Below are 142,586 nucleotides of genomic sequence, written 5' to 3' on the forward strand. Positions count from 1 at the left end.
TATTTGTTTGTAAACTAGATTACACGGCAGGTTTGATCCGGTTAGAATGAGATGTGAAGAGGATTTCAACAACCCTGCCTTTAAACAGCACCTTTAAAAAACTGAGGTAAATTGACAACGTTAATCTTAGAATTTATTTCCAATATGTCGTTACCATAACGTATATTAATACAATATTAAATAACTCAGCAATTACTGAGATCGGCTGTCCTTTCACAACCATTTTAAAGTTGTATAGTAGGTAAATATTTATTATTTTTGGTAAAATGAAGACATTTTCATAGTTTAAACAAGCTTAACAAACAAACATAAACAGAGCTATATGTGGCTGTGTGGAGAGGCTGAGTGTATGAAGTGGCCTGTTGCCTGCCTGGGCACAGATGGTGGCAGAGCAGGAAGTACTGACCAGCGATCTTGTTCACATGCACATGCTCGTGCACACAGAAACACACATGCATTCAGAATAATCACATATGCACTGATGCATATATACTGTCCTCCACACACACACACACACACACACACACACACACACACACACACACACACACACACACACACACACACACAAAATGAGGTGCTGATCAGCCAAGTCAGGAGCTTATAGAGGAAGTGACTGCAGATTCATCAGACGGGTTATTTAAGGAGGCGTCACACTCGTTTTACAAATATCAAAAGTCTAAACTCGACATACTCTGTAAACAAAACGGACCCTTCTCCTTTTTCAACAGCGATTCAAGGCATTCAGACGTGTCGCTCAAAGGCAGTTCACAGAGACATCCAAGGCCAAGCAGGATAATTAGTGCGCTGGAACGATCAATACGCCTCGCATGGGGGTTGGATGCAGAGGAAGAAGCAATCTACGGAAGAGCGGAAAGAAAACTGCAGGAGAGAGCAAAATCCAAACCAGGCGGTGCACATTAAGAAGTGAAACCTTAACATCAGTGCTCCGGATTTAAGCCACTGTCTGTGATTAATTCATACTGTTTGCAGCTTTTAAGAGCCATAGTAAAACCTCCAATATTTATTATTCATCATTCTAAAATGAGAGGTACACAACTCAATGATTACTCACAAAAGCCATTGAGATATCCACAGTTAGTGTACAGACGTGTATAGTAAAGATGGAGACAAATGGCGAGGCTTAAAGACAGGAAGACGGATAGATAGGTGGATGAATGAGGGCGAGGGCTGAGCAGATCGATTGGCTGAGGAAGAGCAGAGGTCCCTGGGGGGGAGCGGGGCCTTTTTAGCACTATGTGAGGAGAGAGGGATGACATGTTTCCCCTTTGAGGTGTTGAGTACGTGAGGGAGGGCTGGATGGAGAGATGCATGAGAGGAGAGAATGTGTGGCCGCGGCGCTCTGCGGTGTGACAGACGGTGATAGCGAGCGACAAACAGAGCTCTCTGAGAGAGGAGTGGAAGCCATGCCGCTTCTCCAGACTCCAGCTCCCCGCCTCGACTCTGGGATGTCAGCCATGTCCTGTCCGTCCTCGCTCGGTTGACAGCCAACCAGAGAAACACAGAGCTTTTCATTTGATCTGGAGGCTTTCGGATACATCATCCCACCATCTTTCTGGAAATACTTCAGGGGGAAACCCAATTAAAACGGGCCAAAAGGGGCACGACAAGACTATTTGAAGTCAGCCTGCAGTCATGTCTGCGTTGCGATGTGTGTGGAAGGTGGAGGCATGAAGGTGGAAAATATATTATGGCCACAGTCAGTACTGCTCCTTGTGGAGGGGAAAGCATCATGACATCCTCTGAAACCAAATGCCACATAACTACCATAACAGAAAAACATTATAAAGAATCCTACTATCAAAAATATTACAACGCAGCTAAATAAAACAAGGAACGTTGAGTTGTCACTATCCAAAATACAACATTTACATCAAATTCAGTGGTGGAAACGTGGCTTCGATGGAAACAGAGAATTGTTCCCTGATCTCTAGAATAATAAGGATATGTAATGGCTTCCCCCACCCACAAAAGGCATAAACGAAAACATGATGTGGTTCGACCGCCATCCTCTCAGCAGATTAAGGTTCTGACACTCCGCTACGCATTTCATTTCAACAAGAAATACATAAAACATTGAGTTGAACCATTTGCACCTTGGCAACAGCTTTACTGTTATTATAAAACCGGACGGTGCAGGGGAGACGGGAACACAGGCTCAAAATACAAATATTATTATTGTGAGGCCAGACGCTCTATATACACTCTCATACTGTATCTATTATTATTAATATCAGATATTAGAAAGTTATATAAAATGTATTTATCACCAATAAATAGTTATATTATATATAATATCATGCTGTTTAGTATATGGTGAATCTATACCCATTTATATTCATACATCTATATATTGCACACTGCATTTTGTACTCCTTTTTGAAAACCATAGCTATACACTTATGACAGTCTATATACTGTATGTATACCCCGTTCAAGGTACATGTTAAAATCTTTATCAATGACAAAGAGAAATATAGGTATTAAGATTTTTATTTAATTTGTCTTAAATGTCAATTCAAGACATCTTAATTTGTTAAACAATTCCCCCTCCTGTTTTGTCACCTCGTACCCAACATTGAGGCTTACAGACACCCTCTGTTCCAAATAGTCTGCATAAGAGGTGTGCTTTGGGTCATTGTCTTGTGTAACAGCTGTCCACAGGGGCGTTGCAAAATGAGTGATAGTATTTAAAATCCCTTCAAATTCTCAGAGCGCCCCAGACATCATTACCCCATGATGCCAGTCACTTTCATTCCTAAAATGTTCTTGATCAAACTCAATGACGTATTTCATCTGTCCAATGTCTGTGTTCTTGCATATCATCTTTTTTGCATCTCATTTGCCATCTGCCGGGCACATCCCGATGCCTCCACTGTGTGATGGCTTTTGCGATTTAAAGCCAGTGAGACCTAGCGTTCCAAACTAGAAAATATTGTCTTGGAGTTACGGCCCCTCCTTCCCGTTGCGTTTGTGCTGTTCTGAGGTACACCTGAATTTTTATGACTAGCTCGAACAGAATAAGCAGAAGTTCTTGCCATTTATAAAAATACACTGCCGAGGCAGTTCCTACCAGCAAAACATTTGCTTCTACATCTTACTCTCAATCATCATTAGTCTTTACAAACACATACATTAGAACACTGAGGATAGTGCGGAAGGCCATACCCAGATATCATAAACAGATGTTTCCACAGAATACAACAATTAGTAGTATTTCTGATATTTAATGTATTGAAAAAAACAGCTGAAAAATAAAAAATTTAAGTGAAAACTTTTGAACGGTAGTGTATATTTGTTTATTTCAATATCTCCTTATACTTTGGAAGCGGGTCCTCTGCACGGAGGCCGCCATGTTTTTTTTACAGTAGCCCAGATTGGACAAACTAAACATCTTTCAAGTTTTTAATACAAATGAAGGCTGCCACAGGCTCTCTTTCATATTTGGAAGGGGAGGGTGAGTTGAGGGGTATTCAGCTGCAACATGCAACGTCACCACTAGATATCACTACATTCTACACACTGAACCTTTAAAAACTAAGACCCAGTATTAAAGTGAACAAAATGTCACTTCAACAGAGGTCTGATCATTAATGACACTTCCTTTCACCTGATAAACATCCACATTTACTTCACGCATTACAGCCATAAGTGTTTTTAGCTTGCACTGCAGAGGGCAGTTGTCCATTGTCTCTCATAATTGATGTCAGAGCCCTGAGGTGCATTAGTGCGTTACATGATGTGCCCATGCTGGTGTGCATTTGCCCTCTCTGTAAGGAGCACCCGGCCTCGCCCACCAGCTGCACAACGCAGCCAGAGCATATTGATTATGCAGCTTATGGAGGCAGAATAAAAGGTGTGGACAGTTTTTTTCAGTTAGTGCTGGTTAGGAGGAGGGTGGGCAGGAGAAGGTTCCTCATTGGGGTATTCCATGGCCTGAAGAAACACCTAAAAATGATTTATTGAGCAGGAGACAAAATAGACGGAGCGAGGAAGCTCATGCACGCCACAAATCCCTCACACCGTCTGATCTGCAAACATGGCACATCTCTGCTGGTCAGTTTAAGTTATGCACTATCACATACAGACGTTTGAACACATTCGATACCACCTGGTCTGCAGACGATCAATGGACACCTCCAGCTAATATCAAATTCTCCGGCTGATTGAATTACAATCTTTTTCATCTCGCTGGCAGAGAGCTGTGAAAACGGAAAACTGAGATTGGGCATCTTATCAGATTCTCCGAGATCTAATTAAAACAAAATGATTTGTCGACATAATAATCGCTCGAGTCCAGAGCCCATAAACCCCTCTTCATTTCTAGCTGGATATTTATCACCGCCAGAGGTTTTAATCTATTTATCAACCAAACTAGAATATAAACTAATTCAGGTTGGACGGAGAAAGTGCTCGGCTCAAACAAGGAGCGGTGGGGCTGCCGAGGAGTGATGTGGACTTTCCCGATCACAAAAGACCTCAGGGTGGTAAAAGGAAGGAAACAGCTACAATAAAACTGCCACAGTGGGGCAGTAGTCCATTAAACTGTAGAATCCATTACTGTAGAATGAAATATCCTCTGCAGCACCATTCAATGCAAAATCCACCTGGTGAGAAATAGTCTCGATGCTTATTGAAGCTACAGCATCGGTCTTGGAAAAGAAATAAAACAATAAAAAAACAAGAATCACTCGACTTCACAAACAGTGATTATTGCTCAGAGCCCTCAAGAGGGTCCTCCATTATTAACGCTGCACAAATCAATGTTTATGGCCATCGTAAAAAACCTGCAAACTAGAAATCCCCCCCCCCCAAGACTGATTCATCCATATATTCTATTTTTACTCACTATTTTCAATCAGCTGATTCAAACTGAGACCACTGGTCCTCTCTAGCTGACCTGTGAGGGACTGGTATGCAGCCAATAGACTTTGATTTGGTAGTAGGCCAAAATCTAAAAATGTAAAAATAACCACTGCTTGAGGCAAAGAACGACCCAAACCTGCAGAGAGTAAAGTAGCGAGTGAAGTGGCTCAGATACGTCCTGCTGCTTTTTCAATGTTATTTATATAATAATGATAATACCGTCATATTTGTCTGTATGTCTAAGAAATAGTGTTAAACAGAGGTAGTAAAATAAATCCTGTCCACATGAAACAGTGATAGTTGAACCTCTAAGGGCATTGAACTTATAACACATGATTGTGGTCCTGTTGATTCACCTTCACTCACTTTCTTCTTAATAGAAGCAGTAATTTGGAATAAATGAAGATGTAAGTTGTCATGGTTTTTGTTTTTCAAATCAAGGATTCAGTCACAGTATTTTTGATGCACACAATTTCAGTCTCATACTATGATCATACATTATATTCAAAAAGCTTCTATTTCAACAGGTATTATCAGTAATTAACCAATATGCAGACAATCTACAGGGAACATATTAGCTCTGCCAGATCTGTGTTGTTAGTGAGGACAATAGGAAGACTACTGGACGGATTACCCACAAAGATGTGGTATGGGTCAGGGAAGAATTTATTAAATTTGGGGCAGGTCTGGATCTACTAGGATTTTTATTCTTTTTTCCACATTGTTTAGTATTGCAATATTTTTTGAATTTTTCTGCCATTTTCACAAAAATCAGGCACGTTTAGGGGACTGATATTTATGAGTGTGTGTGTAAATTTGGTATGTGCTCTACTGAGTGCCATTTTATTAGTTTCTGTTTAAGTTATATCTCCCAGTAAAACATTTATAGATAAAAAAAAATCTGTATTTTAAATTCAATATAAAGTAAATAAAAATGCAGCAGCTGGATATTTGAAGAAAAGACCACAGAGAATGTGATGGCGACGCATATTGTTGCACAGGAAAGGGTAAAGAAAGCATGGATTATTCATGTCTATTCCCACAGAGCAAGCAGCTCCTTTTTGATGGATTGTGCCCGGGGCACTCCTCCCCTGCTCAATACCAACAGTCCCAGGCAGCCCAGCCTCACGCTGCTCCACAGAGCCGGGATGATGAGCTCCCAAGAATCACAGACGGGGCCGACAGCTCTCATCCCCCCCGCTACAGTCAGACATAATGATGGTGTGTGGTCTGAGGTGAAACTAAATTTAAACTAGAGTAGCGAGAGGAGGGTCGTATAGAGGAGAGGCAGGGTGAGACAAGTGCTGATGGCGCTTGACTGAGCTCATTTTAGTTTAAGTGAAGGAGAGGCAAAAACATGGATGGTGCATAATGGTCTGTCATAGCGATGGGCTGACAGGAGGAGATGCAGAGAGGTGGTGGTGACAGGTACGCAGGAAACATTGTCGCCTCCAGTGCAGTGCAGTAACGTGTGCTGAACATGTTTCTCTGCACCAGTTTGTTATCCAGAAAAAGGGCTCAGGTGTGTGTGTTTGTGTGGATACAGCAGGTGAGATCACCTGGATCGGCTCCAAACAGAGACAGTGGAAAGGCTGCAGGGGTTTGGAGTCAGTGAAGCTCCGACTGTCTCCAAGTAGCAACACTGCAGAGAGATTCAACATTTCAACAATGGTTTTATATTTGCTTTCTGGATAATTCTGGTACATGTAAAAGCTATAGGAGAATATTATTAGCAATAGCAAAGTTATTTGTGTGTGTGGGGAGTTGTTATCTATTGTATCTATACCGTAATCACATCTGTAAACAATGCTTACACGCATCTGCAAATGTGAATTCAGAATCTGTGTGTGCATAATCAGATTTGTAAATGTGGAAAAAGATATCTGTAAATATGTAATGAGATTTGTACTACGGCTCTTTGACAGTTACCATGCCAATGCCTGTTTGGTTAGGCAGTTTAGGCACCACCTTTTTCGTGTCGAGAAAAGTGACAGGAAATGGCCTCCATGCTTGCCTCAGCTCAGGGTTAAAAAAAACCCATTCTGGACACTGAACAAATTCCCACATGCATTTGCAGATCTGCCTTGACAGGAGTTCAGCAAAAATCACAAGTAGAACCACAACAAATTGTGAGGCCCGTCTGAGTTGTAGCTGTAGTTCTAGCTCTTAGAGCAAAACACTTTTACACATTTAAACATTTAAAGATTTGTAAATTAGAATCCAGATACTAGTTTGTCTTTTAACCACCATATACATTTAGAAATAAAAGAAAAATGGGGAAATAATGTTAAATATTCTCATTTGTTACCAGAAATACAATTTAGAAGCTAAAACTACGTCATTGAACACAAGATGAATACTTGCAGAGCTATCTGGGTTTAAAGAAAGCTCATTTGACTCCTCTGCTCAGTCTGCAGAGCTGAAATAGCTTCTCTTCTATTTGAGCCCTGAACTGAGGGTGAACCTGACCTTATTCCTATCGGCAGACAGCGCCAGTCTGTGCCAATTTCTCTTGGCAGAGGATTTAAAAATGTTCAATGTAAAGAAATCCAGCACAATGCGGGTCAAATCTCAATAACGAATGTTGCCTGAAGCCATCGACTCCTTCAGACTGGGAGTGAACGTGTAGACTGTCTGGCTCGCTGGCGAGAAACTGAGTAATCCTGAGATTTCACACCCGAGCCGTCGTCATTCTCCAGCCGTCTCCCAGCATTTCTGCACGTGAAGATGGACGGCAAATGAAGTTGTGTAATAGTCAAATAACCATTCAAAATACCTTAGCAACAGTTAGAATCCTTCATGCTGCGGGCCTACAGTAAACGTCAACCTGTGACTTTGCTGTCCTCCAATGAGCTTGCTTCGCCGGCCGCAAAGGGGAGGAGGCAGGCGTAGGGAAATGAAGCAGGGGCTTAAACAAAGGCAGGAGGCTTCAGAAACATTTCGCTGCCTCTGTCGAAGCATCAGTATTCCCTCCACATCCACAGCTATCACTCCCCACCTTCGCTGAAAGTACTATTTAGGCTTGTGTGTAATTATTCTGTCACTTAACAGGCAGACCGAGGCTCGACAATTATCAACAACACTGAAATCTTTCCCTCTGCCATCAAAAGCAAAGCAATTTCACACAGATATATATACGTTCTGCTGCCAGTATTTAGCATGAACAACACTGGGGAAAATGTTGCGTTAACATGCAGAGTGGCCGTTCAAGTGCAACGCTTTCCCGGGAGAATAATCCCAGAGAGGAATGTTCAGTGGCAGAGAGACTTCACAGACATGGGCAGATCAATACATTTTTCTTCAGTAGCAGTGTGGTTAGAGGATTTTATGAAACATCCCACATTTTCTTTGTGAACATTCCGAGGACAAATATGCATAATTACACCTTGACAGAAATGTGTATTTCACAAAGAAATACAGCAGAGAGAGTAAATTCATACCTGAGCATGAGGCAGTATAACGTGCATGAGGTGGCCAGCAAACAGCCTGTCTCCGTGCACACCAGATGTGATTTAAATCATAGGATTGATATCATATCAGTTATAGATTCAGTTCTGTTTTTCTAAAATATTTGAATGGTTTGGGTTGATAAAGTGTTCAGACGACAGCAACATGCAGGGATGCTAACACCAAAACGCATCAGAGCATTTAGTTGTACTAATCTTCTTATTTCTTCTAGTTGCATGATTAAAAGACAGAAACTATTTATGCATTTTTAATATAATAATAATAATACCTCTATTTGCATAGCCCTTTTCCAAACAAGGTTACAAAGGGGTTTATAAAATACATGGCAAAAAACAAATGAATATAAATAAAACGTAATCAATTCAATATCCCACATACGTTCCAACAATATGTCAGATCAGTGCCTGATAGGATGAGTTTGGTCATCATAGATCATAGATTCAATGCACCAATTGTTTGGCTGCATGATATGACCAGTCTCCCTGTCCCATCATGTCTTCATTGGTGCTTGGTTGTGGTTGTAATTTGATGTCTTGATTTAAACCTCTTTTAAAACTCTTATATAATCTTATTCCTGGCTTTTTAGTTGAACTCATGTGTGGTCTTTTCTACTTGGTGCAGCCCTTTGCAGGTTGTGACAGCAACTGTGAATGAATTTGTCCCATATCATATTCCTACTGAGTTGAAACTCAACAAATTAGTAGAACCTGACCCAGACCGATGGTGTTCTGTTCTCTTGCACGATGTGCTCTCAGGTCGTTACTGTTATGTTCAATGTGAAGTTGAGCCCACACAACATTACCCAATACCTTCATCCTATTTGCTGGTGTTACACTCTTTGGCCGCAGCTCCTGCAGCTCAGCGGAGAGCCTTTCCTCCCGGGAGGGGCCTGCATGTGGGATTGTGGGTGCAATGGGTCACCTCCTGACTCCACCGCCCACAGGACTCATCTACTCCTCTCTGCCTGTAAATGCAGAGATGTAAACACATGAAGCAAGTCGTACAGGGTTTTTCGTTCTAATGAAGCCAGTCGGTTTTTCTGAGGAACTCTCACCCTGAAAATTAATGTCATGGTGTTTTCTGTGATTATGTGCTTCAGATACAAAAACTCTTTGGTGCATAGCAGCACATATATTAATTCCAACCATTTTAACTTTACAAACACAGACTCATCTTTTACAGCTCTAAGATTTAAAAGCAATCATGATATAAAATGTATCCTTTCCCTAAAGTATTTAACAGCAATAATGCCCCCCCGCTCCACGTAGTCAAATGATTTAATATTCAAATCAAATAATTCCTCACACACACACACACACATGCACACACGCACACATTCCAGAGGAGGCAGAGAGCCAGGCCGTCTCTTCCACAGAAATTACAGCTGTCTTTCGCAATATGTTCTAAAATCCGGAGTGCAACTCAACACGCCTGACTAATCACATGCACAGCCCAATCAAATATGCTCCCTCTCCCTCCAGAGGCCTAATCCCTCTTAGGGAGAACGTAAGAAACGTGCCACCTGCTTCCTCTCACACAGCTCAGGGCCTGACTGCCCTTGTGACACCTACGCTGCTTTTAATCTCTCCAAAGAATGCAAAGCTTCATCTGGATGTCCCTGCTGGACCTGCACCACTGCATGGTGAACCTATTTCCCTCCACCGTCACTCACCACGGTCACAATCATTTGAATTGGTTTGTCGAATGGGATTGAAGGACAAAATATCCATGAGTAGTTTTTTTCCCTTTGGTTAATGGCACTGAAGCCCAGATAAAAGACTGTTGGAAAAACTGTAAATCAGGCAGTAAACTATTGGGATTTACATGATCAAGAATGGAAATTATATACGGAGACAGAGTCATGAATAGGGCATGGATCATTGTGGGTGATGAAAGGCATCCTCGTTCCTTTTAATTTGAACTGCTCCCATCTCATTTACAAAACAGATTCAAAAATATCCTTTGCTCCTCATTATCCATCCATCCAACTATCCATTTAATCCATCTTTTTCCACTTAGGCCAACGATTTAAAGGGGAGAACAAAGACAACTCCTCACACTTCTCTTATATAATATTATTCTACTGATTTAAACTCCATCGCACGTAATAAATGTACTGGAATGAAGCCAAATGTCCTCTGCTCTATCCTCACACACAGGGAAACTCATCCGCCAGGTCAGCATTGAAAAAGACATCCTTCCTGATTCAGTCTGTTTTAATCCCATAAAAGATGTTCTCTCTATTGACAGATGTGGTTAGAGTGACAACTGACTGACTGATTGAGGTGATTATATGTATAGGTATGTTAAATGTTTAAGGATAAATTTAGCTTGAGGTATCAAACTAGACTGAATTGTATTTGACATGTTATATCACACACACATACACATATACACAACATATGTAAAAACATCCTTTCGTTGTCAGGATCAAATCAGACCAGGTTGAGATATGACCGTAGTGAAATAGTAGAGCAGTGTTCAGACGGAGATCCTTAAAGTTGCCTCTAATGTTTCCTTTGCCCCATTCAAGCGAACATGGTTGTTTAAACAGGGATGGAGATGTCAGGTTGCATTAGCATCCAGACCGACTCTGCACCCAGAGGATTCAGCAGTTCCGGGAAGATCGGTCATTAAATTTGCAGCCGTTCGGCAGAGCTCCACCGTCTGCTAACGGGATGAGGGGCAGCTTTTTAATGGGGGTGGAAGCTTTTACCACAGTGCAGGTTCATATTTCTGATCCACTTCACTGATAAAGAGACGTCTGTGACATAGGACACTGGCGGCATTTGGTGAAGTGTAGTTTTTATAATATGTGGGTTATATGTTTATCTCTGAATCGTGGAGGAGATGGTATGTGCCGTCTTTGAACAGCAGGGTCTTCAAAGGGCCCATTCAATATTTAGAGCTCACTAAATTTTTACTAGCTACCAAAAAAGGATTGTGCTAAAAATACACATTAGCCTGGGGTTCATGGTTCAAGTCTTTGCTTCTGATTTATAACTGTAAATAAGGGTTGTTCACTTTATTACTGGTTTATTTCAAAATAAAAGCTCGGTGCCAATATGAGGCTCTTATTATGGGGGGAAAAAAATTAAATGGTGATAATCAATGTAAAAGTCTGTGATGATAATTCATGTTTAAAGCATTGTTTATAATATTTACTTACTTAACGATTTGCAATGTAATGACTCAGAGAAAGCTTGGTCCTTCAGTGTTCAGAGACACAGAAGCAAATTGCAACTTTCAATCTATGAATCTGGGCTTTGTCGTTGTGGCAGCTATTATTCTGAGGCACATTCACAATTGTTGCTCTGCCATTATGTTTTTGATTGCCGTCAATATATTTGCCATTATTCCTGGCAGATTTTCCTCGGCTGTTGCGGCAGCTGAACATTGACTTGTTTACAGCTCTTTGCCCGTCCATTGTAAACAAAGGATTTTTTTGTTGTTTCTCATTTCGAGTGCCCTTCCCCCGTCTACCTTTTGTCTCTGAAAGCCCTGGTTTGTTGTGAGAAGCTTTTAGTCGGGGCCGTGCCGGGCAGCCCCCCTCTCATGCCTCAAAGCCGACTGCAGATGAAAAATGTATGACTGTATGCCTTGAAAACCTCACATTCCATTTGAAGAGCTGCTGTTCCTCTGATGCTGCCCCCGATGATGGCGTCTGCGTCTGCCGTCTTCATTTGACCAGCGCCTTTGCTCACAGTGGGAGTGCAGATCAGGGAGAGAGGCTGGGACGGTGTCCAGTCTTTACTGGGATTCACTAATCAAGGCTCTTGGCGGTGCAATAAGACATTGATTAGCTGCTTTTGAAAGCCACTGACTGTAAAGTCACCCCCACACAGTTCCTACACAGTCCAGCAATATGTCTGCATTATGGTCTAACCCTTTGTCTCGGATGTCATATGATAAAATCAAAGTAGAAAAATATTGTTGATCAAATTATACACATGGGATGTGGCACTTTATAACTACTCCAAGCAAGCAGGCGCTAAATCAGTACATATATACAGACATATATATATATATTAATATATAAAGCACCAAGATTAAGACAAATTTATTTAGAGATTTTGTGAATATATTCTCTAAATTAATATAGAGAATATATATTTTAGAACCAAAATACATCAAAACAACATCATGCTACGTTTTTTGGACAATTTCCAGATGTTATACATAATGTTTAAATTTTTTCTTACGGTGATTGTGTAATCTTTAAACACGTATATTGTGTAACTCATCAGATATGACATTCGCACTGTTTCAAATTGCCACGTCTTTCATTCAGCAGGGGAAGATTGAATCACTATGCAGAGCGACAATGGAAACCTGAGCTCCACATGTGGGCGTCTTCTCCCAACACCACCTCCCTGAGATCTGAAGAACCTGGAAACCTTTTCACACGTCCCATTCGACGGTTCCTCTATGTAAATAGAGGAAATGTTAAAAACAATATGCTATGATGTGAATGTGTAAAACTACAAATACACACAGATTATATTGTTCTCATTCACAACTGTTCACATTAGCAACACAAGATGCATCCTGTCTTGAGTTACCGTGAAAAGAGGCCATTTTTTTAATTTCTCAAAAAACTGGCAGCTGAAGTAATATAAAGACTTGGAAATGTGAATGAAAAGTAAAAAAAAAAAAAATCCTAAAGAATTTATTGGAAAACTAAATGCATCCGATTATTTCCCAAATGAGTTTAATATTTTGAAAAGTGAATAAAGTTTCTATGTTAAAGTGTGTAAAAGTAGTTACAAATTAAAGCACTCAGGAATATTAAACCAAGTTTTGAACCTGAGATGGATCTCACCACTTCTTCTTTTCAAAGACCTTGGCAAAGCCTCCTCTCATGCATCAATACCCACTGGTTCCTAAGCAACAGGTAATTTCAAAACACACACACACACAGCAGCAGCAGCAGCTTTTCATATGGTGGCGTTTCAAGTCAATTTAATGTCTCATCAGCTGGAAACCTTGAGCCTCTCAATACTGTTCCAAGCTGTGTTCAGAGGTGGGGGACGATGTCACACTTGTCACAGGAATAATTAGCTGAGGACAATGAAGTAGCATTCATCTTCAGCAGCAAGGTCTTCTCCAGCTGCATATGAATCCACATTCCCCTGCACAACCTGCGGTCTCCAGGCACAGAGACTCAGCTTGCCGACGGTCGTGATGAAAACCAATTCATCACAAGGTGGTTTTACCATCAGCTTTTACAGTCGTCAACAAACTCAGGCAAAACCTCATGATTCAGCAGGATTGAGTATTATTATCATATCAGACTATTCAACGTTAGTTTATTATGAGAGTGACGTCAAAATTTGGTTCAGTAAAAAAAAAAATTCGCACCAGTAACTAAGCATTAAATTATATTGAATTTTAAGTCTGGTCATAGTCTACATTTGTATTTTATTAACAAGACAAAAAAACGAACTGAATCTACTTCTATATAAATTTCTGTCTATGGCAGATTATTTTATATTTCCTTTTGTTGTTAATTCACAGTGGTTAAAACCATTATTAGTTACCCATGCATTTCTTAAAATTTAAAAATAGTCCCAGTAAATGCTCTATTTCTTACTGTTTGAGTAAAATTTTTTAAATAGTGTTGAGATACTTTAGGTAATGACTGAACCTTTTCATAAATAAATAAACTATATATTCATGACCAATGATTAAATATTTACATCTACAATAGCAGCAAATGGACAGGGTAGTGAGGCAGATACATATTACAGACAGACATATTGGGCTTTTTTATCTTTTCATGGTATTTGTTGACAAATGGATAAACGTGGAACATCGCCGCCCTTGTCCCCTTTGTGTTTTCTAGGAAATGACAAGTGGGGCTGGTACGTGTTCATCTCTGCTGTTTTCCTTCCAAAACAGAGACACTGTGTGGAACATATTTCTCATTATTCTATCAGTCAGAACCCACTGATTATCTTAAAAACCTATTTCCACTTCAAAACATACCACTGACCCAATCATGTGCTTCAGATACAAAGTGTATGTCAAATCAATACTGCCACTTAATTTTCTCATTATCAAATGCTTTAATGAAATAATTATAATCTAATAAAAGAACTAGAATGGCAGAACGCTTACCTCCGCCAAGGCCCAATTAAAATAAATCAATCTCGGCTAAATTTTATACACATAAATATCAGTTCCCTAAATTTGCCATGATCCAAGATTCATTATTCCCTGAGCAAAGGTCGAACATATTGAAAAACACCTAAGCAATGTTAAAGTTGAAGTGAAAAAAAGATATTTGATCCACCAACACCAAAATTGAATGGGATCTTCTCTGACCCATACCACACCCGTCAACCATGTTTAATTCGTCCCCTGGTTTTTGTGTAATGGTGTTAACCATCAGACAAACAAACATCTACAGATGAAAACACAACCAAGGAGGTAAGAATAATGTATAAGGCTAAAGGCAGGTTATGTTTTCAGTCTCAATGATCCAGCATTCAGCGGAAACACCAAAACCCGAGTTCCCACATTTCCTGACTCTCTCCACTAATCTATGAAACTACAAACTGATGCCACAGAATAAATGTTGTATCAGTGTTAGAACAAGGTGGCGTCTCTGTGGCAGACAAGGCTGTTTTCACTTAAAAGCAAACAGCCAGAGGGATGTAACGTCTAAATGTTGCTGCGCGCTGGATAAAAAGGAGTCTTGCGGGGATGTGCAGCTCTTTTCTCCAGAGGCAGAAATTCCCAGCAGGTGTAGGGCGGATCTTTTGTCTGTATCGGGGCACACTTTGAAAACTAATGACGCTCTGTGGAGTTTCCTCATGTGTTGTGCAGATCAAACGCTGCAGAGAGGCGCAGTGACGGTGAACAGAGCGAAAAATCAAAGACAAACTATTTCCATGCCATCTCAAATAATGCAAAGTCGAGAGGACACGCTGACATAATAAGTCAAGTTTATGTTCTAATTTATCCTTTGGCTGCACATGCTCGCCACGCAAACATCTCTCTCATTTTAAAGGCTAACCTGGGCACAATAACTGCTACAATAACAACACTCACTGGATGGTACCTTTGGGGTCTGTTAAGCTAACTGGCCCTGAAGTGCCACTATCCTTCCCCCATATGCGCCACCTCCCACCTACTCACCGGGGCACGTACATGCAAATGACAATCTGTTGCAGCACTAATTAAGGTCTAGGTCACGTGAAAGAGAGCTGTGCGACTCCTCGAGCTCAAAGAGGCTTTTTTGTATGCTCCAATCACACAGTGAGGAGCCGGTAGAGGAGGACGGCGACTGTGATGTTATGAAAAGTGTGTCAGGAATCATCTTTGAAGAAGAGAATGTGGGAAATAGATGTATTCTGCCCTGCCCATACCAAGCCCACAGGGGGTTTCCTTTACTGGCTTATCTTCAAACCTCTCAGGGATACATGATTTGGCAGTCGTATGGGGAATCAATACCATGATGTCACTGCGATAGCAAGTGGATATCAAAACCAAAACTGATAATACATCAGGGGAGCCATGATCACAAATGCAGTCACACAATACTGGGCCAGATGTTCCAAAAAGCACTCAGGCTGTGTCCGAAATCACTCACTAATCATCAGAGTGGTTTCCGAAGGTTTGGTGATTGTTTTTTGCACCCATTGTTTCCCACAATGCATCATGAAAAATAGTGTACAATCGATTGTCACTAACCGAGCAATATATACCATCATGCATTGCGCTCGCAGCGGAAAGACGAGAGAACAGCAGGATCAACCTGACCTGTCGTACGAATGTAGAGCAGAGCATCGCAGCAAAAACTGCGTCAACCAAGTTTAGTTCTAAATTTAAATACTGCCATCCAACATAATTTTTTATTACTACTAAAAAAATAAACATTTAAAATTTTGATTTATTGAAGGATTTTACACTGGCTGACATCATTGTTGTCATAAACCTCCATAAAAAGCACCAAGTAGTCTCTGAAAGCGTTTTTTTGTTTTGCTGATGAGCTCACTATATAATCCTCTGGATATTAGTCACTGTATAGTAGGGGTTAGTGAATTAGTGTTAGTGATTTCGGACACAACCTAAATGTCTCTTTCTTCTCTGTTGAGATTTTGACATTGAGAATTCACTTATTGTCAGCAGCATCAAACTGCAGAGCAGGTTTCATTATGGGAGCAGCAGTAACAGGAGGTGACACCAACGTTTCTTTGACAATCAGCTCCTGTCTTTGAGAATCACTTCTCTCTTTAATCAGCTGATCCCGACTCTGGAGCACATCAGTGCAGATTATCTCAACGTCATTTCATCATGTTAAGTCCATCAGTTAAACCAAACAATGCAGCAAACGCTCCAGTTTAAGCATCAAACCATATTGTAAATTATAAATCACAAAACCTTTCTCTCGCGTCACACCGTGTTTAGAAAAAAACCTGATTTACGGCAGCGAGCGTTCCTCCTTCAGACTGGGATGAATACACGTGCCTTTGTTCAGGCGGTGACACATGGAGAGCAGCCTTTTGCTAATGGAGGCATGAGTAATCTTTGCAGGGGACCCACACAGTGTGATGGCACTACATAGTCTCAGTGGGATTTACCGTCAGCTTCAGACAACACCCAGATTCCCGCTCGTCTGGCCATTTGTTGCTGAGCTGACTTTTACAAATCATCACCCTGACCACTTCCCCGTCTTCAAAGCAGCCGCTGCAATCCATCTGAACTCTGACAGGAGGCAATAAAGTCCAAAAGGACTGTTACCTAAACCTAAGTCATAAAACTACAAATTATTATCTAATCCTTATCTAAATATTATTTACAACCTTGATATATAGTTAATTATAACTCATATGAGGAGTTCATGATCACAACTATTATTTAGTATTACATCAAACAAAAATAAAGACATTTACATATCACTCCCTCATCTCTTTTCTTTTATAATTTGTCAGATTTTTTTCATGAATAACCACAAATGTATTTATGTTCTCAGACAGCAACTGTGTGAATTACACACTTCAAAATATTTAATGTCTGCAGGTCAAAATACTTCCCGCTTCAGACCACTACAAACGTTGTTAAAGAATATATATTTTTAATACTCTAATATATTTTTATGACAAGAAAACAGATCTGATTGGTTTGATCCTTAATATTGATCCTCACATGTAACCACAGCAGTCTCATAATTATATTTGCTGTTGGTAGAAATATAAATGATAAAGACTCCCTCTGACTCCCCTTCTTATTTACCATAAAACAAATTCTCTATATTTGAACAGTAATAATATCAACATGCATTTTTTTCCATCTTAATAAGGGTTATTTTACTAATATTATACTTTAAATACTTATAATTTATATCCAAAATATCGATTGAGGCCGATGCATGTATGGTGTTTATATGACAAAACTCCATGAACTCTACTATAATCAGGTATAGTCCTGCAAAAAGATAGAATATGGCTGAAGAATTTACCACAAAGTTAAATTCATATTTATCTAACAGAGTAATCACAAAATTATCATTAAAAGTCACAATATATTGCAAAGAAAAATGGTAATAATAACAATAATACTGCACCTCGTGCACTATCAATCTATTTGCCTTGTCAACTTACATTTCTGCCATCCATTACACTTATGAACCAAAAATAAATCAAAAAGCAATCAGACGCTTCCACCACGTGTTGCCAAAAACTCTGCGTTCATACAGTAGCCACTACAAAGCCTCTGAAGCCAACATGTAGCCTTTGAAACACTTTGCCCTGCCTGTCGTTCGTAGGATATTTCCCACATCTGTTGATAACCCAGACAAGCTCTTGATTCAGCGTCATTCCAGCAGAGACGTGTGAAAGTCAAGCATCTCTGAACACACAGTGAGACACGTCTGCAGCCTCACACTATGAATACATTATTCATCAGAGACAGCTCCGGCTCTGCAGCCCAGGAGGCATCTTCTCTTATGAAGACTGGTCAAACTCGGGCCCAGTGGTACCAATGACACACTGCTGAAAAGGACACGCTACATATCCAGACAGGACAATTAACATTTTATTCTATAACAGCGGAAAATATTAAAAGAAATTTAAATATAAAAATGTGTTCGTCTATTGTGCATCTTTTAAATTCATTTTATATATTTTTTTTATTTCAATATTTTTTAGAGCCACCACAATAATGGTATAAAAGGTTGGATGGCTTCTGGTTCATGTCAGAAACAAACAGATCGTCGACTAATTTGTGAAGAATTGATTCAGAACAAACAAGAACACACAAACATGAAATATTAAATCCTGTTCGCTCAGGGACTCAAACCTTAAAAAAACAGTGATCAGTTTTTGTCTGCCCTAAAATCTTTTGGGACAATTTGGAAAATCTCTCATTTTGATAGCAATTATGTCGGGCATGCTGTGGTGAATTTCATAATTAAAAACCCTGAGATGAGAGAAATGCAAATCTCCCATCAGGCCGAGACAGGACGTGTTGCTCTGACAAGGAAATCCATATTCATGACACGTTTTCTGGGATAAATTCTGTGTGTGGATCATTTCAGTGCAAACTGATGACACTGCTGTTCATTTTCTTTTCCTACTGTGATATTTGTTGTGTTTTTCCTTGATTTAAATGCCAGATTTAAGAACTGGGTGTAGCTAATTGGCCTTTCCCTAAAACCAGAGTAATGAAATACATTTCTTTAACAGCAAAGTTCAAAACAAAAACAAACAACGCAGATAATGCTCCTAATTCTAGGAACAAATGTAAGGTCATGAAAATCTATCAGTGTGATTGAACTTTCTGCTCTGCAGCGTTCATAGGTCAGATAAGACTGAAACATCCAAAATTCCAAAACCAATAATCCACTGCACACACGACTCAGAGCAGCACAGCACAAGAGCCTTTAAATTTATGTTTACACACACACACACACACACACACACACACACACACACACACACACACACACAATGACAAAATAGAGGCCACGGCAAGGACATCATCTATCACACTGACGTGTACAACACCCCGACTAAAGCAGACATCAAAACACACAGAGAGTTTTGCGCAGCTATCCTTATAAGGACTCTGCACTGATTTGCATCCATTGTGGACAAAAGCTTAACAAAGCCGTATCCCTAACTTTAGCCATGACTAATTAATTCCTAATCCTAAACTAAAGCCATAACCACAAATCACATCTTACCACTAACCTTAACCAGGACCTCAGAAATAATATTTGCCTTTGACTGCCTTGGTCCCCATGAGGTCTACTGGTCCTGACAAGATCAGTGTTTATGCCGAAAAAGGTCCTAAAGAAGCAACAGAGACACACTTTAATGTTAGCGAAAACCACTACTTGCCTAACCCTAACGATAAGCTTAACCTAACCTGACCTGACCTGACCTTACCCTACCATTAACACACGTCTTCACCTTTAATTGTAATGATTTACATTGTGAGGATCTGCTTTTTGTGCCCAAAGATTATGTCCCCACAACATGAACAATTCCTACAACACACACACACACACACACACACACACACACACACACACACACACACACACACACACACACACACACACACACACACACACACACACACACACACACACACACACACACACACACACACCATCTCAAAGAGCAATAACTAGCTGATATCAATAACAGAGTCTTTCTTCTGTTTGCTTTACAACCTCTGTAAATCACCTTCTTTATCTCCCCAGATCAACTCCCTTCCTCACAACACACAGTTCATACCTCACACTGAACCACCAACGCACAATACAACACAGTGTAATGTTACAGGTATGTGAAGGTTGTATTGTTCAGATTTGGGTACACACAGTGTCAGAGGATATTTTTTCATAGATAATTTACTTATATTGTACTGTGTTATATTAGAATGTGACATTTTGTATATTTACACACATGACAGGGACATTGGTTTGTATAACTGCGGCTAATAAACTGTACCGTGTAATGTCTGTGAAGTATTTCTTCAGTAAAACATCAGGTGGAACTGCCATTTAAAATAAACACATCATGATGATCTCATTAAATACTGAAGTGTGCACGGCGTGTTTGCCAAGGTGCTCGACAAACGCTCGTATAAAGACGACTATTACACAGCAGCTCCGACTCAACCCCGCCGCCCCGCCATGAATTCAAGGTGCTTGTCAGCCGATCGCAGCAGAAACGTGACAGACTGAGCAGCCCCCCAGCCGGTCCGCGGCAAAGTGATCATGATCACTTTAATAACTATCAGGAAGATTTGTGCTTGTCAAAGTCTCCACAGATATAACATCCCATTCTCAGTGCTCATAAAGTGGGAAATAAATCTTTCAGTCCCGGCCCGCTACAACAACAGTGATGCATCCAAACGACCTGTGTGACTGAAATTGATTTTTTTCCTTCTCATGGCCGTTTTAGTCCAATCAACCTTAGATGTCAAAATGCAATATGGAAGATTAAAATCCATCATAGGAAAGTAAAGTGTTGTGGATCACATCTTTTAAACTGAAATTAAAATCTTTTCATGCAAAGAAATCGGTGTTGGACATGTAAACTAATCTGTAACGATCAATGAAAGAAGATCACATTTTTAGTCATGATTAGATAGTGATAGTGCATGATTTAAAGGGTAACGTATACAAAGACAGTGTGTGTCCAGCAATCGTGGCCTTAACTCAGTCAACTGTCATGGAACCGACGCATACATGTTTGAAACACACTGTTCACTCTCTTTGGACGAACTTCTCAGCTCTCACTGCCTGAGCAGAGCAGCAAAGACTGTGAGGAGCCCACACCACCCTGGACTCAAGCTGTGTTTGACCCGCTGCCCTCTGGTCGACACTACAGGTTCATCAAATCACAGACAGACTCAAAACCAGCTTGTGCCCCAGAACCATAAGAGAACTGCACCAACACCTCAGCTGTACAGAACACTGACAAATAAAACATCCAGGTAACATCTAACAGCACCTTACACGTTTTATGGTATTATCAAAAACTAAATATGTTACATTTAAAATAAACTTCCTCACTGTTTTCCTGTTAAACTATTCATAGGAGTCAAAGTTAATATTTAGCCCGTGTTTGTGGTTGTTTATTTAGGCTGCAGATAGGGGGGTGTGGCTTCTCTATTCTTTTTCACCTGTTCAGTTTCTTTGGTGGGTTATAGACAAAGACAGAAGAATAGGGCTCTGATATTTTCTGTTGACTGTCACTTTTTACAAAACAAATCTGAGATTCATGGATAATTTTTCCTATGGACAATAGTTGCTACAGTATTTGTATATTTTTTCATAATTGTTAAATTCTTATTCTCTTTTTAAAAAGTGCAGGGTCATGATTGTAATTTATTCTGGGGGTCAATTTTGCAATGGCAATAAAGGATTTCTATTCTATTCTAAGTATGTCCAAAATCTGTTGTTCCCAAAAAAAGGATGTAAAGAATATGTGGTTAAAAAACTTAAAATCGACGGCATGATGATTAATTTTGTGTACGATTTTAAAGTTAACTGTTTAAACTAACTAACTGTTTCTCTTATGTGTGAACAGAAATTATTGAGCTAATACCATGTGCCCAAGTCTAAATCATTAAATACACATTACAGTGTAAATTTAAGTTTCTGTTAAACGAAGCCAAACGCAGGAGTCGGGGGGGATTGGCTGAATTTCTCTGAAGTTAAGAATTAGCCGACCCAATTCAGCTTCATTACAGCTGTCAACACAGATAAGCAGTTCTTTCATGTCCATTCAAATGTACATGTTTTTCCACCTCCAACATACGCAAATCCAATTATGTTCTAATTGAGTGTTACAAGGCTCATTGATTATGACAGAGGCGAAGCAGCAGACTGAGCGGGAGAATAATATCCCCAGTAATTAGCCCGCCACACCCGGGGGGCATGATTTAATACTGAGCCCATATTTCTCAATCTTACTCAATTTGAATTGACTTGGCCAACATTGGAATGTTAATATTTATGGAGCACAGAAAGGGAATAAAATAATAACCAATTCAGAGGTTTCCAGGCAGACGCAATTGGATTTGTTTTATTTATTTGAGGCCTTAAGTTAAAAGTGGTCTTGGAAAAGCTGTGGAAAAGTATTTTCTTATGTATGAATAAAAGCTGAATTCAAACACTGTATCAGAATCCAGTTTGATGATATGGCAGGTAGAAGTCTCAGGCTTGTGTTAGAACAGCGGTGGGAGCAGACTGGGAACTCGTGGAGTCAGCTAGTTAATAATTATGACGGCAAACTTTGCTCTGACCCCGATTCATTATTTTACAAAACAGAGTGATTTACTGGGAAACAGCAGTCAGGGGAAGATGTCATCCCCCTCCTTGTAAAGTCAGATGAATTGGGAGGAACGCAATCAGGCTCTTTATAGGATAGGATCCAGAGATCTCCACTTCAGCATCAGTGGAAGGAACCAAAGCAAAGAGAGTCTCTATAAAAGGCCAGAATATAATTCTGATAAATAAAAACCATCTACATTATCTTGCTCTCTCTCTGAAGTTATGAGTCAGTGGCAGTGCAGTGACAGACAGCAGTTTAAGGCTGAGATGCATTTCAGAAGAGGCATCTTGTTACCAACAGACCTGATAGATAAAACAATAAGAAGCTCATTTTAGCTGTGCCTTTTTATATCACAACTGCTCTGGCTGCGTGTTGGATTTCATGATTTTTGCTGCTCCTTTGTTTGAGGAAAGCCGTGGTTAGCACCGTCATCTCCTGGGTTGGAACTTGACAGGCCGGCTGTGTTCTCTCTCTTTGGAGTTTGCATGTTCTCCCCCGTGCCGGCGTGAGTTTCAGGTATTGCAGCTTCTTCATACAATTCAAACACTGGGTTAATTGAGACTCTGAATCGAGCGTAGGTGTGAATGTCAGTGTGGATGGATGTTTGTCTCTATATGTCAGTGCTGCAATACACTGGTGAGCTGTCCAGGATGTATCCTGCCTCTTGCCCAGTGTCAGCTGGGATGTGCTCCAGCCCCCCTGCGCCTCTCAAAGGATAAGAGACATAGATGATGGACAGAGGGATGGATGTTTGAAGAAAATGACGTAGGCCTTGAGGATGTCGCTGTATCCCTGCAAATTAAAGCCAGCATGCAATCAAGTCCACAAAAGAGGAGTCAGTGATGTTCTTCACAGAGAGTGTGACTCCATGAGGGGACACTTAACGCCAACTGTCCTCAGTGCATCTACATAAAGTCACAGCAGGGCCATCAAAATATCCTCTTCTCTCTGACCAAGAAGAGATGGCAGAGAGACCCTCACCAGCTTAGACTTCAGTGTTTATCTGAACCTCTCACAAGCACGACTTCTTTAGGGTTACAAAAACCAATATATATATATAAAGACCAAACTTTTTATGAAAGTGCGAACCTTACCTGAGCTGTTCTGAAGTAAGGCCATCAGTGTACGTCAAACTGGTCCGAGTGGCGTCTCCATCGCCATGTTGCACCGTGTTTCCTTTTGCATCCACCGTTTCAGCTCCCCCCTCTTTCACACTGACTGGACTCACTGCTGTAAAATCTGAAACATATTTCAGAATACACAGAAGTTGTTGGTCGTGTTAATGCAACTAGGGAATTTCTTCACAAAAGCCACTGAATGTACGACATTAAGACTCAGCTGAGAAACATACACAAACCTGCACAGCCGATAAAAATGTCCAACCCAGATGTCAGAGGCTTCAAGTATCATTTCCTTGATTTATATATATTGTACAGGGCCAGCATTCTGCAGCTTTTACTTTAACTTGTCCACATTAGTCACCTCTGCACAGTCTGTTTCACAACAGTTTGCAGCAGCTTTATGATGCTCTCACCAGAGCAAGATAGAGACAGGTCAAAGTCCCAGCCTGACACTACACGAGGTGTCCAGAGGAAGAAGAAAAAAGAGTAAGGCTGCTCTTGAGATTGTTGTTTTGTTGATATAATTATTGAACTTGTTAGAGGAGGGTGTTCATGGTGGAAGCTAGTGAGGACTCAGTCATTTAAAAGTTCTCCAAGCTGAGACAGCACGGGATTAACACAAGGTAAGGATCATACCCAGGGTGACTTGTGGTGGATTTCACTGGGATACTTGGGAGGAAAAAAAGTGTTTATCAACCGATTTAAAAGCGTTTTCTACGGTGGCCAAAATTGGCTGTCGGTGCCTCCCTGGTACGCACGCGTTCAACACCCACCTGGCTCTGCGGCACACCTGCAGGCGCTCGGTCAGGTAAGTCATTTACATGCGTTTATTTAAACTGATTAACCAATTACAGGTGATGTGAGACACGCTCTCCTGTTGCGAAACGTACATGATAAAAGTGGCCACAGAGAGCCGCGCGTAAAAGTCCCACGAATCAGGCGCACGTTTCCTTCCTCGTGTGAGAACGTGGCAGGATGAGGCGCAGGTGACTGTGGTTACTGGTGGAAAGTCTCTTTGTTGTCACTGGCTCGAGCTCAGTTTCAAAGGGATGAAATGTGTCCACGAGCTCTGTTTGAAACTGAATCCTGGAGCTGCACCTCACAGAGCGCAGGGACCTGCCACCACGTTCAGCCGAGGCGAACAATGAGCTGCGTTCCTGCTCCACCGGTGGAAGAAGTATTCACATCGTGTACTTGAAGTAAAAGTACCATTTCCACGCATTGAAGTACTCCACTACAAGTAAAACCCCTGCATTTAAAACCTTACTTATACTATTTCCACATTTTAAAAGTGCTAAGAGTAAAAAGACCTCCATTAAAAACCTTACTTAAGTAGAAGTACTATTTCCTCGAATCAAAAGTACTCCACTTAAAGTAAAAGTCCTCCATTTATAACCTTACTTAAGTAGAAGTACTATTTGCAAACCTTTAAGTACCCCACTACAAGTAGAAGTCCTGCATTTAAAGAAAAACTATTATCAGCTAAATGTACTTAAAATATAACAAGTAAAATGACTCATAGTGCAGTCAAATGTAATATTCCATCTGAAATTTTGAGTGATTTCATCTCGGTGTCGATTCATTTTCCAGCTGATCCAAGAGACTTGAGAGTTGATTTAGAATTTTCGCAGTTCAACAGTTCATCTTGCAGTTTTTCACAAATATTCAACATCAGCACATCTGGACAGATGTGGTTAACACTGTTATCTGAAAAGTGACTAAAGCTGTTGCACAACTATAGCGGAGGAGAAGAACGTTGCATAGATGCCGATACTAAAGTTAATTGAAAGTACCTCAAATGTGTACTTAAATAAAGTGCTTGACTGAATGTACTTAGTTACGGTCCACAACAGTGGTCACACTCAGTGGTTACAGCAACAGTGTGCTGGAGTGATGATGATATGGATGTAAAAGTCAGTTTGAAAAGTTATGGAAAACAAAAATTATCATATCAGCTCTGCCTGTTATTAGTTTTTTGTTTGTTAATTTGCCGCTGTTTATTAAAACCGATCAGTCAATCAGTAATTTAACTCTATTTATTGCTTGATCATTTTCCTACCAATGTTTTTTTTTTTAAGTCGACATCCTGGTACGAGTGAGACGTCTGTCTCATCAAACTGCCTTTCTCTGTGAAGTCATTATAACCGTTCAAAGCATTCTTTGTTCACTGACCCCTTTATTTTTGGCTGCCTTTTTTCCCCTCTGGAGCATATTTGATTTGGTGGCTTACTATGCTTGAGAAACAATGTTTTCTCAGGAGTGTTAGGAGGCTAAATGTGTTGCTTTTAAGGGTTGTGTGACTGTAATCCCGGCTTAATGAGCGTATGCTGACATGGAGGCAGCGTTGCAAAACTGACTTAGTCTCAGCCGGCTGCTGCTGAACGCAGAAGCAGATGCAGACCTGTTGCACAAGACGTACAACCTTTCAGGGTATATGGCGGTCAAGATAAAAGCATAAGTGTAGCTTCATTGAACTTGTTGCAGAAGAAAGAATATAATTGGAGCTAAGGTGTTCGCCATGACCTTTGACCTCAGGGTGTCTCTGCAGCTCTCACATGCTTCTGCTTTTCTTGTGTCGGTGGCTCTTTGTGATCATTTTGCTTCTTTGTACTGATGTTGTTGTCAAAAAAGTAAGTTCTGCTATCAGAAATGTCACCTTAGAAATTAAAAATGCAATTTCTATTTAGAAAATATGGAGAAATAAGAAGCATCCATGCAGTTGATGAAAGAGGGTAAGCAGGTGACCATGCAAAGAGGGAAAAAAACGAATGAGAGCCTCACATTCTGGTGTGATTGACGTCTGTTTGGTTGTCAATCCCACCGGGTTATGTCCATGTGCCGCAACAGAGATTTATCATGACTCAGGAGTTATCACTGAAAAGCTGGTATGATGAGACGTGCCAGTGCATTCTGTCAAATGAAATGTAACATATAAACAATAAAAAATAGGCTATGGTGATTATTTTTTAATCTCTAATTTATTTCAATTACTGATAGTCACAAACCCCAGTCACACTTTAGCAGAGCTCAACATAACATCTAATTTTGTCTGAAGAATACAAAAATTCAAAGATATAAATGTCACAATGATATAAAATAGAGGTTTTTCTGTCAACAATACATAGATTTAGTTTTTTTTAAGATTGTGATTTAAAAAAATTGTTATGCTGAATTAAATTATTCTCTGGGGGATATTTGTTAATATTCTGAAGTCCACTCTTCATTATAACTTATTCAATGAAGGTTAGTCCATGTGGGATTGTTGGATATTACTCTTGTATCCTGAGCTGACAAAAGACAACACTTTTAACACAGTTTAGATTAAATTCCTTTCCTCTGGGCAGTGTGACGCAGCCTATTGTTAAATCCATTTCATTCTCACATATCATGTGTGCTAGAGTCTTTCTCATTACTACCTCCGCCAAGTAGGTTATGTTTTTATCGTTTGTTTGGTTGGGGGCAAAAAACTATTGGACACGAAAGTTGGCGGGAGGATGCATTATGGGTCAGGGCACTTTCTTAAACATAAATGATGAGTATGTGCAATGTGGTGCAGATCGAGATAGAAATCTGGATCTAGTGAATTTAAAAGTAGTTTCATAAGGGGACAGTTGGGCCTTAGTGGAGGTTTGAGCTCTACTGATGACATTCTAGTGTTTATATCATCTTGATTTGTAGTTTACATGATAACCCCTTGTCTTATTTCTGATAAACTATGTTTTTCTAAGAATTCAACACATTAAAATAACCCAAATATACCCAAGTACCTTATTCAGAAAAATGATTTCTGCATAAATATGGCCTTTTATCTGGAAACTTGCATCTTAATTGATCTGCTGAAGACAATGAACCTGTCATTGATCCTTATCTGGCTGAAGGTGCAGAGATATGAGATGAGACATGATCTGAAAACACGTCACTTCTATCCTCCTGCTTTATTTGCTTCTCCTGATTTACCTGGATTGACTTTTGTTAACCTTTCACAACTAAATCAAGATAGTAGGGAACAATGTGAGAATTTCCCTGTTATCATGTGGAGCTCTGGAGCCGGCTCATCGCTCCCAGCCACCCACACAGTCCTAGCTGGAGTTTTATAACCCTGCACACCTGACCCTTACAATCACAAGTCCAATAACACAACTTCCAAAACTTGATGTAATCCCAGTAAGCCGCAGGTGGCCGTGCAGATTGGCTGCCCAGATCTCCACCACTTTCCCTCCTTTCACACACTTACTCCCCCCCCCCTCTCTCTCACTCTCTTCCCCAGGCTCCCAGTGTGGTGGCAACCCTCAGCTGAAATAGGGCCTGTGCAGGGTGGAGGCAACGCGCTGCAGCCAGGACCTGTCACATTACTCTCAGCTCCACAGTTGGACCCGGGCACCTGAGTATACAGGCTGTGAGGAGGAGGGAGAGTTAGTGAGAGCAGACCAAACACAGGGAGACGAGGACGCCTCTGCCTGAGTCTATAGTTGGTACTTGGGAGACACTTTTTCCTCCTGAGTCAAAGGGGGATTGCAGCCGAGTGCCGTCAGAGGTTGTGGTAAAAAGTTCTCCTTTGTAAAACTTTAGATCTGCTTAAAAAAGAGAACAATGGATAAGGATGCTTTTGTGGACTACGAGTATCCAGACCTGGATCCTCCGCCATCCAAAATGGAATTAGAGTAAGTACACGTTTGAATTCGTAAAAGGAACAGATTTAAATGCATTTGTCGTGATTCCAACCTTTGTGAGTCTGAACAATATCACGGTGAGATGCAGCTTTCACTGAGATCTCAGGTGACACTTGGCATCCATCACCACGGCCTGTGTCAGCGTGTGATCTTGTTTCCGTTCTTATAATTTGTAATATTATAGTAGACGATGTATCGTTTTCATGTTTTGAGAATGCAGGTCGTTATGGAAACTGGCAAGCCACTGAATTTATTAAGTAAAGAAAGAATGAACCCAACCCAAAAAACCTCATTGTTTAAACATTTTACTGGACCTTTTTTAAGGTGCAGCACATCAAGGAGCCAGGCAACTTTGGACAAAAGATCCAGAAGTCTCTCGTCTTTACTCCCGATCCGTGTGACAATGCAACAGGGTGCATGCACTTACTTTATGGGGGATTTCATCTAAATTACTTTTGCATGTTTCCATTGGTGCAGAATGATTCATAGTAAAAAATATGGATGTTCGGTAATGGCCTCAGACAAAATATGACGGAACAACTTTCATTTGTCACCAGCCGCCATGTTAAGCTAATAAAGCATCTGGATGTCATAATGGTCTGAAAAGCTTCTGTGTGGCCACTAGCAGGCCAAGTTGGCTGAGATGCACTTTTATATTGTTTGAACAGGTAAGAGACTCTTGTGAAATATGTCCAAACATCCGTTCATGAAGCTGCCATCTCTGCGCCCCCACAGGAAACCTATGGAGTATAATTCTCCCAACCTTTTCACGTAATTACCACCCCATGACTAGACATTCCTGCTCCGTTAGTGTACAGGAACGTGAACATAGAAGTTTTTTGTATTCCCGTGTCACGTTGATGCCAATCCCTGCTAATGCAAATCTCTCTGCTGCGGGATTTCGACCACAGGCCACACATGCTCCTGACAGTGATGCGTGAACGGTTTAGCGAGGTACGCGTTAGGTCAGCTCAGCGGCTGAAGGACTCGGATTGATTGTTTTGCTCCTGTGTGAATGTTTCTTTCCCTGTTTTCTTTTTTTAGAGTAATCCCTCCATGTGACCCCACTGCTGATGACAGGCTCTACCACATATGCATCACCGCGATTTCTGTAAGTCCGCTTTCCCGTTGGATTAATGAGATGCAACATTACACTGTCATTTTCTGTCACTCGTTCATTGGTCATCATCAACCCGGTCTAATGACCTAATCTAATGTTTTCAGTACCATATGTTGTCTGCTAGTTAGGAAAATATCTCAAACACTTGTGAACTTTTGTTCACGCGTTTTAATGAAATCTGGTGGAATTAGTCAATGGAACAAATGGGTTTTTAAACATATGTTGTTTTTTTATGCAGTTCCAGGTGTAGAGAAAAGAAATCAGGACAGATTCACATCACAATGCTTCTCAATACAAACCACACTTACTGCATATAAACAACTGTCACTTCTACTCTATAATGGCCTGTTAATATGGCTTCACATGATGGAGATCCTAAACCCATTGACAACTTAATATAATAGTACTTAGTAGAGCACTTCAACATCTATATGAAACAAAATGAATTATTTCCTGGGAAATAGAAAAAGTATGTTGCCATGTTGAAAAATGTGGGGGGGAAAATGCCTGATCCAGATCTGCACCAAACTTTACTGAGTTCTTCCTTCACACATACGGCACCATTTACCCTCATTTCGTGGAAAACCCTTCTCTTGTTGTTTATAAACAAACCAACCAACAAACAGACAAGTGTGAAAACAAGTGTCTGTAAGTCTCCTCCTATGTTTACATAATGATGTTATTTGGTATCGAGTATTTTCTCAATCTGAGGATCTTAGAAGTTGGTCTTCACAAGGCGTTCCTCCCACCCTCGTGTTTCCTAAATGTGTCACAGGGTCACGGCAGGTCATTGAACTCTTACTGGTCGGTGATCTTGAGTGATGACACTTCATTCACTCCACATCCACGGGGTGCACTAATGAGACACGGAGGTTTGGCCTTTTGTGGCATCAATGCCCCCTGATAATTAGTCAGTTGCAGGGTGATGCCTGAGCCCCAGGAGGTCCACAGCTGCACCACTGCTGTGCATCTCATGCTAACAGATGTACCTCTTCTTCCAGCTTGTCGTCATGCTGATCCTCGCGATCTTGGCCAGACGCACGAAGGCGAACAACAGACAGAAAGGACTCCCGGGTTTACTCAGGTGAGGCTCTAGTTTAAGTCATAAACACCAGGGTTAAATGTGAAGTGAAATAGGAACATATTGGCGCCTTTATTTTAATAATCATTGGCTTCCATTTAAATTTACAAAGAATGACTTTGGACGTCACTTTTAAAAAGCTGTAGCCCTTTCAAAAGAATCTACTTCCTAATTAACTCTAATATGATAAATTCTATTAGCGCTTTTTTACCTTTTGACTGATGTATCCTTGAGTTATTAACCTCAAAAACTGCACCAGTGGAAATATCCAGCAGATGAAAGTGACCATAGTGGCTAACTTGGTCAGTGTGAGCGTGTGAGCTGGGTGGAAAAAAGCTTTCATACTTGTTGTACCTTCACTGGATTAATAGAGTTTAGAGACTGTGGTGGATTTCCATGTGTTGAGCAAGTTGCTGGCTGTGCCATGCTGATATGAACAGAAGCCAAGGTTTGCCTGGAAGCAAATCACACTGTACTTAAAATGTCTTTGCACACCAAGTCTGTGTTTTTCATTGGGAAAAGTTTGCAGCTCCTTGATCAGAAAGATGAAATTGTCTCAGGATTGGATGGACACAATGTTTTCTTTTTTCAAAAAGTGCAACGACCAAACCATCCTCACTGCTTGACTGGGAATCTTTGGAATTAATAGAATAATAAAATTCATCGGACTCAGTGTGCAAAGTTCCTGTGCATGCTGATTTTTATTGGTTATGTTTATTGGTTTTAACTGGATTAAAAAATCATGTGGAAAAACTTTGTGTGCAAAGACCTTAAGTCAGTAGAAATTACATAGTTGTGGGCTAAAACCACTTAAAAATAAAGAGGTATATGCTCCCTTTCGAAGTGTTATCATCTCTGGTCAATAACAGTTTCATCTAAATGTGAGGCCGGTAACATGTGGGCACTAAATACCTGCTCCTTGATCTCACAGTCCGGTCAACTTCCTGGACCATACACAGCACAAGGGCCTGGCAGTGGCTGTGTTTGGAGTGCTCCTGTGCAAACTGTGGGGCCTGGTCATTTCCCCAAACCCCCTCCCCTTCACAGCGGACTCAGAGAACAAACGTGAGGAGGTCATCTTGGTTCTTCACGATCTAATATTAGATGTGCATTTCCCTTTTTCCCCCCCACAGATTGTAAAATCTTCTATAGCTGCTGTTTAATCCTAATTTATTAATGATGTATCTACATTTGTTAAATGTTTGTTATGTAACTGGATTATTTTGCTTCAGTGTGTTATTTTCGACTCCTGAGTTTGACTGAAAACTTCACAAGCAGCTTTTTCTTTTTTGTCTGAAATGAAATTACGCAAGATTTGACTGTAAGGAGTCGATCCCCTGCTACTTTACACAATCCTCAAATAGCAGCTTACAAGTTTCAATAAGAGAGAGTTTCCATGTTTTTCCCAAAACACTGAAGCAAAGCAGAACCGATGTAGGAGTTGTAGTTTTGTATCGGTGTATATTCCCTCGGATGCTCACAGACTTGACACATGTTGCTGTATTTGCAGAGAACTGGGTGATTCTGGGAGTCTTCTTCTACCCCGCACTTTACTACCCTCTCCTGGCATGTGGCACCTTGCATAATAAAGTTGGCTACGTGCTCGGCAGCCTCTTGTCCTGGACACACTTTGTTGTTCTGGTCTGGCAGAAAATTGACTGTCCAAAAACAACATTGGTAAGCAACAATCACTTTTAATAAAACAATGATCAACAGTAATTTAAGACGGCAGCAGTTTGGTGAAGAATCCAGCGTCTTAGCAGCCTTTCAAATGTCATTTTCTCTGATGTGTCATCCGTCTGAGGTTGAAGGATTTTGTATCAACACAAAGCCGATCTGTTTTGCTGTGGAAACCCATTGATAATCTAACAAAGTGTGGTCTGTTGTCTGTGTAAGAGATGTGATTTGAAAAGATGGATAGATAGATAGATGGATCAGGCTTTTCAGCTGCGTTCGTGGACTCGTCCGTTCGAGCTTTTACAACTTGTTTCTCAATCCTAGATTTTGTGTCACGTCCCTGTTGTCTGGGTTTTTTTCTGTGCGACGAATGTCTGTGACTCACAACCATTCGTTCCACTGTCTCTTAGTCTTAATTAAGAAGCTTTGTCACAGTTAATCAGTTTAGTGTGTGTCAGAAAAAAGAGACGAGTCCAGGCTTTACACCACACAGTCATGGTTGTCGTTTTATTTTTGTTTTTTCACACCACGATGAGTTGGCACACAGCAAACGCTGCCAGGAGCATTTCAGTGGACCTGAAAGACTTAATCACGTGAAGACAACAGATTAAATTTTACTTATTATTTACTTAGAATTGTATTTCTTTTTAAACATGGGGAAAAGGAACCAGTATTTCAAGATTTGTGTCTTAAATTTTGATAATTTTGAGGTTGAGATTGATGTTTTAAATTTGTTGTTTTGGGTCATTTGGCCAAAATGTGGACGCCTGCCAAAATACACTGAGCCATCTGTGTCCACCTTGTTTGTGACCATACAATAGCTTTATTATGTATTCCTTAAGTGATTCTCCAAATCTCCCAAAATAGTTTTCTAGGTGATGTCAAGTCTTCTTTTATTCCTCTGCAGATCCACAAACACTACTCCCTCTTCTCCAGCCTGCCGCAGATCGCCTGCTTGGCATTCCTCAGTTTCCAGTATCCACTTCTGCTCTTCAAGGGCTTAAAGGGCACTGAAAAGCACAACGCTGCAGAGGTACGTTTTCTTAATTAAAGTAGTTCCTGCCTGTTGGCCTCAGGACGGATGCAGAGCTCTCGTGGCACTGGAACTATTTTGGTCAGCTTCCACAACAAACTCGGAGTAAATTTGATTAGTGGTCTTTGTTCATGTGACTCTGAACTATTTGAAAAGAAATAATAAAATCTTACTCAGATGCACATTTCGTCTGAATCTGTGCATGTGAGAAACCTTTCGTAAGCCGCCTGCTAATCAACGGAGCTTATTGTGCTCGTTCAGTCTCGGCCGAGGGGGGGATTCTGCAGCCCAGCACAGCACAGCACAGCACACACCAGCGGCCTAATCATTTTAAGTAGATTTGACGTAATTGGTTTATGTTATGTTCTCGATCAGATTATGAAAAGGTTGCCTTGTTTATTTTCACCGAGGACACACAATGCGGTGTTTATTTGATGCTAATCTCAGCATGGGTGTGACAAAGCTGCGGTGAAGCCATCTCCTGGAGTTTGACTCACCCCCACCCCCCCCTTATCAGAAGGAGGCTTAAAAGCTTTTTCCACATGTACAAAATAAAGTTTGAATTCAGACAGTGATTAATACCACATACTTCTAACAGGCCATTCATGAAGTCAGCTTTGCCACAGTACGCCAGCATATTTCCTGTCTACTATTATCAATTGGTTTCTTATATGGTTGCTGTGTTTTTAGGATCTAAGCAGCAGCTACTATAAAGAGTATGTGAAGAAAATACTCAAGAAGAAGCCCAACAAAATCAGGTGAGACGTCCATGAGTTACCAGTAACACACTTTGCTGTTAACTTGTTTTGGTTTTATTTACGTCTCCTTGACCAACATTTAATCCCCAAAATAGTTACGTTTGATTAATCGAACTTTGTTGTGTCTCCGTGTCGGCGACAGCCAGTGGTCGAGGGTCAAGGTCAAAGGTTAAGGTCCAAGTGACCTCACTGTAATGGAAAGTTCCACTGATCAATGTCTTACTACTGTTTTGACTGTTTTCTGTGCACTTAGCTGATACAACATCAATGTCTTCCACCTCCTGTTGACCTTTATTTGTGCAGCTGTGTGCTGGATTTGATTCCTCTTTCTGTAACAGTGATGCCAGACAGCAGACGGTCCTGTCTGCTTTCTGTTCTGTTTCCCATTTATCACATTGTATAAAAACCCTCCTTTTTAACTTTCTTGTGGTTGCACTCTGAGCCATGTTGCTGGCTGTGTAACCCTCTGCAGAGCTAATAATTAAAACTCTAAGGCAACTCTGGTCTGAGAAACTCATTATTTCAAATCTCATGATAAATTTCCACGACATCACAAAACCCTTTTTTCTTTGCCTTGTGAATGCGTTGACAGAATCCTTTCAAATTTGGCCCAAACGTTAATTTAGACTCAGGGAGGATCTGATAAGATCTTGGTGGTCAAAGATCAAGGTCACAGTGACCTCATGTACTTGTGAATGTGATATATCAGGAGCATCTTCAGGAGAAAGCATTACATCCTGGACAAACATTTACTTGTGCTCAACGACAGCCTGATTAGAATTTGGAGGTCATAGGTCAAGGTCACTGTGACCACACAAAACCCTTTTCTTACCTTATGAACTCTCAAGAGAACCCTTTCGAATTTGGTACAAACGTTTACTTGGACTCAAAGATGAAGTGATTTGATTTTGGTGGTCTAAGGTCAAAGGTCAAGGGCACAGTGGCCTAACAAAAAAAATGTTGTCCTCTTGAAAATGTTATCTTAAACGTTAATTTAGACTCATAGACGAACTGATTTGATTTCAGTGGTCAAAGGTCACGGTGACCTGGGAAAAAAAGGATGTAGACTGAAACTGTACTGGTTTCAGGAGGAGGCATATAAACATAGGGTGGTAACCCTAGTTTTAATCAATGTCCTTGTTTATTCTTGGTGTAGCATATTTAAGCCTTTATTATAAACAGTAGAGAGATGGCAGGAAATGAGGGAAAGATTGAGATACAACAAAAAAGGCCTCACACCAGGGACGTTGCACAGTCCTCATCCTGAGCCCCTGTAGTGCGCCCCCTGGATGTTTCTGCCTTTAGTTCAAAGCCCTGAATTACCTGAACTGGCTGTTTGTAACCTTACATTTGGGAGTTTCCCAGCCTTGTATTTGTCCACCGTTACGAGCAAATTAATACATAACTATCCACTGTGTGAAAAACATCCAATTTAGCATGTGTAAGGAGATGGGAGCTGTGGGTCAAGATCCAATGTTAGTCATGTGATGGAGACGAACGAGAGGAAACAGGTTGCTGTTGCTCTTCCTGTTGAGCTGTCCTAGACAATGACACCGGATTAGAGAGAATCCACTGGGACTTTTTTTTTACCGTGATCAGCACAGTGAGCGTTTTTTAAGATCTTAATCTCATCCGCTGGCCTGTAAATATTTCCTCATATATTCAGTGTCACACAGAGGTTGTTATTATGCTGATAAAGCACCTGGAAATACTGCCCCATCTTTCTTCTGCAGCATGTTTGACTACACAGAACTTCTCTTTAATTTGACGTGAGAGGAGATGATGGCAAAAAAATGGCTCATCCAATCGTCAATATGTCCGAGGCTGCGTTTAGGTTTGTAACTGTGTTTATCTTTCACGTCAGCACATCGAGCACAGAGATGCCGAAGCTCCCTCAAAGAATACTTGATGCCATGAAGTCGTACATTTACACACCAGAGGAAGGTAAACAAGTGATCTTTGTTTCTTTGATGACTGGTCATGATATAATGTGTTATCTCCTGTCAAAGTTACAAGCCTTCATTGTTTTCTTTTTTGAAACAGCTTTCCGTTTTCCACTGAAGTTGGCTATATCTGGTGTCGTGTCATTCATAACACTGTATCAGGTAACCACCATATCTACTATTACACATTGTAGCTGCTCTCACACATGCCCTGAACTCTTAATATTCTCCAGAAATGATCAGGAGGGGCTGTGTGTGAGAACACAAATGGCCAGGTCAGTTGCTGAGAAAATGTCCTGCCACCCTGCTTGTAAAAATGTGCACAAACCGTCTGAGACTGCAGCAGGATTATGTCGTGACAAATGCAAAACTGAAAAGAAAAAAGAATACAAATATCTTGAGATGAAAAAGAGACGTCATACACATAGAAGACGCCGAAGAAGGTGTCAACTTGGAAAGGCAATGACATTCGAGAGCTTTTGGTCATGTCCTGCTCTACCCAGATACCAGCCCTCACCTGAATGCTCCGGAGGATTTCCTGATGTTGTGAACGCGTCTGAACAGACAATCTCCTTATTCATATGTGAAAGTCCACATAATGTCGGGACCCAATTGTCCGGACATTATCCAGAGTTCATGCCTGAAAGTGGCTTTTAAAATAAAAAAGTACTCCACATTTTTGCACAGATGTATTACGTAAGACAGCACATTAGAGGGGCAGAGCTCATACAGTTCCTCTATATCGCCATATTGAAGGAAGTGATTACAAAAAAATACTGGCGACACCCACTTATCCAGATCTGCTCCAAACTTTTATGGAAATCCGTTTTGAATAGTTCTTGAGTAATGTTCCTGAAAGGCAGATAAACAAACGGTAATGAAAACATAACGTCCCTGCCGGATGTGATAAGGTCAAAATTATAATCGCATATTGATTCGAATCAGTCCTTCCCCTGACCTTTGTCCAATAACTTCAGCTCAGACTCTGAATATCATCAGATTATATTTTATGTTCCTAAAATACAAAAGTAAATAAATAATATCCTGTATTTTTTTGTTTGTTTGGTTGTGTTTTAGATGGGTCTCCTTCTGATCTCCGGAGTGGTGCCTACTCTCCAGATCGCTCGTATGGGAGTGGATGGGGACATCGCCAACGTTTTGGCTGGATTCAGGATAATGCTGTCTCCAGACAAACAGGAAGTGGTGCGAATCGTGGTTTATTACATGTGGTGTGTAGAAGGTGAGTGGAAATCACAAATTGCTAAATCAGCCACTTGGTGACATGAGAGATTCTGAAAATTCAGTTTTAAATGCAACTGAATACAAGCTGAACTTTTAGCTCTTTAAATATGCAGGAAATTGTATAACATGCTAATTGTCTGTGGACGAGTTAATCCCATAATAACCAGCCTGAAGTTGTGTGTGTGTGTGCTGTATTTTCTTTGCAGTGTGCTACATCTCAGCGATGACCCTGTCGGGTTTGGTCAACCTGGCTATGCTCATGCGCTCTATGGTTCTGCATCGGTGGGTTTCAGAGCTACACAGTACTGCTCCTCTCTGTCTCTCTATTTTTGTATTCTCTTCCAAAAGTTTCCAATATCCGTGTGTGTGCATCGCATCCTGCTCCCCTCATTAGAATGTAATGGTTCACACTGGAGTGATTATAACATAATAGAGTACTAATCATCCAGACCGACTGAATAGCATTCACTCTGCATTGACTGCTGCTAGAATTGAAAATGGCTATTAAGATAAGACATGAAATACAGTGCTATTACCATAAATTACATCGTATTAAAATAAATGTTTTTTGCAAGTCGAGTATTGAATTGCATTTCGGGTCTATCCCCTGCTAAATTACCTCTTCAATTGACTATGTAGTTTGTAAATTTAGTGATAAATCAGATTGTGTTGATTGTGTGCTTTTTATATTCTATAGGTCAAACCTGAAGGGGCTGTACAGAGGAGATATCTATAACGTTTACAACTGCCAGAGAAGCATCAGGGCTTCTCGGCCGGCGCTCGTCTGCTGGATGGGATACACCAGCTTTACAGCTGCTCACATGTGCATCGGTACAGTTACACTATGAAATCTACTCGCTTATATGTTTCCACACATTTTCATTTTATTCCTTCAGAAATGGTGCAAAATGTCATTACATCTGGCAAAAACCTTCACTTGGACTAAAGGATGACCTGATTAGATTTTGGAATTTCTTAAACTTTTGACCAGTTGTCAGTTGGACTCAAAAATGAAATTATTAGATTTTGGTGGTAGAGGGTCCATTTTAATGTGTTTGGATTTCATTCCTTCAGAAATTGTACAAAATGTTTTAGATTTTGTCCCTCAAATGTTTAACTTTGAACGAATAAATACAGAACTGTTTGCACATCATATCATAGATACTTTAAAGCATTAAAAGCAGTTCTTCACTTAATATGGCCAGTAGCCAAGCTAGTTATATTTTCCTTTCCCATTATTATTATTAGTTTTTCTGGTCACACTCTTGAAATGTATCTAAATGCATCTTTGCATCCTTCAAGCAACTGACTGAGCAGCTAGAGACGTGTCAGGGTTTTTGGGAGAGAGATGTGGGTGTGCAGTGCCGATTTGTTGGATACTGGACATGATTTAAGCCTTGAGGCCCTGAAGCTCTGATCTTTTCCCCTCAGGCATGATGGTCCAGACTATGGTGTTCTTCCTCTGCCTTCTGATCACTGTGTTCCTCATCATCATACCTGTCCTGCACAGACAGAACCTGATTCTCTTTCAGATCCTCTGGAGCATGTGGTGAGGGTCGTCGCGTCTCTGACTCATCACTCTCCTCCATCCATGTGACCAAAAGAAAATTCTGTACACAAATGGCTTAGCCTCACATAAAGTCCTGCCAGTTAAAAATGTTTTTGGCGCTCTCAGTGTTTCACCGCGGGAGATGTTTGATGTTTGATTGTGGATTTTGTCCTTTCAGGCCCTTCTGGCTGATGATTCTCTTGGCTGTGTTGATTCAGCACATCACTGCCAGGTTTTGCTTCATCAAGAAAACAGCAGGCACTCGAGACCTAAACAACAGGTAATTTTCTATATTCGTCGTCATTTATTATCAGAGGTGCTCTTTTATTTGCAGTGTCTAAGTGTTTTATTCCCTGATAATTGATGTGTTCCGTCCTGTCTGACAGGGGGAATCTGTTCCTGCTGACGTACCTGCTTTTTCCAGTCAATGTCCTGATTGGGGTGCTCCTGGCCGTCTGGCGCATGATCATCACCGCCCTGTTCAACATTGTTCACATGGGACGTATGGACATCAGTCTTCTTAACCGCAATGTGGAGGCGTTTGACCCAGGTGAGGGAGATTCTCTGTGTAGATAATGATTCACACTGTCTAATACATTAGGTCAGGCTCAATGTTATCTGCATTAAATATACTAGTGCAGTGCCCATCCTGTTTGGACTGGGCTGTTATCTTGGTCTGTGGCTGGTTGCAGATTTCTTTCTGAAACTGGGGAGACCACACAATTTGTAGACCTGGAGTAATTGTGTCCACAGAACCCTGAAGCTGCGGCAGCACCGCAGCACAAACAACTGTTCACCTGTTTATTCAAAGTTAGATCAATAGACCAGTAGTAGAGGTAGAGAGAGGTAGGTAGAGAGAGAGGTAGGTAGAGAGGTAGAGAGAGAGAGAGAGAAAGGTAGAGAGAGAGAGAGAGGTAGAGAGAGAGAGAGAGAGAGAGAGAGAGATTAGTTGTGTTAACATATTCATTGGTATAAACTCTTGCTTTTACCTTTGTGGATGTCACTGTGTTCTCTCCATGGAGGCTTAAATAGAAGCAATTTTCTGTGAGCAAATGCACTTTTACTGATCCCACTTAGAGGCCAGACACGGTATCCTCACCACTTTACGCTGCCGTCGACTCACTGCAGCTCGTATGATATCTGTATTCTGTGCAGTGCAGGGGACTCTAATTGCACCCCCACTCTCTGAACCGGCAGATTTAAGACATCTGTTGTCAGGAAAAGCAGGTGGTTTAAAAAAAAGAAGTGAGATTGTTCAGCCATTATGTGTGATTGCCTCAAAGCCAACGTGGGGTGCAGCCCTATGTGTTTATTGCTTTTGCCCAGTCTGAGTGACCCCCCCCCCTCCCTCACTGTCTGTCTGCAGCCTACCGCTGCTACGCTCATTATCTGAAGATTGAGGTGAGCCAGTCTCACCCTGTGATGAAGGCCTTCTGTGGGATGCTGCTTCAGTCTGTGGACGAGGAGACCAATGCTGCACAGAGGACACGGGATGCTGAGGAAGGTCAGTAATGCAAAACTCACTCCAGATCATAGACCACACCCTCATTTATTTACACAGCACAATGATTTAGCCTGGAACTGGGGCTTCACTGTGTTCTTAAGATTTAAAAACAAAGGCTGATGTGTTTTTCCTGCATAGTACTTTAAGAACACAGCAGCAGGTCACTGTAACACACAATTAGATCATAACACTTTCATTGCCTCCACAGAAGAAATGAAAGCTTAGCAGTTCTGATTTAATATGTCAGGAGCAAATTGAGTCTCGCTGTGGAATAATTTACAGAGCTGCCGCTGGTCTTAATCAGATCTGTCATAAACTAATAAGCTGCCCTCATGGCACACCTACACTCACCTGAGCCCCCAGCCACTTTCACAGAGACAATGAGGACAATATAGATTAGTGCTATAAATATTATTTAACCAGTGCAAACAAAACACAATGCACATTATATATAAACATAAATGTTACCTTAAGCACGAACAGCAACGTTAAGGCTTGTTGCTGATCTGCAGCGATGATGTTGATTGGAACAGGAGGTGAGGTATAGACGCCTCCACATCTGGTGACTGTCGTCACCAGGCCTCATCTGTTGCTGTGGAATCTGCCTGGTATTCAGTCGCAGCCGAGTCCAGTTCCAACCTGGAGATGTTGCATGTTTGTATCTAGAGAACAATGCGTTATGTGGAATAATGTATTATGAGGATGAGTCCATGAGTAGCTGATTACATAGATGAGCTACGCTAATTGCCTGTTTCATATTCATGTAGCCCAAGGGGCTTAAGCTTTCAGTGTAGTAATGGCAGACACAATATGCTCCTACCATGCTTAGAGGATTAAAATATGATTGCTTTCTATTATTACTCTTTCTGTGGCATGTCGCTTGTCCTGGGTGGCCTTCAAATCACTCTTTTCCCATTCCAGTTAAGATGGGAAAATGTATAGTGTGTTCTTGAGGGGACATGGGACTGTATGAGTGACATACCTCCGGGGCCTCTCATGATGTCTTTGTGTCCCCAGGGATCCAGCTGGTCCAGCAGGAGAAGAAACTGTGCAAAGTGTCCAGTGCCAAGAGGGCCCGCAGGCACTGGCAGCTCCTCTACACCCTGGTCAACAACCCGTCCCTGGTGGGCACCAGGAAGCACTTCCAGCGTCAGGCCGCAGAGAGCTTTGTGAATGGGAGCCTCAACCGCAGTGCCAAGGAGGGGAGCAAAAAGGAGGCGGCAACCAAGGAGGTGTAGGCTGCTGCCAGCGTTTGAGCATGAATGTGACCTTGATGGAGGATTTTCTGCAAAGTCTCTCGTGGTTTTGGGCAAATTCTACCATCACAGTATTTGTCCATATCCTACTGAAGATGTGTCTGCATCCGGTACAAAAATAAATGCACTTATAGCTCAGTGTCTCATCTGCAACCAGCCTTTTTTTCTGTTTATCTGGAGATTGTGTGTTTTCTTTGTGTGCCTTTGTGCTGCTCTGGCTGTTTTGTGTGTGAGGGCCACAGACTTCAGTCTGATGTGAAAGCTTGTGTGGCTCCGCTCCCCCAACTAAACACACTCTTTGTGTCATTTTCAGTACGTTTATGTGATTATTTTGGGGCAGCACTCATGTTATATTTTACTTATAATCACATATGTTTTCCATTATGCTGTTATTTTCCTTTGTGCACAAATAATGCAACATGGTGCACGCCCAAACTAAACACATACTGTACAACCCACTGAAGCATCCCCTTTAAAGAGTATTTATATGTAGAGCTGTTCAATATTTATGACTTTACAGAATGAACTGTTTTCATTGGCTGGGTAATAATTGTTTCAATTGTACACATTTTATGTAATTAACAATAACCTGTGGAATAGGAATTACCAGACAAATTAAGCTGTTTGTTCTGTTTTCTCTTATCTGTAGACGTTTGAGTCCAAAACCACTTGCTGCTACACCAGCGTTTGCTTTTTGTTGTGTTGTCTAAAATCCTATCTGGTTTTCTGATATTCACCAACATTGAATTTCTCTGCGTTGACATTTAAAATGCTGACTTTCAAGTGACAATATAAAAAAACAATGTTCTTTCTGATTACTGTGAAAATAAAACTTAAGCATATACTTGTTTTCTCCATTATTTATATGAATGTTTGCATTGTGGATTAATTCAGCTGTAGAAATGCACTGTGTGATGCTGCTCCTGCATGGACCGAAAAGAACAAGGACAAAGGATTTTTTTAATTCATCAGCACTATTTAACACAGCAGTGTTTTTTCTTCGCCTTCTGCATAAACACACTATCTAAAATACTGTAGTATAGTGTCCCACTGTAGCTTTATTCTCTTTTATTAGAAATTATGACATTAAAATGCTCCCCATAATAAGAAGCACAAAAAGAAAGGCATCAGAAATTGGCGACTACACCACAGATTTTTTTTTTAAAGCCTTATCTGAATCAATATCAACACTATTAAATTGTCGTATTTGGATAGCATATGTTTTTTAGATTAATTTAGAAAATAAGGATTTTTTAAAACAATGCGAGCTCTGGCTTTTCCGCTAAAGTCAATGACAGATCCAGAAAATGTCCTGCATAGTTTTCATCTGTTTTATTAATTTCACGTACATAAAATGATATCAAAAAATCTCAAAAGGTCACGGGGTTTTCTGTTTTTACAACATAGTTCACAAAAAAACTCACTATGCATTGGAATTACAAGACATGTGAAGCCGTCGTGACGCACACACACGCGTCCTCCATTTAGACTTACCGTCGTAAAAAAAACCATCGGAGTAAATTTCATTTCACATGGCTTTACATCACATGTTGACAGCAACATCTACAGTCCTCTATAGACTACACTAAGAAACCACACAAGGAAATTACGTGTGACATGCCATGGACACGTTCATTCGGAAAAAAGCGAGAGGAGGCTATTGGCTATATCATAGAAAGCACCCGTCGATTAAAGAGGTCGAAATCGTTTGTTTTTTAAAGCAGAAAACGTCACGTGAAACAACAGTTTGTTGGTAAATAACCCGGGAATATCCCGTCAAGCACAACGCACCAGAAAGTGAAGTGTCCCTTTTTGGAGTCACAGGACAGTGGGCAGGGTGCTGCCGTGCGCAATTACGCCGAATGCAAATTTATCCGTCTGTAATAAATTCCTCAAATATTATCATCACCACCACCATCGTCTTCATCATCATCCAAATCGGTTGCTACGTTGGACGACCGAAGTGGAGTCGGAGCACCGACACCTGAGAGGATGTGTGAGAATTGTTTCCCAATAAGAAAAGGTTCAGCTTTGCACAGAAAGAGCACATTTTCCCTGATGTCACTTTATTAGGAATGGCTTTAAAATATGGCACATTTTTGTCCTTTGTTGCTTTTTGTGATCTTAAAAACTGTGAGTATATTTGTATAAATGTTATTTTTGCCTTAACATTACGCACAGCTCTCCGCGCCTCGCCGCTTGCGCACTGCGCGCCGGTGCCCAGCGCTGTCTGTCCTGCGGAAAGGGAACGAACACTTCGTGGCTTTCCTGTCGCTTTTGAGCTCTTGATAACAAACGACAGATTTGTGCTTGCATTGTAAACGCGTGTTACTCGTTTTAACCTTACAGTAGACTACAAATGTCACATGAATCAATTCACGATCTCGGTGATTGGCGGAGTTTCTGAGGTATAAAGAAAAAGAGAGAGAGAGAATTAAAAGTTCCACCTCTTTCATCAGGCGTTTTTCACGTGTGGTAATGGTGGGTGAGTTACCTGCTTAGATGTAGGCTATTTCAAAGCAAAATATTTTACATTGCACCCGCACAGATCCGCGGCTCAGCGGCTCGGCTGCTTGTAGTTGCCGTTGATCTCCTCCGAGATGTTGACCGCCTCCGCGCCCAGCGGCAACCTGTCGCTGTACTCAGACCCCATCTCGAACTCCTCCTGGTTGGTTTTGGACGAGGACCCGGGGATGGACTCGGTCACCACGCTCCCCTCCGCCTCACCCTCTCCGTCCCCTTCCTCCCCCTCGGCCTCTCCATCCCCCTCGCTGGGGTCGAATGTTTTCTCGGACTCCACTAAAGACGCCCTGCGATCAAAATCTCCGCCAATTTGTTTCTCCATCTGATCCGGGTTGTGCGCCTTCATGATCAGCCTGTAGGTCTTCCCTTGGTACTTGTAGAGCAGGTGGCAGCAGGTGGCCCCCAGCAAAGGAACAGTGGCCAGACCCAGAAGGAAAATGCTGACAACAACGATGATGAGGAGGGAGGGGATCTTCTTCCTGGTTGTGAAGACAACTTGGACTTGGCAGTCCTGCCCCCCATAGGTGAGACAAAGTGTGTAATTGGTGCCAGGCTTTAAACCATGGAAGTGGTAGGCATTAACCCCCTCCTCTATGTTGGACCACTGAACAATGGAGTGTCCATATCCTGTGTTTATGCAGAGGTAGAGCATGTCCAGGGTGGATTGACTGGACGAGCCCTGGTACAAACCTATCGGCTCTTTATTCACTGTTTCCTCTTTTTCACTTTGACTCAGATGAAGGTTGGATTTGCTGCTGGGAAGCTGCAGCGGATTCAGCTGCACTTTGGCCTCCGTCTCCGACACCTCTAACGCAATAACACCAAAATCAAAGGTGTACTGCTTCAGGTCGTCCAGGCTCAGGTTGAAGGCGTGGTTGGAGATGTGTTCGCTGCTATCTCTCACTCCGCACTTGCTCGCAAAGGTGGGGTCCTTCGGGACGCCATCAACCTGCGCCGTGTCGTCTGTTTTGTCTAAGGAACCTTCCAGACCCTTTGTCTTCTCATCAGGCTTGGTCCAGTTGATCACTTTGTTTTTGGGGGTCTTTGAGTCTGTGGGTTTTTTACCAGATGGATTGAATTTGTCCATTTTAGGGTCAGGTATTGAGTTGCTGGTATGTTTCGTGGTTCCTGCCACAACCACTCGAACACTGCTCTCTGCTCTGCCCAAGTCATTCACTGCAGAGCAGCTGTAGTTTCCTTCCTCCTTTTTACTCAAACGAGGGATGATGAGAGTGCCATTTCTAAAGACAAGGAATCGATTATTGGTTGTTTTATCATTAATTGGCGCATCATTTGTTTCTACAGTGGAAGGCAGGGGGAAGAGATAATTTTGATTTCCTGCTATCACCTCCCAAGTGAGTTGTGGTTTGGGGCTTCCTTTGGACTCACAGTTTAAGATGACCAGGTAACCCTCATAAAGCTCTGTGTTCTCAATGTTGGGCTCGTAGGTTATAGCGACAGTTGGGGCCCTACAGTCCAGTTTAGGGATGTTTGTAACCATTGAGCCCTTCATGTGTTCGGGGGCGTCACATAGAATTGAATTTGGATCGGGAACAGAGATCTTGGTTGTTGAGATCCAGTCCCTGAGCCATTCCAGGCGGCAGGAGCACGTGAAAGGGTTGTTGAAGATCTGAAGGTGGGACATGGCGGAGAGAGCACTGAAGGTTCCCTGCACAATGATGGTAAACTTGTTGTTGTTGATGCGCAGGGACCTCAGGTCTTTGAGCGTGGTGAAGGCATCCTTCGGCAGGTTCACCATTTCATTGTTGTTCATTTTCAGGAGCTGCAGGGCGGTGAGGTTGTGCAGATCCTCCCATGGAAAGTTCACAATTTTGTTGTAACTGATGTCCAGGTTGCGGAGCTGGATGAGGGGGGCCAAGGTGTCCGTCTCTATGGTAACGATCTCATTGTGGGCCAGCCAGAGGGAGGTGACCTGGGTGATGTTTATGAAGCTTTTGCTTTTCAGTAACTTGATCTTGTTGGCGGAAAGGCTCACGGTGGTCACGTTGGAGGGGAGACCCAAAGGTACCGCCAGCAGGTCCTTGTAAGCACAGTCGGCAAACTGGTGGGCGAATTTGTCTTGGCAGCTGCAGAGCTCCGGACAGCACTGCACAACGCCAATCATGACAGTCCACAAGGCAACGAGCTGCAGGAGCCTTCTCGCCATTTTCTGCACCTGCAAGTATCAATTACCAGACATTAGCCAAACAAAAAAAATATCCACATGAACGTCCATTATGTCCATTATGCCAAAATGTAATGTGGAAGCTTTTATCTCACATCAACTCAAATGATTTTTAGTGGTAGTGGGTTAAGAGGCACCACAAGGCAGAGAATGACATTACAAACTAATAAAATCCAAAAAGCTGAAAACAACAACACAATATGAACACATCCCCTGCTGCTGCTGCCACACAACCAGAAAGCATCCCATGCAAAGTTTCCATTTCTCCAAATAACACCACGAAAATAACATGGACAGTTTTAGCTGAGGACTTGCGTGCACTTTACAAAGCACATGCATGCACATATGGTGAGTATCACATTTGCAGCATGTGGTCTCTCCTGCTCTGAGCCCGGTGCAGACACACCGAGTGTGTGTGGTGTCCAAGCCTTTGATTTAAACACACTTTATCCCAAACAAGAGTTAAATATCAACACTTTATGCTCAGATGCCCTCGTGCGATTTTTTTTTTAATTACAACTGTCCCACAGCTTAGATGCAGCTCCTGACCGGTGTTATTAGTTTTTATTCTAAGGAGTAACCTTAGAATCCTCTTACCTTATCTTAGGTTAACTTCAATCCAAGCGTCTTATAAATCACCCTCTGAGTTTTTACGCTCCTCTGAAATAAGTTAAATGATGTAAAAAAAGGGAAAGTCCTCGTCCTCCTATGTGGTGGATCCCTTCACATGACTCCTGCGGACCGGGGCAGCGCTGCTGAAGGGCGGTGGAGGGCACATTTTTTTTCCCGGTGAGTCGCTGCTTGCAGTCCGTCGTGCGCTTTTTTTTTCTTCCTCCCCTCTCCAGCGAGTGTGGTCTCCACTGCGCGTCCACGCAGCCACGGAGCGCAGAAAAGCAGTCGGGAACGCGCAGCCTCACCCATCTCTCTCTCTCTCTCTCGCTCTCTCTCGCTCTCTCTCCCTCCTCAATATTAAAGATACAGAAGCTCCGGCTCCTGCAGCCGCAAAGACAATTCATAATTCAGGATGCGCATGTTTAATTTATGGCGCCGACCCCATCCTGTAATCTTTGACCTCATTCCTGCTGCCTATTGTCTTTAACTACAGAGGCAGGCCGAGAGTTTCCAAACGCATGATTCCAACATTTAAGTTGTGCAGCTCGAGTGCGCACACACGCAGATCTCTGCAGCATTGTTTTATTAGAATAACAATTCCACTGAACAAACGAAAAGAGGCTGAATTAAGACTCTAAAGAGAAAAACTATTACGCAACAGATTCTGATCATTTAAATGCATTTCAGAATCCATCGGTAATATGTAAAACCCAAATAGATTTACAGCCTAAATCGTTTTAATTCAAAAACAAAAAGTGTTATTCTTAATCATCTTATCCTGAAATACACTGTGCTCCCTCTCTGTATTTATTTTGTGATTAATCCACTTGATTGTTTTTAATTTTTGATTTCGAAGGATCGCCCGTGATTCATGTCTATTAATTATTTAAATCAACATCATTAGTCATTAGAGTTACCTGAGTGGTTGAGTCATTATTGTTAGAGGAGACGTTTTCTGCTGAAATGCTGCCATCGTCTGGTGAACCACAGTATAGCTCTCTCTCTCTCTCTCTCTCTCTTCTCTTCCCTCTCTCCTCTCTCTCTCTCTCTCTCTCTCTCTCTCTCTCTCTCTCTCTCTCTCTCTCTCTCTCTCTCTCTCTCTCTCTCTCTCTCTCTCTCTCTCTCTCTGTGTCATGCAATTCAAACTGAACACCACTTGGCAAAATCAAGGAGCAAAGAATTTAAGATTCTAAGGAACAACAATATATTGGCATCTCCTGCAGCTTGAGAGGCCAGTTTAATGATTCAAAGATATGTTCATAAATCTTCAAGTCTGAAAACTATTTTTATGTTTTCAATGTTTCTTGTGTTGTTTTTAAATGTGACCCCTACTCCCTGACCTGTGGAGTATGTCATTTCACTCCCATCTATGCTGTAACATGTGAAAGTGACAAATAAACAGGAACCAGAATCGGAGATGTGCAGGAAAACTGTTTTTGTTTGCTGGAAATTAAACCGTTTTTTTTCCTAACATGCCTAAAAGGATGGGAAACCAAAGTCGCAGACCTCATACCGTGTGAAAATGTATTTCATGCTATATTTTAAAGTTAATATGAGATGTGTGACTCTAAGTGAGACAAATCAAATGTGTTCCAGAGTAACAGTTTCTTTTAAATATGAGATAATGTGATAATGTAACTAAGCTTTATATTCCCTGCATTCATAGATTTACTGTATAAGACGAGTGAGTGTTCAGTGTTTTAATATGAAATACTCAACTAGACTCAGGAGACTTTTTAGAACTTTTTGTGAACTTCAGATTATGTGATTTGAGTTTTTTTCATTTGGCTTTTTATGTTGTGGGCTTTTGATCTGGTCTAATTTTCTAATTCTTGAAATTTTGATATTTGGTTTGATCTTGTAATCTTCTCGTGTTTTGAAGTTTTTTCTTTGAAGCTTCTTGCCTTGTGTGTGTCTTTCTTACTTTGCTTATTGTCTTGGTCTGGTTTCCTGCTCCTGTGTTTGTCTGCACCTCCTCTAATGTGTCACGCCTGAGTTCACATATCACTGCCTCCTTCAATGTGAAGTCTCCATGCTCCGCTCTCTCCTCTGTTAGGTCGTCTGTTAATATCCCTTGAGCTTCCTCTGGTTCGTTCTTTTTGTTGTCTGCAGTTTTTTGAGTTTGGACTTTTAGTATGCTTGTTTGCCTGCTTGTTTGCCTACTGTCTAACATGCCTGATTGTTTGATATGCCATGCTACTACTATGCTAATACACACGTATTAATATGTATTGTAGTCATACAAAAGCTCAATACTCTGTTAAGGGGCTGACTAGTTAATATTAGATGTTTAATTAATTCCCTCTGTCCCTCTGTCTGATTGTGAGAGAAACACAATCACTACTAATAAAGTGGACAATGGGTACTTTAGAGTTAGATTAGGTTTGAAAATGTTTAAACATCAACAGTACTCAATGGTACTGGAGGTGCTGAGGCAGTGGGGTAGATTCAATTCTGCTTGGGCAACATTGGGGCTTGGATCAGCCACTTGATAATATGTTGTTCAGCAGACAGTGTCAGTAATTAATGAGTTGAACTGTTCATCAAACTTTCAAAGTGTAAAGTTTAACAGTTCACTGTTCTTTTTTGGACTAATTATATCATCTGATGTGTTAACGTCAATATTCATGGGATTTTCAGTGTGAGTGTGAGTACTTATATAAAAAATGTTGCATTATGGATCATAACAGTGGCGTTTCTGTTATGTTCTGATACCTCGAAACGACACACACCAGAAGTGCAAAAACCTTTGAAGCATCTTCCATTGTATTCTCATACACAGCAGTAATTATAATCTCAGCAGCATTTATTAAAAGATCCCCCAACACCATGGACATAATTGAGATACACAATTAACTCAAACTGCTGAGGCCTCAAACTTTGAAAAATGACTTGATTTAGTCCTTCATCGCTTATATTACATTCACTTTACATATTGAACCTTAACTGTCAAGGTTTGATGGTTAAAGATTGTGGTTGTCAATATTTCAGTCCTGTGAAACGACAGTGCCCTCTGCTGTCAGAAACTGCAGTTACAGACACTATCATAAAATCATCCTTATAAATATCAATATTATTGTAAGAGTTGACACTTCAGGTAAAGTTAAAGTTCCTTTACAGTGTCGTCTCTACTCTGATCAGAATACAGGGCTTCAGTACTGACTGAAGAGCTCGTGGTTGGGAATTAGGTTGCCCTAGTTATGTTTGTAAACATGTTGGTCTGGACAGCAGTGACCTCTGCTGTTGGCAAACAGTAACTACAGATACAATTTGTATCATTTTTGTGTAACTAGTGGAGTAGGAAGTTAGTAGTAGTACTTAAACCTTTCACTGAAATTTAAGTACAAATAGATACAAAAAAATGTACTCAAGTGAAATCAAAGTATCATACTAACGATTCTACTCGAGTAAAAGTAGGTAAATACTTGCTTTAAATGTATTAAAGTAAAAGTACTTGTTGAGTGTTGCCTCCTCCCCTATGCATCAGTCTACTACATCATTATGCCCACTCTGATTGCATCAATGAACCAATTCTAAATTGAACTAAAAAATATATAAAAACAATCAGGACATGTAAAACAATGCTTTGCAAAAAGGTAATGCAGTAGAAAGTACAAATGTTTGCTGATCTATGTATTGAAGTAAAAATGAAAAGTACCTCCAAATAAATCTACTAAAGTAAAGTCCAGATACATGAAACACGTACTCAAGTGCAATGAAGTAAATGTACTTGCTGTGTATAACCAACACATTTGTTGATGTGTTTACACACATATTTGCGATAATGGGAACTTCCTGTGTTGGCTTGTGCTTTGTACAGCTGCAGTGTTTGTAATAGACTGGGTGTGGTTCCAGTCGTTAAAATCATGAATTGTTTTTGTTTGGTGATTATATTAATCTCTCATTCCTTCCACTAGAATTTCCTCTCATAGAGGCACAACAGGAAAACCTGGATCTGTAAACTATGCTCCGCATTGGGGATCAAGTTTTTTTTTGCACTGATATCAGAGACCAGAAGCTCAAAGTTTGAATATCTCACAGATTAGACTCACAGCTCAGTACCAGCCACAACCAGGGCTGTTGAGAGGAAAGAGATACTGAAGTATTTTAAAATAGACCTTCAGAAAATCCAATCAGTGATGCTTAGCTACCGTATGAAGCCAAAGGTTGCCATGATACCATGTTATCCAGCAGCCTGAGCAGAGAGGGCCTGGAGGTAATTAGACAGGGTGACTCATGAGACAACACGTAGGGACACCGCAGACAAATTTATGGCATCTAAAAAACAACAACATGCTTTAAATCCCTGTCTGAAGTGCAGGCCGCGTAGACACTTAACCACAGGTATCGGGTCAGGTGTCGTGTAAGCTCGTGCTTAAGCCTGAGATGTCATGATCTTCGTTAAAGTGACCTGAGGCTCCACACAAACAGAAAACAAAAAAAGGAACAGCTACACAGCATGCAGAGCCACCTCTTTCTCAGCCGGGACGAAAACAACTTGCAAAATATGTGTTGTTGGGAGTAGCCAGTGGGAGGAAAACATATTTAGCTGTCTGTCTAACGTGAAGTCATTGCATTACAGAATGAAAACATGGGTGGATGCAAGATTTACACTAACCGACATAATAAAGTAAGGGCAGGGTTTGGTCATAAAACAGAGAGGGAACACGCCCAGATGATCGTGCTCCATTATTTTTATCCTGTTCATGACATTCTTACTAAACTAACTAAAATGTTAAATGTTAAATATCTGAAAATATGAGTTGCTGTGTGGATCCTGCTCTTGGATTTGGTGATAAACAAATATAGACATGAGAAGTTCTCATAAAGTGTCACAATTAGTTCATCAGATAGAAAAATCTGACAAGAATCTGCAGGATTTCCACCCAAGTGGCTCTGGAGTGCATGATCAAGATGTCCTCACTTGGTCGACCTGAGCAGGGTTGAGACTTTAGATCCAGGAAGATAGATTACTGTAATTACAGTGTTATCATTACCCTGATTAAACTACACATGGTTTACTTTAGGGTGTTAGATCTGGTGAAGGTATGACGTACTAAAGAAGAATCAGTTGCTCTCTCCAAACTATGTACGAGTGGAGCTATGAAGAGTAAGGAAGAAAAGTTATGAATATTATGATTTTTCAGGTCTTATTTCTTTTTTAATTTCATGATCATGACATCAGTAATGTTTTCATACATTTTGAAGCAATCAGTGAACAACTTACCTGGTTTTTACTGTCAGGAGGAAACATTGCTTGCACTTATAAAATATCTGATATGAAACTAGATTTAGTAATAAAATATATATCTTAATATAATAAGATTGAACCAATATTTACATAATAAATATTAAGCTCAATAGTTATTAAGGAGTCTTGCATTAAAGGTCCAGTGTGTAAGATTTAGGTGAAAGGGATTTATTTGCAGAAATTGAATATAAAATAATCTTAGGGATGTTTTCACTAGTGTGTTTCATCTAAGTTGTACAAATTGTTGTTTTCTTTACCCTAGAATGAGACCTTTATATTTAAATACTTTATATTTACATCGGGAGTGAGTCCTGTCTACGGAGGCCGCCATGTTTTTTACAGTCCTCCAAACTGGACAGACTAAAAACCTTTTGAGTTTTTATGACAACTGAAGGCTGCCACAGGTTCTCTTCCATGTTTTGAAGTGGAGGGTTAGGTGAGGGCATGCTGCAACATGCAACTTCACCACTAGATGTCGCTAAATTCTACACCCTGAACCTTTAAAGTGAGACTATTGCAGAAAAGGTCAAACGTAGTTCTTCTTACCAACGATAAGTAGAATTGAAACAAAATAAATCACACCACTGCTCACCTCATTGCACTTTGATAAATATTAAATAATATTAACACCGCTCTCACCAATTGACCCATTTAGCATTAGTAGCTGCTCTTGACCACAGATAATGTTGATCCCTGTTTCTGTATTTTAATAGAACTCAGTGACATTTACATGTTTTGGCCAAAGTTGATGTGGAAAGTGAAACAAAGTGCCTTCCAGAAGGAGGTGTACATTTTTCAAGCAGCTCGCTGACACTGACTGTTAAAACCATAGACTGTATGATGATGGACGACATGAAGGCTCCCGTGAAGTAAAGCCAAAGTGTCCTGATCACCACCTGGTGGTTGGCTGCTGTCATAAATCTTTCCTCCTCCATGTTAGTGGATGGCAAATGGACCAATTATTACAAATTGTTCCTGTCATTTTATGTAGTTATTATCTCAAGTGATCATTTTCCAGTAAGTCTGCTCTTAATTAGTTATTTGATGCTATAAAAAACATCATGATTGACAGCTGTGACTGACTCACGATTGCTCAAGCACATGTAGCGACGGGACCTTCCTGATTCATCTCCCTTCCTTCATCTCTACAGCTCTAAAAGCGTTACCGGGATATATTTTAGCTTTATTTCTGGATAGTGGGAGGAAGTAGAGATGACTCACCCATCTTTATATAAAGCTTAAAACAGTGGGAGGGGTTGAGCAAAACAGGGACATTATGTGGAAATGTCTGGTTGCCTCCACCCTTTGGGCCGCTGTGGCTCAACGGGTAGAAAGCGTTGTCCTTTAACCAGAAATTCGTCAGTTGGATCCCAGTCTTCCGCATGCCGAAGTGTCCTTGGGCAAGATACTAAACCTCAAATTGCCCCTGGAAGTTGCACCCTTCTCATAGAGAAGGTGCTGCCCATAGATGCACAGTGTGACTGGGTGAAGGGAAATATGTTCTGTAAAGCGCTTTGAGTGGTCATCAAGACTAGAAAAGCAAATACAGACTATTTAACATTTACTTCCCTAAAGGGGGCACAGAGGAAATTCACACAGGAATATGACATTTTCCTGAGCTCTGCTGATAGAATAAAAACTAATTAGTGCAACATTTCTACAGCCAGTCCTAGAATGATCAGTACTGTCTGTGACACAGCAGCCGATGCATCATTTATGTCATGAGAGCTATCGCTCCCCATCTTTGTGTCTGCGATCAGTTGCTCCGTAAGGTGATATTTTTTCACCACTTTTGTGTAGTCTTTCTCTTTGGAAACACACTCGTAGGCGCCGTAGTTCTCTTGTGCCATGGCAGGGATGAGGTGCAGGCAGTTAGACTGCATCTGCAGACACGGGCTGCTCTGGCCTCTGTGCTCCCAGGTGTAGACAGCGTGGTAAGAGTCTATGGGGCACGACAGGTAGAAGGGGACACCCAGGGGAACTGAATGAACTGCTCTCAAATTCTCCGGTGATGAATCTATATCCCGTTTGGTCCGGTTTACTTTCATCGGTTCTACAAGAATGAAAAAAGATAAAATATAGATGTGACCTTCATTTTTCTTTTTTATGCAACATGTAGCATGAATGATAACAAGATCGTCATCGTTACCTTCTAAGGATTCAGAGCAGACAGTTGTTTGTCCATTCATGATATTTTGAATGCCTCCACTGTGAACAACAACAAAACACACAATGCCGTTTTATCTGACAAACATGTAGCAAGTAACTTTGTTGTTGCCCTGATGATCCGTTTTATACTGTAAAATGTTTGAGTCTCCCTCTCTAGTCTAATGAGTCTTGTTATGAACATTGTCCCGACTTACTGAACAGTCGAGTTGCATCCAAACTGGGTCCAGGCACAGTAAGGGTCCCGGGCCAATACACATTCAGCACAGGAGCTGTTGTACTGCTGACACCTCTGCAGGTCCATGATGGAGATTTTCTCTGAAAACCCCACGACTAACTTTTTCTGAGCAAAGAAAGACAAAGACATTATTTCCCTTTAAGCCTGCATTAATAGCTTTTTGTTCAATTGAGTGCAGTGCAATAAACGCCACATTTCTTTCAATTCAGCAATAAGTGGCCTTTTTGCACATCTAGCAGCTTTGGAGCAACATTAGCATTCATTTGACTTTGGTTGCTTCATGCAATGTAAGTCCAGGGTACAGTATGTCGCTTTCCTTTTAGCTCTGTTTTTGGTCTCCACCAGCTGACTCTTGGGTTAAATGCACCTTCATGTTCACTAAATTGTTGCTACTTTGTCTCTCTGTCATTTGTTGCCAGACATGTAGCCTACAGAGGATTTTTGCAGAAAACAGTTCAACAGGGAATAAGACAGACGAGAGCCTAAAGACTGAACTGAAATAGTAGAGTTGCCAGCCGTCACACCAGAACAATAACTTGACAGATGCACATTACTACAAGCTATGTCTCACATAATATATTAAATTGAGCTGTCGTTAATATAAAATAACAAAAACCCTACTGACAACATTGCATTTTGGGGCATTTCGAGGTGACATTGAAAACGAGCTGTACCTTTTTGGAGTCAAGTTTCATTGATTGTACAGTTGAACTGTTGGAGAGTTGTGTTTCTGAGATGATAAAAGCTTCAGATCCAGCCTCAAGGATTTTATGGACCTTTCCGGAGTCTGTTGGAGCAGCACACAAACAGAAGTTGGACATGTTATTTTGGGAGTGCTACGTTGTATTATTAGCCCATTGTTTCTAGCAGAGGTTATAAACAATGATAGGTGGGTCAATGTGGAGGAACAGGATTCAAAGCATTGTAGATTGCCTCCGTATAGAACAGCTTACCCGTGGCTAGAAGCAGGACGTTATACTTGTGCTGGTCCACGGCTTGAACTTGGTCCACTGCTAACTTGGTGTAGTTGTTTCTGCTGATATAAAATGGAGCTGTGTATTGCACAGAGTGAACCCAGTCAGTCATCTCCGGGTAGTCCTTCACCATTTTGACTGTGGGCAGTGGCAGACTCTTGCTGTTTTTCACACACTGAAAGATACATGGGCACAAATATTTTTCAGTTTCTAAATAGTGTGTACATAGTAAGACATGGGAATATAAACCAGGAAGCTCAATTCAAGCTGTAATGTAATGTCTTCAGGTATACAAAAGTGAAGGCATCTGAGGTGTTAGAGATAAACATTACAAATTAGAGATAAACATTTACTTGAACTTTGGTTGTCTTTATCAAGTTTATCCTCCCCGTACAAGTATGTGTAATCATTGAGTCAGTAAATCCTTTGCATCTGCAAATCTTTCATATGGGCCCCTTTAGTTCCTTAGTAACAGGGCTGAACTCAAATAGACTTTATGTAAAAAGAATTCCAAAAACAAGAGATGGAAACACTGAACCACAATGGATGTGGAGACGAAATGTAGACACATTTTCCACGTCTCCACCCCTTTATGTAACATTAAGTTTTTTTGTAGCTTACAAGCCCACTCAGACACATAGACTGCCCACAATAAAGCCAAAACAAAAGAAGAAACACTCTTTGACTGCACAGCAACATAAGAACAAAACAAACCCTTACTGTTCCTGGCCTTGGTTTGGGAATGTCTTTGTCGTAGCCTTTGAAAGTTGAGTTCTCAAATATTTCTTCAATCTGTCCCATGGAGTAGATGCAAACTGCTGTTGAGTTCCTGCAAGATAAAAAATACAAGTGAGGGTTACCATTATAAGCGGAATATTTCAGGAGTAATGATTTCAGTTTTACAAAACTTTTTTAAAAAAGGGTCCGAGAAGAGGCAAATAACTTTTATGGAACATACCAGACTCATCCTCATCAATCAAACTTTGAGTATCTGACATTGTTTCCACCTCAAACATAGATGTCCTGCCAGTTTTCAGAGGCGTGATCAAGTGGTATAAGGGCCGCTCCCTTGGCCAGGGAACAAATAGCTTTTCAGGCTTTAATTCAGTAAAGCAGACCCCACTAATGACAAGCATGTGAACACACTGCTGTTGCTCTGATAGATCTTTGTCCAATCTGATCGGACAACCCTGACGATAACATCTGCTTGGGCTTGGAGACTACAAATTAAAAACAGACAACCTGCCTATATATAAGTGCAATACTAGGACTAGGACTAGTAGGAGTATCCCTGTAAGCAAACAATCAAGTACGACAAGCACAATGATGAAAAAGTGTGCATCTCCTATTATGAGGTTAACGAGTGGTACTGGAATGAAATAAACACGAATTGTATTTGTGGGTCATTAACAGCAATGTTAACATCTGACCTCAGGAGCACATCCATTCATTTTTTTTCTCTTCTAATTGAACTGAATTGGTCATGTGGAAAACCTACTGTTCTTGGCATTTGTTATTCATAATAAACATTCTGCACTATCACTACACCACACAGTGTAGGTCAAAACCCTCCGGCCAAATTTAACTTTTACCAAAATGCTGAGCTTTCAGTTTGAAGTGAGAGCCCTGGTGTGTTGCCAGGGTTACTGCTATAGTTGCAATATAAAGGAAGGGAAAGTGCCGAACCAGCTGCTTGAGAAAAGCGCGTAGACTCTGGTGTTGCGCCAGTCGTCAGCGTGAATCACAAAAATGTCAAGGAGACGGTTGAAATACAGAGACTCGTCTGGAAACCCACAGACGAGACGGGCCTTCAGGAAAGATGTCCACATGTTCTGGAAGAATCTTTTGGATCCGCCTTCATCCACCTGCACAAATAGTAGAGCTACATTACAGCAGGGAAGATGTCCTTTCACTTGCAAACTGAAATATGTCAACTCAGGGTGAATTGATATGGTATAAAAATGTGACTGCTTTTAGGCCAAGTCTTGTTTTGCACAGATGTCAAATTACAAGAGGAGGGACTGAGACCAACACACAGCGGTTCGCCTGTACTCCGACATCAATCTGGTTTACTGCTTTAATTATGTGCACACTTGTCAAAGCCTGGCATTGTATCCACAAGACTATACCCACAATATTTCCATTACCCTTTGTTTTTCAGCACAGCGCATACAAATAATTCATTTCATCTCATATTATCCACGTCAGCCCATGATATGAGCATATCCATAAAACACAGTCTACTGATAAACCTGTAAATAGTGGCTGACCTTAACCATTGTCCCTGCAAAGATTAACATCAAACATCACTGGTTTATCAGTAGACTGTGTTTTATGGATATGCTCATATCATGGGCTGACGTGGATAATATGATATGAGCATATCCATAAAACACAGTCTACTGATAAACCTGTAAATAGTGGCTGACCTTAACCATTGTCCCTGCAAAGATTAACATCAAACATCACTGGTTTGACAGATGGGGGCATTTCCATTGTCTGGCAAATTCAGAACAGGTTACTTTGTGAAACGCAGCAGACACGCTGACAGAGCAAAACATTTTTTACGGTATTACACTGAGAATATGTACTGATTACCACCTACAGGTAACATACGTTGATTACGATATGGAGCTTGTTATTTTTCAGAATTATCAGCCAATATATATATATATCTGCAGTTTTTGTCTTATTGCTCTGCTAGCGCCCCCCAGAGGTCGTGCTTGTCCTTCGCATACAATCAAACCAAAGTGCTATGAGCTACAGGTGTGCAGATTGACACCGAATATTGATAATACCAATGCTAAGTCCTGTTATATACCGATGATAGCACCAGAGGGATCAATACCGTAGACTGTATATAAAGTTGGACAAATTGACAGTCAAAAGTGCAGCTAAAATCATCTACATTGCCCCCTGGTGGTTGGCTCCAGTTTGGGTCACAAAACCAAGCCTTCTCCATGTTCGTGGATGGAACATGGGACGAACTTAAGAGTCAAAGTACACATCGAATGCATTTTTCTCGAAGATCGTATTTTAGGTAGCTCTTGGCTGTACGCCATGATCACTGCTGACCGAACTCTGGCTACAAATCACATCAAAATTTCAAAACAGTGGCACTCGTATTCAAGATGATAAAGCTGTAACGGGAGGAAGTGCAGACGGGTCGTTTATCTTCAACTGATCTTTGGTCAGTACCATTAAGACTCATCTGTGGCACATTAAATCACACTTTCTTACATGATTGGTTGATTCTTGTCCTGGGATCAGATCAATGCGATCACATTTTGACATTGAACATGAACACTGTATCTTCATTACTAACATTTTCACATTTTAATAAGCGATCTCCTGGTATTGACCTTTCATGTTACTTGAATAAGACTTGGGGTGACTATTAGCTTGATTACTGGAGCTGAACTAATGAGGATTTAAGCAGCTTAGAAGCCTAGCAAGATAAGAGCTTCACATCATCATCCAGCATACCTTGCAAACTCTGGCGACCCTAGATATCCAGGGGTCAGCCTCTGGGCTGTGGTCCGAGTTCTTTTCCCGGAAAAAGATGTAAATCTTCTCTTGGTCTGGGTCTTCAATTTGCTTCACCCAGGAGGCAGAGATGAACGTGGGCTCTGTGGATAGAGGAGGATATGTTTACCAAACTGTAATGTTGACAGTACAGTGCAAGACCAGCACACAACATGACGCAAATGCTTGGACTGGTAAGACAAGGTAATTACTCTGCTCTAAGCAGTAAAGGACAGTATGGTCTATATGAGGGTTAAACTGCCACATTAAATGATAGTAATCAGATGCATCACATTTAATTATATTTGCTGTCACACTGCAACACCAATGAACTTTAAGCATAGTCATAATTCAACATCATAAGCTGACTTCACCCACCTGACACCCAGTTGTCATACATCCAGACATTAGCTCTTTTGCCAGCTTTCCTTCTGAATTGTAATGAACTTCTATCGGTATCCACAGAAGCTGCAGCGTAGAGATCCCCGTCTAAAAATAGCAGAGACATCACGTGTAAACGAGCACAAATGTCCCCTTATTCAGTATATTTATGTGACTTGCCAACTCAACTATCACACATGATTTAATATTGTTACATAAGCCAGCACCACATGAAGAGTCACATGAAGCACACAGCTGCACTGCATAGTACGTACCGACTGTGAGGGACAGGGAATTTTGGGTGTACACAGGTGGAGAGATCCCCGTTCCCTCATAACTCTCCACTATTTCGTGAGATTGATTGTTCACTGATGAAAACTATAGAACCACAGACAGTTGACAGGATATTGTGATGGTTAGTTGTGCACAACTGTGATGGAAAAAATGACCAAGCACCCAACACTTGCCACCCAACACCCTATAAATTATAAAAGACGTTTGTTAAATGAAAATTTTATGTGCATCGCAGCCACTTCATCGGTTCCATGCTTCAAAGGGTCCCTTGTTTCACACTTTTATGGTGTTTTATTGGAAGTTATGATACCCATAAGAAGATGTATTTGTGGTTTTAAACAGATAGGGCCTTCTGTATGAACTCTGAGTTCATTTTGTCTGTATTTGTGCACCTTTTCTGAAAGGTTTCTGATCCGGAGGAAGCAGATGAAACGGAGCAGTACCATCGGAAATTGTGGTGGGGCAGTATTGATGAGAATTCAAGCAACTGTATATAAAGATGGAAAACATCACTGCTCCACTTATGTGAAGCCTAGATAGCTCATTTAAAAGGTGGTGTGCATTTCCTTCCACAATATTTATCTAGAACCTATCGACCTGCTTTAAAAGACATGGACATTTTACTGTCTACACAACATGTCACAGACAGAGATAACATTAAGTGTAACTCCAGTGCAAACACTTACTAGTTTCCAGCACTGTGGTTTGAGTCCATTCGTTCCACAGACAAACATGCTGTCCTGAAACATCTCAATAACCGTGATGACGTTTTCACAGGAGCCCTGCGACACAAAGGTGGTTCTTTTCAAGTTGTAACACAGAACTGATTCTTTATTTCACTTCAAGATTTCTTCTAATAACACAAATCATCACTCTCTAGTTACCAACCTCTTGGCACATCTTTTGGCCTGATGTTTTCAGAAGGAATTTCTGCAGGGGGAAATCAAAAAGAGGACAAATTAAGGTGTATTAGCTTTGAATGAGACATTACAAATGGAAAATTAACATTTTACACAGGTCTTATCACTTCCTAGCCTATAAAGAATCCTGCACTCAAACAAATGGAGCTTTTAATGATTAATTATGAGGGACAGAAAATGACAGTATGAATAAATAAAGTCAGTTTAAATACATGTAAAAATACATAAATATCCTTTTTCATTACCAAAATGTATTTATTTTTCATTTATTTATATATTTAATTATTTATTCCTGCATTCATTCATTTATTTATTTCTACTTATGTCATATGAAAAACCTTGAGGTAAGATAATAAATAAAAAACCTCTATCCATCTTTCTCAGGTCAGCTAAGGTTTATAGTTTTAGGACCAAATTCACTCAAGAAAATTGATAGTGGAAGACCTCAATGCTCCAGCCACAGACGGCTATCCATCAGTGAAATAAAGATGTGTGTGTGTGTGTGTGTGTGTGTGTGTGTGTCTGTGTGTGTGTGTGTGTCTTACGGTCAGAGCCATTATAAAGGCTAATCAATACAACAGAAGAGGCCATATTACGGAAACTCCAGTATATCATATGTCAATGTTTCCAGTTCACCACCAGCATTCAATCGTCTATTTGTATGGGGCTTCAGACGGAAAAAGTGAACAATGGGCTGCAGCCATCTGCTCCAGTATCATCTGATCATGAGCAGCTGAACCTCATCAACGGCTAAGCGTGTGATTTATGTATAAAAAGGACAAAAACTAAATAAAAAAGTTCAAAAACTGTGTTTTTTAACTCTGGAACATGCACCCACCTCTTTGATGTTATTGTCATCCATGTCTAGTTTTAACACAAAGTCAGTGCCTCCCACATACATGTCCGCAGAGTCCTCGTGATAGTAGAGGACACTGTGTTTCTGCTGTTCTTGGTATTCAAATCCACCTCCGACTGTACCTGAGGGGGAAACACATGAAGGGTCACATTATACTTCAGTAGCTGGGAAGCTGTTAGTGCAGATCAGACTGATCAGTGTCAATGACAACAACATGCTGTCACATCCAAACAGTACAGCCAGTGTGATCTCATCCCCGAGGAAGAGGAGAGATGGGTCAACCCTAAACTGATTAGCTTGGCGGGCTTGGGAGAGGATTTGAGGATTGACCCCTGTAGCTGATTATTCTGAACAGCTTCTATTCAACTCAGTGGTTTTTTACATCTACACGTATATTATGGCAGGCTGAATGGATCAGAGAGAAGTGAACTTACCTTTGCTCAGAAGCCTTGGAGTGTTTTTGGACCCAAGCCTCGGTGCGTCCTTCATACCAACACTCAGGACGAGCAGAAAATCCCTCGCGAGCCAAATGTATATTACAACAAACCGCCTCATCTTGCGTTTTAGATCACGAGCGTGTATTATTTCTCCACCTCGGGGAATGAACTGTGATCAAACTATCGTGATACTATCCCCTGCGTCCCGGAGCTCTCCTTCCCTGATCGACTGTGCAGACAAATGTGCTGTTTTAACGTCCAGCAAAAAGAAATCCTCCAAAGAAATTAAAATCACATCGCAAAACACTAGAGTTAGAATAGCCGTCCGCAGTCCGTGGAATGAGCCCAAAACAGTGAGGATGCTCCTGCAGTGCGCCAGTGGAGAGAAACGAGAAGTGGGCGTGGACTTGAGATCGTTAAAGTCAAAATGTCATAGTGTACAATTTGACAGGTCACAGTATCACATACTGCGTTTCTCTGCAGGGCACTTATTGATATGCAAGAAAGAAAGAAAGAAAGAAAGAAAGAAAGAAAGAAAGAAATGCAATGATGGGAAAATGTTAGGTCTATAAACTAAACTGTGCACATATTAAATGTGCAGTGTGTCCCACGTATCGAGTGTGTGCCTCATTTTGAACTGCCCTTAAATATTTTTGCACGAGTAACATATGAGATAAAGGAAACCAAAATCCTCTTTCATTTAGATGCAAATGTAAAACTATTCGAAATCCCACTGAAAAGATAAAACACGAGCTGATTGCTTGAGTGTGTGACAGGACAGTCTAACGTGGACTGTTTCCAGGACCTATTGAGTCACTCAATGACATGAAGTTTCCAGAGTGACAGATATGTTTCCTTCCCCACTGTACAATACAACCAAATTGTTCCCCAGAAAATATACATATTCAAACACTAGCATCAGTCCCTAAGAGGGATACATTTACAGAATGACACTCTTTTCTTTTTAGCTTTGTGGCAACGTTATTTAACACAAACTTGTAGAATTGAAATCTTGACTTGCTTCGGCTAAAGTTGCCCCAACAATTTCTAAAAAGTTTAGATTCACCAACAGATTTTTTTTTCACAGTGAAGTGCACTTTAGGGTTTCACTCACACATCACTGTCATCTTCCTCCGTGGCGGTTTATTTCATCCATAGATGATTCAAATTCTGCAACTTTCTACCATTTCCCCAGAGGGAACAGGGAACTAAAAATCTGATAATTATATCACAAAGCAGAACCGAGTCTTTAACTCATCCCGGCACTCCAGTCTTACTTCAAAATTTTTTAAATTTAATTTGTCGATCCAATTACTAAAATACTGTTGAGATGAGACGTAGTTTCTTCAGGTGAAACATGACACATCTCAAGTGTGTGTGTCGTCACAATGAGTAATACAAAAGCACAGTAAATATTGTAGTTTGGTGCAGGTGAATTCTATTTTCAGTTTTATTTGTCTGCTTTTATTGATATGAATGTGATGGGAATAAACTACAAGTGACTGGATTGCACACAGGCGCTATGATGAAATGTGACCAGATACATGTGTGTTGTGTTGACTGGACACAAAAAGCACATTATAAACACATGATGAATAATTAATGCATTATAAAACCCTTTTCTGTACAAACTATTTTTAAAACCCGAGTTCCTCATTTCATCTGACATCACTTGTGTCTTTAAGGAGACGCACCCGCTCCTCCCTCGTCCAATCAGATACGAGAAACTTCTTCCTGCTCACTTGCAGCTGCTTAGCTGACTGGTCGTCATGGTAAACACGTCCAATAATCGTTTTATTTAACGCTAGTTTGCGTGTTTGTGAATAACAGTACTTATTTGGGAGTTAAGATATTTTAGTCGCACGATGTACAAGTGTCTTACTTAACTATTCAGCTCAATACTGTCAGTGTTGAGTCAGGAAGAGCTAGCAGGCTAAGCTAGCAGGCTAAGTGGCTAGCACCCTGGAATGTAAATACTCAGCCTGCCTCGTTTTACCTGAGGACTCTGTCACAGCTGATCGTGTTGTTATGTCTCGTCTGTTGTAGCGGTTCCGCTTCTGTGGAGATCTGGACTGTCCAGACTGGGTGCTGGCCGAAATCAGCACATTAGCGAAAATCGTGAGTAGTCCCAACAGATTGTGCACGTAATCAATAAAACCATAATACTCTGCACGTGTGTTTTTTTCTTTTAATAATACGTGTTTTCCTCTGCCTTGTGATTTTTTTTTTTTCACAGTCTAGTGTCAAGATGAAACTCCTGTGCGCTCAAGTGCTGAAGGATTTACTTGGGGAGGGAATTGATGTAAGAGTTAAATATGTACTATTCATTTGTACATACTTTCACATTTCACCCACACTGATGCATGCTGTCTCCCTCTGTTGTTTTAGTTTGACAAGGTGGCAAAGCTCACTGCAGATGCAAAGTTTGGTAAGTGTCTCTTCTACTGCTTATATCTTTACTACATCTACAACTTCTATAAGGTGCTAATACTACAGTCTGCAGACACATGACACTTCATCCACTACCCAGCTCCAAGTGTTACCTTTTGTTTAGTTTGTTTTATCACTTTATGTATGCACTGTTTTTATTACAGCTTCCTTTTCTTTTTTTTGTTGATATTTTGTCTTAATACACATTTTTGTAAATGTTTGCTGTGAATCTAGTATTCTAGGTTTTCTAAAGATAAACCTTATCTTGTATTTTACTCAGGTAGAAATAGCAATACAGCAATAATAGCAGTGCTATTAGTACTCTAATACAAATAAAACTTGAATGCAAGTTTCAATAAAACTTGAAACTTGCATTCAAAATCTCACTTCAGCAAAAGTACTGAGCAAAACATACATGTGAATTTGTAGAGTAACGTGTTTCAGTATTAAATGTTAAAGTACACATTATCCAGCTGTGAGTATTATGTAATATTTTTGCATTATAGCGGATGCCATAATGTTTGAGCAGTGTTTACTGTAGATTGTCAAGGAGAAGCTACTTTTTATACTTTATGGGGTAAATAAAAATGATTGTGTTTTGTATGTAAAGTTTAAATCAACATTGAAAATAGTAACTACAGCACTCAAACATAAAATATAGTGAAAGAAAAGTAGAACAAAATCAAGTACAAGTAACACAAAATGTTATTCAGCACAGTACTTCACACAAACAGCACTTCTCAGTTACATTATTGTACTACTGGTAATGCCTTTAAATTATTTATATACAAGCCTATAAAACTATTATACTTCCATTAAATATATTCTTACATAACATGCACTTATCTTGCAGAGAGTGGAGACATCAAAGCCAGTGTGGCGGTGCTCAGCTTCATTTTCTCCAGTGCAGCAAAGCATGATGTTGACAGTGAGTCACTGTCCAGTGAGCTGCAGCAGCTCGGTCTTCCTAAAGGTTAGTCCACTGGAGCTCTCCATGTTTAGTACAAAAAAGTGGTCACACATACACACAAACCTCTTTCTGCCAAGAGCAGTGCACCAGGACTAATGCCAAACGGGTTGTTACAGCAGAACAAAGGTGGGAAAACATCATCTGACCAGTTCTTTTTAAAACTATTAATCATATTTCAGAGCAATGTTGGCATGAAATATAACTTATTTATCAAACTGGTGTAGCTGTCAGACAACCAAGGGCTCCTGAATACATAGATAAATGCAAAACTTTATACATAAATAAATACAAAAAAAAAAATGTCTCCATTTCCAGAAACATAAGAGTCTTAAATCACAGCCTATTGTGTTATTGTCTGAGGTTATTTCACTGTATAATATACTATTGTGTAACTTATATGTGGCACCACTGTATTCAGCGGGTACTTGAACAATGACTGTCCTTGATGGCTGTGTGGGTGGTGTGGTGCTTTGTTACTTTGGTGCATGAATAATACAATCAATTCTCTGCCAGCTTGCGATTGTATTTTCTTTTCTCAGATATTGTGAATAGTTGTTTTGATGTTGATGTCTCTTTATTGTGCAGCCTTAGAACTTTTATGTGATTATTCTAAAAATAAATCCTGACTATTAATTACACACACACTCTGCCTTTCAGAACACACAACGGGACTCTGCAAATCATACGAAGACAAGCACTCGGCGCTGCAAGACAAACTACGAGAGACGAGCCTGAGATGTAAGATGTTTCTGTTTGTTTAGCCCTTTTCAAAGAGGGAAGACGAAACTTGCTGATGATGTCCGCGGCCATTTGAACGAGGCTGCTGACCGAAGCAGCCACTAAATCTGCTCTGTACTGCATTTCAGTGGGACGGCTGGAGGCAGTTTCCTGGCGGGTAGACTACACTCTGAGCTCCAGCGAGCTGAGGGAGGTAAACGAGCCAGTAATTCAGCTGAAACTCCAGACACAGGGAGCAGAGTCAGGCTGCACGGACACGACCGTGGTCTCGGTTTCTGCTGACAAGTTCAGAGTGTTGCTTGCAGGTCAGCTCTCCATCTTGTCAAATCACAATTTACTCAAATTATTCTCAAAATAATTATATTCGGCAGGATTGTGTTGTGGTAAATCTTTTCTCATGTTTGTTTCCACAGAGCTCAAACAAGCCCAGGCTATGATGAATGAACTACAATGAAGTCTAACCTCGATATCTGAAGAGCTGGACATAATCGGTGCTGATAGACTGCCAGAAGTGCCATGCATACATCTTGTACAGCCTAATTTGTTTTTGTATGAATGTAATGTCAAAGGTTAAAGCTAAGGTTGGTAATGCAGGACAAGCTAGCAAGAGCAGGCTACACTTTGAAAAAAGACAACAGATACATCCCACTCCATCCCATCAGCACTATCGTCAAAGCTACGCCCCCAAAAACACATGAACACTGCCTGACAACTGCTAGAAGCCGACTTGTGTGTGACTCGCTTGCCATCTTCAGGCTATAGTCTCTGCTTGAGGGGTGCATGTCTCCCCGGCTGAAGACTCTGGTCATGCGCAGCGAGAGCACGGGCAGGGTGCTCGCAGACAGGCAGGTCAGTTAAAGCCATTTTCAGACATGAACTCTGGAGAATGTCTGCACAACTGGCTCCGGACTTTCTCTGGAGTTTGCCTTTTCACACATGAACAATGAAGCGGGAGATTCTCTGCACTGACACGTTCACAACAACACAGTAATCTGCGCAGAGCGTTCAGGTGAGAGATGTTCCAGCAGTATTAATTCTGCTATGGAGATCATGTGTTTTTGTTTACAGCACATCGATACTGGCGTCAGCTCTTATCACAAAAAGTTCTCTTGACATCATCGTTGGTGCCTTCTAGGTGTGTGGCACTACTTTTTCATCCTGAGATATTTGTTTCCCTTTTTGTTTTTAGTTTCATTTTTGTGTCCCGTGTTAGAAACGTCATTAACACGTCCACTCGCTTGCAGAGGATCTCCTACTGTATTCACTCATGGTCTCATTTGGACAGCACCCTGTTTTTTCTGCTAGGGGGCCGGCCGGAGACACTCCAGAGAAAGTCTTGAGCCTCTCGCTTGGACATTTGCGTTCTTACTTACAGCCCCTCTGGAGAATGAGAGGAGATTCTCCGCAGTTCAGTGCATGGCTGACAGTTTGGCTATCTGTACTGGCTATGGCTATATTTGATGCCTATCGGGATGTGAAGAGGATAAAGATAAAAAAGTGTTTCAGAAACAAAATACCAACCCTACCTTTAAGTCAAAGGCTCATTCCTCTTTTAGAATGACTGATATTTAGCTGTATTTTATTACTACGTGAAAAAGAACTGCTGAGAATGTTTCTGAACTAAATGGACCATTTATAAAATATTGCTAGATAATTTTTATTTGAATCATGTTGATGATTTGTATGTTACCATGGTTTGATCAGAAATAAACTGTAAAACCTGGAAATATTTGTATTCTTGCTCCAGATGTGCAGCGCCTACATTTCCCATCATGCATCGAGCTGCTCTGTTTGCTTGTGCTGTGTCTCTGTGGAGCCTTTACTGAAATAACTGTTTTCATCGAGTTGCAGATCGCGACACAAACATCCATCTGAATCACTTGTGCTGAGTTTATATGCAAATAACGAGCACGAGAGTTCCGGAGATCTCGCGATATTTCGGTGGATGAACCTCGGGTGGTGAAGTTACACAACACAACGTGTTTGGTAACGATCACGTAATGAAAACGTTTGGTTGAGTAACATACCTGCACATGTCCTTCAGCACAGTGCAGGGACAGGGTAGTTTCTGCAGGTTTGGATCATCACACACTTTCCTTCTGCACATCTGAAATCATCGTCGGGGTCTATTTCCTGGTGTGGGTAGGTTGTTCGAACCTATGACCTTTCAACTCAGGAAACAGCCTGCTTTTAAATGTTTGTTATGATCACCGGTTCTCTTTTCCATTCAATTGTAACATGAGCGATGCAGCAATATGATGTTTATTTGCTCACGAAGTTAAATGATCGACCACTTGCACGCATGGTGTTTGTGTTGGTTTTAAATCTGTTGTGTAATAACGTGAAGTCAGCTGTGTGCACTGAACGTGTTGTGTAGTCTAACAGTGAAAGACTTTTGTGTCTCAGCCTGGATGTGTTTTCATTTTTGATTATTCATTCATTCAGATTGTTAGTTGTTTTTTAAAAGGGAAATAATTCTGCAGGGAAATATTGAAGTTTGCATTTCTAATACGTTGTAGGTATAAATGAAGAACTAGAATGGCACTCAGTAGAGTACATACCTCCCCCAGGCCCAAAAGTCTCATTATGAAACCACATTAACTAGATTCTTATTTAGATCTCGAACAATATGTCTGAGTTTTGTTTGTCATCAAGGTTCATTAATTATTCCCTGAGAAATCAAAGAGAATATGGAAAAATGTCCTATCTCACAATTTGAAAGAAAGTGAAAATAAATTAAAAGGATCCACCCCCTGAAGATCCACACTACAATTTCATAAGTTCTTCCTCGGGTCATGCACCACCCTCCACAAAATCACATAGAAATTGGTTGAGTAGCGTTTGCGTATTCCTGCTAAATAACTAATAAATAAACGATAACGTCAGCTCTTTGGCAGAGGTAATTAAAAGCTGTAAATTTCAATTTGTATCATTTCAAATGTCCATAGGTTGTTAAAAGATGTGGCCCTGGATGTGATCGTTTGGGATTTATTTTCCACTCTTATATTTTCTCCACAGCGTCATCTGTTCCAACAAAATGCCCGAGGGACCGGAGCTCCACCTCGCCAGCCTCTATGTGAACAAAATGTGTAATGGGGTGGTGTTTACTGGAGCGGTCCGAAAATCTGAAGTCAGCAAGAGCCCTGAGGTGCCCTTCACCTGCGAGGCCTACCACATCACAGCTGCTTCCAGAGGGAAGGAAGTGAAGCTCACGCTGACGCCAGTAAAGAGCGATCATCCCAAACAGGGAGTGCAGACAGAACAGGCCGACCAGCCCATGGACATCGTCTTTCGCTTTGGGATGTCGGGCTATTTCCGCTTCACCACAGACGATGAGTTACCCAAACACTCCCACTTGCGGTTTTATTCCAAAGAGACGCCGTGCAGAGTGCTGAGCTTCGTGGACACACGCAGGTTTGGCAGCTGGCAGCCCAATGGGACTTGGCAGCCTGACAGAGGACCATGCATCATGTTTGAGTACAAAAGCTTCAGGTTGGTCTTCCTGAGAGTGTCACATGTCACCCCGGTTCAGTCAAAGTAGCACTGGGTCACTGACAAGTTAATTTTCCTGCAGGGAGAATGTTGTGTCGCATCTGTCTGACCGGGCCTTCGATAGGCCCATCTGTGAAGCCCTGCTCAATCAGAAGTTCTTCAACGGCATCGGGAACTATCTGAGGGCTGAAATCCTTTTCAGGTAATTAACATGTAAAACCTGCAGAACTACACAAATGTTCCTTTTATTCAGTCCTGTATTATTGATGCACAGATACAGCTACTGAATAAAAAATGGAGAAAGCAGAGTTTAAAACAAATTTCCAGCCAAATGAAAGAGATTGAAATAGTAGAATAAAAGGGGTCAAGAGATTAATAGAAATATACAGGATGCATCTGTATTTAAAACAAAAAAAGCAGAAGCATTTATTCTCAGTCCCAGATGCATCAGGGAGAGCAAGTTGATGAGCTGCACAGAAAGATAAGTTGTATTTCCATCACCAAATCTAAACTGTCCTTGCAAAAAAAAAGGAGCATTATAATCTCACCAAGTTACAGTGGCCACATAACATTAGTCTTCACGTGGAGCTTCTCTATTGGACAAATATATATAAACCTTGGCTCGTTTCTCAAAAAAAATGTTTTTCTTGATTATCTGTCGCCAAGAAAGTCGGTGTCCTCCCACAGAGATATAATGAAACTTCCTCCCGTTGTAATCTGTCTGACTCCCTAACTCATACTTGGGTCCCACGCATACTGACGCATGGAGGAGTATGTGGTGAATCTGACTTAAGGCTATGTACGTTCATTATTGTTTAGCGAGCCGCCAACATTTAAGACAAGAATAAAACAAACTTAACAAAATAGACCAAAACTATTAACAGTTCCATAACAATTTAGTTTAAAACCCCAAATATTCTGCTAACAATCAAATTAGATAAACAGCAGCAGATCTTTGATTTTGAGAAGCAGGAAGCTGGGATTCTTTGACATTTTTGTTATTGAAGACTCACAATTTATCATGCGTCAAACTATCTGTTACGCAGTATATGTACGACAAATACTTGAAGTGAATACAGTTCTGATACCAGAGCAATTCCAATGAGTTCCACACAGTGAGTGGTACAGATGTCAAATCAAGTTGAATCAGTATTTGGAGAAAAGAAAGTTGGATCAGTGCATTTCTTATCAGTATTATAGTTTATGATCGTTCAAAGGGAAACAATGATATTTCTGAAGATCTCCTCATGGGACTAGTTTGCAGCTGGATTACATTGCCAGATGTAGTTTGAGGTCACAAAGAACAAAAACTACATAAATCAGGCAAACTTAATTTGTGCTGCATTTGTTTATACAAACAATGTAACACAAAGTGCTGCACAGAATAAAGGCATTCAAAAAGCAACTAGAATTGCACTTAGTAGAGCACATACCTCCACCAAGGTCAAACGGTCCCAATATGAAACCACATTTCAATTCACCAAATTATTCTCTGAGATTTGAATTGAACGAAATATTGAACACTCTTATTTGGATCTGCACCAAATTCGAATGGGTTCTTCCCTGACCCGACCACGTCCTTCCACTACAGCAACCCTGCTAATCAACGCACAGAGTAACAATATTAACAGGATCTTCAAAAGGAAAAGTAAAAGATCACTGTCCTGCATATACATAAGAAAGAAAGCCTGGTGCCAACAGACCATTGTCAGAAGTCATTTACCTTCACAGGATGAGGGTTGTTTTAGTGCTTTTATGTGATGGTTAAAGACTCAGGGTCAAACTTTCTGAGGTTCTATTTGTTTTGTTTTTGTTGAAAATGACCTCAACATGGCACCAGCTCTCACGCTTTCAAGGTTGTTTCCTCCGATTCGAAATGAATGGTTTCTTTCACTCCTCCGTTTCTTGCTTCCCGTGGGGAGGCATAATGATTCAGAAACTGAAGACAAAAGAGTCTTGTTGTTTTACAATGGAAGGAGTCTTTAGTTGAGTTTCTCTCTTTTTCGTAGGTTGAACATTCCTCCCTTCGTACCCGCCCGGACTGTATTGGAAGGCCTTGAGTCAGAAGATTTATGCGACAGTGGTGACTGTGTGAAAAATGAGAATACAAAGGTGAAGGAGCCCACACAATCAGACCCTCACACGTTATCGCTTAACGTTTTTTAAACACTGCCTCTGTTCACGTTCCAGAAGAGCCCAGACAGAGCAAAAACAAGGGTGGTGAAGGAGGAGGAGGCGGCGGACCTGCTCAGACTGTGTCATACAGTCCCTCTGGAGGTGGTGAACCAAGGTGGGTTGTACTGTTAACTCCATCAATCAAATTTTATTTCAATAGCCCATATCTACAAATCACAATTTGGCTCTTGACAAGGTGCGACATCCTCCTTAACCTGAGGAAAACTACCAAAAAAAAACTGTAGAAACCTCAAAGTCGCGTAGATAGATGTCGTGTGGAGCAGAGTCAATCACTACTCTGTTTGCTTTAATCTCCAGTGAATGGCTTCTCCCTCATGTAGAGATGACGCAGTTTGATTCCTGTGACACCTCCTCTGGTTTTTTGATTTAGGGGGAAAAGGCTATGATCCTGAGAAAGCGGACTACTCTGACTTTAAGGCATGGCTGCAGTGTTACTACGTTGATGGAATGACCTCTATCCGGGACCACAATGGCAGAACGATGTGGTTCAAAGTGGGTTTAAGGAGGGTTTTATGTCCTAATCTCTGAAACAATATTTAAAGTATCACTGATAATGATTTGTACTTCATCTCCAGGGTGATCCAGGCCCCATGGCTCCTAAAGGTATGAATCACATTGAAAACACAGAACTGAGCACTTCAGATGAAATTTTTTTCTGAGAACAAAGCATCTGACTCATCTGACGTCATCTTTTCTGCTCATCGTAGATTCAAAGTCACCCAAGGCAAAGAAGAGAGTAAAGAAAGAAGACGACCACGATTACACACAAAAGAAAAAGGTATTAACAGACCTTTTTTTTTTTTTCCTCTTGTGATGTAACAAACTCTACAAACTCTCTTTAACACCAGTTTGTATTCACCAGGTGGCAAAGAGTCGCTCTGAACTCACAGCAAAGAAAATAGCGGTGAAACAGGAAACTGCTACCAAAACACCAAAGAAAGAAAAGGATGCACGTCCTCAGGAAGCCAGAAGAAAGAAGGCAAAAACACGGAGTGTAAACACAGCTCAGCGTGAAGAGAGCGAGAATGCACGTAGGCGGAAGAGCAGTCCTGCAGAGACGACTGCAGGTGAGTTCTTCATGTTCTTGAAACAAGTTGTTTTTCTACTGTGGGAATTTTGAATGTTAATAAAATAGTCCTTCTTGTTGCAGGCTCGCAGAGGTGGAGCAGCAGAGTTACCAGACAGAACAGCAAATAAAGATGGGAAAAAGATGAATGGACGCAGAATTTTTTAATTTTGTACAATTTTTTAATAAAACCATGTTTCTACAAAAGTTCTGCAAATGTTTGTTTTGAAGTGAAGTGAAACCATTCATTTTGGCATTTCAGCAACAATGTGTACCTCAAACAGATGCGATGCCATCAGCTACTGGTTCTACCTGCAGGAAACATCTTTATTAGACTAACGGTCATTAAATTGTTGATTTGACTGATTTTATTTTCTAAATCAAACGTGCATTTCACTTGGATGGCACTCATTTAATGGGTTCCTCCCTGATCCATATTGCATCCTTTCACCAAGTTTTGTGGAAATCCGTCTAGCAGGTTTTAGTTTAATCTTGTTAACAAACAGAGGAAAACATAACCTCAGTATTCCAAACGTGAACACCCGAGGATGAATAATCACAGGATGAGGAGAAGTGAAACAATTTGAAAGGGGCTGAAGTTAAGAGCGATTCCCCCTGACGCAATGGTCGCCGTCTGGGCGGGGTCCTGTCTCTCCATGAGGTCACAACTGAAAGGAAGAGGAAACGGTTTTGCTCTCGGCAGACAACATAAAAAGATTCCAGACAGCAAGTATTACTAGAAATAACGACACTCACTGCCAGGCTTCCCTCACTGGAAGGGCGGTGCGGAGAGTTGCCGTCACGCTGCTCCCATGTGACTCAAAGAGTCGGACTACCAATGCCCCCTTCCGGTCCTCGGCCTGTTATAGTAAATGGAGTAAATAACATGAAGCAGGCTTAGTGGATTAAGTCACACTGGGTCGAGCTCGGCGTTAATTGGATACCTGCTTAACGGTTTCCAGGATGACGGCTTCGGCGCTGACAGAAAAGGCGCTCCAGGGTGCAGAGTCGGGGGTGCACTGGATTAACCTCAACGGGAAATTGAGGTTGTACGCACACTGGATTACAGAGGCATCTTGGAAGGATCCTGTCGAACACACGTAACAGATGTGTTAAAACGATTAGTTTGTCGGCTTTATATTCTAACCAATGTGTAATTTATTTTAAAGACCAGTAAGACCTGTGTGTGGCATGATTGCATATGTGAAATGATGAGTCCCCATGTCAGCGTTGGCGTTTGGGGCCTTCGGTGCTCTCAGTCTAAGACACAGACATCAACTGTTAGATGCACTGGTTATAAAACAAACTTGGTATAAGTGAATTTTACGGTCGAATGAACGTTATATAAATGTCGTGTGTGATCTCACAGGGACAGAGTCATTGTGTTCTTATGGACCGAGTAACCGTATTTGCAGTCGTTCAGCAGCGCAACCCCGAAGTTGTGCTCTGACAAGTCGGCCCACTTATGGCCCCAAACCTGGGAAAGAAACCAGGATAAGAATCAGTAAAGACGATGCAAAGGACTATGGGTAATTTCACCCTATCTTCATTCAAGAGCAGGATTTATTGATTTCATGTTCCGATTTTTTTATGCTTTCACTCAAAACCCTGCGATCTCACTCACAAAGCCCCTGCTTGTGCTCAAACTGTGCACTTGCAGTCAGCTCTTCTCACGCTGCTTCTGTGCGCGAGTGAAACATCTGCTCCCAGATTTCTCCTCTGCTTTGGAATTTTTTGTGCAACACGCCTGTTTAAATTCCTCATTGTGGGTGTGTTGGTTTTGATCCTGATGGGCAGCAGGTGTAATAACAAAGCCGTGGAGGGGGAGAGTGCATGAACCTTGTTGAAGTTACCACCCGTACGGGACTCTAAAAGAAGTAAAGCTAGGTAGAGCTACTCTCAAACTGAAAGACCAAACTCTAGAGTAAAGATAGGAATAAAAAAAAATACCAGCATTACTTTCATTCTAGCAGCATCACTGACATCTGATACCTGCGGGGATCAGTGTGAATTAAAATAACACGTTTGTTAACATCACAAGGCTGTACCTCAAATCTGGCCCAGTCCCATGAGGTGTTTCTGTGTGTGGGTCTCTGCAGGTGGCCAAACTGGATCTCATACGTGGCGTTGGGGCTGTGCACTCGCACTGGGAATTCCACCTTGAGAAACTTGTGTGACTCCGCCCACTTCACCTGAAAGTGCAACATTGTTTTTTTTTTTTTAAGGCGTTGAAGAATTCGTCTGTAGATTTCTACACATTTGGTTAATGTTGTAAAACCTCTGTGCTGAATTTGATGTAAGGACACATGGCGTCCATGACGATCGTCTGCGTGATGGTGCTTTTGTCACTGATCCTGAGGGTGAAGCTGACGCTGCCTCGCAGTCCACCTGAGGACGTCACCTGAACGGGCTGCACCACCTCCAACACCGGCTTCCTATAAAGTCAGAGTTATCATATCTATAACACCTGCAAATACACTGATGGGTCTTAAGGTGGCGTAAGACAGACGAGAGTGACACCTTGTCTGAAGATGGTAGTCCATTACATCCCAAGCATCCCAGTAGAGGGGGACGTCATCAAACATGACAAACTGGTTCCCATGGCAGCTGTCAGAGATGGCTTCTCTGAAACCAACAGAGTGAGACAGATGTTAATAGATTCATGTTAATGCTGTCGTAGATACAGATGTTTCATGGGGTTTCACAGAACCTGTTTTCATTGATCAAATACAGCGACGCCAAAGTGCCGTCTTGGTTCACGACAGTCTTTAAGATCCCGTTCTCCATGACGACAGCTCCGTTGGCCTGTGACGTCACACAGCAGCTCAGTTATTTTAGTGACATTACAACACAGCAACGTTGATGAAATGCTCTCTGTACTTCACACACCTGAACAGTGACAGAGACTGGAGTCACAGGCTCTGTGTTTGTGACGGGAGCTGAACCCACACTGGGAACTCTCACCAGAGCTGCAGAGACACGGACACAGCATCAGATATGAAGCTGCAGTCACAATACAAAAAGGCAACAACACACTGTAAACATTATAAAAAAATCAAACATACCCAGATCAGGTTCACCAGCCCCCTCCTGAGTCTGGATGACTTCATGACGCTCCCACGACAGAGAGTTGAACACACCGGCACCATTTCCTTTTGACGCCAGGGCTCCACATGCATCACGCAGCAGTGCAGTACAACCACTGCGGATATCTAACACACATTGTGATGTACTTTTAAATTTGGAAAACCACATATGTATATGCATATGTACAGGGCTTTCCACAAGGATATAGAGTAAATGGTAAATATGTACCATACTGTATATATCACTTTTCCAGTCCTATCTACCAGTGCAAGTCCCATTCATACAGCTATTCTATACGCAGTGCTTTTTCTTTTCCACACCATTCATACACACACAGGGTAATTTGGGGGTATCTATATCAGTATCTTGCCCCAGGACACGTAACATGTAACTGTATTATGTACTATGTGGTTCTGATAGTAATGGACAGAAACTGTACCTTCATAATACCTGAGTGCATCCTCCACAACCATCTCTATACAGCTGCCAGGGATCACGTCGTGGAACTGGTTTAGAAGAAGCAGCCTGGAAGAAAACAGATTGACGAAACTACTTTAAGCACAGCAACAACAACAGAGACGACAGATGTGTATATTTATCCACATCATGAAACTTTAATGGGTCTGCACCTCCACAGCTTCTGCAGCTTTTCCACCGGATACTTAAATGTGGGCTCCCGACACAGAGCCAAGCAGCTGGCTACCTCCACATCATGGAGGAGGGCCTCGCATTGACGGTTCCCTCGTTTAATCTGGATGTAAAAACACAAAAAGTATAAAGACAACTGCACTTTATACATAACCAACATTTGGTATTGTTACAATGCATAACTGCAGCATTTTTATCTCTTCATTCAGTTTTACACTTCATCTCTATTTCCTGTGTGACGTTGCAAGAATGATCCTCCATTTTTATAGTTGTTTTCATTTCTATTTTGTGGTGTTTTGTAAATATGCTTTAAAATATATTTAAATCCAGCATATTAGATGCCAACATAATACATTTTCATCTCAATAATATGTGTTTATATGTGCTAAATGTATTATACAGCGTTATTATGCACTACTGTTGTTATTTTGTCTGTTTTTCTTCTTGGGGCGGCTGTGGCTCAGGGGCTACAACGGGTCATCCACTAACCAGAAGGCCGGCAGTGTGATTCCCGGGTCCTCCACTCTGCGTACAAAAATGTCCTTGCTCCTGACGACTGTGAGCAATGTGTGACAGAGAAAGTGCTGCACAAAGATGCACTGTACGAATATGTAAATGGAAAAAACTGTACTGTGAAGCGCATTAAGTGGTCATCAAGACCAGAAAAGCTGCTCTATAAATACAGTCCATTTACCATTCTTACATTTTTCTCAGAGAGAGCCTTTTACTTTTGTTCTGCAAGTATGATTTTAATCTTGAAATACCTGCGCCTCTGTGGTGTAGGTGCCGTTGTGCAGCTCCAGGAAGAGCTCACCGCTCCACGTACACAGCAGATCTGAGTCAGCGTGAAGCTGAGAGAAAAGCTTGTTGGGAGTAGATGTCTGGACTCTGGGAACCACACAAGAGTTAGAAGTGAGCAATGTCCTCCCTGACTTGTTGTTCATTGTGACTAAAACATGACTGTATTAACTTGACATTGTAAAACAAAACCATGATGACATCAGTAGACATCACTCATATCCTTTTGAGTGGATCAGGATCCTTTTCATATCCTTGGTCTGCCGCCTGCGTGCTGACACACCCCTTTGAAATACCACAGCCCCGAGAAACAAAAGTAAAGCCATTGAACCATATGTCCCTGAAGACCAAATTATGTTATTTTTACCCTGGAGTTTACAGATGTGTGCGAGGATAATGTTTGTGTGTGTCTGTGTGTGTCGGCATGAGCGAGCGAGAGGTATGAACCGAGGCAGAGAGAGGTGGAATGAATCTCGTGCAGCTCTGAAGACAGATTTAAGAAAGTATCAAACATTACGTGGTGAATGGTGATCAGCGTTGATATTGTGTCGCAAACAAATCAACGTGTGGACACAAACATGTGTAAGAATATCGATCGATTCCTAGTGAATCTGTAGCATGTCAGAGGATGTAAATTGAGTGGGTGGTCTTTCATATGTGGCCCAGGATGGATTGTGCTCATACAGTAAAAACAAAGTGTGGCCACGTCCATCTCAGACACCTTCCAAAGAGGGCTGGGTGCATTCACACCTGTACCCTGTCTATCCTGCCAGATGTTAATACCAGGTGTGAACTCTGTCTATGTGAGAAGTGGAACTGACTTTGGAAGCCCGTCTGTGTCCCGGACCCGGTTCAGTCTGTCCAGCATGAGCTGTGTGGGTCCTCCCCCGCCGTCACCGAAACCGAACAGCACCGCACTGTGGTTGGCTCTGCCTTTGTCTTTGTTATTCTTCAATGTTTTCACAAGCTGTGGGTGGAGAATAAAAACAGGATTTGTGAGGATTGCAAATATTCTCTTCACAGACTCAACCTTCACCCTGTTATGTTTCTCAAGAAACCAGACTCACATCTTCGATCTTGCCCTTCATTTCGTAGGAATTTCCTGGTGGGAAGTGTGTTAAAACCTTGGACCCATCCAGGCCTTCCCAGAAAAATGTGTTGTGCTGTGGGAAATCAAATCAAAACGGAAAGTAAGAACTTTTTCTTTCTTTAAATTTAAGCGTGTGGTGCCTACAGTACTTACAGGAAAGGTGTTGACCAGGTTCCAGCTCAGCTTCTGTGTCAAAAAGTTGGAAATGCCAAATCCCTGCATAATTTGAGGAAGCTGGGCGGAGTAGCCGAATGTGTCCGGTAGCCAGAACTGAGGAGTAAAGAGAACTGAGTCTTATGTTTAGGTCAGGTATAATACAAAGGTAAACCCAGGATGTTTAATGAATCCTCCGCACCTCTTTACAGTGGATCCCAAACTCCTGGTTAAAAAAACGCTGGCCCTCGAGGAACTGTCTGACCATGGACTCACCTGAGGGCAGATTTCCATCCTGATGAGCAAACGGTAATAAAAAAGGGTTGAATGCCAGCAGGCCGCAGAATACAACCACATTATAATACATGTGGGATTTATTGCTGAGAGCAGTTTTACCATCTCCACCCATGTTCCTCCTACTGGAATGAACTGGCCTTTCTTCACAAAATGCTTGATCTGGGTGAAGAGTCCTGGGTACCAGCTCTTCACCCACTGGAACTGCTGAGCCTGCACAAAAAGTAAAAGAAAAAAAAAAAAAGGTTGAAACTGAAGATGAGTGCTGAAATTTCTAGAACATTTTACAGCTCATATAAAGCTACAATCGTGTGGAATTACCTGAGAGCAAGTAAACACAAAGTCCGGGTTCGTCTCCATCAAACGGATCACCGTCACCCAGCTTCTGCCACATTTACGGATGGTCTCTTCATAGGGCCACAGCCAGGCTACGGATGAAAGTCATAAAGATGAGTTATTCTATGCTGTTTCTTTTATATTACACGTTTTTCTTTCTTTTCATTTTACACAACAGCCCACAGTCCTGAAATATTACATTTTGCATAGCACAAGTCTAGATAACAGAATATAAATCGGCAAAATTAAAACTTAAATCACCTTTAAAAATTTGACTGAACCGTCAGTGACAGTTTTTGAAACTCTACAGACACAGTTGATTCACAGGATAGTGAGTTGATACTCAGCTCTACATAACATCAGAAATATCTAGAATGTCGCATACCTCCACCAACAGTCCCCTTATGAAACCACATTTAAATTCACTAGATCTGGATTTTTATTTCTGCACCAAATTGCTTCCACTCATACGTATTAGTCCTAAAAACATGGCTGATTTTTCTCATCATGTTCCATGAATTATTCTCAGAGAAATCCACAGAAATGTTGAAAAATGCTCTATCTCAGATCTAAAAAATTCCTGGATCTGCCCCGATTGGGATCCGCACCAATATTTGATGGGTTCTTTTGTGACCCATGCACACAATCCTTCCACCAAGTTTCGTGGTGCTGTGTCCAGTAGTTTTGTGGACTCCTGCCAACTAACAGATAGACAAACAAACAAACGGAGGTAAAAATGGAGACCTGAGTCTATGTGGCAGTGACCCATCGCATGGACGATGTGCTGGCTTTCTCCATTCCGCTGGCTAAAGAATTTGTGAGCCAGACTGTGTGTTCTGGGGAAAGTGCTGGGATCGGAGGGGACACAAAGGTTGACCATCTCATTCACAGTGAACAGAGCCTGGTAGCCTCGCTGCTCGCCCTCCCCTAGTTCCTGTAGAGGAAGGGTCAAGAATCCACAGGAAGTTATGTTTGCCTCAATGGAATTCCATTCTCAGAGAAAGTACCACATTGTCATGCACTGTTTTGTGTCGTGCAGTACCTTCACAATGTCAACAAGCATCTCAAAGTCAGTGAGCAGCTCCCTGACGTCACGGTTAAATATCACCAGCTCAGCTCTCTGCACAGAAAACTTCCTGTTCGGGTCTGGAGCTGCAATCATGGAGCCCTGACCATCTCCGAAAAGCCCGTTGCAGGCCATCTCTACATAAAGGGTCACGCTAGAGAAAAGGAAAACTTTAAGGTAAGAGGAGTCCAAACATTCAATAAGACACGTTGGTTACAGAAGCAGCACTGAACTCATCTTTTACTTCACTGACCTGTGCGGTTCTTCATCTTTCAGACAAGCAGAGAGGATGTAACTCGTCTTTTCACCCTCTTTGGTCAAGCCCTGCAAGTTCATACAGCATGTTACACATCGTAGTTTCATCTACACATGGGCGAAGCATAGACTACTTTAATCTAATCTAATGTCAATTTAGCTGCTAGTACATCACCTGCACTGGCTGCCCATCTCTCCACACCATTGCTTCCCCATCACTTTCCCACAGGAGGTGAACCTCTCTCCCTCTCCACGACTCAGGGATGTTCAGGGTCAACTTAAACCAGCAGGTCCACCACCTAGAACAAGCAACAAGCTTGGATTAGCGCCAAGATCTGAGGGAAGATGTGAGGGTAATAAAGTGCGGCGATATCTCTCACGTCGGTCCAAAGGTGTCGCCCACTCGATAAGGTGCAAAGTTCTGCTGGGAGGCTTCTGTGAATGTGATCCGTTTAGCAGACAGGGAGGAGGCGACGGATTCCAGTGGACAAGAGGCTCCATAGAGTCTGCAGGAAATAAACAGAATAACAAAGCAATTTACAGATCTAATTCAAGCAGAGGGGGGAACCAACACTAAAAATAAACATGACAATTTGTGACGATCTTTTATTTTCTAACCTTCTTTGAGGAACACAATGTGCTTGAGCTGTAGCTATGGAGCTCACAGTGAACAGGGAATGACTTCAAATGTGCACCTCACTATGTCAGGAGCTGTGCGTGGATGCTGAACATCTAATTGGCCCCTCAGTGTAAAAGTGGCCCCTTTATGGCCCCAGATTTAGAAAAATCCTAGATCCCCCCCTGAATTCAGGAATGAATGATCTCAATACCACTCAATAGGCTTCAGAGGATTTCTAACGTCATCAAATCTCATCAATGTATTGATTCATGTTGTTTTGAATCTAACTAGCCTCACTAACAGTCGTGCAGCTTAGCAACTAACTGCTGTATTATTTAGTCTCTTTCAACTTATTCATACATTTTTCATGCAGATGTATCCTTTTTATTTCTTTTACCTTTCTTTTCATCTTTTTATTTCTTTTAATCTGCTCTTTTCAATCTTTAATTTAGCTTGAAAATTGTTTCAACCTAAAATGAAAGTGTGCTTTCTGGTTTCCTTTGTTGTTTGAATCCACCTCTGTGTGTGAAACCTCGCCTTGTTACTTGACGAACTCTGACATCCTGTGGACACACTGCAGGGAAATATTAAACCTAGGAATGAAGGAATGAAGCAGTAAGAACGAGGAGGTCACTGTTGATTTAGCATTTGCTCTGATGTTTCTTTTCTTGCAGGCTGGTGTCCAGCCGGTGATGATCTGCACAGACACGAGCTGCGAGCTGTGCAGCTGTGATGTTCCTGATATGCATGAGTTTGACTTTAAGCAACCTTCTGCAGAAGCTTGCACAGGTGGAGACAGACACACGTTTGTTGTTGCTTCTTACCGTCCTCTCAGATTACAGTCAGTGAAATAAGTGTCCGAGACGAACTTCTCTGCTCTCTCCAGGAGGGTGCGCCTGTTCTTCAGCACGGGCTGGTGATACATATCTCCGAACCGACACACTCACACACCTGCAGGTTTAAACTACGAGCAGGATCCCAGAGTCTGCTGACTGACACCTCACCTCTCCCGACCGGAAGTGAGGAAGGGAAGCACTCTGTCGCTGCACCAGAACCAACAGGGCGCTAGATGGCAGCACTGTTCAACAACTGACTACAACGTTCATTCATTCACAGCCAGAATAGGTGAGAACGCCTCCAGTGGAGATATATCTGCTTTAAGATAAGATAAGATAATCCTTTATTACTCTCACAAAGGGGAAATTTGCAGTATTACAGCAACAAGAGTCAAAAGAGGCATCAAGTAACATGCAATACTTAAGTGCAAGAAAAAGTATAGAAAAATATGAATGGGATTAAACTAATATATACAGTGTAAAGACATGAAACATATGTGCAGTATGAGAATAGGGACAGTGAATGGATACAGGTATTATTTTGGTACTTCAACAAGTCGTCGCACACTGACAAATACCCTTCACAAAATGTATTTGTATAAGTGAAAAAAATTGAAGATTTAAATTGAGAATAATAAAAATAAATATATATATAAAATAAATATAACTACCATATAAATATTACTACTTAATATAGTAGAAAAGAAAAAAGAGATATAGATAGATAGATAGATAGATAGATAGAGATAGATAGATAGATAGATAGATAGATAGATAGATAGATGAGACAATAAATGTTTAAGATAAAAATAGGTCACTATCAGCATGATTCACAGCTAAAAAGGTGAAATAATGCAATAAAAATGACTTTTTATTCCAAAACATGATTTTATTTAATCGAGACACAAGTTATTTACACTTCTACACAAACCGAGAGACACTCTGGCACAGATAACATTTACGGAAAAGGTTTCACATGAAATGGCATCATTTCTTTCATTTTGTTTTTTAAACATGGCAAATGGGTATCAACAGTGAAAGTTCAAGCAGCATGAGAAAGAGGAAGGCGTTCTGTTGAAGGACTGGTGAGGGACTCTTTAATGTGGAAGATCAATGCACCACCTATTGTGGAGAAACAACTAACCCACACTTTCTTTACTATACAATTAACCTAATTTTATCATTTATCCCTGCTCGATTAGTTTAAGTATCTAATGTTCGGCCTGACAGTAAAAATGTTGTCTTTATATGCCAGGTGGAACACAGAGGATATTGATTTGAGCGAGTTCCAATGTCAGAGAGTGACATAATCACCTCAGAGGTCACATGGGAATGAAGAACATCAAAAGGCTATTTGCATGGTTAGATTTTATTTTAAATTTTAACTATTGTTTTCAACTTTAGTAACAATTATGGTTCAAATTTCTATTCTTTTCAAAATTGTATTTGATTTCCGGGAAAGCATCTTGTGACAAAGCCTTCTTTGGGAACTACTGTTCTATGCTACAGGCATTCAAATACACTTAACATAAACTCAGGAACATATAGAAAATGGTCATGGGAAACCCTGTGACATGATCTCATAATTCCAGTCCAGCAGAGTTAGAACAAGCAATCTAGAGGGTAAGTGTGCAGGCTCTAGTCTAATTGAGAAGCAGTGCTGGGGAGTTAGTCTTGTGATCAGAGTGGCGGACAGGGATCAGGGGTCAGCCCACATGCAGCCTGAATATACAAAAGCCTCTCTTCTCTCAGCATCATTCACAGGGAAGGAGCTGTGTGTTTCTGTGTTTGTACCGAGCTGAGAGTCCTTTTATTATGAGATCCACGGAGCGGCTCTAAGTACAGGCTTGGTGGAAATGTGGTAAAGCCCATCCCTCTCAGGCCACCCTACCATCAAGGATGACTGTCAACTCCTGTCCCCCTATTGTTTGGGATTGTGGTTGTGCTTCCCACTACGCCAGTAAAGCCGAAAGGGAACGGGTGCCACGGTCCGACTTGGCCTGAGCTTCTCGCCAGTTCAGCTCCCGGCCTTACCGGAGGAACTGACCACATCATGATGCGTAAATAAAGGGGTATTAGAGAAGAAAGCTGTTCCTCTTACTCTAAGGAAGTAGTCGTACAGCATGAAACAACCTTTTAACCATCCAGCATGAAGACCTATGATGTTCTTCCTGCCACAACACAGCAAAGGAAGTCCAGACTGTGGCTTGAGAGAAAATAAAGACAGTGCTTCCAAAAAACCTCAGGGCTGCATTCAAACTTTATATCGTGATGCTTAAACCTTGCATCCCTCCACAGATGTCCAAACTGACCCATGGGACAATTTCACACAGTGCGAGTGGTGCAAAAGGACAACGGTCAACTGAGTTTTTTGAAAGGAGTTCCTGGACGACGAGCTACACCCTGGAGCCCAACTCGTCTCTCTCTCTCTCTTTGTCCTGTTCAGAAGCAGATCTAAGAAATAAAAGAACCAGAGACTGACTTTACATATGTAACCAACAGCCTGAAATGAAGTTTATCAGATGCCAGTTTAGTTCATGGCCATCAACCATCTCTTATCACCTCCGTCAACGAGTTGATATTTTCACCGCTGTCTGTCTGTTTGATTCCACAAAAACCACTGGTAAGATTATCACGAAAAGGATTTGGTACGGGTCGGGGAAGAACCCATTCAATTTCGGTGCGGATCATTATCAGGGAGCAGATCCAGGTCATTTCTATTTACCATTGCATTTTTCAACCTTTCAACCTTTTCGACCTTAGATCTTCAGGAGGAATAATATCTATGAGTGTGTGAAGTTTTGTGCAGAATGATTTAATATAAGGAGACTATTGGGCATTGGCGAAGATATGTGCTCTGCTAAGTGACAGTCTGTCTGAGGTTTGTTTGAAATTAAGATTATATGAGCAAGATGTTAATGACGTTGCTGCAGGAAATTAAGAGCTAGGACTATATTTTTTCCCCCCCACAAATCTCAATTCATCCATCTTCTCCACTGGCACAAGAGCTCAGCCATGTGTGAAGTATGACGTGCTTCTGCTGATATTTTGTGTGGAACATCTGAAGACAGAAGGAACATTTAATACTGTTTAATGCAGAAAGTCTGCGAACAACAGACGTGTGTCTTCAAAAACAGATTGTACATCATTAGCATAGAAAATGAAGAGGGGAAGTGATTCCCGCTGATGAAGAGACATTTTCAAACACTTTCCACCTCTTTAGAGAGACTGGCTACTGCTACATTATCTTTTCTCTCATTTTAATTCTATTTTCTACATGTACATCTTTGAAAGCAGGAGACATTTAGTTGTATTTATTCCTAAACACAAGCATATGTAATTTCATGAGATTTGGCATTTAAAACCCCTTATTGGCCAAAAGTCATTGTAGCTCAGATTAAATCTTCTTGTCAGACTTAATTGTAGGTAACCATGAACATACAGTATTTTGGGAAAAATGCATTCAATCTTTTTTTAATTTGTTGATTTCTTTCTTTCTTTCTTTCTTTCTTTCTTTCTTTCTTTCTTTCCCTAAAGAGTCATTTGAGTTTTTGAATTTGTTTTAATTTCCTTCAGTTATAGTGAGATAGAGAGCAGTTATAGAGAGCAGTTATCGGACTGTTTACATATTATGGACATTTTTTCCATTTTTTCCCTGCACCGTGCTTCCTCCTGAGCACAGAAGTGACCTGGATCAGCAGGTGCATCCTCTTGTCTATCTTTTTAATAAAAATCACTCTTCTACCAGGCACAAATGTGTGACACACTGTCACTGTTATGCTTTCTTCAAAAGCTTCTTTTTTCCCAAATTAATTCTTAACTATGAACAGTAAAATCTCTTCTAATTACAAAGCCAGAGAAAATATTTTCCATGGTACCACTCGTATTTTATAGAAATCCACAATTATAGAACTTGGGCTCTTAATCTACACAGCACGAATGAGTCTACATTCCCAAAACTGCTAATTAATGTGGACACAGCCGCTATAAAATCCATCATTCCCTTTGTAAACCCTGGCTGCATGGTTCAATTGAGGTTAACCATTCTCTTGAAATATCCTCCGCCAATTGCCCAGTTTATATTATATTTATATATAACCCTCTTAAAATCAGTCATGGTAAGCAGAGATTTTCCTCACTAACTATCAGCTCCTTCATTTTTGGGAGATTCAGGCAGATGGACGTCCTGGAAAAGTGTGAGCTGCACCAGGTTTAAGCCATGGGAGTAACATCAAATTCAAAAGTTCTGATCATAAAGTTGAGGAGCAGCACTAAACAAAGTTATTATGTACAGGACATGATTTCAACAAGTAGAGTTGTGGTTTTGTGTTGTTGTCTCTGTTTACCTTATTTGCCTTAATATACAGCATATTAAAAAGACAATGAGAACAAGTCCCAGTGCAGAGCCCACCAGAATGGGAACCAGTAAACCTGCAGAGCACAGAGGCAACAGAAAAGATAAGCGGACAGTTTTTCTACATGTGTTCAGTTGGTCTGTAAATGTGCATGAAAATTTAATTGTTATATTCTAAAATTATTACTAGTGCTGTATTATTTGATACTGTATGCAATATGCAATGCACATTTATTCCAGTAATGATTGAGTTTGTTAATTGATTAGCGTTAGCATAGCATTAAAGCCATGATTTGTACTTTGGAGCAAAAATCTCTTATAGTTAACTGGATAATTAATTAGTTAATTCAGACAGAGAAAAGTTTTAAATATCATGTTATTTTGTTGATCACAAAATGGAGGAGCTGTCAGTGCTGCCTACGATGAAGTTCAAGATGAAGACATGACAAAAAGAAAAGTGTAAATATAGAAAATGAAGAGAAAAGCAACGTACCAGTGTCCATCCAAGAAAGATCAGCTGAGTAGCAAAGATAAAAGAGAGAACAGAGGGTGAAAAAAAGAAATTCAGAGGAACGATATTGTACCATTCAAGGAAAAAGAGTGAAAAGTTAGAGTGAATCTGGTCTCACACACACAAAACCGTACATACTGTGTAGATGTAGAAGACAACTGTATAAAAGTTAAATATCACAGTGAGTCTCTCTCCCTGTGCTTTTTATGCTGCAAAAGAATTTCGTAGTCAGAAAAAAACCGATTTTGAATATACTTACACAAAGTGAAAGGTGCAAATGCAGGAGGCAAAAAATCTACAACATATGATTCAAGTATGATGCTTTTATTGCAAATAGTTCCACATGTACTGTACAGTAGCTGCATGTTTACTGATTGTAAACGGCCGTACACATTGTACAACAGACGCACAAATTGTCAGAGAAGGCAGGAATGTTATGTGAAGCGCTTAAAGCTCTAGCAAATTCTTTTGGTTTTGCTGCATCTTTATATTGTGCAAGGAAATAATTACTAGTTAGCTCCAGAATTACCATCATATAGAACTGACATGGGATACAGTATAACATTATAAATGTTCCATGCCATGACATTATGTGCACTACATGTTCTATAGCGTGGTGCATATGGATATCCGATGATACCAGGACAACACGTGCTGTTCCTGTAGAAATCACAGCACGTGTTACATACACAGTATGTGCTTGGATTTCTAGAAATGTATTATACAGCATCGTATGGTAAAGTAATGTTTAACAGATGTGTAGGTGGACGTGAAAGAGAAACCATTTCTCACTTTTTCAAATTTCCGTGACAAAAATCGACTTATTGATATTGGCTTAATGTTGTAGAATCTGCTTAGACAGCACAGTCCACAGTTACATTCAGCAAATTAACTCATACCACATTCTTTTTCATATAGAATCTATAATTATGTGCAATTACTGGAAAGAATAATTTAAGTATTAAATAAGTTTTGTGGGAAACATTGGTCAAAGGAATGCGGGGCGTGGCTTGAAGATTAGTCATCCGCTGTAGGACACAAAAGTGATGTCTGCTACAGAAAGTGACATAATGCAAGTCTCAACTATGTCGGGAATCTCTCTAGTCTTCCCACTCCATAGGCAAAAGCCAAGGATGTGGATAGCCCTGGCTGTGTGGTTTCCTGGGAACAGTAGCAGGGGAGAGACTGCCATGGTTTGTCTTTGGCACACTTTCCTTGGTTTCTGTGTAAGGTTTCTTCGAATACATCAAGGCTTTTGTCAGAGAGCGGTCCAACTCAAACGCCTCGTCTGTTGGCCGTCCCTTGAGAATATGCCTGATGGTGGGGAGGGCTAAATCTGACCTACAGTCTAGGTAGCTGTTGAGGTTGAGCTTAGGGAAGACTTCATCTCTGAGAGTGTGAACCAGCTGGTTCTCAGAGTGGGACAGTTTGAGCTGATGCAGAACTCTCTGCTCCAGTGAGACGTAGCAGAGTGCGTCTTCAGCCAGACCCAACTTTCCCACAGACTGTTTGGTTTGGCTCTTCTTCCGCGGGGAGGGATTCTGCGTCCATTGTTTGGACTTGGCCAGACTCTGACCCTGCTGGTTCTTGAGGTCTTTCTTCTTGCCAGCATGGAGCTTCTCCGAGCCACTTGGTAGGAGCTGATAGAGCCCTTCGTCAGCCAGGTCCGCTAAATCGCCGACCAGCAGCTGCTGAACGACTCGTTTCCTCGTGAGCGGAGACGTGACTGTAAGAGTAGCATGCAGTCCTCTGCCTGCATCGGACACAGAGCCAATCACAGCATGTTAAACATCCCAGTGTGTGGGATACTCAGTGGAACGACGTTGGGTCTTGACGCCCAGCATGCAACAGCACAGCCTGTAGTGATAAACTAAAAGCAGAAGCCTGCTAAATGCCGCTCATGAAGCACAGGATTCCACACGTCTGTGTCAAAAAACATGTGCCATTAGAAAAGAATAGCTCAGAGAGGGATGCTTAGGAATGAAGAAAACATGCACATTAGCACTGCACTGTATGGACCTAAATACCATACAGTGTGGTGAACTAGGCGACCACATGAAAGTGAGGCTTTAAAGACAAATTTGAGGGCTGCAGACATTCTGAGTATGTCAGAGGACAGTTAAATCGGTTGTGTCTTAAAAGATGACCTACTTTGCACCAAGCTCATCAGAGTCAATCAACTTGAAGTATAATTGAGTTTGGCATCAACATTGAGGCTCAACCACAAGCAGGTGATATCGTACATGAGCAAGCCACAGCCCACATGACAGCCCCGTGTTTCGTAAAAGAAAAATGTTTCCCGCATGTCTTATAACCATTTTTAAAGCAGCACAGTGGCTATACCGTGTATGTGACCTTTGCACTCATGCTTTAACAATAACGCAAGCCCATTTTTTGAAGGCCATACTTACCCTCCTTAAAGGAAACCAGGACGACTCGGCTGTCCGCGTGCTGTGGTTTCCTGTAGTTGCCGTTCAGTGGCACAGGGGCTGACTCCTGGGCATGGGAGGAGTAAAGGGCCGTTGCCAGGGCCAGAAACTGGGGAGACACAACAAAACAAAAGCACATAAAGAGATTTAAATATAAAGTACTGACTACATTAAGATGTCTGAAAAATCCTAGTATCTTATGTGCTTAAGAAATGAACTGATGCAGCACCTGTTTGCGAGATATTGTCACGTGGTTTCTGAACAGTGTCCACAGCACGCTAGGATAACACGGAGGAGTTGTCAGTGACCCATCGTAGCGATAATACTCGTCCAAGCGTGCAGGCAGAAGTGCTCTGACGTTGAAGCCGGGCACCTGCACTCTCTGGTCTGTGAAATAAATAATATTAGTATGTTATGATTGCTCGACAAAGTAAAATCCATAATGCACATATTAGTTAGTTGTGAAGAGGAGCCAAAGCTTTTTATGCATTAAAATCCCTAAATTAACCTTAACAGTAAGTGGCTGATGTGTCATAAACGATGAATACTGGTGATGACAGTGTTTGATATTGTTGTCTACACATGCTCATAGCCAATACTTAATAATTAATGTGGCTGAGAAGACATTGCTAGAGAAAACATCATTGTAGACTCACCTCTGTATTTAATCCCATTGATGAACTTCAGGAACTGGTCAAAGGCAGGATTGAACTCACCAACCTGTACAGGAAACATGGTTACATGGTTCTGCCCAACACATTGTTCACAGATCACTGAGTCCGCGAAGTCTCACCTCGATCAGGACACCCAGCACCGCCAGGCCGTCGGATTTGTCCACAGCCATGGACATGTTGGGGTACTTGTCTGAATTGAAGTGGACCACATGCATCTGTTGAGAAAAAGAGAAATAAGTCAAGACCCTGTGAAGCAAACAAAACACAGTGGCATGTACCGTTACAGTTGAAAAATCGAAAATGTTTCTCTTTTAAATTAAAATCACACTCACTTGCATATTTCTTTGGAAATATCACAAAATAACTGTGTTTTGGAAACTGTAAAGTAAAATGCTACAACAAATACTGAGAAATAGGGTCCCTGCAAGATGAGATGTAAGGTATTTTATCTCCATAATTTATCTGTGTAAAGTATAATGTGAAGCAGTAGATATTTGGTAAATACTATTGAGAGCAGTAGTCACCAGCCTTTTCGAGCCCAAGATCACTTTTTAATTCCAAACTTAAGCCGAGATCTACCATTACATTACATTTCATTAAAGGCTGAATGTACAAGAAATAAATATACACAAAGAAGGGCAGTTGTGCAACTTTTTCTATTCAATGCACAATATTCAAATTAATATCAATTCATATTTACAATGCAAAATATGTAGCTTCTCAGTTCCGCAACATGTTCTGCAGAGGAGCTGCTACTGCAGCACAATGTTTTTACATAGGCTTTGATTTGAATATGGCCACAAATATGATTATTACCCTGTATGAAAGAAGTCCCTTGTACTAAAATAAATACCAGTACTACACAGTATGAAGCCGTGCATCTTCCGCTCTTGCAAATATTTCACAATAATAACCCCTTTTTAAACACGGGAATGGATTCCATCAACAGAAACGCGGGAGTGCATTTATTTTGAAAAGGCATACAGAAAGTGTTGCAACCATTTGTTTGTGACATGAAATTCATCAGATAAACATTAAAACTCTGGTGAAAGATCATCTTCTCTGTTTATTCTGCTGTGAACCACAATGTTTATCTGTCTATGACACAAATGTATTTACAACACTTTCCGAACCCGTTTCAAAGTAAAAGCACTCCAGCGTTTCACCTTCTGAATCCACTAATTTGTTCCAACGGGGCTTTGATTGTTATCGACAGACCGAAAGATGCGCATCTTCATACCGTAGAGTCTTGACATTTACTTTTGTACATGAACCAACTTGTTCTTGAAGAAAATGCAGGAGATAAACCTGCAACTCCACCGCCAGTAACCGACACACAGCGCCTGTGAACCACAGACAACCGACACACAGCTGATCTGCGGCGCAACGACAGCCAGAGAGTTCGGGGATCGACAGTGAAGACTGCGAGATCGACCGGTAGATCGCGATCGACGGGTTGGCGACCACTGATTTAGAGCGTGTGAACAAGACGTTATAAACTGGGGGGAAGGCACACACAACAAAAGGACAACATATGAGGATGAGACTAGCTGAAGAAAAATGGGATACAATGATATATGAACAGAGGTTGCAGAAAAATGTAATTCTATTAATATAGTTTTTATTGTTAATAATAATAATAATAATTTAATAAGTTGCATATATTTTTGCATGAGCCCCATGCAGTAGTTTTAGGGAGCATGAAAGAGAAAAAAACAGTCTTCCTAGTCTTGATGAACACTCAAAGCACTTTAAAAGCACGGCACAGCCATCAGGCAATTTGACAAATGCACTTGAGAAACCCTGCAGGTGTTTTTAAGTGGGTGGTCTATAAGTAAACAGCACACTCTCAGTTGTTTTGGTGACAAGGTTGTGGCACGTTGGTCATTCCAGCCAAATCTGACAACATTTTATTTGCAGTCTCTGGGAGAGAAAAGTTCAACTTCCCGCCATCACATCCTTCAACAACAACATGTCATCAAGGAACTGTGGTTCTGTAGTCTGGAGACACATGAAACGATCCACGCTCTCGACGTGTCCACTCAGAGACTCAGGTCAAACCGCGGCAGCTCACGTGTGGTTCAGCTGCATAAAAGCACACAGGTTGCAGCCATCACAGCTGCGGCTCATTCAAATGATACCAAATTACAAATACAGAAACTCCTTTTTTTGTTTATATCATAAAACACACTCTTAACTTCAGGTAAAGTCAAATCCTCTGCTGTAATTAAAGTAGAAATGTTAAAAGAGAAAAAAGTGAGTGAAAACGGCTCACAGGCCCTGACACATAAAATAGCACAAGCAGCCACTCCTTTCCAGAGGTGGTTGAAAACCAAAGTGTATAACAGTCTGGTACTTTAACCCCTTTAAACCCCTCAAACCAAAGTCACACTGACATATTATACACAGTGAGCCAGACTGAAATCAAGTCTTTGTCTTTTAATGTGGGCAACTAATTGTCAGAAACGTGCTTATTTGATTGGTAAATTGAATCTACAATTTATTTAAAAGAAAAACAGGCTTAACATTTCTCAATAAATGAGATTTTATTGTCACAAATTTACATTATAAAGTCTCTTTAACTAGAATGCGTTTTATATAATTGTACTTTACAGTGGAAGATGCACAATAAGCATTCTCTGACATTGTCTGACGGGTGGATCATAAAGTGAACGTCTGCCAGTGTGGAGAGGCTGGAAAATGCCGATGCGGAGCTTCAGAGAGTTCCCTCAGCTTAAACACTGTCTGTGAGTCAGTGGCTCTGATTTCTCTGCCAGTCAAAAGTCACCCGTTGAAGTCATTAGGTATTAAATCATTTGTCTGGAGCCTGAGATGCTGTCACATCAATTTGAATAAATAGACTGAGCTAACTTCAAACGTAGATGACTAACCTTTCATTCACTTTTTGCCAGTGGTTGAAATAATACAGTATATAAATACTAAATTACAAGTTCTGCATTTAAAATTTCACTTATATAGAAATACATGCAAGTATTATCAATGAAAATGAAGTAGATGTATAATGGAACAAAATAAAGGCAATACTCATGAATCCCCTTTTATTAATGATCTTCTATTTAATTTATCTTTATGATAAATTATATATTTTTTTAATCAATTTTAGGTTTGACTTAAATTATATGTTTTGTCCTCTTTTTTGGGCTCATCAGTAAATAGAACTTTGAACTGCATGAACCTGTATGAAAGATACAGATAAAGTTTGATTGATTTTCTTATATTTGACCTTGAAGATGTGCGTAGGGGCAGAAGTGGAGTATTAACCCTCTCTTAAACATGAGCAGAAGGAGGTAGGTTTGTTCACCTCGGCTGCGTACTGTCGACTGTTCACCATGTGTTCAGATCCAGCAGGTCGGCCGGAGGAGCCCCAGTGGAAGTGCAGTTGAGCTGCGGTGTAACGATGCGGCAGGCTGGAGATGTGCATCTTCGAGGGCAGGGAGATCTGCACTGTGGATCAAAGGATGACAAACACAAGCACACACAAAAGAGCAGGGTGGAGGTTACCTCATTTGACGTCATGGGGATCAAGAAACATCCGCTGGATCCTGTTTTTATTTAATTTTAAACTTCATAAATCATCAGCGAACGTCAACGTGCTCCTAAGAGCAGTGCGGCTACGTCTAAGGCACTTTGCTGGAGTGACGCAGGGAGCACTTTCAACATGTTCATCAGTGTGTGACGAATGTCTACGAGTGAAAAACCACTGTCAGCTTTTTTAAGAAAGACGTCACACCGATGACGCGGCTCAGCTTGTGGCGTTGAGGTCCATCAGACACAACTTAATGAGCATTTGTCCGTACAGTTTACTTGCACAGACATTATAACCATATAATCATCACCAACACAAGGCAGACATTACATGTACATGTATGTTCAGCGACACAGCGGCTGTCACTGAAATTCCTCATACATGGCAATTTGTACAGTGTGATTACAGTCAAATCTAAGAAACAGATCGAACCAGTTGTTATTTGTAGTTTACCTGACGTTTCTCTGACTGAGTGTCAAACGAAGCAGAATGAATCATATTAATTCAAAACTAATTCACAGGGGGCATGTTTATCTCCTATCTGATTTATGTATTCAATAATTGATTTTAAACGTGTGTTACGAATAGATATCAAACTGGAACTTGTTTCTTTTTGTTAAGGTGCATCCGACCCAGTCGAAGCAGAGCAGATGACTAATGTCTGCTCATATTTTTCCAGACTACACGTGGAGATCGTTCTCTGGCTGAAAGGACAGTTAAGATAATGAGAGAGTGATTATGGAAAATTGCTGTGGTAGATGTAGAGAGAAAATCCTCCTATCATTTTCCTTATGTTGACCCAGAAATTAGGTCTCTACAGCAAGAACAGACTCCTCCACGTTTATGTGTGGGCCATCTCTAATGAATATGTAGACGACTGCCTGATTTAAAGGACATTGAGCTCATGAGTCAAACAAAACATAATGTTTGCTTAGCTTGCTGTGTGTGGTGAAAAGAGGTTAAAGTACACAGTACATGTTAAGTATTGTATTAAATTAAAGGTTTTGTAGAGAAGAATGATGACGTCTATGAAACAAAAGGAACCTCAAGGACCTTTTGCAGTGATGCTCTGCAGGGATCGGTGGCCTGGATCCAGTGGAGGGGATGGGATCCCTTTTTTTACCTGGGGGATTTTTTTCTTATTCTTTTCTTATTATTTGTATATTTTGTGTATGTGTTTATAGTTTTGTATTTTTGGATACTCACCAGAATGTCCATTGTTTCCCAGAGTGAGCTGCTCATTGGGCGACAGGTTGTAGTTATGAACCTCAATCGGACTCAAACTGGGGTCGAACCTCAGCAAATCGGACTTGATGTCTATTGGAGACTGGAAAGCTCCACCACAAAATGGATAATGCTTGGACCAGTGGTGCTCTCCTTCTGGCCCTGCAACAGCAACATGACCAATAAACACGACTGCTACATTGCATATATTACTTTTTTTTTTTGCACTGCATTCTAAAGACAAATGAGCAAATGCACATGCACCAATGTGAAACTACATGGGGGATGGCTCCAAAAAAGGGCCGAGGCTCCTCCCGTCCTACTTAACATTTTATCCGTAATCAAAGTGAAGTATCATTATCTATGTACAAGGCAGCATGGGAGAGGCCCGCGGCTTTCGTTCTTGGCCCTTTCTCAAGCAGTGAGAGTGAGAACCAGGCTGTTGTTTGCGGGGAGAGCCAATGAGAACACTGTCTCTCTCCAAATGAGAGGTTTCTGTAAAGAACAGGACACCGAAAATGGCCAAATCAAGTCATGCAGTGTCTCTCAGAGGCGTGTGCTGCGGAGGCAACAAGGCACAATGAGCCTCGGAACAATGTAAGAGAGAGGAGGGAGAGGGGATGGTAGCTGTGATACTAAATTGCTTCTCAAACACGCTGCTCGGTGTAAACAAGAGTTTGCGATGAATGGACGCATCAAAATTGATGTGTGGCACAATAGAAAATGCCATGAAAGGCCAGTAAATGCCCTGGAGCTCTCATCCCCTCTGCATATAATTAACTGTCCAGAATCATTCTAAAAAAAAAAAAAACACAATTCACCATATGCCAGCAGACCATGGTTAAATATGAATGATGCAGCATGAAGCCATTGCCCCCGACCCGGCTGTCAGTTCCCATTGGATGGGTCAGACAAGATGTGCCAAGAGGCATGAAGCAAAACTGTGAAATCCCTGAATACTTGTTTGAGGCAAAACTCATGGTTCAATCCAGGCAAACACTCCCTATAATAAGGAGATAAGATACACTTATGGCTATAATTGCTCAGTGTCAACTTCATTTATTGTTTTAATTAGACCCAGCCTGCCCTTTAATAATGGCCATCAGTGGCCCCTTGCCATGCAAATCCTTGGTAGAATTCACATGACTGTGGGTAATTATTAAAGTGTGGGAGCTTTTCTACATAGGATGTATGTCAAATGAGATTTAGATTTATTTATAACATCAGTGGTAGAGACTACAACAGTCATCAACATAGTTTTTATACCCACATGTTAAGGGTCACTGTTTGTCCTTTGCCAGAGGATGCAGCGTTAATGTGAAGATAATTCCTCTGACTCAGCCGTGCCCCCCAACTGAAAGTGCTACCAGCCCTCAAGACAACTGACTATGACACGGCCTCTCCAGGGTTTGATTGTAAGTGACGGTGAAATCCACCACGCTGCACTTAGGAGGCTGGAGGGGCTTTTATTATTATTTTTTTACTATTATTAAATCAACTCTTTTCCTCGCATGTCATCACAAACCTTTCCACTCTGAGCTTGTGTGTTATCATTAAGGTTTGTGACTATGTGATTGTGGTGTATATTCCTTCATTCTGTACAGGATGAGTTACTGAGGTATTCTGCCACATTGTTAAGGTTTTCCACTGTACTCACACATTAAACAAATGTTTATGTGTGATTCCTAATTTTCAATTGTTTGTTTAGAATTTGTTCAATTTCTTTAAAGTTCCACAGGGAGATAAACGACCTTGTATCTACAAAGTGCTGTTTGCCCTCATTAAAGTTCAGCTGCTGCAATAATAACAAGAATCGAGTGGATCTGCGCTTTTCGGAGGACTGAATTTAACAGGTATAATTTCCTCTAACTGTAAGTATTTGAACATAAATTACAGTGCAGAGAAAAAAATAAAAAAGTTTCAAAATTCATCCCTGGTGGCCTGGATTTTGCACATCATAAACGTATAAAAAAAAGAAGACAGTAACTTTAAGCAATGACTGTAGCACTGGACTACTGTAATAGTCCAAAAACAGAAAATAGGATGAAAAATGATTATTAAACCAATTTTCTGCACCTGCCAACTTATTAGTATAAACTCCCTGTGCCTGAATGCAACAGACTTGTTTAAGGAGCTCAAACAAGAGGTCACGTTCTGAGCACAGTTTATGTAAGAGATTGTCATAGTTCAAGAAGTCACTGCGTATTGGCCTTAAGGCAGAAGACAAGGGCAGTCAGCCACTTACGAAATGTTGTAATTGCAGAGTCGGTATAATGACCTCTACAATTACCTGAGGTGACAGTAGGGCTGTCAGCACTAGTGGTCTTAGGGCGTCATAGAGGGGCCGCGGAGGGTTTGTCTTCTCCCTTTGATTAGCAAACACTCCGTTTGATGCTGCGGTCACTTCTGTTCTATCATTCGGCCGTGTCAGCTTAACGCACGGCTGTGTTGGGGGCGACAGTTCTCTGAGTCAATCGTTGCCTAAGAGAGTTGCATCAAATTGAATTCTAACACTCAATTAGGTAATGCTGCATGGTTTAGGGGTAGAAACCCACAGTGAGTGACTGAGACACTAGGCTACAAGTGCACGTGAACTGGAACGGCACATGCATCAAAAGTTGATGTAAATAATATTTATTTTCTACTCTTATTATGATCCACACTGAAAAGAAAATTGTTTAAAAAAAAACTTGAATCAGTAACACATAAATTAATTTAATTTGTTCAACTTAAATTTAGCCATTTCTACCAATCAAAGTCAAATGTTGGGCAGCTGTGGCTCAGGAAATCAAGTGGTCCACTAACCAGAAAGGTCATGGGTTTGATTCCCGTCTACACCACTCCGCATGCCGGACTGTCCTTGGGCAAGATGCTAAACCCCAAATTGTCCCTGACTGTGTGTGATGTATGGTCGAGCAAATGCAGCACATAGATGCACTGAATTGCAAAAACTGGTCATCACTAGAAAAGTGCTATAGAAATATGGACCATTAACAATTAGTAACTTTAATCTGAAACAACTTAATTTATTTATGTGTTACCGATTGAAGATGGTAGCAAATTTTTATTTTTTCAGTGTACAACTGACAAACCGAATTGTAAGAAAATAATGAGACTTACCACTGTATGTCCATTTGGCACCTGAAACAAGAAAAAAAATATCTTACTGCATTTTTGATAAATATTATTAAAATAATGGAGCAACTTTAAAAATGCAACAGTTTTTACATTTATTTTTGTCATTTTACACATAAAGAAAATGAAAGAAATAACCATCCATAGTTTTGATCACAGAAACATGCCATCCTCATTCCTCAGAGAACATGTGAGCAGGTGGATGGAGACACCTGCAGCATCACTCCTGCAAGTGCTGAAGCCAAGTATTTCTTTGCACTATCTAAAAGTGCACCTGAAGTTTTTTTTACCAGGCTGCTTCATGCACCCATCAGAGGTCTTACCGTGCAGCACGGCGCAGAGAGTCAGCTGCAGTAACACGATGGAGGAGACGCTCACAGGCTTCATGTCGGTTCCCTCAGCGCACCCTCGTGTGGCAGCTTGGTGTTCGCCCCGGTGCAGAGCAGGAGAGCGGGAGGGTGTCCAGCCTCCGAACCGGCTTTTATACTCATGTTGTCGGCTTGGTTGTAGCTCGCCCTGACGTCAGAGCCACAACAACAAGAACCCAGCCTCCACAGCCACCCTCTGCTCACCGGAGAGTGAGTGACAGCTCCACCGGGTTCTGATCCGCCGACACGCTGCGCGGCGTGCACGTGCGCCTGTGTCACTGACATGTAGCTTACTCTTTATAGTTGGTCTTATTATAACCCCATCTAAACACATGGAGCCACCAAAAGATGAATATGATGGTGTTGGTGCACATGTGAGACTCATACTTCAATTTGTGCCACTTTTCTATTAAAGGGATAGTTCACCCAAAAAAGAAAATCCAATCATTCTCTACTTGCCACTATGCCGACAGAGGGGTGGGTTTAAGTGTTTGAGTCCACAAAACACTTTTGGAGTTTCGTGGGTAAACAGTGTTGTGGCCAAATCCAATAAAATTGAAGTAACTTGTGACCGATTCTTCAAAACTTAAAAAATCAACAGAAGCAAACATAACCTGCCTCCATACTGTTTGTGTGGTGTCATCCAAGTGTCCATAAGCCCCGACATTCAAATTCGACTCGAAACGGTGTCATTTACACCATGATTTTAGCTAAAATATCCTCCTCTGGAGCCGTGTTCACATGTGGATCACAGTGACTTGTGACTTGTCTGCAGCTAGATTCAGGTTCTACATCAGTGTGATAGGAACTCCCTAAAATGGCCAAAACCATCATTGAGAAAAATGTATTTGACGTGTGCTTTGAGTTTTAACAATGGTACATGTCCCATCCACGAATATGGTGGAGGCTGGGTTTATGACCTATCCTGTGGCCAGCCCCCAGGTGGTGATCGAGATGCATAGTCTTAAATTTTGGGAACTGTCATGTCATCCATTGTTATATAGCTACAGTCTATGAGCTACACAGGTCTGGTGTCTAATACCCATGTAAATAGGGGAGACACAGGAGGCCTCTCAGAAGTCAGCTGGTTAGGGTGAGGTACAGTATAAGGTGGGTCTAGTTTGATAGGTAATTGCTAACATATGTCTAAGTATCCTACCTAACTGTCTCATATCAATACAACAGCTGTTGACACAGAGTGGGTTTAGACTTGTGGCTTGGTTAAAAAAAATAGCCTACACAAGAAAGGCCTTTCATTTTCTCTAAATACCGAAACATAAAATTAAATAAAACGGTAACATTTCTATTTTGGGTACACCATTTATAGGCAAAAATGGAGATGTTAAATTATATCGGGAAATGAAATAATTAAACAATCAAATAATAACAAAATAATAGTGTACACCCCAGTATTTTCAGTTAAAATTTTAAAGCCTAAGAGAGTTGCATCAACTCAGAGTTGCAGTAACTTCACAAGTCAATAATGGACAATTATGCAACTTACAAGTGTGATATGGAAACCAGAGACGTGTGGTGCACATGGACTAAGAATGGACTATTCAGCTTACTTTTCCTTGTGAACATTTTTATAAATCTTAAAACACACCTGCGGAGATCTGGAGTACAGCTGTTACCAACCTGTCCATCTGTCTGTCATCCTCTTTGAAGACTGTAAATAATCTAGAGTGATGATCACACACTACAAGTCCTACACTGTGAGTAAAGGAAGTCGACATCAATATTTCTGCCAAAATGACAAAAAAAGAGGACAAAGTAACTACCTGAGGTAATTCTATGACAGGCAGATTTGAATTCACTAAATAAAGCTCTCTCATAGTAAAAGACTGTGAAGGCTTGGGTCGCATTTGCAGTCATTTTGGTTTTGATGCATATGGTCTCAATATCTTCCATAAAAACACCAAGATAACCTTGCCACTCTATAAACAGACATATTTCTCAGTCTACCTGTCAGTTGTTGCTGTTTAACAGCTTTGATCACTTAGTAGCAATGAATAGATAAACTAAAGACACAAATGTGCATTGTGTATGTGAGCCGCTGAATATGGAGCTTGTTAAATCAGGTTCTAAATTACAACCTTATTCAACGGTAAAGGTACGAAAAAGGGGAAGAGGTCTTTTCTAGCCACTGACTACGATTGAAGGTGTGACAGTCATTTCCTCCACTGAGGAAATGACTGTCCAAAGTTCAACGATGATAACCCTCTCCCAACTGTCACTCCAGGACAGACAGGACCGAGACGAGAAGCAAGATGAAGCACCTTCTGCTGTTGGGGATGGCTTTTGCCGCAATCCACGTCAGCCATTCAATCATTCCAGGTAAGTGCTTCCTTCTACCATCACTCTTTTAAAAAAAAAACATAAGCAAAACTCTGTTTATTGATCCGAGATTTAGTTTTCAGAACAGGCCTCACTATCAGCACACAGGCCACAGGCTAATCATCAGCCTTTTGTGTCGCAGCTTTTTTAAATAGCAGTTTAAAAGATTTGCAAAAATGTTGTGGTGTAAATATTTCATTATCGACTGATGTCTTTCAGTTGTACGTAAAAGTTATAGTTTTGCGGAAACTGGATCAAGGAGATAAAGTGTCACCTTCAGACCTGTCAGGGCAACATGGCGTCTACATTGGCACCTATATCTTTCAGATTTTCTGTCACGTGGGGACCTATAGAGACTAAATATGGGGGAGACACATCCTGTTACATTTGAAATTAATAGAATTGATTTGATTTAGATTAAACAAGTCTAGACTGCATCTCTCAGCAGGATATAATTGTAATTTACCTTTTCCCTGACATTCTCTTCATGTTGTAACTTGCAACTGAAGCCAACAATGATTGTCTTTAGCTTGGACCAAAAAAAATAGGAAAGAAAAGATGGTCTTTAGTCTCCTGGAAATATTATTTACACACTGCAAACGATTGAACTAAGCTGACTGGACGATTCCCCCCTCTGTAATTCCAAGCTTTTAAACACTGAGATCACTTCTGTCTGAGAGTGACGAGACTAAAATAATGTCAACATGTAAATTATTGGGAAGGTCCAGATTTTGAGCAACTAACCCAGTTAGTTAGTTTCCCTATAAAACCCACTGCATTTTGAGTAAAAGAATCATTTGAAACCACTTCTCTTCTGTGAAACGTGTAATGAGGGGGGAACTGAAATATGAGTTTTTATTGCTGTCATAAAAAGAGGGAGTGGGTCTCTGGTGATGAGGTTAGTTAAGCATTAAATATGTACAGTATCTGTTGAGGCTTTCTACTGAAGCGTTATTGATACATTAACTGAGCAATGGTCACTTCACCAGCTTGTTCTTGTGATTAACCAACTGTACTTTACACCAAAATATTGTAGGCTTTATAAAATGCTTGAAAAACCAAAGAATCCTTTGTAGACTTTGTGCAAATAAAACGCCTCTAACTCGCAGTTTATGTCTTATCGTCCAACAGATTTCTGTCAGTTGGACCCAGTTGGAGGTGATGGCCCAAGCTTCATTCATTCTATCCATTATAATCACCTCACTGATCGCTGCGAGCCTTTCATATACTCAGGGATCGGAGGAAACAGCAACCGTTTTGAAAAAGAAAGAGAGTGCATAAGAAACTGCTCTGCCAATGCAGAGGATATCTACCCCATGGATGGTAAGATCGTTTAATGAATTCATACTGAGAATTGTGTGTCTAATGTAATCGTTCATTTTGCTTAACATGTCTAATGTAGCTTAACATTTTATTTGTGTAAATGATACAACTCTACATTTATGTTAGACACTGTCTTTTCTCATGAATGTTGTAAATGTTATGTTGATGCACTTCTGTCTGTCCCGGAGAGGGATCCCTCACATGCGACTCTCTCTGAGGGGTTTTCCCCGTTAAAAGGGGCTAAGGGGGTTCAGGGCAGAGGATATCGCACCTTCTTAAGCTGAATGAGGCAAATGTGATTTGTGAATATAGAAATAAAATTTGATTGATTGATTGAAGAACTGCCTTAAAGTAGATGAACCCAGACGAAAAACATACATCCCTCTTCAAGGCTTGTTTCTGAGGACTTTGGAACATGAACTGCAGTTAATGAGTTTTATGACCTAAGGGACCATGTAAGGAAATGCATCATCATCATCAAGCCTCGACTATCTCGACTGAGAGAGAGGGAGGGAAAGAGACACAGAAAGCGAAAGAGAGAGAGGGGGAGAGGAGGGGGCACTTGATTCAGTTGCTTCAACAAAGTTTTAGGCAGGGATCCCTGTTAACCTTGAAAAAGAGCATTTGTTATTGAAAAACAGCTTTTTTTGTGTGTCAATTGAATTAACTCAAATATTGTTGTGTTTCTTTTCCTTCGTTTCTTTAATTCTTCTGAGGTTGTAGGAGAAACTGAGTATTAGCCGTACGCCACCAAGTGGTGAAAGAGTAGGACTCATAGACAAGCATGAAAGAACACACCCCAGACTTTTACAGCCTTCTTGATAAAGTTGAAGTCATCTATCACTCTGATTGTGTGATAGCTGAACTGCTTAGATACAATCAGTCACATTTACGTATTTTGTATTAGCATTATGTACGAACTGCAGTCACTGCTATGACTACTTCTAATGATTATAATAATAATGAAGATGTTTTCTCTTCACAGAATCTAAGGCTTGTCACTTTAAAAGGGCCTCAGGTCAATGTAAAAATCAGCTTATGAGATACTATTATGATCCCATTCATGACAAATGCAAAAAGTTCCAATGGACTGGTTGCATTGGAAACGGAAACCGATTTGTCACCTTTGACAGCTGCAATCGGACATGTGATGGAATCCACGGTGAGTGCAAATCTCTCTCTTTTGTAAACAGTTGCTGATGATGTCGCTATGTCAAAAAAAAAGAGAGTCATAATATCGAACATGTTTTTAACATGCTTATGGTAATTGTCTTGGTTCATAGACGAAGGTGATGAAATCGAGGAGGACGAGCCAGACACTCCTATTGGTGAGTCCACACAATGGATTGAGTGGAATTTATCAATTTATTCAAAAGCCACAACAAGCTCCAGTTTTATTTTCTTTAAATTATTTCTCATTGAAAACTAAACAACCTCTTTTGCAATGAGAAATAATTTAAAGAAAATAAAACTTTGCAGATAGTTTTAACCAGTTAGAACGTCATGTATAATGTAGTTCTAACTGGTTAAAACTATCTGCAAAAATTGTGTTATGTAGTTTATTTATCATTATGTATCTCATCTTTTTACATAAATCTTCATGTTACACTGTTGTTCTCTTTGACAGCGATCATCTGCGGAGTTTTGCTTGCTGTCATTATCGTTTCCATCTTTGTAACTGTGATCGTCTTGACAGTTCGTTCAAAGTAAGTTCATTTTTCTTTATTTTTAGTTTTACATTAAAAAGCAATAGTATTACTTACAGTTAATGCCACTCTCTTTTAATTATCTACATATTAACTGTATTTCTTTAGGAAAACGAGCGCCAAGAAGATGGCAGGAGGAAAAAGTAAAGAATCAAAGTCTGATACACCTCTTCAGGAACCGGCACTGGAAATGGCATAGATATCATTGCTATAATGATATCATCCATTACAACATGTGGAGTTTTTACCAGATTGGTTTAGTCTTTTAACACCAGTGGTCTTAAAGCCAAACATATCAACAAATTATTACATCTAAGTTTGATTTTTCTTTTTTTACTGACATATGCAAATAGCCATTACAGTTTTGTTCAAAGTTGTGTTTTGTTTCCCCTCAATGCTCCTTTATCATGTGCTTTCATTCAGTAATACAAAATAAATCTGTTTAGTCTGAGTGTGATCAGAATTCAAATAGAGTTGAAACAATGTCTATTAATTCACAAACAGAATCAGCAACGATTTTAATAACGAATTAATGGCTGAACTAGTTTTTCAAACTGAAACGTCCCTTGTTTTAGCTTTTCAGTTGTTGGGATTTTCTGCTTCTCTTATGTGATAAAAAAAAAAGGTTTGACACTGTTGGTTGGACCAAACTAGCAAGTTCAAGAAAATTTTACCAATTTCTTACATTTCATAGAGAAAACAATTAAGAAATAAAATGTATTGTGAATTGCAGCCATAAAATAAACACAACCATTGTTCAGTCAAACAAGGTCCATTAGAAGTCAGTCTAATTGAAGAGAAGTCACGAGCAGAATCACATTATTTCATATTCTGATTCTCATCATCCTGTATATTGTTAACTGAAGTAATTGTAACTGTGTGATCTCCCAATCACTGGTGTTTCCAAAATATAACTGCATCATCGTCTCGCTCAACCATTCGCTGAAAACTGTGTGAAGTTTTCTGAATGCACGTCCCCATTCAAAACCCAACACACATATTTAGGGCTGCTTTTGTCCAGCTTGTTTTGTACTGAGGTGCATTTGTAAATCTTTAGTTTTGGGCCGTAATGATTTAAACATAAAAAGTGGCAAATGTTTTGCTTTTTTATCATACAATGTACAATGTGGCTGTAAGATCATTAAACTTTGATGCGTATGTTTTTTATTTGGTGTAAAAATGAGTCCAAAATATTTCTAAATAAAAACGAGGATGTTTTATTTTGAGGGGCATATACTATGGAGTTGTATTTTTATCATTCACTGTGTAAATATCTACATAATAAATGTATTATCATTGTGTTATAGTTCTAAAATAATTATCAGATTAATGATAGCTAGATTTAATGATACCAATAGCATTTTACTTCAAGGCAGAGCTCTCATCAAACATGTGAAATGTTAAGATTTGAATTTGTGAAGTCTAGTTATAATACTTAAAATTTTAACAAAAACTTGCGTCAAAAGGTTAAAGCAGTCATTTCCTGTTGCCACTAGGTGGTGCTATGATTGCGACTGAGTGTTGTCACATAGATATGTTCAGGCCAAGACTCTTTTTAGACAAGTGACGTTTGGTACAGATTTGACTATGTACAAGCTAGTAACAAAAACCAACACAAAAAAAAACTCCATGTCACAGTGCTGTCAGCAAAAACTAAAACACCTCACAGTCACACATCATCAGTTTCTTAAGATCAGATGCACAAAATTAGAAGTCGATTGCCAAAGGACTAGTTCATCGAAGTAGGAGGTGTGGATAGCAAAATAAACATTTAAATTTGACCAATAAATTTAAAATGGCAGATCTTGTGAGGACATGTGCCTTTAGAACGTAGTATTGAGAGGCAGGGCTAAGACACCCCTTCATCCCCCACCCCCTTACACACAGATATTTTAAACACACACACACACGGCAATTTGCTTGCTAAAACAAAGTCATTTAGTTTGACTACTTATGAGCGATGACTCCAGCGGCAGCACACACACTTTTGTACCAGAAATGTATAAAGAAGGAGAGGGCCTCTCATCTCTAGAGTTTCGTCACTTCCAAGACGATAGCCATCCCGAGTTGTTTGAACCACTGTTAAAGGTGGCAGAGCTGAAGCAACCATGTCTGAGGACATGGAGGGGCAGGAGAGGACGTGGGACATCTATGAATGATAGGCGAAGGTGAGGTTTTGGGGTGTAACTTCAGCAGATGAAAATGAGCGCAGCTTTCCAGATTCCAACTCATGTCGCTGGTGGTTGATTATGCAGTATTGGCCCTCCAGAGTCTGAACACTGGGTGGCCCTAAGAGCCATGTTTTATTTATTTCATTTGATCTATTTATTTATTTATGACAGGGACAAAGCTCATTAATCAACAGCAAAATGACTGTAAATGAGCTAGAGTTAGCTCAACAGGCTAATTTCCATCTGTAGTCCCTGGCCAGCTACAATTAAAATAAAATGACTTGTTCTAGTCAACACATACAAACAATATATGCAGACTAATATTCAGACAGAAACAATTAATAACAATAAGTAACAACACAACAAACGATACAAAGGACAGCAAGTAAAAACCAAGACAAACTGCAGTCGGGCAGCAAAAGTCAGCAGGTCGTCAGTGGTCTAATGTGCACACATCTCAATAAGCCAATTCTTCAGCTGACCAGTAAAGGAACAATAAGTATTTACTCTTGTTCAACCCATAGATGTAGAGTATGTAATAACTGAGATATTAAAACCAGCATTCATATGTTTAATCAAAGAACAGTAATACAATTGAGTTTACATCTTGGAGTGCAGGACGTGAATAACCATGTACTTACCTGCCACCACTCAAACAAAGTAAAAGTATGCTAAGGCACTTTAAACTTAAATAATTACAATTCAACTTTATGTCAAATCTTTTTTAACGTGTTATGTCAAGGTTACGTTGGGTCCCATCGATGATTGACCTGCTGCGCATGCCGGAAGCTGGTCCGGAACAAGGAAGCGACATCGTATGCGTGCTCCCGAGTGACTACCAAACATAGGAGTCTCAAAATATGCCTTAAGTGGTAAATAAAACAGGTTCCTGGTAATGCCAGTGGGTATAAGTGTAATAAACAAGAGAACCGAATCAAATATGAAGAACTCACTGTGTTACTAAGTGGCTCGGGGAACGGAAACGCAAAGCCGGAAGTGGCCTACGATTACTCTCACGGAAACTCTGTAATCTCTGGTTGGTGTTTGGCCGAGCCGGCAGACACTACGTCACTTCCTCAAGTTATTTCCATTTGTTTGTGACCAACGCCAGCAGTTATCCTGTACACGCCACAGATAACGTAACGGCTTTGTTTTACAAAATGTCGGGGTGAGATATCGTTAAACTTCTGTTCTCTGAGATTTCGTCGGAGACCTCGTAGCTACCAAACGTGTTAGCTTGAGCAAAGGCAGGAAAACGTGCATCCGCGAAGATAAAGTACTTGTTCGGCTAACGATAGCTAGCTAGTTTAGGTTAATTGGCCACCTATTGTTAGCCTGGTTCCCGGTGCTGCGGTGTTGGATAACGTTAGCCGGCCTCGTTCACCGCCGTGGGCCGATGGAGTGTCCTCATCTGAGCTCGAGCGTGAGCTGCGCAGTGGACTCACCCGGGTTCCCTCACGGGGCTCCGTCCTCCTGGTGCTGCAACGGTGAGTCCGTCACTCTCTCTCATGTGACTCCCACCTGACTGGGTCTCACCTTTGGGGCCAAGCGGGACAGATGCTGGGACCATTTACACGACGCTGTCGCTGTGACACATGGAGGAGTGATCCGTTAAAAAACGGTCACAGCAGTGTGTTATCACTTGTTTACAATTAATTCAGCTTCGTGTTTTGTCTCCAGCCTGCAGGTCTAATAAAAGCCCGTGGATTTGCCTCACCTGTACCACGGTCCACTGTGGAAGGTGAGATACTATCTGATGTCTGTGCTGCAACTCCATCTGCCCTCAACCCACCACAGTAGAAACTTCAAATACTGGCGTCTCAATGCTTTTGCCTTTTGAGGGATTATTTAAACCCTGGCAAGTCAATGAAGCCTCCATGAAAGAGCTGCAATTCTTTTAGATGGATTGATTCTTTATTTGTCCCCGTAGGGAAGTTGCTTTGCAGAGAACATCCCTCACCAACATAACAAAAACATCAACTGACATAACCAACACTTACAATGCACCCTAAGAAGCTCTGGATTGACAGAGGTAGACGTTTGAAACAGACCAGCTAGAGATACTACTTTTGGAATAAAGGACATTTTTTTATTATTTTTTAAATGAGTTGGGGAGGGGACACCTCCATTAGCCACTGTGATCCTTGCCCTAACTCTGTCTGTGTATATACATTCCATACATGGTAATGTAAGTCCCAACAGTTTTCTGGCTGTTGTTCAGTTTCTTTATTCCCCCCAGACTTTTTTTTCTGGGCTTCAGTAGCCAAACCAATACAGAGCACCAAAACACTTTCCATACATAAATAAAGCTGTGTAGACTGTTCTGTTTACTTGGACAGCAATATTAAACATAGGTAAATATAACTAAGGATAGTACTTTTAACTTTTGGTACAAGCCATACTACAAATAAAGCAAGATTATATTTAATTTCCGTTGCCATTTCTATTTGGAAAAGGGATTGAAGTTGGAATTTAAGAAATGGTTAAATATCTATTTTAATATTCTGCAGGTAGATTACATTTTGACCCAAATGGTTGGAAAAGTCTTTAATCTGGAAATAATAAAATACAAAATAACAAAGTGTTCTTACACAGCCTTGTGGGTTTTTCAGAGATCAAGGATTTGTGTATTTTTTTTTTTCCTTTCTTAGACAAACTTATGCTTAGCCTGTGTGATTTGAATGTAATGGAAATACATTAAAGGCACAAACACGTTATGAATTTGGAAGTTGAGAAGCAACTTAGGCCGACCTCTGTTGATGTTTGCATTCTAAAATAACTTATTTTTCATCTAGATATGTCAATGGACATGCAAAGAAGCACTTTGAAGACACTCAAGTCCTTGGCAACGGTCAAAGGAGGGTGGAGAAACAGGAAAAAGAGAAATCCCATCACTCTGTCTGCATGGACTGCAGCAACTTCAGTGTGTTTTGGTGAGTTTCCCTCATGACCAACCTATCTTCCTGTACGATCTGTGACTCACCATGAGGCCCTGCACACGGTCATTAAAACAGTTATCAGTCAAAGCATTGAGATTCCATGGTAATGGGAACCAAATGTTTTAAACAACCTTCATTAATCTGTTGGAGCTTGATCAGATGCTTTGCAACATTCTTAGGTCACATGCCACTTAAACAGTGATCCAAATTTTAAACTGCATTCCCAAACATTTGATGACAATCACTCCTGCCACATGTACACCTGTGGTTCAGTGCTGAGTGCTACAACAGATAAACACATGTATATTAACGATGACTGTGTTTCTTATCTAAGATTCTGATTCAATCCTCTGTAAGTTTGTTCTGTTTTCGAACGTGCATGTGTCTTTTCTAATGTGTCTTTTATAGTTACAGATGTGATGAATTTGTTGTCAATGACACTAAACTTGGGCATGTGCAGAAGGTGAGGGAGCATCTTCAGAGTTTAGAGAAGTAAGTACCAATCTCAAGAACTGAGTCTCAATATGTTTGTTTTCTCGACAATAATCTAAGTGGAGCATTAGTTTTGATTGATTGGTGGTTGACATTAAGTGAAGCCTTTTCAGAAACATGAAGCATTTTAAACATGTTCAATAAAAGATCAGTACCCAAGTTAAATGTTTTTCTCTCGTCCAGCTCAGCTCTGATGGGTGACAGACAAAGGAAAAGGAAATTTCAGGAAAGTCCAGCTCCAGACAGCAAACTGTTAAAAGACAATGTAAGTAAAAATATATATTACGATTGTTTTCATTTTCATGAAGAAGTTAAGTTGCAGCCGCTTTACAATTGTGCCCTAACACAACTGTGTACTTCTACTAACAACTACTAATACCAGCTTTGCTCAGATTTTCCTTTCATTAAACTATATTTACTCAGTTCTTCAGTGAAATAAGTCACAGCAGCCTTTGCAGACCTCTAGACAAACTGACTATTGTGATATCTTTAAATACTAGTTTAAATCATATATAATGTTTATATATAATAAACATATTAATGCGTGTCACTTGTCTCTGCCAGGACGGGGCAGCTTTAGGTGCTACAGGCCTGCGGAACTTGGGCAACACGTGCTTCATGAACGCCATTCTGCAGTCGCTCAGGTGAGGCTCTGCCCTGAGGATGAGGTCACATTAGTGGCGAACTGGGTTTGCAGCTTGGTTCAGTTCCTCCGCTCCCGTAGACCCAGGGCCCCACGACCAGTCACCCTTTATTAAGACTGTCTGGGGCACAGTCAGGGGGATTATTACACAGGCTGCTTGGAGACAGGACACAGTAAAAGGCCAGACTTTCCAACTAACACAGTTCCAAACTGTGTTCCAAAAGGATTATGCTGATGCGGTTGCACATTTTCTTTATATGAAGAACATCTGATATTACTGCTGACTATTTGCCAAAGCATGTGATAGATAAACAAAATATCTGGTTTCCTACTTTTCTGGTACCATTTAGTTTCCATTTATTTAAAAAAGGTGTTAACAATCTGAATCTTAGAAAAGTTTGTGAAAATACATTTGTCTTTGTTGCATGTTCATTATCTTTGCAACGGCTTTCTGTTCTCCACATTAAAGTCAATATATCATCAGTGTAGTTTCACTACATCATTGTTTATGAAATACAATGTAAAATCTACCTTTGCAACTTCATTATCATTTATTGTTATTTTTAAAGATAAACAAATGGAGAAAAAAAATAAGAAATATAACATGAACACTGTGTAGCTCAGACCACATCACATCATAGTTTACAGGACTGTCAGCAGTAAATTCACTTTGATGCAATGCATCAACGATTTAAATGCCAAAACAGCTTTTATATAGTTCAGCAAACTTAATTATTTCATTAACTTAGTCTGTTTACTCAGCTGTTAATGGTTATTACCGTATGTAACAAATTTAGCAAATCTCTGGTGTGGCACTCTTCACTAAACGTGTGGGTTTTTTTCAACAGCAACATCGAGCAGTTCAGCTGTTATTTCAAGGAGTTGCCTGCTGTAGCTCTACGCAGTGGTAAGACAGCAGGAAGAAGGATGTACCACACCCGCAGCCAAGGGGACAACACTGTGTAAGGTCCACTTCTGAAGGGGGGAGGGTTATGGGCTGAGTGCATTGATCTGAAAGTCATTTCAGCCAGTGTGAAATTGGCAGAATTCCTACTTGTAAATGATCATGGAAGACAATCCTCTCAGAAATCTTTTCTTATTATGCTCCTAACAGCCGAACTGAAAGTGTGCTACTCAATATCACAGACATAGTGTGATACAATGACTGACAAGAGAAGTAAAAATGAGTGTATATTGCATTATGTAAGAGTATTAGACTTTCTTTAGTTTCTGACTGCAGCAGTTCATGCAGCTTGGTAACAGGGTTGCTCTGTGTTGAACAGGTCGTTAGTGGAGGAGTTCAGGAAAACCCTTTGTTCGCTGTGGCAGGGCAGTCAGACCGCCTTCAGTCCAGACTCCTTATTCTATGCCATATGGAAAATCATGCCAAGTTTCAGGTAAGCCCACGTTGTTCAGAGGTTTAGCAGAATGAAGCTTCTTATACAGGCAATAAACTTTATTTTATTGTGTCTGTGTGTGTAAGTGTTGCATGTTATGGTCTGTATCCTCAAAAATGCACCACAGAAACAATCTGTTATGTGTTATTGCAGTCGGGTCATTTAAAGCTGTGTATTTTGTGTCCAGGGGTTATCAGCAGCAGGACGCCCACGAGTTCATGCGTTACCTGCTGGACCACCTCCACAGAGAGCTGCAGTACAGTCGCAACGGGTCGTCGCTCCCGGTCTCACCTCAGGATGGCGTCAGACTCTCCACAGCAGAGGGCAAATGCTGCATGCAAGTCCATCCAACTTTACAATTATTTTTGTGTTTTCTTCTCTTTCCAAGCTAAATTTATATTGAAACCTGTGAAGTGCAGTAGTCCTGCTGTCAGCTGTCAAAACCCAAGCGTCTTATTTTTTCTTGTTTATTTTTTTATTAAAAGCAATGTAGTTAGAGTTTCTTACCTTTTTAGAGGTTGTAAAGAGCAGAGCCAGAGATGAGTTAATGTCTACTTGAGTACATTTTTAAAAAATGTACCTCTTTTCTAATCAGTAAACATCGATTGGGTTCAGAATATGTGGGGTTCTTAATTAATTTTCCTATGTGTTAATTGATCACAAGAATATTTGAATCTGTGCACATTTGTTGATTAAACCTGCTTTGTTTGCCTTTTGATTCTCTACAGAAATGGGACTGCCAGTGTTGTCACTTCAATTTTTGGCGGATTGCTTCAGAATGAAGTGAACTGCCTGATATGTGGGACAGAATCTCGAAAGTTTGATCCATTTCTTGGTAAAACAACTTTTGTAATTGACTAAATGTTCACAACACGTACAACAAGTTGAAGAAAGAAAGATTACCATTAATGTTGTGGTCTAGCAAAGTTATTAATTCAGCAAACTGCTCACCATTAGTGTAACATGAATGTAAATGTGACAGTTAATATATAGATTCTTACTCTATATTATAAAGTCAATTAAGGAATGTAAATCCTGTCATTTTGGTGGAGATAAGTAAAGCAAGACAAAAACCTGATGATAAATGACATCCGAACATTTGTCTCCTTCTCACAGATCTGTCTTTGGACATTCCAAGCCAGTTCAGACAAAAGAGAAGTAAGGACCAAGAACCAGGACCAACCTGCACCTTACGTGGTAATTTCCCTTCTTCATAGACAATGATTCATTAGACATGTTTTTTGGCAGTGTTAGATTCTATTTGTAAACTGCTGAGATTAATGACAACATTTTATACTGTATTTTTTATTTTTTTATTAGACTGCTTACGTAGTTTCACTGACCTGGAAGAACTTGATGAAACAGAACTGTACTATTGCCACAAGTGTAAAAAGCGACAGAAATCCACTAAGAAGTTCTGGATTCAAAAGCTGCCAAAGGTAGGAGACAGAAAATCTCAATTCATTTACAGTAATTCACCAATTTGACTTAAAACGTGTGTACTGGTGTAACGGGGGGATTTATTTCCATCTGTAGGTTCTGTGTCTGCACCTAAAGAGGTTCCACTGGACAGCCTTCTTGAGAAACAAGGTCGATACCTATGTGGAATTTCCACTGAAAGGCCTGGACATGAGGGGTTACCTGCTTGAGGTGAGTACAAAACAGAAGAGATGCTGATCATGCAATTTTACAATAAAGGTTTTAAATTGTTATTTCTCAGCCAAAAGATTTTAAAGAGTAGGAGGTATTTTGTGACAACAGCAATCAGCCTGAAAAGGATGAAAACCAAAGGAACAATACCTTTATCAAATGATGACAGCTGAGTCATTGAAAGCCACGCCAATTCCACAATTAAGTAGAATAATAGGTCAGAGGTCAGCTGCACCTCTCAGGACTCAAGAAATACTTTTCTGTACCTATACCACAAAATGCTAAAAACTAAACATCAATAATACTTATTAATAGGCCATCCAAGCTTTTCTTTCCGTCCACTGTTTGGAAAGACGAGAACATGTTTGCAGAAGTGGTCATTGTGGACATTTTATTTGTTTTGCTTCCGATGCACCAACAACCAAGTGTACTTGTCTAAATTGAACCCCTTTGTAATTAAGGTGGTTTGGTAATTTTAAAAATAAGCATAATGCCAGACAGCTGACTTTGGTAAGACATGTGAAATTTAACACTGACCTGTAATGACTGCATTGTAAGTTCAGCACAAACAGTGCAGCTGCGGACAGCATGAAGAATAAAATAGAATAGATCCTATAGAAGGTTTGTATATTTACAAAAATTACAGTAGCTCCTTTGTCAAACTGGTCATTTAGTCAAACTAAATTTCCCCCGTCACATCCAGCTGATGATGGATTTATATCCACAAAGAAAAACATGTCATGCAGAGATATACATTTTGGTTTCTTACAGACACAATACATCCAAAAAAGATAGGGATTTTCTTTTATTTGAGTTGTTTACACACATAGAATATAGACAGTTGCTAGGAGCTCTAGTGTCTCCAGGGGGTGCTATTGCTTTGCAAATCAGTTTGACAGCCTTGACAATGGATGCAAGGAAAAATCACATTATTTTTGTTTTTGTTATTAGATTGAAAGTTGTATCATGTTCAAGACGGTGAAGCCTCGTCTTTTTATGAAACACCTGAGTCCTCCATAAAGATTTATTAAATATTATAACATTTTATAAATCATTTTCATTCAGTTAAGTCAATATTTTGGGTAAATGGTGTGAGTAGAACTAAGAGTTGAGAAGAAATTCAATTTAGGTTTATTTGCGAATCTCCAAATCCCAACTAACTTAACTCAAGTCACTTTACATCATAAACTATAGACCTTACAAAAATATAGAGAGAAATCCATCGGTTCCCACAATGACCAAGCACATGGTGACAATGGAGAGGGAAAACACCTCCGACAGACCTGAGGAGGGCGACTTTGAAGGGGAGGAATGGGAAGAAAAATCAGAGAGGGATAGAAGGGGTGAAAGAAAAGGGAAAGAGACCAGGATCACTTGTGTAAATTCTCATCTTGCTCTTATGTTTGTAGCCAGAGAACTCGGTACCAGGGAGTTGCCTGTACGACCTTGCGGCTGTTGTCGTGCATCATGGTTCCGGGTGAGTAGAACATTTTTTGAGACTTGATCTTATGATCAGTATTTCAGTGCTTATGAAATAGGAAGACTAGAAAATGCATTTTTAAAACTTCATTTTCTTATAATTTACTCTATCAATGAGCACTGACAGCAGCCTGTCTCTTAGCAGCTCTACCTACCACAGTCGGCTGTCAGTCACCCCACCGCTATAAAAGCAGTTCAGATCCAGTTTTGTTCCAAAGCCTTGTAGACAGCTGAAGTTAAAAAATTCATGAAGCCACTAAATGCTGAAAGCCGTTAGGCTGAGAGTCCATGAAAAGCATTTAGACATGCCAGGAGGAACTGTTGATCAAAGTGCTGCTGTTTTGCCTCTGGCCTCTAAGTGGCGATGTTGCGCTGCTGCATCGCTCACCCCTCAGCAGCAGGAAATGAGGTCTTGTAGGAAGCCAGAGAGTAGAAGCTGATGGATGTGTCTGTGTTCACAGGGTTGGATCAGGGCATTATACAGCATATGGCAGCCACAAGGGCGGCTGGTACCACTTCAACGACAGCACAGTATCTCTGACCAATGAGGACGCGGTGAGGAAGGCCAAGGCATACATCCTCTTCTACGTGGAGAGGACTGGCCACGTGCCCTCGGACAAGACCACCACCAACAAACCCGCTGTGGACAACACGGCCCCGGACGGCGTTTCTTCAGGAGCAGGTGGTCGGGACAAAGTCCCAGCAGATACAGTCGCTGCAGACGGTGTTTCGATGGATGCAGCAGCCTCACACATGGTGGATACCTTGGACGAGAAATCCCCAGATAATGTCAACGTGGCAAATGTGGGCAGAGACATGGATGAAGCTGCTATAGATAGAGACTCCTCTGACAAGGCTGCAACAGAGGAGAGCAGCCGAGCTATACAGACGTCTGCTCAATGATTCAGTCAGACTTTACTGCCTTAGACCAGCTCCTCACTCCATGTCGGCTCCACGTCGGCCCCATCTCACACAGTGCTTGATTATAATAGTTCATTTTGTTATGTATAATAATATATGTGCAACAATTCTTCTTTTATGACTTGCATGACAGCACCATGTATAATTTGCTGCTTGATTTTTGTTTAGTAGACTCTTTGCATTTATTTCCTCGATGTTGTAATCCTCAACTGAGGTAGACTTCTCCGTATGTAATAGATTACAAAGGTGATTGTTAAGTAATGAAGCTTTAGCCTTGGAAAACCTCAGTTGGTCCAATGTTTAGACTGATGAGACACTGTCATTGTGAAAATAATAGTTTTTTTTTTCAAAGTTTCTAACTGTATATTTTCCACATATTAAGAACCTGACAGTTCTTTTTTTTTACAGGTATTAGTAGAGATTTTAGGATTTACAATCCAACACATTTATTGACAGACAGGTGCTCATTAGAGCTGTAGAAAGTTGTTTTAACCTCTTGACCAGAACCAATGTGAAAGAAATGTTCATTGTCATATTGTTTTGTTTTTGTCTGTACTGGTGTTGGAGTATATTTGAGCTACACTCGCCCCAATGAACTTCAGAACATGTATCAGGCAAAGTGAACATGACAAAATACAAAGAAGAATCTTTTTTTCAAATGTTTGATGTTTTGTTTTTTTCTGTGTTTCTGAGCACCGCTCCTTTTCTCCTGAGCCTGGCAGTGAGCCGTCACCACAATCAGACTTCCTGTAACACTGATAGCTAAACACACACTCTTCTGATACACCTGCTCTGAAGGTCCTTTTTTTAATCACGCTTCAATAGGAAGAATAATGCATCGAACGAGACAGAACAATAAGCTCATGGACTCACACAACCGCAAATGAGAAATGTCAGATTTTAGATCCAGGTTAAGTTTATTCCTGATTTCAGTTTCTCTAAATTAGGCTCTCGGTTGCAGAATTATAAAATTATAATGATGCTTCAGCAGCTGCTATATCATTGATTTATGTGTAGAAGAAATGTTCAACTCCAGGACAGGGGCGGATAAAGTTGACCCAGTCAGTCAATCGACAGAATATTAATCTGCAATTGATAAAACTGCTGACTTGGGGTTTCAGACATTTGATACTTGTGATGTTTTTATATACATTTTTTTTGTTCTATGACAAATTTCAAATGGCCAAAATGTAAAATAAATATAGACTACAGTACATTTTTCCAAATGTAAACATTTAGTCTAGTCATTTATTGCTGTTTACATATGATGTCTTTTGGTTTCGTAAGCTGGACACAGGCACACCAGAAGGGACACTGTTTACATATTCAGTATAATTGTCCCAGCACCGGTATTATTGTTGTTCGTTAATGGAAAACAGCCTTTGATATGTTCAAATACGACCTTAGAGAGAAAAAAATGTTTTAGCATACCTCTTTTTTTCTCCCTGTCCTCTAGCGAACATCTCCACCCACACACATACTCATCCACACACATACACACACACACACACACACACTCATGAGCGCTCCCCTCAGGACACGTGCCAGCCAGTCAGCCTTCTCGCTCAGGCAGGAACAAGTGCTTCTGTATATGCTGGAGAACAGCTGCTCGTCCTCACCTGCTCACCGGTGGCTGCAGGCTCGCTGCTCCGTCCCCATTAATGACACAAGTGCCCTTTCTTTCTTTTCCCCCTTTTCTCTTGGAGGCTCAATCACAGCAGCTAATAATGAGCTCACGTTGTATTTGTTCGCATCAGGGGTCTGGTTAAGGACATCATGACACGATGAGTCACAGCACAGACTGTAATCAGCCTCCCAACAGTGCCATTTCCCACTGTCCTGCATTTTTGGGACATTGCTGCTGATAACAAGTGGAACAGGACTTAGCTGGTAATGGAGTGATGACACAGATATAATGGTGTTTTGCCTTTTGCCTTCTAGTGTTTTCTCGAGTTGGGGAGTTTTTCAGCCACACTGAGTCATGGTTCATCATCATTTCATAACCTGCTCCCAACAGGTTTGTGTGATGGTTTCCTCACTTTGATGTTTAACATTCACTGTGGAGTATTTATGAGCACAGTGTGACTCAAGACGGGTGTTTTCACATTCTTAGATTTTCAAAGAAGACATTTTAACAAGGGAATTAAAGTATTATCTTTAAAAACAAATATAATTCCATGTACTTTGAACATGATATAGAAAAGTAATGGAAAGGTAATAAACTGGGTCATTAAAGCTGTGTTGTTAGACCTTCGCTTAATCCAGTAAAATAGGTTTTTACCACTATAAATACTATACAGTGTATGTATATGTACTTTATATATATATATATATATATGTATTTGATGATTCTGTACAAAAATAATGAGTTATGTACTGTCACTACTGACTGAGTTGTTTTGTAAGTAGATTTTTGCTCCAGCCTATATGAAGTGGACAAAGAGTATATCTTGAATATCTTGCACCACCTTCAGTTTGTTTTTAAAAATATGTTATAGATTTCACATGGTACATAACATCTGCTGCACTCTTGTTTGGATAATACATTTACTCTGACACGGTTTTTCCACAAAAAGTTTAATTGCATCGTTAAAAGTTCTTAAAATTACATTTACTCCTCCTTCATTAAAAAATGATGAATGTGACAACTCACTGTGAGTTAAACATAAAAATAAAAAGACATTAATCTAATTATAATGTTTTAGTGAATTACAGCTTTACTTATCAACAGCTGCACATTTCGACCTGTGGATGGTTTTGCTTTGCGATGAATTATGGAGGCGTTTGTCTTTTTGTGCGTCATTCAGTGAGTATCTGTGTTTGAGAAGTGGATCAGGGCAGTGTAAACATCTGGCTCAGTCCACTGCTGGCTGCCTGTTGAGAGCCACGACAGATGGAAAGGGAGCGTATGGCTGAAACACTTCCATCTTTGACCGTGCCGACAGTTGTCTTCCCAAAATAGCCCACGCTCACACGGCCTTATATGTGCAGGCCTCCAGCATGTGCCTGAGAAGGCATCATGTATCTAGGCCACACAATACGGGCTGCAGGCTCATTGTTGCTGCCTACCAGCCGGCCTGTCGCTACCCGAGGCCCCTCTGTGTGTCTCTGGACGGCTCACCATGCACCTCACCCAGCTCAACCACGAGTGTCTCCTCCACCTTTTCTCCTTCCTGGACAAGGACAATCGCAGGAGCTTGTCCCTCACCTGTCACCAGCTGCGCCAGATCTTCGTGGACCCCTGCCTCTGGAATCTGCTCCACTTCAGCTCGCCGTGCCAGCTGACGAGGGACAACTTTGTGCTGGGACCCTCGCTGCGGTACTTGACTATTTGCTGGTTCTCCAGCAGAGTGCAAGTGTGCAACATCGAGGACTGGCTGAAGAGTTCGTTTCAGAGGGACATCTGCAGCAAACACGAGAGCCTGGTCAGCGCTTTCCTGGCCCATGTCTGCTACATGTGAGTGTTTGTGTGGGGTGTCCCTGCTATGTCGTGTCTTTTAAAGACAACCAACAAGGGAATTGCCGGTGGAATAGACCAATAGAGGGTGGACAAAACGAGACAGGTGCTTTTTTTTTTTTGTGACCCACAGTTTATTTAACCATGTATTTGTACAGCAAAGCTAAACATATGCGATAACTTTTTCCATTCTAACTGGCTCTTTTGCGACCCCTCACATTTACCTTGTGACCTGTTGTTGGGGTCCCGACCCCTAGGTTGACAACAATACAAACCGGAGCCTTAAATGTGGCCATGGAGCTAAATGAACATTCATTCTAACACATCCTCAGTTAAAATTGAACATGAGTAGATTTATTTTTATTATTTATTTTGTCAGCCCCTATCGCTGCTTTTATAGGAAGATGCTTTCTGGAGCCTGAGGTGTCACTGGTGTTACACATGATTATGTTTTTTGTTTTGTGGAAAAATATAGTTATTATTTGGCGAAATGTGTCTCAATCACGATCTCACAATTTCTGTGTTTTTCAGGGTCATTCACAGCCTCCACAGGGAGGAAAATTGTTTTTCTTGAAGAGGCACATGGCTTAGTGAAGCTGCCATGTTTAGCTGTAGGCAGCAGGAAACAAAAAATCATTAGAAACAGATGGTGTATCCTGAGCTGGCAGCAGAGACAGAGAAATGACACATCTGTGGGACATGAGAGTGATTCCATTAACTAACATAACTGTGGTCAGATATCAAATTATGTTTGGTGAATGCTGTGACAGCTGGATTTGATAGGTCACTGAAACGTAGCAGTATTGGCGTCCGGCCTCGTGTGGCCGGCTGCATGCAGGAATCAGCCTGGAGAGACATAATGAGGTCTCTGGATAATTTCTTCACTGTAACAGTAATAACGGTTGATGTGAGGGAGCCAGGCCACCACTGCTGGCCGGGACCAGAGAACGGAAGGGAGGCTGGCTTATGGGTTCAGTGTATGACCCTGTGAGGATTTCCTGTATTGTGAAAATTGAGACGCAAGACACGAGGGCTGTGCGAGCAGTCAAAACTAGAACCACCTACTTTGTCTGGGTCCTGTATCTCAACGGGCCACAGGCACACTCGTTGCATACTGATAAACCCTCCCAAATAGTCCACAGGAGAAGAAAGCAAGTGCACGTGACACAGTGGGAGGGGACACGCAGAAGCTGGGGGTGATAAAGAGTGATTTGGCTGCAGACCCTCCCAGTCAGCTGCAGACTGGAGATTTACACAAGCAGGTGGAGCCTACAATTGGCTCTTTGTTGCTGTTGGAGGAATGAACATGTGCGTCTGTCTCCGCCTGCCTCTTCCTGGATAAAATCATGCAACCTCTGACGCCAGGCTCATGTCTGACTGTTTTTTTTTTTTATCTCCATGGAAAAAGCTATAAACCATCGCATGTCAATGGGCCTCTTTACAGTGTAGTTTCCAGTGTAATGCTCCCCTCGTACAGATGACTACAGCAAATCAATCACCAGGAGCTGAATCATTTGATTCTGATAATCTTGAGGTCAGAGTAGCAGGATTATGCAACATGAATTGACATGCTAAACATGCCATGTAATGTGGGTTGGACAGTGGGCGGCACAAGAAGCTTTTATGTTTTTTTTCTGAGTGGGTTCGTTCCAGTTTGAGGTATGCGCCATTTGAATAAACGGATGCCTTCTCTTACAAAACAAGCTTCAGCACGTTGTTTGGGTCATACATCAACAGGACGTCTTCTTGCAGAGTTTAAATATTCCCTGCTGCATCCAGATAGTGAAAAATTCCAAAAAACCTATTCAGCCTGTTAAAAAGTGGCCGGAGGAGTGGAATGTTAAATATACGTCTTAGTTCCTTTTGCAGTTCACTGGATAATTTGATCAGACAGAATAACCGTCAGGAAACCAAAGAGCTCATTAGGGAGATGATTACAGGTTGGTGGTGTGGAGCTCTGCTTGTGCTCAGCTCCAGGGTTAGGGTCAGCCCCAGACTGCCCTCTGTGTTGTGTGTTTTAATCATAGACTGTAAACTGAAGACAGTTGTTAATGTGAACTGCATGCAGAGAGATAGATAGATAGATAGACAGACAGACAGACAGACAGACAGACAGACAGACAGACAGATAGTTGATCATTCACTGGGTGTGTGTTTTTCTAGTGTTCAGTTGTGAAACACAGGGGACGTTGATGTGGTTATATTAAGACAAGGTGACATGCAGATAATTACATGCTTTTGGGGAGAAAAACAACACACGGACACACACACACACACACACACACACACACACACACACAGATATGTCTGCACACGGTGAGGGGAGGAGCCACGAGAGGGTGGATTATGTAACAAAGGTTGATGAAGTTTTTATGCCCATTATGTTTACCTCGGTGCCTCTGCTGGGGTTATTAGAAAGCAGCTGAGTCTTTAAATGTCACCAGCTCCTTGATCCATTTATCAGGACTCGATGCCACCTTCTTCTACTTCTTCTTTCTTTTTATCTTTTGGTCGACGTCAATGCTTTGCAGTCACAACAACACAAAAACAACAACACATTTTTCACGTGTAACAATGCAAACGGGGGCACGTGGATTGATTCCCCTGTCCCATGTTCAGAGGTTACTGGGGCAGCACCCTCAACACTTGAAGGCAACTGCAGTGTGTTTGGCTCACATGTGGTAAAGTGGTAAGATTATGTAAGTCTTTATGTAATCTCCATCAGCAAACGTGTATTACATCCCCTTTGCCATCAGGGTGTGTGTCTGCCAGCTCTGTAGCTGCCAGTAGGTTGCAGTGCACTTCATGGTAATGGATGGAAATGAGCAGTCAACACATGCAATGATTCATTTTAGGCAGAATTTCCTGAAAAAAAATTGAGCATGAGAGAATGTGCAATGCTGTTATTCATGAAATATCCTGTGATTGTTCTGTGCCACAGTGACATTCTCCATTTGTGCACGGGAAAGACGCATAAACCCAATTGGGCCGTTTAAAAATATTATATTAAACTGCTCTGTTATAGAATCAGGCCTCTTATTGTCATTGTTCATTTCTCATTGATGGTCTCAGATCAGACCTCGAAACAACAGCATACATCCCCCTCTGTTATGTCCTAAAGTGGAATGACACAGAGCAGGTCTGGTTATACTTCATGTTTGGAAACCTGTCACTGTTTAATGATGTCACTCGCTGTGTCACAGGTGTCCCAACCTGCTGGAGTTGACCCTCTCTGGCTGCGGCCACATCACCGACTGGGATGTGGTCACCTTGCTGCAGAGCTGCAGGAGAATGCGCCGCCTCCACCTGGAGAACTGCGTCCGCATCACCAACCGCAGCCTGGGAGGCGTGGTGGATCACGGAGACAGTCTGGAGGAGGTGAAGGTGGACTTTTGCCGGAACATCACTCAGGCGGGGCTGCAGGCTATCAGGGAGAGGAGGCCAGGCGTCCAGCTGACGGCAGAGAGAAGCGCCGACATGATCCCTGACAGCAAGCCCCAGGAGAAGGTGCTGCTGAGGAGGGCGCTACAGAAAGTCCTGCTGTTCTCCTGAGGGAAGAGCCGCAGCTTCTCTCAGATGGACTGCAAGGGAAAACAATTCTGTGACAAAATTTAAGGACTTGATTGTGTGATATTTTTACTATGAAGTGTTTTACAGTTTTGATATCTTTTTTATGCAACACACTATATGTTGAACATGAATAATCCTTACAAAAACATGTTATGTAAGCTGCTTCTATTCCATGTTAATCAAAACACACACACACACACACACACACGTGTCTACATGACTTCAGAGGGCATTGCATTGACTTACATGGATTTCCTGGAGACTTGTGTATGGGGACTTGATTTTTGTCCCCATAATCTGACTATATAAACAGATTTAGGTCCCCACTACATGAGTAATACCTGGACCAAACACACACACACATGTTTTATATACACATGAGGCCTTAATCAATGAATATTGAAAGAGGTGCATTCATACGACATAATCTGTCATTACTACTTATTGACTTTACAGATGTGAGGGTGGTGTCAGTTATCTCAACAGTTTAATTAAAATATAACCTCCCCTGAGGGCGAGATCACACACCTTCATGATACAAAGAGAAGTCATGTGGTTGCTCGGTGCTCTGTCATGGTGAGACATGTTGAGAGGAGACGTTCTATCAGGGCAGAGGGGCCCTGCGCCTGAGCCCTGATTGGAATCAGATTATATAAGACTGTGAGACATATGAAAGTAGGTTGATTGGGGCAATGCGTCTCCCCCTGTAAATGCCATGTGACACTTTTATTGCAGACTGCTGCTGTGGAGCGCGCCACATCCTGTGATGTCTAAAGAATTACCATATCTTCTCACAGAAGGTCAATGTAATCAGGAATAAGCTTTTTTCCCCATCCGACCAGGACGTGGGCTTTTATACTAATACTGTATGAGGCAGCTTTTCAGTTCCCTGTTGTTGTTCCAGAAAGGTCACAATACTGTGTGTATTTCTACTTTCTGTTTTTTTCACCTTACTCTGTGTTTGTGTTTGTTTGATTTTTTACTTATTTAATATCTGGAAAATCTAATTTCTCCAATTTTGTGATGGACAATAACATTTTTATGGCTGTAAAATTGAATCTCTAGAATGATGAACCCCTCAGAAATTAGACCTGCTACAATTTTTGGATTTATACAGTTTGGAAAAAAATACTATTTATTTATATACTTGTTGTTCATTAGCTTATAATAATACAAATTATAAATAATGATTATGTTAATTTGGTGCAATAATTAAAAACCAAATGAGCCATACAAAGTTTTGCATTGAAGTATTATTGCAGAATCATAGCACTGATGATAAATTGTTAATTGATACTTGAAGAGCAATTTTATCTTTGCATTTAAAACAAATCTCTGCATATTGGGTTGATAAGAGCGAGAACACATTCAAACGAGTGACCCTAACCCTAACCCTAACCCTACACTGGGTCGCTCTGGGATAATACTTGTTATACGAGGCTTACTGAAAGCTATAATACACATAAAGGAAAGCCCCCAAGTGTGGGTGAAGAATAGCATGTGCTACTTTAATATACCATAACGCTGCTGCAGTGAAACAGAGGCCACGGTTTATTATTTACTATCAAGAAACATGCTTTAATTGCAAAGTGCTTGGCAGGCTGGACCATTAAAGAGTTATGAGCTGCAGGTGGGGAACTCCTGAGGCCCATCTGGCTGCAGACACAACTCCAACACAGCAACACGACTGAGACATGTAACAACGCGACATAGTCAGCGCGTCACAGCTCTGCTCGTTTCTACTAGAGGCCGGTTTGTCTTCTTAAAGGTGCGGTGATTGTAAAATAACACAGTCCTGATGCATGTCCGTCACTGTGTTATTCATTGTGAAAGCAGCTGCAGCCCTTTCAGCCGCCACACCAATGTGTAACCTTATTTTGCCAATTGCGAATGAAGTATCCGAGCACAGCCTGCACTCCCATCGCATTTAGGGAGAAGTGAGGATTTGTGCGATCAGACAAAAGACAACCTTGTGTCTGACAAGAGCAGCTACTGTGTCGACAAAACAAACATTTTCTGTGTGAGTGATTGGATATTTGGTTTCTGCAAGAAATTCACAGTGTGTGACATTCACATCTCAAACATTTGATGTGACGCAAAAAATGCTCTTTTATAAGATCTCTGCTGGTACACACAGTGGTCGCATTGTGTTCTTGTGTTGGCCTTATTTCGCTGTAAAGAAAGCATTGTTCATGTGAGAGCTGGTGCAACATAAATCCTCCAAGATCAAATGTGGACCCCCCCCTGTGTGTGTCTGTATCCACCGTGTCGAGTTAAAGGCCTAACCCATGTTTGAGCAGCCCTGCCTGAGGTGGAACACTGGATTCGGAGGTTGGGACTAACTATGTCTTCAAACAGACCACACCACGCAATTATATCCCTTTTTATGAGAACAGTCTGCTGGAGGGTTCATGTACAAAAAGTGTCTATAAGTCGAATATTATTCCAATTGTTATTTGCACTGCAGGCATCAAATCAATCAAAGGGAAACATTTCTTCTTTATGACTCTGCTACTGGAAATATGTATAAAAAAAAAAAAGATTGATGACTCGAGGCGTGTTTCAGCTGAAACATTTGACGACACCACCGCACTGCCAGTTTTTTTTCTTTGTTATGTAACCCCACAACCGCGGACACAAACTTGTTTAGATTTAGCATCTGCTTTTATGCATACGTGCTTTTACACACGATGAATAATCCACCGACCGGTTTGAGTCTGGATGAGGAACATGGGGAGTGGTGGAGGAGGAATTCAAATCCTTTGCTCAAGTAAATAATGCCAAAGCCCCAGAACAAGTCATGTTACGCAAGAAAAAGTACAAAAGGGTGGAATATGTTTCAAGTTATAAAATGAAAAAGATTAATTATTATACACTAAATTGTTACACAATTTCATTAATATGACAAATGTTCTAACGCATAAAAGGCACATTTTTGTATATGTTTGGGAGTATAACGCCAGAGGATAGGAAAATTCAAATAAAAGCTCTTTTCTTTCTTGCCTTTTTCGCCCAGACAAGACTGAGCTCAATTCAAAATAAATATGACTCAATATTAAACTATTTTCTCATCCTTGCATGTAAATGAGAAATAGTCATCCTCCTGTCTCAGCCTGGTCCTTATTTAAGATCTACTCCGGTGATTTTTATTTGTCCCAAATAACGAGATTCTAGAGATAAAACTTAGACCTGAAATGAAATTTGATTGGATTACACATGAGCCTACACAATATCTGAAATTTGTCTCACTGATCAAATACAAGTGTGAAGAAAACTCTTAGAAGACAATGAGCACAGCAGAAAATGCTTCTGGTCAGGATCTGGGGGTCATATTTCATAAGCTATGTTTTGTTTGTAGAATCTTAATTCTAATAGCAACTACAAACTGCAGCTTTCATATATATATACAGTGTAAAGGAGGAAAAAGTACAATGTCTATGTTTATGTAAAGTAGTGACGTAAAAAATGGAAAATAAAATCACCCATGTGAAGTATAAGTACACTAAATTAATAAATGTATTTATTTATCTGACCAAACACGCACTCTCACTGTCGTGCTGAACAGTGATCGGATGAAATGAACAGCAACATTGGCTGACAGCAAAACATATAAAAGGCCAGTTCCAAGGGATGGATTCAATGTGTTGCTCTCGCTTCATTAGAATAACAAATTTCATTAAATAAATTCAGCCCAGGGAATCGGCTAACCCTCCTAATTGTTTTAATGAGCTGCCACACTCTCAACAAGATGCTCCACAAATACAGATGAGACACTGGAATGAGAATGAGGCGGCTTTTACATGTAATCAGGAAGATATACATTTATTACAATTTAATGTGAATCCCAAGTGTTTATTGTCCTCTGCCAAGGAGGTTACGTTTTTATCCGTGTCCATTTGTTTGCCTGCATGACTACACAAAAAAATACTGAACAGATTGGACATGGATAATGAAAGACTTCATTCAACTTTGGGGTCGAGCTTCACAAACTGACAGAAAAAAATCAATAAAAAAATGAATTTCTGTCTTTAGTAGTGTTATACTGATCTGTTGCCTGGAGCATATAAATTAAAAGCAACAGAGAAAAATAATCACAACTTTTAGTGTTTGCATGAAGCCATTTCTTTCACCTCCTTTGACTCTCAATGATACTGTTTATTTATAAGCTGGTGTTGTGATCAATAAGTGATGTTAAACCTGTGAAAATGATCCTGTGCAGTTCCCTCTACAACTGCATGTCATAAGAGTTCCACTGTTTTTCAACAAACCTCATAAGAATACTTTTGTTTTTTGCATTGCTCTGAGCATCGTCACACTCACAATACTGTATTCCTCTGAACATAATCACAACAGAGAGATTTCCTTTAAAAGGTCAAACTTAAGGCCGCAGTGTCATTTTATTTCCATGCATTTGACTCTCTGTCAAAAGACTACATTGCCCACAATGCAACACTACTGCAAACTTGTGACCCAGAAGTGTTAGCAGCAGCTGGAGCCCTGAGCTGTTGGCTTCAAGCAGAGATGAGATGAGATGAGTGAGCTACAGAGGCCTGGTAAGTGTTTTATGTTCAGACTCTGCCTCACCTGAGGAAAAAGGTGTTTTCTACAACAATTTCCCTTCTACTAAAATGTAGTTTACCAGAATTTATAATCATGCATATGACCATGATGACAGATACCTTTACATTTATAAGCAACTCCGAAAAACGGACAAATCTGCTTTTCTGATACAGGAAATTCTTAGTACAACCTGACGTATGTAAAGATACTCCTGCCTGCTGCTGTGATGGATGTAGTCAAAAGGAACTAAGCTTATAGAACCCTACAAAAACTGTATTAAAAAATCTGATTCATACTTTTGGAAAATATGAAGATTTAATTGACTTAAAACCTGTTTGTGAGCTCAACGAGAAGCTGCACATGATATAGCAGAACTTTACACAACTTAAACTATATTATATTAGGCTGGGTTGAAAGCATGTGAAGGAATTCTCTAACTATTAGAGCACCACCTCCTTTCAGGCCAAACCCTTAAATTCAGTCAATCTGCACCAAATTCCATCAAGATCCATGACTTAGTCCCTGGAAAATAATAAAGGTAGATACAACATCTCAAAATGTGTACGAAAGTGAAAACAAAAGAATCCTGGATCCGCCACCTGATGCCACCAAAACTTAATGGTTTCTTTCCTGACCTTTACCACATGCTTCACCAAATTTTTGATAATCTGTCACACTTCCCCTCCACAAAATGACATGGAAGTCAGCTGAGTAGTCTTTGCGTGTTGTCCTGCTTAAAAACAAACAAACCAAAATCAACAAGCAAAGGAACACAGGTGAAAACACAGCCTCTTCGGCAGAGGTAATAACATTTCGACAGAGTTAATGTCATTATGAATTGCAAAGTAATTTACGAGATAAGCAATGCAGAGTACATTCTGCATCCTGCCATTAGCAGAGCAGATTCCCTACATGATATATAGATGCTCTGTTGATGACAGCAGGCGATAGGATCCAGCCGGTTATCTTAAGGATTCGTGCTGGATAAAAAAAGACCTTTTTGAGGAGCTGGTACAGCACAGGCCTTTCCGCCATAGAGGGCCGAGGGTGGGGAGACGGAGGCAATGGAGGTAAAAGGCAAGAGGTATAGCTATCTGAGCCCTGAAACCCAAAATCAGCAGTTTCCTGACAGCCTTATAAGGTCAGCCATGAGGCATTTCCAGTATCCACTGATTACTCACCCACGGAAGGGGAGGAGGGGGCGTTGAGGCTTTGACGAAGGAAAAGGAGGAAGTATGTGTGTTTTTTTTTGATTACTCATTTATTTTGGTGTTTGAGCACTAGTTTTTGAGTCCGTGCCTCGTACGGGGCCTGACTCAGACGGGGGGGGTGGGGGGGTTTGCTGATGTCACTCACTACAGAGGGCATCTGAGGCGTGTGTGATATCAGTAACCGTCACTAATCAGTAACTGTTACTCTTTACAACCTAAAGCTTTATGTCTTAACAGTCTGGGGTATAGGCTGCAACCTAAGACTCGATGAATGATGTTGTCTAGACAGTGGAAGCATTTGTTATCTTCTCTTTTATGAGACAGGGCATAAAGAGGCTGTCAATTCCTCAGTCCCTACCCCTATTATCACGCATAAATATTAATGATCCCTTATTGTTTGGCGACTATAAATAGATTATTACAAAGATGAAGTTTCACCAATGTTTCTAAAGCGGCTTTCAGACATGCACTGAACGCTGGAGATCCTCTGGACATTCTCTGGAGGGTCTTTATGTGTGAACGCAAGTGAGTGAGAGCCTCCGGACTTTCTGCGGACTTTCTGCGGACAGCCCCTTGGTATAAAGTCTGCAGAATGTTGGAAAGGAGCCAATGTGAGGACACAGCAGGAGATCCTCTGCAGGATTCCCTGCAAGTGAGTGGGACAGACGCAAAAATGCAAAAAACAAAAAGAATACAAATAGCGGAGCCACACACTTTCTGTGTTGTTGTGAACTCACCTGACATGTTCATGTGTGAAAAGCAAACTCCTGAGAGAGTCCGGACCCAATTCTACAGACATCCTCTGGAGTTCGATCACGAAAATGCTTTAAGTTGAATATAACAAGCACATTTATTCCAGTAATATACAATTTAGTTGAGTAATTTCATTTGACGTATTTAGTTTGACTTTCTTTACAGTGTAGATGCAGTTGGACTTCTGTGAGGTGAAGGGAGATATCTGGATGTTCCCACATGAACCTGGAATGCAGATAAATCTTATCTGGGTTACAGACAGAGGAGGTGACGAGTGTAAACATCTCTGAATCTGCAATGTCTTGTCCTGGACTCCCTGTCAGAGTTAGATTAGAAAAACCTTTCCCTTCAGAGCTGTTTCGCTCCCCGTGTCCTTCAGCGCTCGTATGTGTGCTATCTTGCACCTGCTTGAGTGTGAGTCTGTCCCCGGGGCCCAATGGGATCATTTTAATAATATAGCAGCGCTTTGACGCCCCTCTCTCTCTCGTCCTACGATACTTTATTCTTTATATTTCCTGCTGGAGTAACTCAAAGGCTCCTTGAGGTCTCAGTAACTATGTGGCTCTGAGTCTGTCTGGTGGATATAAGGCCCACAGTTGTGAATTATTCAGAGAGCTGGAGTCTTTTGTAGCTACGTGACCGTATATATATATTATCCTAGATATTTATGATGATTTAAATCCGGGCGGACACACAGGGAATTTATATCAAAACTGAGAATAAGCAGCAACGTCTTTCGAGTACAACATCCAGGTGTCGCTTCCTAAACTTTAGAGTTAAGATTTGTCTCCTTCTCTGTCTCTCACTCCCGTGTTAATATGGTGTGAGGTGTTGAAATGGGATGTGTCGCGCAGCAGAGAGGGAGAGAAACAACAAAAAGGAGGAGGGATGATGCAGAGCAGCATCGTTCCAGACGAGTGAAGGGCCGGCTCAAGGACACACCGATTCCAGCGAGGAGACATTGTTTGTGTCTGTCACAACACGACAGCCCCCCCCCGCCAAAAAAATTAAATGGCTCCAGCACACAGACAGAGGTTTGACTCATACGTTAGCAGTCTGTCACCTCCCACTTTCAAACGCTGTGAAACCACATTGAGATTTTATACCAGTTTTATATGCAGACCGAGCTGAGAGCGTGACTGAATGTACGCAGTTAAATTGAACATATAGCGTGTCAAAAGGAGGACACAATAACTAAATTAACCACAGATTGTTTTCTTCCACATTATAATGATGTTGTTCGGACTCATCGTTTCCACATATTGTTTCAGTGCTTCAGTTCTGCTTCCTTCCTATAATCCACATAGCTTCATGTCTAAAAAAAGGAAGATACAGAAGATAAATACCTGCTTTCATTTTCCTTCTCTCAATTTATATTTTTGCAAATTATAAGAGAACTACCTGTAACAAAGTTGATATATTTGCAGCCTGTCATTTCAATTGAACATGGACCAGACAGTGTCATTGACTGGCAGCAGAGAGCTCCTGAAATCAACCTATTTTCATAACAATATGTATTTATGCACACATTCCTCCTTCTCCTTCCCACGATAGTGTCCGTACGATCTAATAATTCCAAATTTGATTTCCCTGTGGTTCTTCGCTAACTTGTTTTGGCCCGAGGCGCACATGAAATAGGAGGCAAGAGCACACAGAAGTGGGGCTACTACTCCCCTGTGAGACCGAGCAAGGGTCTATTTGTGGAGCTGTTTCTGTGTCTGTCTGCCAGAGCATCCACGCAGGCTGCCGAGCCCCGGCCACAGTGCATGTGCAGGGAGGAACTGGGGCACTACAGGTGGAGGACAGGGTTGAGGCTCCTCTGATGCAGGGCTGCAGCAGAGGACAGAATCAAACGCAGTGCAGGATGTGAAGGAGCTCGCTGGCGTGATATTGCACAGCACGTGTTGTTTTTGCTTCTCCCCCATGCGGCCTGGTAATTAGACAGGCGGCGTCTGTGGATCTCTACAGCGAGGTTTCTTACAGGCTGCCTGCCCAACTGGTCACTGTCTCCAGGGGGTGTAGGAGGACAGCCAGCAGCCGCCTCTGACGTGCGGCACGGACGGACGACGGAGCAGCCGATGACATGTGCAAATAAGAGTAGGAGGGCTGAATGAAGCACACGGCATAGGCACACGTATAATGACAGCCTTTCAACTTGAGCTCATAATGCATTCACTCTTTTGTTGCCAGCGCTCAAATTGCAGGGGGAACATTAATGGGAAGGATCCCAAACTTTGAGAGCAAAAAAAATTTTATAAAATGTGTTTCTAACCTTTGTGAACAGGAGGAGAGCAGCAGCAGGCTGATCTGGCAAAGGTCAGTTACCTCCACTTGCTTTTATACAAAATGAGCTGAAGAAACACAAATCTAAATGCATGCACACCGTCAGACTCTAATTTCTTTGTAAATGTAATATGGTGAAAAACAAACTATGTGAATGGAGTCTCAATATGACATTAATCTACCTGTTTATTATGATGAATGTTAAGACCTCTAAACCTGCATCAGCTGATCATCAGAAATCTCTACTGGTCTCATAAGCTTTGGTGTAGCGCCACTCTGAAGGTCACATGATCAGACAACCGCTATCATCATTTTCATCATCTTCAGGGTGGGGACGAAATATTAACATCCTTTACTGAAGTAAAAGCAGAATTACACCATTTTAATATAGGCCTATAAAGTCAGACATTAAACTGAAATAAACAGTTATTATCTACAAAGTGTACCTAATGGAACAAATGTAAAAAAAACTCATCAAGCCACATGGTCCCATTCATGGTGTCAGATCTCCATCCATCCGTCATCTACACCGCTACTTCTTTTAGGGTCGGGAATATAAACCCTGTGTATGAAGAAGTTGATTATACTGAAAACAGATTGTAACATTGGCAGGAGAGTGAAAAGTACAACATTTAGCAGGATGATGTATAAACTACGGGACGGATTACCATGAAACCTGGTGGAAGGATGTGTTGTGGGTCAGAGAAGAATCCATTACATTTGTCGTGGATTTGGACAAAAGGAGGGATCCAGGAAATTGTTGTCACTTTCTGTTTCATTGTGAGATGGGATGTTTTTTTGTCATTGTCAGCAATTTCCCAGGAAATAGTTCTTGGACTTTGATTTTGAATGGTCGGTCACTTTTAGGTAACTGATATCTATGAGTGTGTGGAATTTACATTTAAGGGGACTGTTGGGCCTTGGCTGGGGTATGCACTTCTAGTTCCCTCGGAAATGTAGAGGAGTAAAATAATGTAGAATGGACTCGCAAGAAAAAGACAAGCCAAGTCAAAACTGTACAGTTCTTCAGTAAATGTATTTAGTTACTTTTCACTGCTGGTCGTCTCCGATGTACAAGCTGACATACAGTGTTTCACAGTGAACCCTCTGTCCTCTGACCTCATTCACATGATTTGCCGGATGTCATTTCTCAAGTGTGACATTTTAGCCGACTGCGTGTGAATGTTTTAGAAAATGCATTCTCTGACGCTGGGGTCAAGCCAGACCTCACATTTCACAATGTGTCTTGTTACATTCTGACTCAAAAGGCGATGCCAAAGGTCAGGTGCAGTAAGTATAGGAGGATTCTATTGTCAAAACCTTCCTGTGCACATGCGACTGAAGAGGGTCTAAGTCCCACCCCCCAAGTTCAGCCGTTGTGTTTCAAAAGAAAATTCGGCAGTGACACAATGGAAAAAGAAGAAGCCAAGTATTTAAGAAGTTTATAATTGTAAAGCACTTGAACTGTCCTTGTGGGGTGGACTGAGTTTTTGTGTCAACCTCCGAGAGTTTTTTTTTCCAGCATAGAATTTCTCGCTGAGTGAACTTGAGGCATTGAGTTCAATAAACAACTGTCTGGTCTTTTCATTTGAATCATATCTTCAGATTATATAAAAGAGAGTTTCTCGTCTTTTCATTTAAAACATTTCATCATATTATATCAAGAAGGAGAGTTTCAAAAACATGTATAACAAGTGTCCAGCTTTATCCAAATTTATTATGTTCTCTTCAGGAATTTTGAACAAGCACATCTCCCAAAATGTCAAATTGTTCCTCTAAATACAATATAACTCTCGTATTCCATTACTCGCCAGCACTGGTTGTTCCCGGCAGCTCGGACTCTGTATTTTCATAAGAGAGCAGCACTAAAGCTCTGCTGAGGCCAAGGACAATGTGAGGTCACCGCATGTTAAGCACCAGCAAGTGCACAGTCACTTTACTTCTCAAGTGTTTCCTTATCAGGTGCAAGAAAGGAGCCGTTAAAGATACATAGCGTCATTAGTCATTTTGAGTTTGGCTGATGATTTCCTGGCCGTGAGTCTGGCATCTCCTCCCTGAGCTGCTGAATCTCATTACGCTTAAATCTGCGGCATGACATAGATCTGTAAATGAGATTCCTTTTAAGTGAGATTACGTCATTTCTGCTTCAGTGATTGTGAGAATGGAAACACCAAAAGGCTTTGATTTCCGAATTCCCATTCAGAAATACACACTAATCCACTAATTGGATACTCTTAACGGAAAAAAAAAAACTGGGACACTAATACAAGCACACTAATGCACATGGAGTAACACACACACACACACACACACAAATGTACACAAACCCATTGACCTGTTGAAAGCCCATCCCCCCGCTCTCTGTTTCACATTGCTAAGAAATACCAGCTCCTGGGCTCAGCCATCTGTGACACCCTGAACCGGCTGACCTTGTGGAAAAGCAGACCCGTAAATTAGCCTAAAACATTCGGCTGAAACCTGTCCTCCAGAGGATCAGCTGTCAGGCTCAATGTGCGGAGCTGTGTTTTGAGGCTATTCCCCCTCTGTTCACACCCCTTCATCAACAAACACTGAGGAGTCCCAAACCAAAATATACGTTAGTTTCCATTACATCATGCATCCACCTTACGTTGTTATGTTTCCTCCTCTGCCTGATCCTGATAGAGCATTCATTTAATACCCATTAATCGATCACGTCAGGGTCACTTTTCTCAATCCCCATCGCAGATATTCATCACAGACGAAGCTGAGAGTCTGGTCTCACTGCACGGTCCCGTTTTATTGACTAAATGAAAATACCACTGAGAGGATGGGCTTGGCTCGGGCGTTCTCCAGCCAACACAGCATGAAACCATAAGCAGAAGCAGATTCACATGCAACAAAAACACATATAGGGAAAACGTTGTGCTTTTTTTGATGGGAACAGAAAACATATCATTGAAAAGCCTCTGGGCTTTTCGGCAAAAGCGGATTGAGCGCTGGATAAACGACCGCAACTGTTCCGTGTCCTTGACTGGCTTAGTTTGTGGCTGCACATAATTAGCGGTGTGACTATTAAACTGTTTTACCAGGATCCCGCTGAGCTGAGCTCCAACCGATGCTGCCTGACTGCAGACCTCCTCTGGAAGTTAATGGGTCGTGGGGGCGGCTCGAACTAAAATTAGGTAAGAGTGTTTCATCCTGAGTATGAGATTTGTGCTCAAAGTCCACAGAATCTGAGCCCCCCTCATCCACCCCTCTTCCCCTGTCACCACTACTCTTTGGGCTGTTGGCAGATTCATTTGCGCTTGACCTAGTTAATGTCTCTGGAGAGATGGAGGAGTAAACACTGCTCCTCTCCAGAAAAACCTGGAATTTTCCACACGCCCAGTTCACAGGCCAGTGTCCACAAGAAGGACCTTTTTTGGCTCTTGAGCTGCGACAGGGGAAAAATCCCCAAACTTTACTGATAAAACTTTGACCTTCTGATAGTTGGGTCATCGAAATCTCATACACTCCCAGCTTCAAAATATTCTGTTCAATGTGAATAATCTCTGTTGGATCCAGTTTGTTGCTAGCGTTCTCCTGTACGGAATTGGATTTTTAGGGCCTTCTTATTCTGAATATATTATCTAGTCAAATTAAATTGCAGGTTTTTCTCTTTTCTTTGGTTTGTTATATCAGTTTTTATTTACATGTTCTGTAATTCTGCTAAGTCACAAGTCTGCAGCAAAGGGAGTCCTTCTCTCCAACGAATAACTCTGACTGTGCATAAAGATGGACGACACCTCTCCACTTCCTCTCTCTATCAAGAAATGAAGCCGGCGTTCATCAGGGCATGGAGCCAGGGTGGTGAGGTCCCGGCGATACATGTGTTTGACAGAATTGTCATTCTCAGCTGTCAATCATGATGGCTCTGCAGCCATCCACCTGATGGACATGGAGACACTTTGGCATCACATTTTGGCAGCTGTCATGTCTTCCATCTTTATATACAGTCTATGGTTGGAACGCCTGATTTGCATTTCTAGCTTATTTACCATAAACTGTTTGCATCACAAGCAGGTTTTACTGTGACTCAAGCTGCTTTCAGTCCGCAGTTCCTCCATATTTTCTCTGGAGGAAGAAACGCAAATGTCAGAGTGAGACCGTTTCTGCGGACTTTCTCCACTTAAGTTTGTAGAAATCCAGGAGAAGTTGATGTTAGAACACAGTGGGGAATCCCCGCTGGATTCACCGCAAGCGAGTGGGGGTGTAGATGATGCTTTTAATAGGCGACAGACGCAAAAATTGAAATATACAAATAGACAAATATAATAAATATCTGCTGTGAAAAAGTGGACACACACGTAGAGGACACTGACAAAGATGTCAAGAGAGTCTTTGGTGAAAAGAGCTGAAGACAGCGTCTGTGTGTTTTCAAGAAAATCACGTGATCTCCACAGCTGAGTTAATACGTCACTTCCTGCCTCACCCGGCTGCTCCACCTCTTGCCTGAATAATACTGAAGATTTGATGCTCTTGTGAACGCATCTGTGCAGGGAACCTCCTGCTGTGTTGTGCATATGTGAGAGGCAAACTGCGGGTAAACTCCGTAGCCAATTCTCCGGATTTTACCCGCAGGTCTTGTCTGAAAATGGCTTTGGAGAATCAGACGGAGAAATAAAGCAACTAAATAAAAACATATCACTGTGAAATGTCTTACTCCACTCTTATTTTCAAGTGGTTCGGGTCTGCTGCTTCGTCCTGACTTTCAATATCTGACTATCCAACAACTGACACCATTGTTACCATGGCCAGCTGACCAATCAGAGCAAACTGGTCACTTTGGGAGGCGGACCAAGAGCCTAAACAATGCGTTTTTGACAGAGGCTGAAAAGAGTTACTGCAGCAATGTATGGTATGAGACAATATTTATTTTGAGCATTACAACATGTAAACCTATTATAGAGAGTCCCAAATTAAAATGATGAAGTATTCGATCCCACGTCATAGAAGCTTTTACCCTTTTACATGTTGTAATCCAGTCAAAGCTGATACATTACTCCAGGATTTAGAATTTGGTTTATCTTGGCAGATCAGTTTTGAATGAACAGTGACCAGTACACTGAGGTCCTGAAGTGAGTGTATCAAGAACATTTATTCCTTGAGGCAAAAGTACTCTGTCTAGAATGTCACTCATTCACCCCCTCCTGTACAGTATGATAGACACTCACTAGTTTGAGTGAGGCAGTCCTGCTTGGGGCTGCGCACGTCGGCTCACAGGGAAACTTCAAGTATATCAGTGCTTCACCTAGTGTGAGGGGTCAAAATGTCAAGTGTGTGAAAATGGTGTAAATTGTCCAAAGCCTTCCACTTCCTGTACCCGGCATTCACTACTGACTGCAGAGGACTGCATAGTGCGTGCATCATAAACAAGAAGACTTTCAACCTGCTCTTTGGGCTACATCTATTCTACAGACAGTCAAACAACTATCCAGTAGACAACAGCATATCATGCAGTGAAGTGCAGTTGTGTCTGATAAGTTTACAGTCATGTAAGAAGGATTCACAAGCTCTTTTTTACCTAAATATGGGTCACAGGGCTGAAAATGTGATCTGAAAATATCACAATACTAGCTGTGATGCCACTGTGGAGTGAAAGGTGTGAAACATGCATGCCTGTACTTGCATTTCTATGTATGTTATTTTTTACTTTTTCCAAACGAAATTGAAATGTTATGCTTTATTCAGAAAGATGACGTGCACCTCCCCAAAAAAGTAACTACAAGTTGAGGCAACGCAGACCGCAAGAGCCGGATTGGTCGGCTTGGTAGCGTCACATCTCCGGCAGACTCGCCTCGCCTTTTTATTGAGTTGAAGGAACGAATATGGGCAACGTCTTTCTTTTCTTTGTTGCAGTTTTTTAACAGAAAAGTAACAGCTCTTCAACATCTATCAGCTCCAACTCCAACATGATCCACTCTGTAATACTCACCATTCTTCTGGAGTAAACAGAGACGCCAGAGAATTTGTAAATAAGCGGAGAAGACACTCATAGAAACTCTACAGCCACTGGCTAATTGTAGTGTGACTTACACCCCCCGCGCACCTGTGGTGTAGCTCAGACGCAGAAGCATAAATCTGCCTTAAAGGGATAGTTCACTGAAAAATGAAAATTCACTCTTTATCTACTGACCACTATGCCGATGGAGGGGTGGGTGAAATCCGGCTGAAGTGTCTAAGCTAGCGAACTTAGCTACACAACGGTGTGTCCGAGTGCCATTGAATGCACCTCGTAGGAAGATATCAGCGGACATTTAAGCTAAAAACATGGTGTAAATGATCTTGTTTGGAGTCAAATATAAATGTCGGAGCTTGTGGACACTTGGATGACACCACACGAGCCGTATGGAGGCATGGTATGTTTTTACTGTTGTTTTATTATGTCTGAAGTCTCGGTCACCAGTTACTTTGATTGTATCTGATTCGGGTGATACGAGGTTAATTCTGAGACTCCAGAAGTGTTTTGTGAACTCAAACACTTCACCCACCCTTCCATCGGCACAGTGGTGAGTAGGTTATGAATGAATATTCATTTTTCAGTGAACTATCCCTTTAAGTTTCAGAGATTCAGATCAGAGCTGCGGAACAACTCTCTCAAATATCACATGATTCGCAAGCTTGCAAATTTGCGGGCAAATCTCTGAAAAGTGGGTGTCGTAAACTCATCTCTGAAATAACAGACTGCAATAAGAGTGCACATGTGCGTCCGCGAAGTTTCAAAATAAAGATTGGCCAATTCACATCAGTTTTTATTACGTTTCAGAACTTTTTTTCCAATGTACGAGCTCCAGTTTTCAAATCATCATTTAGATTTCAAACCTGGAAAACAAACGGATGCACAGGAACACACATTTGAGTGCTGCAGTTTTAAAGGAGGGAATTTTAAAAACAAAAAACTTTCCAGCCTATCAAAACACTATGCAAAGGTTCGAAACTTGGTTTATGTTATGCAAGCCCTTTTTTAAAATCTTATTCTAACCTTTCAAAGCCTTTTTATCTTATTCGGGAATATGGTAGATGATGGACGTGGAGGAGGGATGCTGCTGTTCATGCATGTGTGTACTTATGGGCAAGAGGGGATGGCACGAGAAAGAAGAGATGGGCGGGCGGGGCGAAACAGGCTGTGGTGACTGACTGAAAGATCACAGCAGGAATGTGGAAAGGAAGTATAAATATGTGATAGAGAGCAGTGAGGGGGCAGGAACAGGATTAGTGTACTGTGTGTAGAGTGACAGGAGGCATGTGTGTGTGAGTGTGAGAGAGAGAGAGAGAGAGTAAGTTGCTGGGGGCAGAGGAGAGCGAGCGAGCAGCGTGTCACGTGTATTCCAGAATAAGCACGGAGCTGCACTGGGGCCGATCTCCGGACACAGCAGCAGCAGCCAGTCAGACCCTCGGTCCCTCAGGTCCCTCAGGTCCCTCATGCTCCTTCCACATGGACTTTTCTGTAGCAACCATACTATGTCACCTGTCCTTTCCCTCGCCCCATCTAATCACACCCCCCGGGCTTTTCTCTCACTCTCCATCCCTCTCTTGAGAATCACCCACCTCGTGCACACAGCAACCACGAATCAGAGCCGTCTTGCTGCAAAGATTCAGTTTACGTTGCCAAACATTTCCCCCGTGTTTTCAAGGAGTTCCTCTCTGCATGTATAATGTCAGTGCACATGCTGTTGTGCAGAAGACTTTACCATAAATGTACAGCATGTTTGTGGCATTTGAAGGCCATTATATATCCACTGCCTCGTGCATAAGTTCAGCTCCAACTCTGTGGCTAAGTACAGGGAATCCACTCTTCGCTTAAAGTGCCATCCTGATGTGTATGTTTCATAGGATGTGATGGAGGAGAAGCAAACGCCTCCCGAGCCCTTGTTGAATCTCACTGCTTCTCAGAAGAAGGTAGGAGGGATGCCAGGTGCACTATAAAAGGTTGGGATGACATCCAAAGAAAAGAGCTGCAGTCTTAATATGGGCCTTGCGATGTTATGCAAGTGTAGAGACTCCAGTAGCAGCACAATGATAATAAAAAAAAATTAAAAGCCCACGTTGAAGCTTTTCTGTCTCTGTTGGAGAGGAGAGCAGAAACCACACACGTGTTGGCTACAAACAGCCCCCGCTATACCACAGATGTGCTCTGGATGGAAACGTCTGAGGTCTGACTCGTGCACGGTAGCTGCGCGGTGAAGTAGCTCTGAATGGACGACTGCTGTGCTCCACGTCAGCTCACAGAGCAAACATGATTATTAATGACATTCAACATAACGTTACTGGCTTAGCTCGTGGAAAAGAATACACGGGGGGATTATGAATGACATGATCAGACTTGACATTGTGCAGAATGACCTGTTAAAAGGAAAATAGCATGTATTTGTACAGGTGCGTATTTTAAGTGTGCAAGACAGTTGCGGTAATCAGGTACATTTTATATGTCTTATCTTTTCTAATTGTATCGGGGCTGCGACATTTAGTCGCCTCATGAATTAGGTGATTGATGGAAAATGTTTATATCATTTTTCAATTAAAAACGCTCAAAAGGTCAACGCAACTTCAATAGAAAGTCAAGAACGTATGTTGCTCAGCTCCTGTGAATTATGTTTGCCAGGCCATTAGCGATGGAGTTTTTGTTCAGCCCAGGACCCTGAGACCAAATAATTGTGTAATGATGATAAAACAGTTAACTTTTTTCTTTGTCTTGTTTTTTATACTGAAAATGAATATTACCTAATAATAGGAACAGGTCACTATGTGTATTTGAGGTTTACAATAATCAATTAAAAATCTCCCCGACCTCTGACAGGACGTGTCTGTGATGAAGCATCAGCTCCAAACTAACTATGATCACCAGCTGCTCTCCGAGTGAGGCTGGATGGTTGCCCACTAAAATAATTATCAGCCCATATCGCGCCACTTCTAGATCTCGCACTAAAACGCCCACATAACGATCCCATAAATGTGCTAGCAGAGGGAGCGTGGGCAGTTCTGCATTGGACGTAGATTTGGCGGCCAGCCGGTTGTCAGCCATCTCATCGGCTCTCCACAGGGAGACCCAAGTATAAGACTTGGTCAACCTATACGAAGAGAAGTGTCTGCACCAAAATGATCCTCTGATTTCGTAACAATCCACGGACCAATCTCGATTTAGCAAGTGTGAGTGAGTTGATCCGTCCGTTCCTTTCCCCCCTTATGTAACCCTGACCTTCACAAAAAGATTATATTATACTGGTGCTATTGACTGAAACGTTATATCATCTGAAATCAATAGAAACACATTTGCTGACGACGGAGATAAGATCTAACAGCTATGAATCACACCAGAGCGCAGTCCATGCACATTGGCCAAAGTTCCAGCCCAGTGAAGGATTATTCAACGTGCTGCTGCGAAAGGCAACGCTTGTGGTGAGCTCACAGTCCTCTGCATCATGCGTGGCCCTCCTCATCTTTGTGTGTGTGTGTGTGTGTGGTAGGCGCAGGCTGGAGCACTTACATAACCCAGTTAAAACATACCCCAGTCACATGTAACGTTCAGCCCTGCAGATAGATATCCCACTGTCGCTTGAGCTGCTCTGGCAGCCCTTCAGACGTTAGAGAGTGTAAACACACGCACACACACACAGAAAGAGAGAGAGAGAGAGAGAAATAAAAGATTTGACAGTGATTCGCTGCCAGACATTCTCAACTTCCTGCATGTGAACTGAACTGTCTGTGTGGAAAAGGCTCATGGAGCTCTCTCTGTGCATGTGACTGACTGGAGATGGACCGGGAAGAAGCCACAAAGGGAGTGGGCACATGACGAGCTGCCGGAAGTCCAACCTTTTAAAGTCACAAAAAATGCACCCATGTATCACTTTTCCTCCAACTACATAACCTCCGACACCAGCTCCAAACACTATTGGCTGAGCCTTGCCACACACAACTGGCAGTTTTTTTCTTTTTTTGCTCCACACGCTGCTGCAGCGTGCCCACACTACGTGCAGTCACATTTCTGCTGTGTGGGCGGGGTTAACTGGGCGGAACTAACATTTACTGTAAGAGGATGACATATCTGGAGGAGTGAGCAACGAGTGTGAAAAGGAAGATGCGTCCTCTGACTCAAAGAGTTTCGAGGGTCCAGACTCAGTCTTTTCCAACATTATGCAAGAAACATATTTGATTTTCAAATGTAAGATTCAGTCCATTGTAATATAATTGTTTTGTTATTATGATGTGAAACATCTGTGGAAAATATTATGTAACAAGATATATTGCCATGTTTTGAAAATATGAGTGTGAGATCCAAGCTGTAAAAAAAAGTGAACGCACCATGGTTTTAATCCTGCTCCTAGACCTTTAAAACTTTTACAGGAAAAGTTACATAATCTTGTGATTACACAGCTATGAATCGCTGCTAAAGCCTAATGTCAACTGTGTCCGGCCTCTGCACGTGTCTTCAAGGTCTGTCCCACACTGTCATGGCTCACATGTTTGTGTTTACGTTGCTGTTCCCTGAAGCAGTAGCTTCAGCTGCCGTTAACACAGTTATGCAAATTCCAGTCGTTCTTCTTTTCCACCGAACCCTGTGCCTGAGTAACAATAGGGACTGTTAGTGGTGAACAGTCAATATGAATAATGCTGTGGAAAACTGATTGGTGTCCCAACATTAGAGTACAACCTGCACACACACACATGCTCGTGTCACTATAGGTCCAGATTTGGGAACAGGACAGCATATGGCCCTAAGCCAGGGTACACAGAGCTGAGTCATATGCACAGCTCATCCATACTCTGGTACAGCTGCTCGTAAGACAAGACACACACAAACATGTTCCCCTGCCAACAGCACCCAAACACTCTCACATATATACGCCCGTATCTGCTTGCAGCCTACATGCAGGTAAGGACAAGTTCTCCTGTTATACAGCCTGCAAGTAAGATGAGGGTCAACTAAGGCTATCAGCAAGCGGTTCCAGAGAATGTTTTTGGCAGTTAGACTCTGAAAGTGTCTGTAAATCGGAAAATGAGAAACACATTTTGCAATGCCTCACATAAGTCGTACACACATGCATGAAACCCCCACAGGGCCCGCAGGGTTTCCAAAGTTTCTGTAGGTTGAGGTGTGGCGTTGATGCACACGTGCTGTGCTTTACTGCTCGGGAGAGTTGGGACAGATGTTTAGTGCATGCCCTGTAATAAAGTGGGTGTGAGTCTCTGATTTGGCTTTTATTTTTTATGAATGAGAGCGGGAGACATGCAGTCTCCGTGGGATACAGAATCAGCCAGCCTCTCTGACAAATTGAAAATCACAGCGCCTGTTTGTGCTGTGTGACTCATCTCGGGTCCTGACAGGCGAATGCACACGCACAACCTAAATCCTTTGTGAGAAGATTGCAAATTGCTGCCGTTGTTCCTG

General features: G+C 41.2%; 10 protein-coding genes and 1 long non-coding RNA gene across 14 annotated transcripts; 6 read left to right on the plus strand and 5 right to left on the minus strand.

Annotated features, from left to right (window-relative positions):
- Positions 1–22,378: 22,378 nt before the first annotated feature.
- On the minus strand, positions 22,379–24,932 carry LOC118109747. The gene is made up of 3 exons (XR_004696849.2): positions 24,013–24,932; positions 23,750–23,894; positions 22,379–23,447 (listed from the first exon to the last, which is right to left on the minus strand). It is a non-coding gene; the product is annotated as an uncharacterized LOC118109747 (long non-coding RNA).
- On the plus strand, positions 24,331–42,453 carry stra6 (signaling receptor and transporter of retinol STRA6). Of its 3 annotated transcripts, none has more exons than XM_035157100.2 (18): positions 24,331–24,399; positions 28,044–28,437; positions 29,491–29,557; positions 30,568–30,650; positions 31,579–31,712; positions 32,158–32,324; positions 33,232–33,357; positions 34,048–34,115; positions 35,980–36,059; positions 36,159–36,220; positions 37,136–37,298; positions 37,507–37,582; positions 37,998–38,131; positions 38,732–38,849; positions 39,028–39,129; positions 39,236–39,399; positions 40,216–40,353; positions 41,371–42,453. In XM_035157100.2, the coding sequence occupies exons 2-18, from the start codon at positions 28,367–28,369 to the stop codon at positions 41,589–41,591; spliced, it is 1,974 nt and encodes a 657-aa protein (XP_035012991.1). In that variant the 5' UTR covers positions 24,331–24,399; positions 28,044–28,366; the 3' UTR covers positions 41,592–42,453. The 3 variants fall into 3 exon arrangements, with proteins under 3 accessions (XP_035012991.1, XP_035012989.1, XP_035012990.1); XM_035157098.2 differs by lacking the exon at positions 24,331–24,399 and adding an exon at positions 24,503–24,584; XM_035157099.2 differs by lacking the exon at positions 24,331–24,399 and adding an exon at positions 24,720–25,016.
- A 473-nt stretch (positions 42,454–42,926) lies between these two features.
- On the minus strand, positions 42,927–47,280 carry islr2 (immunoglobulin superfamily containing leucine-rich repeat 2). The gene is made up of 2 exons (XM_035157657.2): positions 46,915–47,280; positions 42,927–46,308 (listed from the first exon to the last, which is right to left on the minus strand). Exon 2 carries the CDS (start codon positions 46,297–46,299, stop codon positions 44,167–44,169), a length of 2,133 nt encoding a protein of 710 aa, XP_035013548.1. The 5' UTR covers positions 46,300–46,308; positions 46,915–47,280; the 3' UTR covers positions 42,927–44,166.
- Positions 47,281–52,861: 5,581 nt separating this feature from the next.
- On the minus strand, positions 52,862–62,342 carry sema7a (semaphorin 7A). Its single transcript, XM_035157460.2, has 14 exons — positions 61,969–62,342; positions 61,517–61,656; positions 60,647–60,688; positions 60,445–60,540; positions 59,740–59,842; positions 59,462–59,572; positions 59,045–59,187; positions 57,245–57,423; positions 56,279–56,387; positions 55,538–55,733; positions 55,259–55,371; positions 54,544–54,689; positions 54,330–54,388; positions 52,862–54,233 (listed from the first exon to the last, which is right to left on the minus strand). The coding sequence occupies exons 1-14, from the start codon at positions 62,087–62,089 to the stop codon at positions 53,824–53,826; spliced, it is 1,968 nt and encodes a 655-aa protein (XP_035013351.1). The 5' UTR covers positions 62,090–62,342; the 3' UTR covers positions 52,862–53,823.
- A 1,313-nt stretch (positions 62,343–63,655) lies between these two features.
- commd4 (COMM domain containing 4) lies at positions 63,656–67,836 on the plus strand. The gene is made up of 8 exons (XM_035156942.2): positions 63,656–63,743; positions 64,018–64,089; positions 64,208–64,273; positions 64,360–64,399; positions 65,255–65,374; positions 66,029–66,109; positions 66,238–66,414; positions 66,523–67,836. Exons 1-8 carry the CDS (start codon positions 63,741–63,743, stop codon positions 66,561–66,563), a joined length of 600 nt encoding a protein of 199 aa, XP_035012833.1. The 5' UTR covers positions 63,656–63,740; the 3' UTR covers positions 66,564–67,836.
- A 177-nt stretch (positions 67,837–68,013) lies between these two features.
- Positions 68,014–73,070, plus strand: neil1 (nei-like DNA glycosylase 1). The gene is made up of 10 exons (XM_035156941.2): positions 68,014–68,251; positions 69,128–69,601; positions 69,684–69,803; positions 71,611–71,713; positions 71,792–71,891; positions 72,168–72,289; positions 72,373–72,400; positions 72,505–72,575; positions 72,660–72,864; positions 72,948–73,070. The coding sequence occupies exons 2-10, from the start codon at positions 69,147–69,149 to the stop codon at positions 72,992–72,994; spliced, it is 1,251 nt and encodes a 416-aa protein (XP_035012832.2). The 5' UTR covers positions 68,014–68,251; positions 69,128–69,146; the 3' UTR covers positions 72,995–73,070.
- man2c1 (mannosidase, alpha, class 2C, member 1) lies at positions 73,024–82,245 on the minus strand. 2 transcript variants are annotated; one of them, XM_035156937.2, is made up of 26 exons: positions 82,034–82,244; positions 80,971–81,096; positions 80,766–80,889; positions 80,589–80,659; positions 80,312–80,489; positions 80,014–80,203; positions 79,255–79,361; positions 79,036–79,146; positions 78,842–78,934; positions 78,640–78,756; positions 78,464–78,559; positions 78,218–78,363; positions 77,363–77,486; positions 76,580–76,701; positions 76,390–76,475; positions 75,929–76,075; positions 75,753–75,832; positions 75,574–75,668; positions 75,384–75,488; positions 75,142–75,298; positions 74,912–75,055; positions 74,231–74,340; positions 74,044–74,123; positions 73,808–73,950; positions 73,620–73,723; positions 73,024–73,531 (listed from the first exon to the last, which is right to left on the minus strand). In XM_035156937.2, exons 1-26 carry the CDS (start codon positions 82,132–82,134, stop codon positions 73,420–73,422), a joined length of 3,069 nt encoding a protein of 1,022 aa, XP_035012828.1. In that variant the 5' UTR covers positions 82,135–82,244; the 3' UTR covers positions 73,024–73,419. The 2 variants fall into 2 exon arrangements, 1 of the variants encoding a protein (XP_035012828.1); XR_004696842.2 differs by lacking the exons at positions 73,024–73,531; positions 74,044–74,123; positions 74,231–74,340 and having other exon boundaries at positions 82,034–82,245.
- A 4,973-nt stretch (positions 82,246–87,218) lies between these two features.
- On the minus strand, positions 87,219–98,360 carry ca12 (carbonic anhydrase XII). The gene is made up of 9 exons (XM_035155955.1): positions 98,243–98,360; positions 97,905–97,925; positions 94,767–94,946; positions 93,336–93,478; positions 90,133–90,228; positions 89,996–90,059; positions 89,569–89,726; positions 89,322–89,448; positions 87,219–88,663 (listed from the first exon to the last, which is right to left on the minus strand). The coding sequence occupies exons 1-9, from the start codon at positions 98,304–98,306 to the stop codon at positions 88,011–88,013; spliced, it is 1,506 nt and encodes a 501-aa protein (XP_035011846.1). The 5' UTR covers positions 98,307–98,360; the 3' UTR covers positions 87,219–88,010.
- Positions 98,361–100,557: 2,197 nt separating this feature from the next.
- On the plus strand, positions 100,558–103,852 carry si:dkeyp-73b11.8 (BPTI/Kunitz domain-containing protein). Its single transcript, XM_035156572.1, has 6 exons — positions 100,558–100,624; positions 101,756–101,947; positions 102,933–103,109; positions 103,231–103,275; positions 103,575–103,653; positions 103,762–103,852. The coding sequence occupies exons 1-6, from the start codon at positions 100,558–100,560 to the stop codon at positions 103,850–103,852; spliced, it is 651 nt and encodes a 216-aa protein (XP_035012463.1).
- Positions 103,853–106,830: 2,978 nt separating this feature from the next.
- Positions 106,831–116,008, plus strand: usp3 (ubiquitin specific peptidase 3). The gene is made up of 15 exons (XM_035157545.2): positions 106,831–107,311; positions 107,505–107,565; positions 108,620–108,757; positions 109,172–109,255; positions 109,439–109,520; positions 109,820–109,899; positions 110,747–110,860; positions 111,182–111,295; positions 111,483–111,632; positions 112,024–112,130; positions 112,412–112,492; positions 112,616–112,734; positions 112,832–112,945; positions 114,355–114,422; positions 114,886–116,008. The coding sequence occupies exons 1-15, from the start codon at positions 107,221–107,223 to the stop codon at positions 115,325–115,327; spliced, it is 1,845 nt and encodes a 614-aa protein (XP_035013436.1). The 5' UTR covers positions 106,831–107,220; the 3' UTR covers positions 115,328–116,008.
- A 2,338-nt stretch (positions 116,009–118,346) lies between these two features.
- fbxl22 (F-box and leucine-rich repeat protein 22) lies at positions 118,347–125,691 on the plus strand. Its single transcript, XM_035157568.2, has 2 exons — positions 118,347–118,802; positions 122,006–125,691. Exons 1-2 carry the CDS (start codon positions 118,468–118,470, stop codon positions 122,352–122,354), a joined length of 684 nt encoding a protein of 227 aa, XP_035013459.2. The 5' UTR covers positions 118,347–118,467; the 3' UTR covers positions 122,355–125,691.
- Positions 125,692–142,586: the final 16,895 nt, after the last annotated feature.

This window comes from Hippoglossus stenolepis, chromosome 5 (genome assembly GCF_022539355.2).
Source record: "Hippoglossus stenolepis isolate QCI-W04-F060 chromosome 5, HSTE1.2, whole genome shotgun sequence".
Taxonomy (NCBI): Eukaryota; Metazoa; Chordata; class Actinopteri; order Pleuronectiformes; family Pleuronectidae; genus Hippoglossus; species Hippoglossus stenolepis.

Bases quoted from the DNA above. Each gene is read 5' to 3' on its own strand.
- stra6 (XM_035157100.2), top strand. From the start codon at position 28,367: ATGGATAAGGATGCTTTTGTGGACTACGAGTATCCAGACCTGGATCCT. The intron at 33,358-34,047 runs GTACGTTTTCTT...CTGTGTTTTTAG, and splicing joins AAAAGCACAACGCTGCAGAG to GATCTAAGCAGCAGCTACTA. The intron at 40,354-41,370 runs GTCAGTAATGCA...TTGTGTCCCCAG, and splicing joins GACACGGGATGCTGAGGAAG to GGATCCAGCTGGTCCAGCAG.
- islr2 (XM_035157657.2), bottom strand. From the start codon at position 46,299: ATGGCGAGAAGGCTCCTGCAGCTCGTTGCCTTGTGGACTGTCATGATT.
- sema7a (XM_035157460.2), bottom strand. From the start codon at position 62,089: ATGAGGCGGTTTGTTGTAATATACATTTGGCTCGCGAGGGATTTTCTG. The intron at 60,689-61,516 runs GTGGGTGCATGT...TTCCCCCTGCAG, and splicing joins ATGACAATAACATCAAAGAG to AAATTCCTTCTGAAAACATC. The intron at 60,541-60,646 runs GTTGGTAACTAG...TTTGTGTCGCAG, and splicing joins GCCAAAAGATGTGCCAAGAG to GGCTCCTGTGAAAACGTCAT.
- commd4 (XM_035156942.2), top strand. The intron at 64,274-64,359 runs GTAAGAGTTAAA...CTGTTGTTTTAG, and splicing joins TACTTGGGGAGGGAATTGAT to TTTGACAAGGTGGCAAAGCT. The intron at 66,415-66,522 runs GTCAGCTCTCCA...TTGTTTCCACAG, and splicing joins GTTCAGAGTGTTGCTTGCAG to AGCTCAAACAAGCCCAGGCT.
- neil1 (XM_035156941.2), top strand. From the start codon at position 69,147: ATGCCCGAGGGACCGGAGCTCCACCTCGCCAGCCTCTATGTGAACAAA. The intron at 69,602-69,683 runs GTTGGTCTTCCT...ATTTTCCTGCAG, and splicing joins TTTGAGTACAAAAGCTTCAG to GGAGAATGTTGTGTCGCATC. The intron at 72,576-72,659 runs GTATTAACAGAC...TGTATTCACCAG, and splicing joins ATTACACACAAAAGAAAAAG to GTGGCAAAGAGTCGCTCTGA.
- man2c1 (XM_035156937.2), bottom strand. From the start codon at position 82,134: ATGTATCACCAGCCCGTGCTGAAGAACAGGCGCACCCTCCTGGAGAGA. The intron at 78,560-78,639 runs GTAAGTACTGTA...GATTTCCCACAG, and splicing joins ACCTGGTCAACACCTTTCCT to CACAACACATTTTTCTGGGA. The intron at 74,124-74,230 runs GTGAGATCACAC...TCTGTGTCTTAG, and splicing joins AACACAATGACTCTGTCCCT to ACTGAGAGCACCGAAGGCCC.
- ca12 (XM_035155955.1), bottom strand. From the start codon at position 98,306: ATGAAGCCTGTGAGCGTCTCCTCCATCGTGTTACTGCAGCTGACTCTC. The intron at 90,229-93,335 runs GTGAACAAACCT...TTTTCTCAACAG, and splicing joins GTCGACAGTACGCAGCCGAG to ATGCATGTGGTCCACTTCAA. The intron at 88,664-89,321 runs GTAAGTATGGCC...TGTCCGATGCAG, and splicing joins CCTGGTTTCCTTTAAGGAGG to GCAGAGGACTGCATGCTACT.
- si:dkeyp-73b11.8 (XM_035156572.1), top strand. From the start codon at position 100,558: ATGAAGCACCTTCTGCTGTTGGGGATGGCTTTTGCCGCAATCCACGTC. The intron at 100,625-101,755 runs GTAAGTGCTTCC...ATCGTCCAACAG, and splicing joins CAGCCATTCAATCATTCCAG to ATTTCTGTCAGTTGGACCCA. The intron at 101,948-102,932 runs GTAAGATCGTTT...TTCTCTTCACAG, and splicing joins GGATATCTACCCCATGGATG to AATCTAAGGCTTGTCACTTT.
- usp3 (XM_035157545.2), top strand. From the start codon at position 107,221: ATGGAGTGTCCTCATCTGAGCTCGAGCGTGAGCTGCGCAGTGGACTCA. The intron at 107,566-108,619 runs GTGAGATACTAT...TTTTTCATCTAG, and splicing joins ACCACGGTCCACTGTGGAAG to ATATGTCAATGGACATGCAA. The intron at 109,521-109,819 runs GTAAGTAAAAAT...TGTCTCTGCCAG, and splicing joins GCAAACTGTTAAAAGACAAT to GACGGGGCAGCTTTAGGTGC.
- fbxl22 (XM_035157568.2), top strand. From the start codon at position 118,468: ATGCACCTCACCCAGCTCAACCACGAGTGTCTCCTCCACCTTTTCTCC. The intron at 118,803-122,005 runs GTGAGTGTTTGT...GCTGTGTCACAG, and splicing joins CTGGCCCATGTCTGCTACAT to GTGTCCCAACCTGCTGGAGT.